The 141230-nt window shown below is 39.5% G+C and overlaps 13 protein-coding genes and 1 pseudogene across 18 annotated transcripts in view; 7 read left to right on the plus strand and 7 right to left on the minus strand.

Annotated features, from left to right (window-relative positions):
• Window positions 1–499: 499 nt before the first annotated feature.
• On the plus strand, window positions 500–6146 carry LOC307035988 (solute carrier family 22 member 7-like). 2 transcript variants are annotated; one of them, XM_079675900.1, is made up of 10 exons: window positions 500–987; window positions 1071–1174; window positions 1835–1989; window positions 2143–2311; window positions 2572–2695; window positions 2789–2898; window positions 3952–4166; window positions 4606–4714; window positions 4838–5044; window positions 5126–6146. In XM_079675900.1, exons 1-10 carry the CDS (start codon window positions 613–615, stop codon window positions 5166–5168), a joined length of 1611 nt encoding a protein of 536 aa, XP_079532026.1. In that variant the 5' UTR covers window positions 500–612; the 3' UTR covers window positions 5169–6146. The 2 variants fall into 2 exon arrangements, with proteins under 2 accessions (XP_079532026.1, XP_079532027.1); XM_079675901.1 differs by having other exon boundaries at window positions 5129–6146.
• Window positions 6147–7689: 1543 nt separating this feature from the next.
• LOC307035996 (solute carrier family 22 member 7-like) lies at window positions 7690–13200 on the plus strand (annotated as a pseudogene). The gene is made up of 7 exons (XR_013810525.1): window positions 7690–7797; window positions 8448–8877; window positions 8976–9079; window positions 10974–11188; window positions 11452–11560; window positions 12726–12932; window positions 13017–13200. The product of XR_013810525.1 is annotated as a solute carrier family 22 member 7-like (transcript).
• A 124-nt stretch (window positions 13201–13324) lies between these two features.
• Window positions 13325–17361, plus strand: LOC307035985 (solute carrier family 22 member 7-like). The gene is made up of 9 exons (XM_079675894.1): window positions 13325–13886; window positions 14020–14123; window positions 14227–14381; window positions 14490–14658; window positions 14997–15120; window positions 15251–15360; window positions 15521–15735; window positions 16403–16511; window positions 16677–17361. Exons 1-9 carry the CDS (start codon window positions 13506–13508, stop codon window positions 16921–16923), a joined length of 1614 nt encoding a protein of 537 aa, XP_079532020.1. The 5' UTR covers window positions 13325–13505; the 3' UTR covers window positions 16924–17361.
• Window positions 17362–17493: 132 nt separating this feature from the next.
• On the minus strand, window positions 17494–27079 carry LOC307035979 (ATP-dependent RNA helicase DHX15). The gene is made up of 14 exons (XM_079675886.1): window positions 26907–27079; window positions 25473–25809; window positions 25097–25290; window positions 24833–24992; window positions 24142–24360; window positions 23871–24038; window positions 23320–23406; window positions 21626–21775; window positions 21360–21468; window positions 21066–21257; window positions 19973–20095; window positions 18408–18598; window positions 18084–18253; window positions 17494–17972 (listed from the first exon to the last, which is right to left on the minus strand). Exons 1-14 carry the CDS (start codon window positions 26969–26971, stop codon window positions 17855–17857), a joined length of 2283 nt encoding a protein of 760 aa, XP_079532012.1. The 5' UTR covers window positions 26972–27079; the 3' UTR covers window positions 17494–17854.
• A 2388-nt stretch (window positions 27080–29467) lies between these two features.
• On the plus strand, window positions 29468–31609 carry LOC307030192 (extracellular superoxide dismutase [Cu-Zn]-like). Its single transcript, XM_079666473.1, has 2 exons — window positions 29468–29762; window positions 30239–31609. The coding sequence occupies exons 1-2, from the start codon at window positions 29749–29751 to the stop codon at window positions 30870–30872; spliced, it is 648 nt and encodes a 215-aa protein (XP_079522599.1). The 5' UTR covers window positions 29468–29748; the 3' UTR covers window positions 30873–31609.
• Window positions 31610–31734: 125 nt separating this feature from the next.
• LOC307030178 (coiled-coil domain-containing protein 149-like) lies at window positions 31735–38749 on the minus strand. 2 transcript variants are annotated; one of them, XM_079666456.1, is made up of 13 exons: window positions 38526–38749; window positions 36266–36427; window positions 36079–36117; window positions 35807–35914; window positions 35475–35591; window positions 34911–35083; window positions 34640–34712; window positions 34362–34446; window positions 34066–34213; window positions 33883–33959; window positions 33722–33757; window positions 33103–33168; window positions 31735–33007 (listed from the first exon to the last, which is right to left on the minus strand). In XM_079666456.1, the coding sequence occupies exons 1-13, from the start codon at window positions 38574–38576 to the stop codon at window positions 32481–32483; spliced, it is 1662 nt and encodes a 553-aa protein (XP_079522582.1). In that variant the 5' UTR covers window positions 38577–38749; the 3' UTR covers window positions 31735–32480. The 2 variants fall into 2 exon arrangements, with proteins under 2 accessions (XP_079522582.1, XP_079522583.1); XM_079666457.1 differs by lacking the exon at window positions 33722–33757.
• A 308-nt stretch (window positions 38750–39057) lies between these two features.
• On the minus strand, window positions 39058–45727 carry LOC307042819 (leucine-rich repeat LGI family member 2-like). Its single transcript, XM_079686967.1, has 8 exons — window positions 45322–45727; window positions 45091–45162; window positions 44621–44692; window positions 44314–44385; window positions 44113–44184; window positions 43273–43442; window positions 42402–42566; window positions 39058–41858 (listed from the first exon to the last, which is right to left on the minus strand). Exons 1-8 carry the CDS (start codon window positions 45495–45497, stop codon window positions 41023–41025), a joined length of 1635 nt encoding a protein of 544 aa, XP_079543093.1. The 5' UTR covers window positions 45498–45727; the 3' UTR covers window positions 39058–41022.
• A 6884-nt stretch (window positions 45728–52611) lies between these two features.
• On the plus strand, window positions 52612–63988 carry LOC307044468 (uncharacterized protein C4orf54 homolog). The gene is made up of 2 exons (XM_079689736.1): window positions 52612–56849; window positions 59988–63988. Exon 1 carries the CDS (start codon window positions 52663–52665, stop codon window positions 56827–56829), a length of 4167 nt encoding a protein of 1388 aa, XP_079545862.1. The 5' UTR covers window positions 52612–52662; the 3' UTR covers window positions 56830–56849; window positions 59988–63988.
• Window positions 63989–66903: 2915 nt separating this feature from the next.
• On the minus strand, window positions 66904–88860 carry mttp (microsomal triglyceride transfer protein). Its single transcript, XM_079647178.1, has 18 exons — window positions 88317–88860; window positions 86832–87019; window positions 78460–78603; window positions 76526–76633; window positions 76317–76433; window positions 74495–74634; window positions 74262–74412; window positions 73629–73786; window positions 73356–73524; window positions 72418–72525; window positions 72110–72322; window positions 71789–72000; window positions 71553–71650; window positions 71194–71315; window positions 70742–70969; window positions 69674–69798; window positions 67939–68109; window positions 66904–67841 (listed from the first exon to the last, which is right to left on the minus strand). The coding sequence occupies exons 1-18, from the start codon at window positions 88375–88377 to the stop codon at window positions 67694–67696; spliced, it is 2661 nt and encodes an 886-aa protein (XP_079503304.1). The 5' UTR covers window positions 88378–88860; the 3' UTR covers window positions 66904–67693.
• A 3820-nt stretch (window positions 88861–92680) lies between these two features.
• On the minus strand, window positions 92681–102850 carry LOC307023135 (tetraspanin-5). Its single transcript, XM_079656187.1, has 10 exons — window positions 102389–102850; window positions 100223–100273; window positions 98419–98565; window positions 98143–98313; window positions 97902–98027; window positions 96696–96743; window positions 95924–96040; window positions 95774–95835; window positions 94633–94686; window positions 92681–94529 (listed from the first exon to the last, which is right to left on the minus strand). Exons 1-9 carry the CDS (start codon window positions 102470–102472, stop codon window positions 94674–94676), a joined length of 819 nt encoding a protein of 272 aa, XP_079512313.1. The 5' UTR covers window positions 102473–102850; the 3' UTR covers window positions 92681–94529; window positions 94633–94673.
• A 1354-nt stretch (window positions 102851–104204) lies between these two features.
• On the minus strand, window positions 104205–115998 carry acer2 (alkaline ceramidase 2). Its single transcript, XM_079653708.1, has 6 exons — window positions 115605–115998; window positions 115081–115195; window positions 111569–111710; window positions 110926–111063; window positions 107078–107215; window positions 104205–106549 (listed from the first exon to the last, which is right to left on the minus strand). Exons 1-6 carry the CDS (start codon window positions 115716–115718, stop codon window positions 106363–106365), a joined length of 834 nt encoding a protein of 277 aa, XP_079509834.1. The 5' UTR covers window positions 115719–115998; the 3' UTR covers window positions 104205–106362.
• Window positions 115999–117505: 1507 nt separating this feature from the next.
• Window positions 117506–122055, plus strand: rps6 (ribosomal protein S6). The gene is made up of 6 exons (XM_079641005.1): window positions 117506–117643; window positions 118282–118413; window positions 119212–119422; window positions 119955–120101; window positions 121546–121703; window positions 121922–122055. The coding sequence occupies exons 1-6, from the start codon at window positions 117638–117640 to the stop codon at window positions 122015–122017; spliced, it is 750 nt and encodes a 249-aa protein (XP_079497131.1). The 5' UTR covers window positions 117506–117637; the 3' UTR covers window positions 122018–122055.
• Window positions 122056–122318: 263 nt separating this feature from the next.
• Window positions 122319–125375, minus strand: LOC307013591 (uncharacterized protein). Of its 2 annotated transcripts, none has more exons than XM_079641014.1 (5): window positions 125235–125375; window positions 124504–124586; window positions 124155–124389; window positions 123602–123711; window positions 122319–122938 (listed from the first exon to the last, which is right to left on the minus strand). In XM_079641014.1, the coding sequence occupies exons 3-5, from the start codon at window positions 124372–124374 to the stop codon at window positions 122771–122773; spliced, it is 498 nt and encodes a 165-aa protein (XP_079497140.1). In that variant the 5' UTR covers window positions 124375–124389; window positions 124504–124586; window positions 125235–125375; the 3' UTR covers window positions 122319–122770. The 2 variants fall into 2 exon arrangements, with proteins under 2 accessions (XP_079497140.1, XP_079497141.1); XM_079641015.1 differs by having other exon boundaries at window positions 122803–122938; window positions 123613–123711.
• Window positions 125376–127590: 2215 nt separating this feature from the next.
• Window positions 127591–141230, plus strand: part of LOC307013524 (nucleosome-remodeling factor subunit BPTF-like) — a 50149-nt gene continuing 36509 nt past the window's right edge. For both annotated transcript variants that reach the window (XM_079640923.1, XM_079640924.1), the window contains exons 1-5: window positions 127591–128171; window positions 130016–130838; window positions 135263–135314; window positions 136219–136387; window positions 140813–141049. In XM_079640923.1, the coding sequence (XP_079497049.1) occupies window positions 127598–128171; window positions 130016–130838; window positions 135263–135314; window positions 136219–136387; window positions 140813–141049 (1855 nt within the window). In that variant the 5' untranslated portion in view covers window positions 127591–127597. The remainder of the gene's footprint in view (window positions 128172–130015; window positions 130839–135262; window positions 135315–136218; window positions 136388–140812; window positions 141050–141230) is intronic.

The raw sequence follows: 141230 nt of genomic DNA on the forward strand, positions 1-141230 counted from the left end.
TACTTACTTACTTACTAAATGAAACATTGTGCCAAAAACACAACATAGTGAAGTCCAGAATGCCTAAATCAAAGCCTCAAACCAGTTGGGTACAAACAATAGTTTTTTTTCTTGTGAATGTTTCTACTTCTCTGGTCTCTCTTGGAAAAACATCCTTATTATCTTAATGAGTCTGCCTGATTAAAGGGAACAATAAATCAACGTTGTTCGATGGAGTTACCTCTGAAAACATGGTGCTGGACCAGCTTTAATGGGCCATGTTCCCAATTCTGTTATAAGATTATTTGATATTTATTTATGCTGGTGGCGATGTTTTGGTATAGTTTTTCATCGCCCACATGCGGTCTTTACCCTGATTGCTCCGGATTAGCACCAGACTGAATAGGCAGGAAGGAGATTCCAACTTATTTGCACTCACTTGACAACACGCATGTACTTTCGAAATATTGCAGATGATTAATTTGCAAAAATATGTTACTTGTCAGACAAACTTTCACTGAGCTGACCATTAACTAAAAGCATACAGTGTTCAAAAGGCTTGTGCCTCAATTCCAAACATATTATTCTCTGAGCTTCTTTCCAAATTGAAGTGTGGTAGCGTTTATTCTCAAGATGAAGTTTGAGAATGTTCTGGCAGAGGTGGACGGCTTTGGGAGATTCCAACTAATGATAATCCTCATGACTGTAATACCTCGTATGACTTTGCCTTTTCACTTTTTGCTGAATAATTTTGTCGCAATTATTCCCTCTCACCACTGTGACATCAGCTCTCTGGATGATGGAGGATATTTTGGGAATTTATCCCAGGAAGAGAGGCTTATTGTTGGTATTCCAGTCCAGGGGGATGGGACTCCAAACTCCTGTCAGATGTTTTCAGAGCCTCAGTATCATCTGCTGCTGAACTCCTCCAGCATGACTGAACTACCAACAGTGCCATGCCAGAATGGATGGGTATACGATACTTTCAGGTCTTCTCTGGCCACTGAGGTGAATCGTTTTTTCTGTTTTAAATTAATATAAATAATTGATATACACTTTGATATTCACTTTGTTGTCTGTTTCCCTCGTAGTGGGATCTGGTTTGTGATAAAAGAAAAATGAACAGAGCCACAGCCACTATCTTCTTCTTGGGGGTCATGTTTGGAGCAGCAGTGTTTGGCTATATTAGTGACAGGTGGTTATGGCTTTATAACTCTCAATTCAGAAACAATATCTGTTGTTAAATTACAATCCTTGATTAGAGAAAATGTGTAAATTGATGATTAAAGGGGCCCTATTATGCTGATTTCTAGGTTCATATTTGCATTTGTGCCTCAATTGTGACTTGTTTACATGCTTTAATGTTCAAAAAGGTCTTTAATTTTCTCATACTGCCTGTGTTGCAGCACCTCTTTTCACCCTCTGTCTGAAACCAGAGCCCAGTCTGCTCTGATTGGTTAGCTGCCCGGCTCTGTTGTGAATGGTCAACCTCTTAGAGATGTCCCGCCCAATGTCTGTACAATAACTGTATGTAGTCAAGAGGTGTGTCCAAAAGTTGAGGTATCAATTATGCATAAGAACCAAGAAAAGAAGCTTAACTTATACTTACTCCGAAAGTCCAAGGTTAATACTCAATAGTGGCTAATTAAACGTTCATATACAGAGGTTTAATGACATGCCATTCAACTCCTGACCTAATCTAAACCTTAACGCCAACCATAATATTAACCCTCACCCACACATTACCAGAGATGAGGAAGAAGGAATGTTTGTCTGTTGTTAGGTCTTTGTGTAAACAAATATTTGTGTGTTTTAGCAATTCTACAGATTTATTCATAATCTTTTTGTACCACAGGTTTGGCAGGAAAAACTCTCTTCTGGTGTCCTATGTGACAACGAGTCTCTTTGGATTTACAAGCGCTCTCTCATATAATTTCACCATGTTTGCTGTCATGAGGTTCCTGACAGGATTTGGAATTGCCGGAATAAGTATAACCAGCATCGTCCTTTGTGAGTTTAATCTCATAGTATCTGTGAAATAAAATGTCTGAATTGTACATTTCAGAAAACAAAAATAAAAATAAGAATAAATGTATCTTGATTTAATGTTATTGTGTCTAGATGTATTTGATTGATTTGATGTATTATCATCGCTTTTGATAGGTATTGAATGGGTGGACATCACACATCGAACTAAAGTTGGCGTCTTAATGAGTCTGGACTGGAGCATTTTTACGGCTCTGCTTCCTGTTGTGGCCTATTTTGTGAATGACTGGAGGGTCCTCACTGCCACAGCAACCTCCCCGCTGATTCTGGCAATGATTTCTTGGTGGTAAGGATAACACAATAATTTCACCATCAGCGAAAAGAAGCACGTTTATTGCCTTTTAATGTCTCCAAGACAAAGCTGCTCTAATACCAGGAAGTTAGGTCAGAACCATATACAAATGTTAAGATCATTTTCAGCATTTTCAGCATCTGAATACCAGCATGGCTGCTATGTTTTGATGAGAGAGGCATGTTACTCATACGCAGTTTGTCTGAAAATTATTTTTAAAATCAGTGATTTTTTGAATTAACATTTTAATGCAGGTGGCTCCCTGAGTCTGCCAGATGGCTGATAAGTAATGGAAAGGTAAAAGCTGCTCATTTTTACTTGAGAAAGTGTGCAAAAGTGAACGGCAGAAAGCAGTTCATGGCTGACTTAAAGCCTGAGGTACAAGATTTGACATGATCTGATCACTTCTAATCAGAAATATATTCACTCTACAACTACAATGCTGACCAAAATGTAATTTTTTCTCTGCAGAGTCTGTCGAATGTAATACTTGTGGAAAATGAAAACAGAAAATATTCCTATTTGGACCTTGTGAGGACCCCCAGAATGAGGAGACTGGCTATACTCACTGCCATTGTCTGGTACATAAATGTCTTTGGTTTTGCCTTTAAAGGTGCAGTGTGTAAGATATTGCCCATGAATTACATTTTAAAAAAAAATATGAAAAAGAATATGAAGCATTTACAGAGTCCCTGTTATGTCAAAGACACCCATGTATTGTGTTGCAGGGATATATGAAATGACCTTGCTAACTAGCCCTGGAAGTGATATTGACTGTAAAGCCAGCGAGACAAAACATTCAAAGATTGCAGTTGATACAAAACATTTCCAGGCTTCCTTAGAGAAGTGTCCACATCAAACTGATGCTTTGCTGCCGGTTTCCTGTTAGTTTTATAGTTGATTTAAAGATTTTACAGCTTGTTTATGAGGCCTTCAATGGTCTGGTTCCTGCCTACATCACTGACCTGCAAACTCCCTAATAGCTTTATTTCTGGCAAGGCACTACTACTCGTTTTGCAAATTCTCGACTTGCGATATCATTTTTCTGTCTGGGCCTCTCAATTTCTGCAGCCTCTTTGGTGTACTTGTTTTGTACACGTTTTAGCTTCATTATTGCAGTACAGACTGCTATAACACTTAAGGGGTTTAAAAAACATTCAGCTCCCCAAACAATCTATGAACAGTCCATTATTAGAGAGGCACAAATAAAAGTGTCTGATCCAGACCAGATTCTCCACACAGTTTCAGCAATTAGCTTCTAGTGGAAGATGCAGGTTTCCATTTAGCTGCAACACCTATCTGAAGTGTAATGTGGATTTAAATGTTGGCCTTGAGGGTTGTGCAATAAGTCACCTTTGTCAGTAGGTGTATGTGTATACTGTATGTGTATGGGCAAACTGTGTATGTATGGAAGCATCTGATGGTTTTTTTGTGCAGTTTAGGATTTTTATCTTTTGTGGAACTGCACAACGGAGACCTTAACAAATGTCCCTACTGAGACAATAAAGAATATCTAATCGTATGACTTGTAGTGCCAGTGGTTATGTAAAACAAAGCACTATTTAAATATATTTTTTCTATGGCAAATGTGTAACTCAAATTGTATTTTGATATAATTTGCTCTCTGTTGACAGGTTTGGAGTGGCCAGCACGTATTACGGAATCATTTTCAATGTCTCTGGATTTGGTTTGAACATCTATATCACACAGTTGATCTACGGCTTGATTGAACTTCCAGCCAAAGCATTAATCTATTTTGCTATGAACAAAGTAGGCCGAAGGTCGAGTCAGGGTGGAGCGCTTGTTCTGACTGGACTGTGTATATTTTGCAACATGTTTGTCCCTCAAGGTAAATGATCAACAGTGTGACTACCATAGCTACTTCAACAATAATAGACAACAACAAAGCTACACTTTAAAGATCCTATATAGTAAAAAGAGAGATTAAAAATTATTTGTAATTACTTGAAGCAGATCTAAGGCCTATATAAATGCTCTGAAAGTATTGAAATTCTCAATCAACGGATATATTCTCACATACCCATAATCAGAAACTGTGCCTTTAAATGAGCTGCAGGACTTCTGTTATTTCATAATGTGATAGATATAGAGATAGAAATACAAATATATCAGAGCAGACTGATTACCTATCTAATATAGTTTTATATATAGTTTCTGATAAGCTGATAGTAAAAATGGCCACTATGGTTCACATTTAGTCAAATACTACACATTAAATACAATAACAGGTGGGGTCAAAATGTTCTATGACTATTTTATTTTTTCAGATATGGGGCTCTTTCGGACAGCTGTGGGAGCTTTGGGCAAGATGTTTGCAGAGGCATCTTTCACATGTATATATCTGTACACAACAGAGCTTTACCCCACAGTAATGAGGTGAATAAACTATCTTATATAGAGCTTATACTATGCACATTTACAACAGCATCTAAACTCAAAAGTCAAACAACTAGAAGTAACAGACATCTGGATACTGAACCTGTATTTTTGCTTATACAGACAAAATGGATTGGGGTACAGCTCCTTCATGGGCCGTATAGGCGTGTCTATTTCTCCCCTCATCATCCTCCTTGAAGAAGTGTGGAGCCATTTACCGAGTACCATATTCTCTCTGGTGGCGTTCACTGCAGGGCTGACATGTTATCTTCTTCCTGAGACACAAAACATCCGTTTACCAGAGACCATTGAAGAGGTGGAACACCCAAGGTAATGGCCCTTCATTTGGATTTAATCTAAACATTTAAACAAAAGTTTTATTTCAACCCAAACATGTATTTTGTGTTTCAGAAGAAGATCAATCTCCGCATCTGATGAAAAATCACAACCCTGAACAAGTGCAAACAAAGGCCAATTATTAGAGTTGCCGGGCATATAAGTGTTGGTAGTATGTTTTTGATTCATAAAAGAATAAACAAGCAAGTGTTTTTTTTAAATAATCGCAACCTATATATCTTTCTTAAAAATAATATTTTAATAAATGTGCTGTGTTTAAGAGTCCCACACAGGATAATATAAATTGAACAAGCCAGATTCTCAGAGGCAGGACATGTTTGTCTGCAGGTGCAATAGTCAGACAGTCTGTGAGAATGGATATGAAGGGTTAGAGTTTTCAACTACCAGGTGGTCTCCATTGTTCCCAAAAATTCATCCACCTTTCCAAAATAGCATTCACTGTTTTATATGATATGCACAATTCATACATTTTTTGCTAAACGCTATATTCGTTTTTTCGTACCTGAAAAACGAAAAAGTGTGATGGAAACTTCCAGATTAATGGAGACGAAACTTTGAGAGACACAGGGAGAGCTGGAGCTTTGATGGCAAACACTGAAGGTTTATTATGAAGTTAACGTCCAGAGAACTGACAAGATATGTGCTGCAGCCACGAGGTGACACAGCAGTAGCCAAACCAATTCTGAAGATCTCCACGTCAGACTCATGTATTTAGCTGGTTCTGAGAGAATAATTAACTTTGTGCATAACAAGATAAAACAGGCAAAGCACTATAACACCTCTGCCAGCTGACGCCAACAGGCAGGAATAAGGAGACAACACACTGAGAGCACAGAACCTAAAGTTGCAGGCCTGTGCAGTGAGGGCAGTACAAACTGATAAACAGGGTCAAAGGTGTGGGCCTAGGAAAATATTTCCCCAACAATAAGTAGTGTATGTATCATTACTAAACAAACATTTCATTGATAAAGAATTTGATTATGTTGTATTTTTGTGAAAAATATTAAGGTCACTTTATTATTTTTGATAGTCCTTTGTGTAATCACTCTAGTCTATATCATCAAATGAAGGTATAAAACACCAAATAGGTATATTTTTTAAGAACAAATATGAAATTCCAGAATGAATGTGTTTACTGTTCATTTTGGAAGAGTTGTGTCATTTTTGTATTGATTATATGTTTTGCAATTAAAATGTGTTCTTCAAAGAGACTGGAACTCTTGTGTCATGCTAAATAGCATATATATATATATATATATAATCCACAAACAGTAACCCATTAGTACTATTAACTTTATTCATTACATTTCACACAGCTCACAATTGTTTCCATCATAAATGTGTTTATTTTCTAATCTTGCTTTACCGTGATTTGTAACAAACATTCACACCCTGTGAGAAAGCCACCACATGACACCTCAAATCCCCCTCCCCCTCCCAACATACACACATGTACTATGCACACTTTGCCGAGAACTAGTTTTGTTGGCTTGCTTGTTCTATTTGTTTGGCACTTTATGACAACAAGCTGTTTAATTCAGATAAAGAAAGGGAAAAGAAAAAAAAAAGGAGGAAAGACAATTGGCCTATAGCTGCCTAGGGTCAACAACGCATCAGTGGCGGTTCTAGACCAATTTGACTGGGGGGGCCAGGCTGGGGCCAGTTATTTTCTGAGGGGGGCACAATAAATGCAGGACGAAAAAGACAAAAACAGTATGAAATAATTGCGCATACACCTAAGAAAACAATGCAATACAGTTATTGGTATTTGTTTCATTACACATTATTATATACTTACCTTTGTGTGCTGTTTGGGTCTGTGGGACCCATTTTCAGTGTTTACTCAAATAAAATGTATGCAATTTAATTATTTGAACCTGCATTATTTGGGGGTGGACCTCACCTTCTCTAGGGGGGTCCGGGGGCATGCAGCCCTGGGAAGATTTTTTTTTAAATGTTGAAGTTAAATGCATCAATCTGGTGCACTTTGAGCACAAAATGAATTTATGGATACAGCTCTCAACACTCAGATGAAAGAGAGCTGTATACTTTTCAATAATCCAAACATCTTTAAAATATGATCACAACCAATAACAAATCATTTAAACTAGTTTATTCTTATCTTATGTTACCTATAGTTAGTATTCTTTCTTTTTATGCATATTTTACTAATCACTCCCTTTTCAAACTTTTACTGTTTACTGTCCTATAGTACACATTGGAATGACTTCTTGATTTTTTACAACACATTAAATAGATAAAGGTGTGCTCTCTCTAGCTCTCTCTCTCTCTCTAGCTCTCTCTCTGTCTCGCTCGCTCACAGAGGCTGTGTGCTCCTCTGTGGCGATGACGGCTTGCGTTAAAAAAAATATATATATTTGTACTGTAAAGTGGGGGCTATTGAGGGCTTGCGAGATACCGGTAGCTCGTAATCGACGTCTTTGAGACCCCTGCTCTAATGGTCCGACTAGAATGACAAATATCGTTACTTCTGCCTATTCCGTCAGCCAAGAAATCGCTTAATTATAAACTTTTTTTTTTTTTTCTTTTTTAGGGGGACCACAGGGGGTTCCAAAGTCAGTGTTAGGGGGGCACTGGCCCCCCCTGCCCCCCCTAGAACCGCCCCTGCAACGCATTATCCCTGTCCTATGCTGCAATCTCTCAATTTGACTGAGCTGACTTCCTGCTTGACATGTGGACTTTGCACAAGTGTGGTAAAAAGAGAGGTAACAGACACATTATAACAGATTAAAACCTTTGTAACTTGGGAAAATGTCAATAAGGGACCTGGGAGTGATTAGTTGTGTTCCTTGAGGACATTTCTTACAACTGCTAACCTGTACAGTTTAGCAAAATGCAATTATTTAATTGTTAGCTAAACTGGCTAGTCATGCTAACGTGATTGCTAATGCTAAAGCTAATGCTAGCACTGTAGTTACATACTGTAGCAAAACAAAAGTAGCAACAACTGTTGGCAGACTAGGGGGAATTAAAAATAGAATTGTGTGTTGTTTGGATGCATGTAAGAGCTGTGTGCAACCTACTTATAACAAGCAAGAATAGGGTAACCTTGTAAATCGTCTAGTTACAGTATTTGACGAACTTCATTACTTTCTGTGATTCACAATGTCTCCCTTTAGACTGCCTCCCAGGCTCTTACTCAATATTACCAAAGAAAGGTGCAGATTTACTTCTAAAAAGCTGACTTTGGCACATGGACCTAATGCACTTTGGTCGTTACCAAATGATTAATTAATCTAACTGACTATGCATTGTGTTTGCAACAGATTCTCGTTGCTCTCCATTATGCAAAATAACAGAGACTCACTTCCACACTTACATGTTTTATGCTTTTTGTTCTACCTTTCTCCCTTAGGAAAATATATCCAACCATCATTTTTTCTTAGGTGCATTATCTTGAAGATGAAGTTTGAGAATGTGCTGGCAGAGGTGGACGGCTTTGGGAAATTTCAGCTAATGACAATCTTCTTGATGGTAATACCTCGTGTGACTTTGCCTTTTCACTTTCTGATGAATCATTTCATTGCAGTTATTCCCTCTCACCACTGCAACATCAGCTCTCTGGATGACGGAGCAGTTTTTAAGAAAATGTATCCCAGGAAGAGAGGCTTGTTGTTGGTATTCCAGTCCAGGAGGATGGGACTCTAAACTCCTGTCAGATGTTTGCAGAGCCTCAGTATCATCTGCTGCTGAACTCCTCCAGCATGACTGAACTACCAACAGTGCCGTGCCAGAATGGATGGGTGTACGATAACAACATCTTCAAGTCTACTCTGGCCACAGAGGTGAATTTTTATTATATTTACAATAGTCAAAGTAATCTAATTCCCAGATTAGCCACTTTAGAGTTCACTTTGTTGTCTCCTGTCTGTTTCCCTCACAGTGGGATCTGGTTTGTGATAAAAGAAGAATGAACAGAGCCACAGCCTCTATCTTCTACTTGGGAGTCACGTTTGGAGCAGCTGCATTTGGATATCTTAGTGACAGGTGACTTTAACTCTTAAATAAATCAAACTAAAATGTATTGGTTTTTTACAGGGTTTTGATTTAAAATTGTAGGTCAGTTTTTCAACAGTAGAATAATTACAGTTTCGGCTTGCAGACACTGCCATTCTGTGGTTTATTATCATCATCCCGATTACACTAACACAAACATTGATATATTATAAAACAAGTAAGGAAATCTGTGACTTTTTCTTGGTCAGATAGTTAAACTTCAGATAGAAGTGAAGTTAATAATTGACTACTGGAGGATGAAAGCTTGCTTTTTTCCAATAGTGTCACTGTTAACATGAGATGCTTCAAAACCAAAGGTACGGAAGATTTTTGTTTTCCTAACAAACCAGGGTGTTAATCTATAATACATCTGTCTCACAGGTTTGGCAGGAAAAGAACGCTTCTGATCTCCTGCATGTTAACCACCGTCTTTGGATTTGCAAGTGCTTTTTCATACAATTTCGCCTTGTTTGCTGTCATGAGGTTTCTCACTGGATTTGGAATTTCTGGAGTCAATATAATCGCCATTGTCCTTTGAAAGTTTTTTAACTTATATTTGTTTGTCTATTCAAATGAATGAATTTATATATAAAGCTTATGGTAATTCGTAACAGTCAGACAGACATTTAGCACAAAATCGAACATCGCACAACATTAACAACATTATCAAACATTGTTCATTCAGCTGTATTTACTTTTAAACTGTGATGAATAAGCCAACATAGATACATTTACATCATTTGTTGTTAAAAGGCAGGTCTGAATGTCAATCCCAACATTAAAGTTAAAATCAATCATAAAAGAATAAGAACTGAGTAAAGTGTAAACAAACATACTTCACATCATCCTACATGATAATATTCTCTTAGATTTGATTTGATTGGTCATTTTCTATCACAGGTATTGAATGGGTGGACATCAAGCATCGAACTGGAGTTGGCATTTTAATGAGCCTGGACTGGAGTATTTGTACGGCTCTGCTTCCTGTTGTGGCCTATTTTGTGAATGACTGGAGGGTCCTCACTGCCACAGCAACCTCCCCGCTAATTCTAGCAATGATCACATGGTGGTAAGGATAAAGTACCACATGGAACAACCAACTCCCTGTCAAAATGAACGTTCATATATTTTATCTTGTGTCTTTAATTGAATCATATTTTTCCACAGGTGGGTCCCTGAGTCTGCCAGATGGCTGATAAGTAATAGAAAGCTGAAAAGTGCTCATTTTGACCTGAACAAATGTGCAAAAATCAACAGCAGAGAGTAGTTCATGGCTGACCTGAAGCCTGGGGTATATCATAGATATGGTTTACTTTTTTCAGCCATTGGTATTCTATGTAGCTGACAAATGGTTTCTTTTCACACTTCAGTTTCTGTCCGAGACTACTGTATTAAATAAAGAAACCAGAAAATATTCGTATTTGGACCTCATAAAGACGCCCCAAATGAGGAGACTGACTCTTCTTACTGGCATCTTGTGTGTTATATTTGTTTTATAGCTTTAAACATTGGAGGCATTTAGCTATCATACTGTATATGGCTGTGCTATCAACATAATAAACTGAGTTGTAGGAAATAACTAGCTCAGCACATTGTTCATTTATGGCTTGTTTGCAAAACTCGTCCTGTGTTTTATTGCTAGGGAGATTTGACTGATAAGAATTATCAGAACGCACAAGTACTTTTGCTATGGATACCTGCATATACCTTGTACACTGATAGTGTGGATAAATTGACTAAGTTTATCTTTATGTGTCTTGTTGTACTATTGTAGAAGACACCTGCTTAAAAACAGCAATTATGGTTTTCTATATGACAGCCATTGTGTCATAGTTTTGTTGTACATTGTTTACATTGAATTCATTTTGTCTTTTTTTCCACATAGGTTTGGCGTGTCTTGTACATATTATGGAATCAGCTTAAATGTTGCTGGGTTTGGTGTGAATATTTTTGTCACACAGTTCATCTACGGCGTGATTGAAATTCCAGCAAAAATCTTCATCTGTTTCACGTTAATTAAAATAGGCCGAAGGATGAATCAGGCTGGCACACTTGTCCTGACTGGATTGTGTATATTCTGCAACATTTTTATTCCTCAAGGTAAATTATCAATTCATTTTTGTATTCTTTTGAAAGATTACGGTTCTCTAGCTACTGCTATAGCAGCTTACCGACAACAACACAAATCAGAATGACTGCCAGAAATTAGTCATTTCTAGTTAGTATTTTTTGTAACATTCAGTAATTAAACTGTTCAAATATGACTGTAAAAAAAGCCTTATTCCAATATAACAATTATTGTAAAACATAATGAATTGTACCATGCTTTATACAAGCTAGGGTTATCATTTTATTTTTTTCAGAAATGACTGTCTTTCGGACAACTGTGGGAACTTTGGGAAAGATGTTTGCAGAGGGAGCTTTCACAATGGTGTTTCTGTACACATCAGAGCTTTACCCTACAGTAATAAGGTCAGTGAAATATGTCATGCAAATATTTTCTGTTGATCATGCAAGATATGGTAGCAACAGACTAACATCAAAGCCAATATGTCCTTCTCCACAGCCAAATCCTAAAGTTTCTTCTTGGGGTTTGTAAGGTGCCTGCTGGGTTATGAAAACCCTCACGCATGGCCCAAATCTGTTGCACTGACCTGCCCAAAATACCTCCACAGAGAGGTCTTCATGATGTTGGGGAACTATTTTTCCAGGCCCATAACTTTGGCCCAGTTTATCAGTTTGTACTGCCCTCACTGAGCACAGGCCTGCAACCTTGGGTGCTTTGCTCTGGGTTATGCACAATGTTAATTATTCTCTCCAAAGCAGCTAAATACATGGGTCTGGGGTAGAGATCTTCAGAATTGGATTGGCAACAGCTGGGTCACCTCGTGGCTGCAGGACATGTCTTGTCAGTTCTCCGGCCGTTAACTTAATAATAAACCATCAGTGTTTGCCATCAAAGTTCCAGCTCTCCACAGGTCTCTGAGTTTGGTCCACTTTGCTCCAGAAGTTTCCATCACACATGAGGCATTCTCTTCAAGACAGAGCTCCTCATCCTTTCTAAGGGAACATCCAGTCACCTTTTTAGGGGAACATATTTCAAATACTTTCATCCGAGATCTGATTATTCTTGTCACTACCAAGAGTCCCGATTATGGATGACTCTTAAAACTAAAATGGACTGGTACATCGAGAGCTTCACCCTGAATCACCCAAACTACCAATTGATCAACCACTCCATCTTTCTCTTGTGATCGACGTCCCAGTATACTTGGAACTTTCTCATTTGGGACTTTGACTAGCTCCCAACTGAAAACAATCCATCTTGTGTTGTACAACGCAACCAATATCCATCACACTAGAAGATGAAGTCTAAAGAAGGTAGCAGAACTACATGATCGGAAAAAATAGATGACCGTACTGGACATCATTCTGCCTGTGAAGATTTAAATATGTAGGGGATCATGCTCAACTTTGCCAAAGGTTTGCGTTCACTTAAATGCACTTTACCAAACCACCAAGTACTAACAATTAAGTTCCCCTCCCTGGACTGACTTCAAAAGTGTCCCCCCAGTCTCCCTAATCTGAGGAAGTTACACAAATAAGCCAATAACTTTTGTTTTGTTTTGTTACATAGGCAAAGCGGATTGGGTTACAGCTCCTTCATGGCCCTCACAGGTGTGTCTGTGTCCCCTCTGATCATGGTTCTTGAAGAACTGTGGCTCCCTCTACCGGGTATTGTCTTCTCCTTGGTGGCCTTTGCTGCAGGGCTGTCAGCTTGTTTACTTTCAGAGACACACAATAGCCGTTTACCAGAAACCATTGAAGCTGTGGAACAGACAAGGTACAGTCTTTTGTAATAGAATTTTGAGTTTTTAACTGCCATAACATGAATGTATGAAAATTATATATTTTTTTTATTCCACAGGGCGGTCAGTCCGGACATCTGAAGAGACTTCTTCTGTTAATTCATTTTTTATTAGATATTGGAAGATTATCGATTTTAAATAAAGAAACTGTAACATGTTTTATGTTACTTATGTAAGTATGTCTTACATAAGACAAATTCTGTATGCATTTTTAAAACATGCTATTAAAAAAACTACACCTGATTCTTATCTGCTTTTGTGTTGTAATGCATCAAATAAATGTTACTGTACTTCTTAGAGATTTTTATAAATTGATGACTCATGCTTTAATTATTAACACATACATTCTTTGTTTTGCACTTGAAAAAAGTTATTTAGTGGTTAAGTGAGGTCAAATATTTACAATTTTCAACTGAAATCCAGCAATCCCTGGGTTAGAGAAAGCCAAAGGTAGTCTTGTCTTAGTCTTTTTCAGTCTGAAGCCATGAGCGTATGAGGATTAGTTTTCTCTTTGTTTTAAAGCATTTTGCACACAGGTAGAGGCCACAATGAAGTTCGAGAACATTCTGGCTGACATTGATGGATTTGGAAGATTTCAGATAATGATAATTGTGATCAGCTTCATCGGCCGTTTCACATTGCCCTGCCACTTCATGCTTAACAACTTTGTAGCGGCTGTTCCCTCTCACCACTGTGACATCAGCTCTCTAGATGACGGAGGATTTTTTAGTAGTTTATCTCAGGAAGAGAGGCTTATTGTAAGTATTCCAGTCCAGGAGGATGGGACTCCTGCATCTTGTCAGATGTTTGCAGAGCCGCAGTATCATCTGCTGCTGAACTCCTCCAACATAATTGAAGTACCAACAGTGCCGTGTCAGAATGGATGGGTGTACGATAACACCACCTTCAAGTCAACTTTGACCTCTCAGGTGACCTTCATTTCTTGTTAGTTATAGAAGATCAAACTAAATCTGATGTATTTTTTAACACCATGAACCTTTTGAGAAGCACAAGTCCTCCAACACCAGAATGAACTGGTTTCTTTCTATATTTGTATTCCAGTGGGACCTGGTTTGTGATAAAAGAGGGAAGAACAAAGCAACTGCTACAATCTTTTTTGTTGGAGTGATGTTTGGAGCTGTGACCTTTGGAAGTCTGAGTGACAGGTATCCAGCTAGGCTGCTTAGTATTCAGCTTTAAACTAATTACCAGGTGTTAAAACAAAATTCTTCTTCAATTAAATATTGGAGACTTTTTGCCTTTCCGTAGGTTTGGCCGAAGGATCATGCTGTTGGTGTCCTATGTGTCTGGAATGCTCTTTGCTATTGCAAGTGCTTTTTCTACATCCTACTTGATGTTTGCAGTGCTGAGGTTCTTCACTGGGTTTTGCATCACCGGCATCGTCATTGTCTCAGCAGTCCTGAGTAATAACATGTTTTCACTTCTGTTGTTACATTCTTTCTCATGTTGAGCTCACCTCAGAAGTTTAGGCCACCAAATGCAGAAGTAAAAACCTGATTTCATGTTTGCAGGTGTGGAGTGGGTGGATATCAAGCACAGGAAACTGGTTGGGGTGATAGATAGCTTATCCTGGACATTTGGGAACACAGTATTTGCAGCTATTGCTTACTTTGTGAATGATTGGCGGTGGCTAATTCTGAGTGTAACCTCACCTCTAATCTTGGCCATCATCACCTGGAGGTAAGACTCAGAAACTCAGCTTTTGTTTAATATAAAGTCCCGACAGAAAGCCTGGGAGGTGAAGTGTTTGGGTTGCTTAACATTTGCATTGTTTAAAGATAAACATTGGGGGTTGAAAAAGTGAAGTCAAATTTAATTGGATATTTCGTTTTTTGTGTCTTTTGCGTCTCTTTTATCGGTACACGGTACATTTGTGCTGTGCCTGTACCCAACTGGGGCTAGATAAGATACTTGATTAGATACATTTCTTTCATCATCTTAGTTTTTGTATGTAAACATGCAATACAATTCATTGCCATGTAAAACAAAAGGATTAATATAAATCATCTTTGTCTTAGGTGGATGCCAGAGTCTGCAAGGTGGCTCATTGCCAACGGAAAGCTGAAGGAAGCTCAGATGTATTTGAAAAAATGTGCCAAGATGAACCGAACAGAGGATTCAATTCAGACACTGAACACAGAGGTTATGATATTCCATGTGATGGTTAAATTAAGAAAAATAACAAGATCTTAGATTGCAGTCTTGGCCCTGTCATTTTTCAATGTCATTTTTGACTTTGCAGAGGTAATAATGCTGCTTTGCATTCTTTCAGACACTAGCAACCATTGTTGTGACTGAGAAAAGAGATCGGACCTATTCCTACCTCGATCTGATACGAACACCAAACATAAGGAAACTGGCTCTACGTACTGGTGTAGTTTGGTCTGTATTCCCAATGCCATTGTGCTCAACGATCTTAGTTCTTAAAATACATTATGTCTTTGTGTCAGAAAAGTCAGTTATACCTTATGAAAAACACAAGGTAAATAATTATACACAAAGTATCAATTTGATTGAATGAGTCTCACTTTTCTTTCCTTAGGTTTTGCGTGGCAACTGCATTTTATGGTATCAGCTTCAACCTCACAGGCTTCGGGCTCAACATCTACCTCACTCAGTTTGCCTATTCTAGCATTGAGCTCCCAGCCAAAGTTGCTATTTACTACTTACTGGATAAGATCGGCAGGCGACGCACTGAAGTGGGAGCTCTGCTGATGACTGCTGCCTGTCTTGGAATTAACATTGTAATACCTAAAGGTACGGCATTCATTGAAGACTACTGACCTGCATACATCTAAGGCAGGGGTGTCCAAACTTTTTTCACAGAGGGCCACATACAGAAAAAATATATGAAGGGCTGGGCCACTCACTAGAGGTTTATTGCCTCATAAGTTCAGTTATAAGTTAGCAAAATCAATCAAATGTAGGTAAATGATGCTTGTGAGTGTTGGCAGCTCATCCCTTAAAACAGAAACCTCAGATTGATTATAATAAGCAGAAATAGGAAGGGTGTATTTAAAGCTTGTTATGGGCTTTTTTCTTATCAACTAAGATATGTTACAACATGTTTCCAACTTTAATTAACTTATTAACACATGAATACTGTGTAATATATTTTTACATTTATATTTAAGAAGTACAAAATAAGACAAGTTTCATTTGTGGGCCATATTTCATTATACTTTTTTAATTTGCTGAGGGCCGATTCAAAATGGTCCGCGGGCCGCATTTGGCCTCCGGGCCGTAGTTTGGACACCCCTGATCTAAGGTTTCGGTTATTCTGCCTTTTCAACATGTTGTCGTATATATAAGAGATTAAACTCATTCCTACATCATTATTCCTGAATATGTAAAGGACGTTTTTTGAATTACCAACAGCTACAACAATAAAAAGCCATCCGGGCTGTTGATGTTCTGCTTTCAGATATGTCTGTTGTCAGGACAGTGGTGTCGGTCCTGGGAAAAGGGTTTTCTGCTGCATCCTTTGGAACGATTGTGCTCTACAGTTCTGAGCTTTATCCCACTGTAATAAGGTAAATATGGCTTTTGTTTTCTGATCAGTCCTTCCACATTTTTGATTTGTAACATACAGTACATACAGTTATATCAACACGTGAACATTGAATAAATCAACTTTTTCTGCCTTAATTAAATCAGCATTTAGGGCCCTAACGTTGGTCTCCTATCTGTTTTTTCAGGCAGAACGGTATGGGTTACAACTCCTTCATGGCTCGGCTGGGTGTAGCTGTGTCACCTTTGATTCTCTTACTGGATGAGGTGTGGAAGGAGCTGCCTCAGGTCGTCCTTTTCTCTGTGGCAGTACTTGGGGGGATAGTGGCAAGAGCGCTGCCCGAGACACGAAACCGGTGCCTGCCAGAGACGATCGAGGACATTGAAAGCAGTGGTATTGAAAAGTCACTGGAGAAAAGCGTAGAAATAAAGTGATATATATTAGTATAATTATCTTCAGATACATTTTGGTTGGTTGTGAGTAAACTTGGGGAGGTCTGAGGAAAACCGTCTGGAGATTAAGCTCTGTGTTAGGAGCAACACTAAAATAAGGTCTATTGACAGTTGATAATAAAATAATTAAGTCAATATAATATCTTGTTGTAGATCCTTAAATCCCAAAGTTTTTAATCACAGGGTCCTTTTGGGGCCCCAGACCTCAGGATGGGTATCAATGTTAAAAGGTGATTTAAATATTTGATTTATTTACAGTTGTGATTAAAAATGTAGCCATAATGAATTCCTGAACACTGTATATCATAAGTTCCATGTAAGGTAATGCACAAAACAATAGTTGAACTTTAATAAAGTAACCACTGAAAAAACAGTATTAATCATACTGAAATAAATGAAATGTGTTGGTTTATCTTAGAAAGCCTAAACTCCTGTTTATATATTTATATTCAAGCAAATGATGAGTTGACCTACTTAATCAGTATCTTATCACAAGAAGATAGGAACCACACTACTTTTGCAAGGCTTTACTAATGAATATGTACGCAGAGATTAAGTCAAAGCTTCTTTATTAAAGAAACAAAGCAAGCACAATTGTTTTTATGACTCGGCAATCCTCTTAAGGAAAGTCAACCACATCTAAATGACATGTTTCTGATATTCCTTTTGAAAATCTTAATAGCCAGGTCTAATATTTTCTGCTGATATTTCATCTGAAATTACACTTAGTTACAGAATTAACATTGATGGGGAAAAAAACCAAAACCAACATCGATGGAAAAAACAAACAAAAAACAAAATAAAACAAAATATAAAAATCAAAATGCCAAATGTCAACATTAAGATACAATGATACAAGAAAATCTAAAACTAAAGGATGCAGTTGTTTTCCAGGACACTTATTGGCTGTCGCTCAGTACTGGGAATACTCCTTGCTATCTAGTTTGGCAATGATTCGCTCCAGCTGTCTTTTAGCTTCACATTGGGGGAAGTTACCCATTTCATAGTACTGAGGGGCAATCTTCACCAACCTGTAACAGAAGAAAAGAAGGACATCTGTCAGGAGATCATGTGCGAACCATATTCTATTAAAAAAATGTGTCTTTATGAATATGTATTACTAGAAAAATGAATGCACATACCACTCTGGTTTGATGTCTGAGCAAGTGCGAATGTAGTTTTTGGTGGTCAGGACAAATTCATTATAGAGCACCCACTCGGGCTTGTGGTCCAGGACTGTGGAGGGATGGAGTTGGACCACTTGGTTGTCTTTGACAGTGAGGTAATGACCTGTGCGCTCCAAATGAGCCACCTGGTGGATACAAAAAACAGATTCAATCAAATGTATAGAAGAATTCCACAAACATCTATGGTACACTCTTCAGTTATATCCTGTAACACATTGTGAAATATGTCATTTGATCAGCATCCTATCACAGAGCTACTTAAACCTGATTGGTGTTCACCTGCATGAAGAAGCCGGTGCAGAGCGCCCTGCGGATGTTGGTGTAATAATCTCTGCTGGTGAACTCTGTGCTCCGGCGCGGCAGGTTGAAGCGGTCCATGATCCTGGACAGCTGCTGGCGCACGTTGTCAGCTGACATCAGTGAGCGGTAGTTGACAAAGTTATCATAGCACCACTGGTTGGCCTCGTGGTCTGAAAAAAAAAAGAATGACAAGTATTCAGACATTTGATTAAGTAATCATAATATATATAACCATATTTATATTTTTATTATTAGCAATTAATTAAATTGTTGTGTGTAATGTAAAAGGAGTCGCTTAAAATGACATATGCCACTGAGAACTATCATCCACATTTACAGTCAATGGTGCAAGATACACAACATAATAAAACTTCTCATCAACAGTTCTTTCAGTGTAGAGCAGGGGTGTCAAACTCAATTTAATCGCGGGCCACATCAGCATTATGGCTGCACTCAAAGGGCCGGTTGTAACTTATATATAAATATATATATAATAATGTATTATATTCAGTGTTTCCCCTACCATTGTCTTGGAGGGGCGCTGCGCCCCGCCAACGGAGCCCCGCCAACGGAGCCCCGCGCCCCCCCCTGAAATTCAAGGTGTTTAAAAAAAACACCTTGAAAAATAATAATAATAAAAAAGAAGAATTATGTATGTATGTATATATATATATATATATATATATATATATATATATATATATATATATACACACACATACACCAAATTGCAACTATCTATATCTACTGTCACCTTTCATATTAAAAAAAAAAAAGAGTCAAATTCTGAGAAAAGGGCACATTCTAAGAAAAAAGGCATATTTAGAAGCAAAAAAGCCAAATTCTGAGGAAAGAAAAGTCTAATTTGAGATGCATTGTGGGACATGTGGGACATTGTGCCCATGTTTATGGGCAACGTGCTTCTGTAAATCATCATGTAACCGTATAATAAACATATATTCTTTGCAAGCTCTTGTGGGGCCACAGAAAAACCAAGTCACGGGCCGGATTTGGCCCAGAGGCCTTGAGTTTGACACCCCTGGTGTAGAGGGTCTTCCAAACCTGCAACCTGCCCAGCAATAAAAAGTGGACAAAGTAAGAGACAAGATGTAATGAAAAGTGGAGCATCTATGAATTCAGGAAACATTTAACTCGTGACTTAGCTGGACCAAATTAAAGTGTTACAGTAGTGCAACATGACAGAAAGACACATTTGGCAGAACTCTCCAAAGTTAACAGCTTATCTTTACTTCGAGTGGGTGTTTAACTTTTCACTGAATGCTGCTTTTGCAACGTTTGGTTTTGTGACATCACCACGGGCTACTGGTACCTAAACCAGTTTGATGTTGACATTTAAAGCCTCAACAGTATATAGGAGAATGAATGGAGACATCTCAAGATAGCTTTCAAGATCAACTTCTCAAATAAAACGTTTTTGCATATTCATAGAGCCAATGTCATCATTTTTGACAAGGTAAGTTCTTTCAGACACAAATCCTCATTTCAATCTGAAAATACACATCTCAGAAGGGAGTGACGCTCACTTTGTTTGAAGGCGTGGTAAACGTTGAGCAGCGTCAAGTGATCTCCGTCGATGTGAGCAAACCTCATCTTGGACTCGTCTGCCGCCTTCTTAGCCTCCGTGGGCCGGACAAAACACTGTGGGACTAAACAAGGTTGGTATAGGCCCCAACAAAGCCGCCCATAGGGATGAGTCAAATATTCACAGAAACATGGAGCAAAGCCTATGATGCTAGGGCACTCGACACTGCGTTGGGACAGGGCAGGACCACAAGCTCTATCAAAGGGGGCTGCAGTCTTTTCTCATGGTCATTCCAACTGTAAGGGCTATTAGCTCGTAGAGAGGGGATCATTTAACCACATCTGTAAAACAAGAGTTTTCACACAACTACAAAGTGTTAGGTACACCAGCAATGCTTTTACTTTTCACGATTCAGAAATGTTACTTTTTCGATTCTAGACATAATGCTAGGTCTTTAAGAGAGCACATAATAAAAATACTTCCAGGCTAAATTATATCTATATATAACGACAGAAATGACAATTCACAATGCATTACTTCAATGAAAAAAAACTCTGATAAATGCGATTCATATGAATAAAATATGATGTGGTGCCTGCCCTATCCACCTCTTAGTGCTGAAACTATTAGAAGTCAACAAAGTTTTGGAGTTAACCTGTAGCGACTTCACTTTGTGAAATCAAATGCCTGCTGCATGGTTATGAAAGAAAATGGTATTGTTGCAGATAATATTATTAATAATTATTAGATAAAATAATGATTATTTGAAATACAATATATTATTATACAGTATTTCCTTATCACTAATTAAAATATTTGTGTAAACTTTGTTCTAGGCCTTTTTCTTGCCGTTTCTTACATATGGATACAACCATCTGTATGTGTCACATTAAAAAGTGACGACTGAAGTGCTTCAGCTACCTCATCAAGATTGACATGGGTATTACAAATGTTTTTAAACTGCCTTGATTCACATTCTTGATTAGAGGCAGGACACTTTTCCCCAAAACTACCCACGAGTAGTACTACGTTTAACTGCAAGAGACTCGGCCTACAGAAGGCAAGGAAGACTTCAGCCCAGACCTGGGCATTACCTGACAGCATGGCAGTAATGGAAAGGATCTCGTTAGAGCAGTTAAACTCGCAGCTGGCAATGACCATCTTAGCCAGCTGGGGGTCCAAAGGGAACTCGGCCATCATGGAGCCCAGCTCCGTCAGGTCGCCGTCATCATTGAGAGCTGCCAGGTAATTCAGCAGCTCGAGGGCCCTCATCAGCGTCTCTGGAGCTGCAGGAAGGGAAGAGGCCGGCCGAAAGCTCAGAGAGTGATGCCAAAGTAGAGATTCAATAAATGTTTGAATCATTATATCTGAAATGCGGACCAACTCACCTGGGGGGTCCATGAAGTCAAAGTGCACAAGGTCATCGATTCCCAGCTTTTTCAGCTGCAGCACAACAGATCCCAAGTTGGATCGAAGAATCTCAGGGTATGTGTTATCCTGGAGTGGGGGTGTGAACGTTTTAATAAACAAAATATAATCTTCAATATGTTAACAATGTATATTCATTCTAAGAACAGGCTTAACTAACTCATGTTTTGTTTTTATAGACTTCTAAATCTCAAGTGAATAAACAGGTGAAACGGTTGTGACTTGCCTGCATCTCAGTTTTGTAGGCCTTCTCTGTGTAGAGGCGGAAACATTTCCCTGGACGGGTTCTGCCGGCTCGACCCGCCCTCTGCTGGGCCGAAGCTTTACTGATGGCCGTGACAAGCAAAGACTCTACTCTGATACGGGGATTGTAAACCTGGAAACACAGTTGAAAGCATGTTTAAAGAAAACAGATGACTCGAGACATCGATGTGGTACTATGTTAAAAACTAGGGGTGCACCGAATGGGAAATTCTTGGCCGAAACCGATACCGAAAATAGGAAACAGTTGGCCGAAAACCGAATGCCGAAAGGCCGAAGATGATTAATAGAAATATATATATATATATATATATATATATATATATATATATATATATATATGTATACATTTTTTACCAATGTTGTTCAGCTACCTGATTATGGAAAAAGACATGATTATGGCAAAACTTAACTTAAATAATAATCACTATTATAAAACATTTATTCAGCACTTTTGAATGCATACAGTACATTAATTCCAAGTCAAGTGCATTTTATTTTCTCTATAGGATAACTACAACAAAGTGCATTCAGAACAAAGCCAAGGTGCTTTAAAACTGCATAAACATCTAGGCCAGTAGGCCTACAACAAAATAGTGTAAATAAAGACTGTAACAGCCAGGCCTTCAACAACAACAAATGCACCTATAAGTGCATGCATACAAATGTGCAAACTGGATAAATCCACATGAACGTAACTATTTACAAATGAAATTAAAATTGAATTTCAAGAATCTGTAAATAAGGCTGTCTGTCCTCATAAGCAAAGTAGTAAACATTGTATAAAGATACATAAAGTGAAAACTGGATACAAAATCCACAATCAATTACAAATTAAATTACAATTTCAAGAATCTGCAAATAAGGTGGTCTGTCCTAATGAGCAATGTAAACAACATTGTATCATTTAGATACCAAAAGTACAATATATTGAACACTGTGCTGCTGTCATTTCCCCCTAATGATAACCTGAGATGGTGAATTATAACTCACAATGAAAATTGTTCAGGAAAGTGGGTATAGAGCAGACATGTAGAACTAGATAAGCTTATGATAAGCCAGCCTTGTCTACTTATTAAGGAAAAGTGGGAGGTTCTTTTTAATGAACAGTAGCTTCTCTGCTTTATCAGCCATAAGTCTGTTCCTCTTCTCATCAAGCACATGAGAGGCAGCGCTGAACAGTCTCTCGCTGTCAGTGCTTGTGATTTGATCTTACTCTGCATATTTGTCCGGGTGTTTTGATTTCAAGTGGTGGAGTAATCCCGAAGTGGTGAAAGTCTTTGCAGTTACACCCCCTCGAGAAATGTCAGCTGAACACGTTTTACAAATCGCAATCCGCGCCTCTTTCTCTGATATTTTTAAATATGTCCAAGCGCCAGACATGTTGGCTGTGAGCCAGCCGCGAGCATGGTCGCGCGCCGTGTTTGTCGCCGCGTTTTGATTACGCCATCACAACAACACATTAGCTTACCAACGTAACCCTGTTCCCTGACATTCGGTGATATTTTTTCGGTGCTAGAACCCTTTCGGCCGAAAGCCGAAAGGGCCTTTTTAACCATTTTCGGCCGATAATTTTCGGCGGCCGAATATTCGGTGCATCCCTATTAAAAACAGTATCATGCAATATAAAGCCAGTGAGTTGAAATAACCTTTGCCTACCTTTTGCTTTGCAAATCCAGGATCAATGACAAACACCACACCGTCTATTGTCAGAGAGGTCTCAGCAATGTTTGTAGAAACCACAACCTGAAGATGAAATTAAAAAGGGAGCGTCAGATATCTATTATCAAAATATGACCTAATAGGGAATATGACAAAGTAAATGCAAATAGCACATCATTTAAAGCCAGCCAAGGAGAGACATCGTTTTAACTGGTGTGATACTCCTTATGTATGCTAGCTCCTCTTAAAGTGCTCTGTTTGCTGCCGTCCGGCAGGCGGTACCGCAGCATCAGGACAAAAACCACCACCCGGAGACAGTTTCATCCATATGACTATTTAACACCAGAGCTTTTACTATTTTTATTTTTGTGTTGTTTTTTAAATAAATGTTTTTATGTCTTGTAAATTGCACTGTCGAGGAACCTGCGATCTAAGCTTTTCATACATTACACATTCACACCGTAGTTGTGTATATGTTATGACAATAAACCATTGAATCTTGAATCTTAAAAGAGACAAATTTAACATATATATTAGTTCAAATGTACCTTTCTTCCTATTGCACCATTGGGCTTTCTTAGAGGAGCCGCCTCAAAGATCCGTTGCTGCTGCTGCGGTGGTAATGTGGAATACAGTGGAATGATTTTGATGTCTCCAACTTCAGGTCCAAGGTCATCTACCTCACGCTTGATCCGTTTGCACGCCTCATCGATTTCCTGAAAGAAAATGTTAATTGAACTTTGTGACTTGAGGAAACGGAACAATGCAACTATGATGCCAATTTAACTGTAACAGTAAAACTAGTGCCACATGTCTTACCTCTTGACCAGTGAGAAAGAGCAGGGCGTCTCCCTCTTCTTCCTCACACATATGAATCTGGATGACAGTGCGGATCGCTGCCTCGAGGTAGTCTCGCTCTGGTTCTGGAGTGTAGAAAATCTCTACAGGATGTGTACGCCCGGGAATAGTGAGGAGAGGACAGTTGTCGAAATACACCTGAAACTTCCCGGCATCAAGCGTGGCACTCATGACGATCACCTGAGTTTGAGGACAAGAGTTTGTTTTATTTTTTTAGACTACATTCTGTTTATCTAAGCACCAATATGATGCAGCACGTAAGTTTTGAGTGATAAAAGATGTTGCTCAGAAAAAGTACTACCACATTCCCCTTCATTTGTGGAAAGTGTTACTAAATAATCTGTGTACAGTCCAAATGTAAATGTGATTAGAATCAAAAAGGGACCAGCTAATTCCTCAGACCATTCTGTTAATCATGTTTTTTCTTTTGATATTTTTATTTTATTATATAAGAAGTTAGCTGCTCGTAAGGAGGAAAGGGAGTGTTCCAGCAGTGATGTGAATCTTTATGAAGAACGGATGAATGGACCCAGTTAAGTATTTTCCCATAGTATTTTATTTTGTTAGCCTGCCCATTAACTAAAGTGCCTGGTAAAGAAAAACTTAATGGACATAATGGATTGTCGTCATTAAAAAATGAAATAATAAGTACCTTCAGATCTCCTCGTTGACGCACCACCTCCTTGAGTACTCCCATCAGGATATCTGTGGCCAGGGTTCGCTCGTGGGCCTCGTCCAGAATGATCACACCGTAACGCTCCAGCAGCGGGTCATTCATGGCCTCTCGCAGTAACATACCATCTGTCATGTACCTAAAGAAATAACAAACATGCTTGTTAGATTGAGACGGCTGGAACTCAAACACTTTGTGCCTATAAAAATAAGCTATTGGGCATTACACGCTCTATTCGCTTACTTGAGAATAGTCTTAGCAGAGCTGCAGTCCTCAAATCGAATAGAGTAGCCGACTTCCTGTCCAAGCATGATGTCCATTTCATCTGCCACTCTTTGAGCCACACTCATAGCTGCCACTCTCCTGGGCTGAGTACAGGCTACAGCCCTCTTAGGTCCAGGCTGGCCCTTCACCATGTCCACACACCACTGTGGGATCTGGAGATTGAAGTAAAAGTTACAATTAATTGAGATACAAATAATTTAGAGGGGAATTCACTTTTATGCAGCAAAGTGCCATCATACTGGATTTGCTGGTACTTACAAAAGCTTTCAACAAGGATTGCAAAGCTTGTAATGTCTGACATTTAGAAGTCTGGCCAGTATATTGAATGTCTGACCTGTGTTGTCTTTCCAGAGCCAGTTTCTCCAACAAGGACAAAGCTCTGATGACGTGTGATGATATCGCTGAAGTTTTCTTTGTACTCCCACACTGGAAGTTGTAACCGCTTCTTTAGGATCTCGTAGAACCGTGGAGTGTGCGGCAGGTTGGTGAATGGGTTGATCTGCTGTTGCATAGCCATCTGCTTGATGGGTGCCAAGCAGGGCATGGGCACTGTGATGTTAGACGGGCCAGTAGAAGGCTTTGAGTCTCTGTCCCGGTCTCTATCCCGGTCCCTATCTCGGTCCCTGTCCCTGGAGCGGTCCTCACGGTCTCTGTCACGATCCCTGTCTCTCCTGTAAACATCAGAGCAGGGCATCATACATATTTCCAATGTAAATTATATCATTGTAAAGCTACTTTGTCACCGTCTGCCTATTCTGATGTTAAAATTGCAAAGGTTTAAGTATTTGTTTATACCTGTTAACATCATGTGGGTTGAGTAATAGAGCATTTCTTACTAGCGTTGGTTGTATAATGGTTTAAATACTATTTTGTTTTTATCTAGCCAACTCTCTTTCAAAGGTGAAATAGACACACATGCAACTCAACTGCATCAATTAACAATAAAGACTCTTCATACCTGGATGTGTATTTTAGTAATTGTTATTGCTATTTATTTTTGTTATCTTTCATATTTTATGCATACCTGCCAAATTATGTTTGCTCTCTTTGGCTCTTCACTTTAGCTGATGCAAACCTAATTACGCCTCTGTGGGCGGGCTATTCTGATTCTAAGCTTGTCACTACAAAATGCATAAACACCACAACAGAATTAACCCCTCTCTATCATAGTTCAGACCATGGTTCAGACTAACATTAAAACTGAACATTTCAATCTTCATATTGGTGTAAAGTGACCTAACAAAACAAATGAGTGAGGTCTTAATAAAGTGGTTGTTTCTTGTTGTGGTAACAAAGTTTCGGATAGCAGAGCAATAATGCTTGCGTACACTAAGGTTTGCTGGGAGCTCTTTACGTGATGATTCATAGTAACAAGTTACAATTCCTCAAACACAGGCATGTGTAGCTGAAAGCCACCTGACGTTAGATCTGATTGAGACAGCGTTGGCTGTCGTTGTTAGAACGTTATCCAAATACACACGTGCCTGTATGGTGAACGGTTGTTAGCTTTAGCCGTCCTCCGCAGCTAACACTGACATGACGTTATAGCAAAAACACAATATATGTTTAACTCTATATAAGGAGGACATTCGGGTAAGGGTAGGCAGGGACTAAAACCAAAGCTATACAATGGTTAGGTTATGGTTGTATTGTCCCGGTTTTGATTACCCATCCATGGTGGCTATTAGCCAAATGATCTAGCTTCAGCTAACAGTTATCTTGTAGCTAACCGCTTAAAGCGATATGTTTCCTCTGGAGCTTCACTCACCCTTCAGACCTCTTCTTGGTGGAAGAGTAGTCATCCCCCAAATCAAGGCGATGTCTTTTTGACATATTTAGGTAGTTATGTAGTTTATATTTGATCAATTATCGCGGATACAATTCCACCGGGCAATATGGAGCTAACTCCAGATTCTTGTGATTATTATTTCTTTTTTTCACTTTTTTTTTTTTGCAGTGGCTGTACATATTTGACTACTGCCGCCTGCTGGTCTGGAGTATACAGTGACCTTAGCAATTTTCGTCAAATTGTTTGTGATCATAGGTGTGATTTGCTTCTGAACAACTTTTTGAAATAGCCAATCTTGTCCCCAACACTTTTTAAAAGTGTAAATTATAAATGTGCTGAAAAATTGCGTGCACAAAGAAATGTAACAAACAAGAACACTGGTTTATTGTCAAGGTGTGCAATTTGGACATGTTAATACACTTTTTATAGAATATTAAGCCCAATTTCCCAAATTGTTATTTTGTCTCAGGAGGCTTTACAGTTATACAGAACATGAAAACGCCAGAAATTCCCGGTGCTGTATGTTTTTAAAATATGTATTGAAGAGAGAGTCCCTGTGTTTCTCCTTAAGCTTCCAAATAAAAGTGGAACTGGTCAGAGGAAGTGAAATAAAATATGATAGCATCTCAAAGATATTGTTAAAGACACGTGCGCTTGTTGAAACTTTCAGAGCTATTGAAAGTACATATTATAAATGTTGTCTTATCCACAGAATACAAGGCTATACCAAGCAAAACAACATTGTGTGAAACACCCACAGATACAGAAATGGATGAATACATACATTTAAGTGAAAATAAATGAAGAAATACATTAAAGATATATAATAATGTGTGTTCTGTTTTATTCCCAACTTTAATTTTTGTATTTATATATTCATTTATTTCCATTTTTTTTCTTGCGTTTATTTATTCCTGTATTTATTTATTTGTGCTAACTTTTTTAGCACAACACTTTTTTCTTTAGTATTCTAAAATGTTTTAATTTAAATGTGTTTTGTGTGGCACATATTTTTGGATTGGTGATATGGCCTGAATGTATATATATATTAATAGAAGATCATTTCAATTGCTTCCACTTCCATGTGATGTGATCCATTGTTTTATAAGAATATCTGGATTTAGAACAATAGCAGAATGTCCATCGAATATCCAACCTCAAACTAACTTCACTGCGAAGCACTCACTGTAATGCATTTCAATCAGGAGAGACTTCATTTTGTTTAAAGAACATTTATTGACACGTCATGTGATAAATGCTAAGTCTTTGCGATTAGACCCCGATCCTGAAATCGTATAAAAAGGGAAATGTAGCCGTGAGCATACTGTATAGGGAACCCCCCGGGGTCTATACAGTGGTGATGCCGCTGAAGATCTGGATTTGATGAGGAGATGGAATGAAGAGGAGGTGTGATGAGCACAGTAATTGGCTGCTGGAGAATTAGGTGAAATGTAATAGGTTAAAGAGACTTCTATGGGATTAGTTTTGTATCATAAAGATAAAGCAACACTTTCTCAGAATAAAGCAAAACTATGAGTTTAAAAGAAAAAAAACTAAGTCAAGCAAAATAAAATACATTTCAAAAATAAAACTATAAGTTGCAAACAAATCATTTGTGTAATCATGTAAACTATAAGTATTTTTTCTTTGTTTTAACATAGTTTTTTGTTTGCAGTTCTTGTTTCTTCTTTCTCAATGATCAGACTTTTGCTCTCGCTGCAGCTTTCTCGTTTGCGCTTCCTCGTTTTTTGTTGGAGATTTTGACACAAACATCCCAGGTGGGCGGGACTTTCAGGGGTGTGTCCCCATTGGCTACTCAGTTTTTGAGTGACAGCCCAATACACCACAGATCATACAGTGCAACTCATGCAGCAAACTCCGGAGGCCACTCGGCCACATTAGTGTCGGTGTCTCCTGGGGAGTTTCATGAACATATCGGACTTCTCTTATGGATTGCTGTGCATTATACTTGTGATGTGTAGTTCATACTTTGATCAATACTTACATATATTTTCACTTGTAGTATTATAATAATTGAAATGCTGGTTCTTCTGCGGGTGTTCTATCCACGCTCAGGCAGCCACCAGCTGCCTGCACTGTACAATCGCTGGAGGACTGGACTGTCACTCAAAAACTGAGTAGCCAATGGTGATGCACCCCTGAAAGTCCCGCCCATATGGGAGGTTTGTGTCAGAATCTCAAACAAAAAATGAGTGAGCGCAAAAGAGAAAGCTGCAGCGAGAGCAAAAGTCTGATCATTGAGAAAGAAGAAACAAGAACTGCAAACAAAAACCTATGTTAAAACAAAGAAAAAATACTTATAGTTTACATGATTACACAAATGATTTGTTTGCAACTTATAGTTTTATTTTTGAAATTTATTTTATTTTGCTTGACTCAGTTTTTTTCTTCTTTTGAACTCATAGTTTTGCTTTATTCTGAGAAAGTGTTGCTTTATCTTTATGATACAAAACTAATCCCATAGATGCCCGTGATGAGCTGATTATATGCAGCTGCTGCGTGAGTAGCCTATATAGACCCAGTCTTCCTGAAAGAACTTGCGCTGAACTTCATATCCACTATAAATACGAAGGACGAATTTTTGTTCGAAGAAGGCAAGTTAGATTCAGCAGCACGTTTGGAAGAAGTTGCATTATGTCTGACTCGTGAAAAGACTGGTGCTCCACCCTCAGCAAACAGTAAACAACGCCTACTAGACAGCTTATACAAGATTTTTTTCTGAAATCGACAGGCTTCAACAGGGTACATTAGTAAAGACCTTTCAACAAGTTGTCATTTTTGATGGGATTTGTTGCTTAACATGCGTCTACACGGGTAAGTCGATTTTAGGCTGCCTGAAGTCTGCGTTTTGCTCTTAATTAACTCCATCTGCAGAGTAAAATATTGCGACATTGTATTTATTTATCGTGTAGCCTACGCTTCATTTAGCTTATTTTTCAGATTCTATATCCTAAAGATATGACGATAATGTGACTTTTACTGAAACCAACCTATATTATATTGTTATTATATTGTATTAAAAGTAGCTCAAACATTTCTGCAATATTAAAATCCTTCTGACATGTTGATGAATAACCCCATAATGTGAGTTTTTTTACCTTGTTTTTTTCCCGAACGGCTTTGAATAATGCATTTTACTTTTACCAGGAACAGAGTAGGCCTAGTATACAAATGCTATACTTTAACTTAAATTAAGGAATCTAAATACAGCAATCAATGTTTATTGTCATGCAACACATGATGAGTTTATCCATTTGAGGCACTCTCCTAACGATTTTAACATTTTTCAGGTCAATGAATATACTAGGAGCAGCAGTGTTGGTTCTGCTGGCCGGCTGTCAGCAATGTGTCTCCACTGACACTCCACCAGAGGTCTGGCAGAACAATATTACTCTATACGCAGCCTGCAAAATGAGACCCAGCACCTCACTCCCTGAAGGCCTGCCAAAAGTGTACGGTCAGGTGCTGTTTAAGGAGGAATATTCTGAGGGGAAACTCAAGGTGCTCCTTCAGTTCAGTGGCTTCCCCAAAGAGAGCGCTCCAGTGCCCAGAGCGGTGCACATCCATCAGTTTGGAGACCTGAGCCAGGGGTGTGACTCCACTGGAGGCCACTACAACCCACACAGCGTAGATCACCCAGACCACCCTGGGGACTTCGGTAACTTTGTGGCTCAGAAAGGAAAAATCAATACGATGATAGAGTCTGAGGCCACGCTGTTCACAGGGCTGTCTGTGATTGGAAGAGCCGTGGTGATCCATGAGAGGGAGGACGACTTGGGGAATGGGGGAGACGCTGGGAGCCTGCTGAATGGAAACGCAGGCCGGAGGCTTGGCTGCTGCATCATTGGGATTTGTCCCCCCAGCCTCTGGAATATGAAGTATGAGGTGTATAACAAACGTAAGCTTGTGGATGCTGGCATGTAGGGCAATTAAAGAGATTTGTCCTTGATTAAATCATTGATTGGATCCATTGTATCCCGTGTGTGGCTTATCAAAAATGGTGGGAAAGTGTCTTGAGAATTAAACTGCTCCAAAAATAAAATAAATGCTTCCTGCCTTTAATCCTTTTCCTTAAACACCATCGGTTTATGACCAAAGTATCGACACTACCCGAGCTAAGAAGGTTAACATGGCATTCATTTGCATGTGAATGTCATTTCAAATATATTATCACGCTTACAAAAACCTCCATTACATCCGTGCAGTGCAGGTTTCTATATGATATACTTAAAACATGTTTTTATTCAGTTAAATCATTTATTTTGCAGAAATAAATCCATGTTGTGCACATTCAACACATACACATATGGTTTTGTGGTATTTCTTTCTGATGAGTTAATACTTTTTGCTACAAAACATGACCAAAACGTCAGTGCTGGTAATGTTGTGGGTTCTTTGTGTAACAGACTAGTTAGTTCACTAAATGTTATCTTAACTACATTTATGTTCAAAGTCAACAGTCCTTAGTAGTGTCATGCAGCATGTTATACAGCTGTGATACATTTGTTTTTGTGATTACAAAAAAATAACTTTTGTGAAAGTGTTTAGCAAAAAAGCAAAACATCCCACATTTGATCATTTAGGATAATAATAAATGAAGTGTTTTGGAAATGTTTGCATTGTTTTTAAAGAAAATAAATAAAGTTGCTGCTTAAGCTAAACATCTGGCTGATTTATTTGTTGTAGAGATCTTTAACATAGTTTCCTAAATGTGGAGGCAGAAGCATGGACGGAGGTAGAAAGATAAAGGAGAAATCCTAAGCAACAACACCTCTTTAAGTTCATGTCAAATTAAATTACACATGTCCCTTTATTTTTTCATTAGTTCTATAGAAAACCTAAATCAGTGTCTTATTCCAGAGTCAACATTAGACATGTTATTAAAATGACATTCTCCTTCAATGTTGGGTTCATATTCAGTCTTAAGTAAATCTCAAAGACTGACATTTTGTGTCAATGCAGAGAAATCTAAATCACCCCACCTGGTCAAACTTTATGAAACACAAATTCGACAGCCCTTTTTTGCTACCTTTTAAATGAACTTGAATCATAGTTCCTCCCGCTCTGATACAAACGCATTATAAAGCTTCAAACTTTCTGGCTAAGGTTTGGGTTTCCTGTTTTAGGAAGGAAGCTAATCTCTGCCAAAATGAGCTCCAAAAAAGTTTTGGAGGCTGTTATAGCAGCGTATTGTTCAACAATCACATGTGGGTGTTACACTAAGGTTTCAACATTCTTTGGACCATTTATACATAAGACTCAAAACAGAACAAATTAAAGCATAAATAACATTGTTGGTTACTGACAGCGGACATATAGATATTTGTTTTGTTTCTCAGGAGGCATTCCCGTTCCTCTAACAGGGATATATTCATTTTTCTACTGTCAGTCAATCGTAACAACTCAGGTGTGTTTCATTATTCATAACAATGAATCAAGTAGCATTAATAATGTTCAAATGTATCAATTATCCTCATGTTTCTGAGGATTTCTCCTGATGCTCTGCACCACGAGAGCGGCTCGTGGAACACTTCACATTTCCTGACTTACACAAACATCTGTCTCCCCTGTAAGCTCTGTCTCCTGGTTTGACTGGACGTCCTCCTGCTCTTCTTCAGCAGGTGACATTGTGCTATTGATGTTTTCCTGTATCAAAATACACTCTGTTTCAACATTTTCAGTGCATTCCTCTGACTCTTCCTCACTTTCTCCTGTGGGGTCAGAGTTCTCTAAAGTTTGCTGTATGTGGCAGAGGTCTGACGGATGTTGTGTTGGAGAGGAAACACTCACACACTCCACTTCTCTTGACTGCTGAATGGTTAAATCCGTTGTGATCTGTGATTGGCCGATGTCAGGACACTCCTCACTGTCTGGTGTTTGTGTCTGAGGGCTGGCTGGCTCTTCCTCGGCAGGTTGGCACGTTTCCTCGCTGGACGCCGATGGTGTCTCCACGAGAGGCTCCTCTCCATTACCTGACACAGCAGGGGGTTCAGTCTCTTGGATGGAGATTTCTGTGGAGCTCTGCTGATCCACGGCTATTTCTTCTGACACTTCATCACCTATATGAATAGAAGATTTAAGAAATGTAATATCCGCTACACAGAACCATAGATGGCGTACACTGAGAGAAGTTTAGGGCACATTTATCCCTCACCTTCCTTTCCAGGAGACTCTGTTGGCTCTGCCTGCTGAGTGTTCAGGAAGATGGTTTCTTTTCCTCCTATTATGACAAAATATAATTCAAAGTAAGCCTTAATAAAAGCATGAGACATCCAGAAAGCTGTATGCAGTGGTGGAAAATGACTAAGTCCATTTACTTTACTTATGTCCAATTTTTAATTATTTGTACTACATGAACAATTCTACTCCACTAGTCAACAAATGTACTTAGATTTATGTAATAAGTTAAGTTACTGCTAATAATGCAATATATTAAAAACACCATATAATGTATCGAATTGAATAACAATTACTTGGTGATATTTATAAGCTATTCAGCAGTATTATATATAATGCATCAACAATTATTTTGGTACTTTAAGTATATTTTGATGCTAATACTTTTGAATTCAGAATTGCTACTTGCAATAAACAATTGTTCTACATGTTCATTTGCTATTTCTATTAAAACATTGAGTAAGAGTTCCAAAAATGCTTGTCACTGTTGTATTGAATAGAAAAGAGTACATTTAATTTGGGAAAGTATGAGAAGTTATTGAAGAACATGAAGTTTGCATGTTAAAAAGTATTAAGAGAAAGTGAGAGAAACGTACTTCCATAAATCCCCAGAGACACATTATAAGTCAGGCCTTCAGGAATCAAGAAGCAAAGGACAGAAGGAAGGATAAGGCATGTCAATTATTGTAAAAAGCAAGTAGAATACACATTTCAATGAAGCACATTAGTTCCAGTATATTAAGATAATGGTGGTCACCTGGCAGGCTCCATAATCCAGACATTTCTAATGATTTTAGTTTCTTCTCCAGCTCTGCTACTCGGTTTCCCAGAATCCTAACAACAAAAAGGAACAAAAACAAAGATATTTTCATGTTTTCTTCCGGCCTTATTGATAGAGATTACTGTGTATGTAGAGGGTGTTAGGTACGAGATTGAGTACTTGTTGATTTGGCGTTGGTGCTGAATCACCATGTTCTTCTCGTGGATGGTTTCCAGCAGAGCTGTGGCGAGGGACTTGAGGTCTGAGATGGACTGAGGAGTCACCGGCAAACTGCAGCCGTTTTCTTCAGACAGTAATAATTCCTTCACTGCACACACATCATTATTCTCAGTTAAACTACAGTCACCACGTAAGGCTTTCTACAAATTAAGGGTTTCTAAAACCGCATTTTCCTTCAAAGCTTGTGTAAATGTCTACATGTGCATTTCGTTTTAAAAATATCTGATCCTTCTGACCTTGTTTAGCAGAGAGCACCCCAGTCAGCGCACTACTGTTAGGTTTCCCACAGATTTTAGAGGTTTTCCTGCAGTCCAGCGCACTCTGAAATCAGAGAAAATGATTAGGCATGAGAGGTTTGTGATCTGAGGGAAAGGTAGTTTGAAAAAAAAAAAAGAAATTCACATTTAACATTTGCAAAAAGTGAAATGGTTTCATTTAATTAATAAGTAGTTAAAAATACTGTAAGAGTAAGATATTTAACAAATAAGAAAATCAGAATAAAATATGTAGCTACCTTGTACTTCACCAGGTTGGATTTGAGCAAGTGGATTTCTTCTTGAAGTTGACAGAAACGCTCATGCAAATACCTGGGATATAATTATAGTAATAATTATAATATTAGAAGCCAATCAATAAATGTACATTCACATTTTATCATCATCTTTTTGAATTTACCAGCTGATTAAACATAAATATATAATCCAAAGTTATAGATTGACCCTTAAACTGTGAAATAACTGTTGCAGACACACAAACAGTGACATTTTTATTTTAAAGAAACAAACCTGTTCTCCATGCAGAGTGCATCGACGTCTAAAATGCGTATCTCATCGTTGCCCAGGATGTGGTTGATCTCCGCATTGAGCCGATGAGCCTTCTGCTGAAACACGTCCCGCTCCGCTCGAACGTCCTGAAGCTCGTCTGTGAGCGACTTCACGCTGTGCTCCAGGACCTCGTTCTACAGACACACAGAACATACCAATACATTTGTGATACACATTGTAAGTTCACCTCTCTAAGAAAGCCTCCTATAGTTGGATAGTGTTAATAAGAAAAACTAACTATGTCAGGTTGGACTACATTTAAATCTAATAACAAAGTTGTTGACATTAGGAGGTCTTTTTGCTTTGAATAAGTTTGACCAGGTCATAAATACAACATCTCTTTGCACTTACATACTGTTACAAAACTAATGTTCATATTTTAAATGCAGGATTTTAAGAACACTTTTACAAGTACTACTTCTGTTAAATATCATGATGCGTTCACCAAAAAGCCATTAACTGAAAGTCACCTTCATAATCTAAATTATTGCATTAAACCAAATGAACAGGAAGCAGCCTTCTCACCTGCTCTCCGGCTCTTTCTAACTGTCGGACCAGATCCTCTCGCTCATGAGCAGGAAAGTGTCGAGTGCCGACCTCCTCGTCTCCAAGCCTCTGTTTCGTGATGGTCATTCGTAAAAGCTGTTGGGAGAGAGATACAAAGTTTTGTATTTTGCACAGTTTTCCAGTTTTCTGCTTTATTTAATCTGATAAACCTCTTTTTCTGCATGAACTTTTATGCCGACTCAAATCAGATACATTCTTAACTATAAATGTTGGTAATATATGCGAGACCGAAAAAGAGAACTATTCATATTTAATGTGTTGCAATGTCCAGTATGTTGAACAGTGTTTACCTTGTTGTCACCTTGAGCTTCCACCAGGCGTTGTTTGAGCTCCTTCACCTCCTCAGAAAGTTCACTGCTCTTTTCTCTGGAGTCCCTCAGTAGCTGGGCTAAATTCACCTGAAGAGGACATGAAGATACGATCACTACCACTACACAGACTTATAATTGGTCTGTTACATTAATATATCCACAATAAACAATTGTGATGTAAGCTGTACGGAACAATAATTTTATGTTTATAGCCATTTCAGCCATTTGGAGTATATGTCAAAATCACTTACTTGATTCCTTTTCTCAGGAGGCAGAGTGGGATCTCCATCCTGTTAGTAATAAAAACAAGGGAATGGTCATTAAATGCAAATTGTAGAACATTTGTTTTGGACAAATATATTTTCTGTTCTGCCATTTATTCTGCCTAATTTTTTTACGATGATGATGTATTGTTACGCCTTTACAATTGTTGCTTACAATGAGCTCTCTGTACTTCTTCTTGAGTCCTTGGTGTCTCTCCCGCAGCTGGTTGGCCATCAGCTGGTACTGATCCCTCTCCTGCTGGCAGGTGTCCAGCTCCTTCGACAGAATCAGGAGGGCTTCCTTCTTACTCTCCAACTTCCGCTTACAAACGAGGAACTGCGTGTAAGAAAAAAATGTTTTAAGAGAAAGTTAAATAAATGTGTTACATGCATACTGAATCATACTGGCTAGGTAGGCAGTGTCATCTTTCAAAAGCCAGCAACGTAATATTATTGCTTATAAGAAAAGAAAATGAAGCAGTGCAGCCAAGATATTGCATATTAAAATAACCACATGAGAACTTCTGATGTTGATTTCTGTCATGACATCTGTTTAGGTTAGAAATTCCCCTTTTTAGGGCTGTAAATTATGATTATTTTCATTATTGATACATCTGCTGTTATGTTTTTGGTTAATAGAGTCAATATCACGATAAAGTAACTTTGGTGTCCCCATCAGAATCACTCAGTCATCATGAAAATGTAGCAGAATAATGAAACTCTGAGGTCTTATTATAAAAGGCCAAACATATACACACATATCAGAACAATGATAAGTCTCTTGAAATGTGTTTCCTTCATTTTATACCTTATTTTTTCATTGCATGTACGTGATTTTGGCATGTCCCACACATTGCTCTGCTAACTACAGTGTGTGTAATACATGATAAATGATACTACATTTTTTAAATAATTATATGGTTTTATTGTCCACAACGAATTATTTGATAAAAACGAGTCATTTTGATCATGTATATTCTATTTTCATAATAATATTGAACATTTTTCATGTGTCCCTGACATTTGCTGTCCACCCTGTCATTAAGGGGTAACTGCCTCATAAAAAACATCTGATGTATTCAGTGACATTACTACCACCATTTTGTCTTTCCTCAATGGAGGCTGAGACATTGGCTAGTTGCAGAGTAAGTATTTTAAATCATATTATGTGTGTGGTTGGATGTTGTCAATCTTAAAATGTCCACTCTGTCATAGTGAAAAGTCAATTAATATAAAAACCTTTCAGAAATTCGAAATATATTTGTGAAACACAGTCACCTTGGTAACTGAATCATGTTGCTAACTGAAGGTCCACCATGTGCTCATTAAATGCTCATATGAGCCAAAAATGTCCACCCTGTCATTGTCCACCCTGTCAGCAAGCCTTCCATGACAGGGTGGACATGGTACAAATAGTTTGCCATAATTTCAATGTTATCCAAATACTTTTTTCTTTAACTGAAATATATTGTTGAGAAAGGGACTTAATAGCTTTCTGAAAATATACATTTTATAATCACTATTACAATGTATTTACTCTACTTTGAATTTGTCCATGTCAGGGTGGATAAATGTTTGCTGTTTACATGTACATTGTCTGCCTGCAGTTCATTTATAAAAAATGTGGGAGCTTGACCAACATCCATTTCTAACAGCATAACACATTATTACAATTAATATGAAGTTCAATGGAAATCTCAGCTTTCTTTTGGAAATGGGGAAGTCTCAAATGCACCTTATGGTGATATTGACTCAAATTAAAAAGAAAATACAGAAAAATGCCCAACAAAATTTCCCGAAACCCAGAGATTTTGTATTTCCAATCATATAAAAGGAGCAGGAACAGATCTTTTTATTTTTGCTCAATAAATGATCCATCAATTATCAGGCCTGTTTTCTATACATGTTTTGTCAATTAACTAATGGATGTATTAGACCTGCACTTGCTAAAGTGTTGAAACATTCTGCTATATAAATATGGCTTATAATTTGTAATGTTGTTAGTCATACCAGACAGTAAGATTTGCTTCTACAATTTACTGGATCTGACTATAAGACATGTACATAAGGGGGATCATAAACTCACCACGAGCTGTCATCTAAATGTATTGATTGTGACAGATTAGCCGTAGTGAAAAGTAAATACACCTGCAGGCTGTAGTTACATGCCATCATCTCTGTATGGCATCAGGATCTGCATGTATAAAAGGAAAACACAGATCTACTTCCTTGCACAGGCAGAGATGTAATCCTCTTTACTCCGTTAATCTAAACGACATCTTCACCTGGCTGTGGATACAAACAGGAGGCGAAACACCGCATGCAAAGAATGTGAAACGACACAAATGAAGCCCTAATGAAATAGTTTGCGGCACGAACACTGGTGGAGGTTACGAGTGTATCTGTCACGGTCCTCTCTGCGGATTTCTCCTCACCTCGTTCACCAGACCCTGCCAGTCGCTCTCGCTCCTCCTGCTCGGATCCATCTCTCTCCGCACTGCAGGGAAAAAATATATAGTAATGACGCAAGGTGAGTTTCAAAACAGCATCACTGGGTTGTGATCGGATTTAAAGACGCATCAAAATCGTGGATTAACTGATCGAGGAACAGGAGCTGTATCACTTCCGGACGTCACTGACGTGAGAGATGCGTCACGACGCATTTGGAAACCCTCGTAAAAATAGGAACTAACCGTTAATAGTGGACAAGTAGCTTTGTATTGAGACCTTTATATACAGTCTATGATGGAGACCTACATTGGTAAAAAACGATTTAGCTTTAAATACATGAAAGAGGCCAACATGAGATTAGTATTCCTATGATAAATAATTATAAAAATATATATGATTTGAGCTGCTTATAAGCTTATACAATATAATGTCAAAAATATCTTTATTTATCCACTGACTTAAATCAAATATGCATCTTAATGAAAATGTTCATGTCCTTATAGATACAAATTGAAGTATAGGTAACTGTATTTTTATTTTGTGCAAATCAATGAAAAAAAAATCGATATTGGATAAAGAAAAGTAAACATGGAGTTTCCTGGCAGCAGAACGATAAAGTCTGGAGAGCAGGGATCTGACAAGATTTTTTATCTCAAGAGGCTTTTAAAAGCTGCATCAATCACATCAAAGCCTCATGACTGAAAGACAATAACACTATATGATGATGATGATGATGATGATGATGATGATGATGATGATGATGATGATGATGATGAAGATGGTGATGATGATGATGATGATGATGATGATGATGATGATGATGATGATGATGATGATGATGATGATGATGATGATGATGATGATGCTTGCTTTGTCTTCCTGTTCTTTTCAATAACCATATGATTGTGTTGTTTGTCCTCTGCTGCAGTTAAAAGGAAATGCTGTCTCAGATGCCAGATGCCCTATCAATTTCAAACGTGCTAGCTGAGGCGCTTTGTCTCTGCTTTATGGACACAATGCACAGTCTGTGCATCTGCAAGAACGGAGGACAGAGTGCAATACAGATGAGTACAATACATGTAGTTAAAGGCTCTTTAATGCGTTTACACAAACACATTCTTACAAGACTGAAGGCTGTCAGTGAAGCGTTATAGCTCTATAGAGTCAAAAATAAATATATACTCAGGAATATTACAGAAACATAGAAAGGCAATTTTTTTTTTAAAGAAATCTGAAATGCTAACAAAATATTGCTTATGCTAGATATTGGAAGCATTTTGATTTAAGATGATGTGACCAGGGCCTAATTTGAACATCATGCCATTGTAATGTCAAATATTTATATTCGAAACCAAACTGACTGTAATTAAATCTGTACAATAAATGAAAAATATCAAAGGATCATGAAATACAAAGCAAACATGTGTGTCTTAAGACCATGTAAATGTCATTTCAAGTCACATAGCAGCACACAATTAACCTCAAGATTGTTATTTAGAGCAACAGTCAGTATTTCACATTTTGCATAGTAATAAGAGAAAATTACATTTATTTCTGACACCAATCAGGCACTCTGTTAATAATGTAGCTTGTTATGATTGCAGTGCAGTTAGGCGTTAGTCTTATAATATAAAGCTAATACATTCAGCTGCGTTATTGGGTATAATGTCACCAAGAAAACCTCTGTTTCATGCACATTTTAATCATGACAGTAAGTAGTTGTTCATTTTGTCCAGTTATCACTTCAGATACACAGTTCTGTGCATTTTAGTGTTACATTTGACTTTTTGCTTGCAGTGGTTGGGCCTGGTGTCTGAAACAATCACTGCTTTCCAACCTTATTTTAGCTTCCCAACACAACCATATATTCATGTGTACAACCATGTGGTACACCATGCATACCTTCTCAAAGTGTGTGACATCATCCCTATTTTCAAACCATTATCACATCTTGACCCTCTCTATGACAGAAGACTTTTCAAATGTGACCTTACGTAAGAGCTATTAACAGCTTTTCCAGCATACCAACACCTTGAAAGGTGCAGCGCCATAGGCAAAATAGTTACTATTTCTGGCTTCTCACTTTAAATAAGCACCAACCTAACAGGTGCAACATTAGATAATCATATATAATGCAATTTCTATGCATTTTTTATATCCCTAAAGTTGTCCTACTACCTGTATGGGGTGGCCAAACTAAAGCTATGCCCATAATAGACACCTTTTAACATAATATGTAGTTTGCCACAACAATATCTTCATGCTGGTTTCATTTCAAAAGTTGAAAGGCCATCTTTAATGCCCTTAGTTAATGTTTACTGAGGACCTAACGTACCTCCAGAATTGCTAGAAAGTCATATAAGTTACAGGAACCTGGCAAAGATGTTATAATGTTACATAATATACAACATTTGAGACTGCTTTTTAGTATTTATGGAACAATTATTCCGATAAAGTGATTAGTCATTATCTTTGCAAGGTTTATAAGCTTAAGTCTACCATTACATTCTCAAAAACCATAGATTTGCCCTTGAGGCTGGAGGAGAAGATGAAATGCCTCCGCTCGGTGGTTAGTACTATAAATGAGCGGGGCGACTGCACATAAATGTCCTTGAACTTGTGGAAGGTTTTGGTGTCTGCATCCCAGAGGTAGATTTGTGTGAAAGAGTAATCGCTGCCCAGAGCAAGGTAATGCTTGTCAGAGATTATGAAAGGCTGGAGGATCATCGCTCCTCGAGAAGGAAGAGCCTGCACATCAGTGAACTGCTTGTTGGTCCACTTCAGGACTTTTGAGTCACCGATGTAGCAAGTCATGGCCAGATACAAGTCCTTGTCTATCCGGAAGGCTTTGACTGCCACCACGTCGTCAACATTTGTGATTTCCCCGTGAAATATGAACTTCAGGGTGCTCTTGTTCCAAAGGTAGATGACAGGTGGCTGAGAGCGGCTGGTTAGGATGAGGTAGGACTTCCCGTCCCATTCGACAAACTCAGCATCTGTATCACGAAACCACTCGTGGAGAAACTGGTAGGAGAAGAAACCCGTTTCATTGCGGTCTGGTTGGTCGGTCCACTTGTACAGAGTAGACATTCCTGCCTTGGAGCTGTCCACGATCACAAAGTACCAGTCTCCGTCCATTTGGAAGACCTCAATATCGTTTGGCTTGGAGATGTTAAAGACCTCAATGGTTTGAAACTTTGTGAACTTGTTTTGACGATCGTCAAACTTGTAAATATGGGAGCCGCCAAAGAGCTGGGTAACAATTACTAAGACATGGTTGTCGATCAGGACAGACTTGCATCCAACAACAGACTTTCCTGTGAGGATGAAAAAGATGTGCGTTATTAAAACACAGACAATTACATCAAAGTTGATCATCTATCTACCCTTAATCAACAATTTCATTATAAAGCTGTTCTCTTCAATTATTTAATTTTTGATATTGTCAAATTAGCTGTGCATTATCTGTGGCTCTAGGTCCAGAGCCCACTGGTTCTTAAAAAAATAACATAACAAACAAAAATAACAAACATTTTAACAAACATTTCTCAAACAGGATTGCATTTTGAAATGGTTGGGAAATGTTTGTAGCTGTGCATCGACACATATTTGGTGATCTGGACAGTATTTACAGCACCAGGACACTGTTTGTGGGATTAATAAAAAATAAACGATAGTTCATTGAAATAAAGTAACCTGTCAGATGGGGTCAAATGTGTTTTAGCTGCATTACTTGTTTCTAGGACCAATTCTTTGTTGGTTTTGGCCTTTTCATGAGATTTTCCGACTGTAAGAAAATCCATGAATATCACTGGACTCATCCTTTAAAAAATAAAGACTTTTGGTGAATGTTATCAAACCTGTTATATTGTCAAATTTCCTGAAATTCATTTCCACGTGATCCCACTCCATGACCACACAGCTGTTGGAGATGGGGGCAGCCATCGCCACGTAGATGTCTTCTTTATAGGAGAAGATGTCCGCTGACATGGACTGAATGGGAATATACTGATGACGCACAAAGTCTGTGAGATGCAGAGAAAAAATAAATCTACTAGTCTGCTCAAAGAAAAATATACACATATACACTTATAGTATGTTAAATTACATAATGCTCCGTCAACATGTAACAAAAAAGTTTTCATGTCAAATTAATGAAATGTAATTTATTCCAATACATAAAGGTCTATACTTACTTAAAATATTTAACAAACACCTACAAACATTACATCCCCACCAGCTGCAGTTGTTCTAAAGACGATTATATGATTATATGGTAAACAATATACGTCAGCATTTTACAGTAGTTAGTTACCATGCTGACCATAGCATTTAGCTCAAAGCACTGGTGTTCCTAAGTGCATTCTGACAGAGCTGCTGTTGTAAGTGTGTGTGTGTGTGTGTGTGTGTGTGTGTGTGTGTGTGTGTGTGTGTGTGTGTGTGTGTGTGTGTGTGTGTGTGTGTGTGTGTGTGTGTGTGTGTGTGTGTGTGTGTGTGTGTGTGTGTGTGTGTGTGTGTGTGTGTGTGTGTGTGTGTGTGTGTGTGTGTGTGTGATGTGTCTGTTTGAAGGCACATATAAACAGGAATTACATCTGCTTGTTTGTTTTTGAGTGCATGCTAGTCTCCTGTTTTTATTTAACAGTTTTAATGATTTTATTTACCTTTTTTTTAACATTGTATCTTTAGCTGTCCCTATTCATTATTCGTTTGATGGCGTTTGTGTAATTTTACCTGTGGAGATACACTCGCCCGGTTGGATAGGAAGGTCATTGAGCCGCTTGCCCTTCATGTCACTGGGGCCGGCACAGAAGACATCTGACACTGTGGCGTTGGTGTTTTTCAGCCACATCATCAGCCACTTGTTCTCACAAATACACTGGAAAGAGTTTCCTCGCAGATCCCTGTTGTATGACATGATGAAATCAGCTTGGACACACTTAATATATTTTAAAATTCATAAGAAGAAGTATTCAGGCGCCACAAAGGCGTGAGAAAGTAAAGTCCTTAAAGATGTTTCTGCATGTGATGAAACTTAGTAATATTCAAACCCACTTTTTGGTGCTCAACATGATAATGCATTGCTGCATGCTTCTGGACATAAACCTTGCACCTTTTAAATGAATTTTCAAGAACAAGCATATACTGTACAGCAGTTGGTCAGGATTGATGATGAAGTGTTTTGGAATGTATACCCATTGACCTTACCTTGATTATTTAAGCCACATATTATGTTTCAAATAGGTTTTACATTTCACTGTAGAACGATTTATTAAAATGAATTGAAAAAGGTAACAAAATAGCTAGAAAGAAAATCTTAAAAATATAATGCAGTATAAAGGAAACAAACAAAGAAACTCGATAATGCTATCCATATCATCATTCTTGTGGGGTTTAATGATGCCAAGCACAAACTCTGCCTGAGTCAGCCTCACTTAGCAACGCAGTCAAAACACACACACACACACACACACACACACACACACACACACACACACACACACACACACACACACACACACACACACACACACACACACACACACACTGCTGACACCACAACTGCTTACTCACAGTTCCAGCAATGAATCCAAGTCAAAAAACAGATCCCTTGGCAGAAACCTCATCTTGTTATTGGCAAGCGATCTAAACCAGAATCACAAGGAGACCAGAAAAATGAACAAATATGTAATGTATTCAGTCTTTCTCTGTCAAAGTAAGGGGATGGTGCTGCAGATTATGCATGCGTGGTACAGAAAATGACTGCAGACTTACAGATGAGTCAAATCTCGCAGACCACGAAAGGCATATTTGGTGATGGTTTCAATCGTGTTCCCTTCAATAAATCTGTTCAGTGAGTCAAACAATGTGGTTTCACTTGAAGTTAATAAATGTCATATTCAATCATTTCAGATAATGATAGACATGTCAGAATATTATGGATGTTATAACGTTTTGGAGAATAAGATAGTATACTGTATAGTTAAATTAACTTATATGCAAGGCAAAACATATCTGAAAAACAAATAACATGATGTAAGTTAACATGATGCATTAAGTAAGCATTAGATTCGATACTCACAAGTATTCCAGATGTGGTAGGCCAGAGAAAGCATCATCTTTTATTGTTGTCAAAGAATTTGCATTTAAAAGTCTGCAAAGGAAAAACACTCAAACAATTGAGTAAGCCAATCAATAACACTCCCAAAACTTCTGCTTGGTTTTCAAATAACCATGACACACAAAAAGATCAAACAAGTTAGCACTACTATCAAATCAAATCAAGTTTTATTTATATAGCACATTTATAAACGATTTTTGGTCGAGCCAAAGTGCTGTACATATAATAAAAATAGCCTGCAGTAGAGACGCTTTACAGCTAATACAATAGCACAGATTGTTCAGAATATCAGTATGAGAAAAAACGACACCCTCTATCCTTAGACTATAATCTATTTGTGTCTGTGTGTTGCACTGTCTCTAAAATATACCCCTGATATAGCCATTAATTATCAAGTAGCCTAATCAATAACGTGACAACATTACACTTACAGCAGCTGAAGAGATGGCATTAGAGAAAACATTCCCTCTGTGATTTCAGAAATGGATCCATTAACCAGGCTCCTGTTGGGAGTAAACAAACACAAATCAAAGTCTGTACCAGACACACCGAGAGCCAACTCTGCAGGGGAGCACCGCGTGGCAAGTTAATTGTCTCCTTGAACGCAACATTGGCTGTTTTATGCTTAACAAAATAAATCATCCACAAACACTGATACTCACAGGGAGTTGATCTCACTCGGTATGGTCCGTGGGATCTGTAAAGTCCCGACGCAGATGATGGTCTCCTTGGTGCAGGTGCATCCTGAAGGACATTTGAAAATCCGTTTGGATTCAACTGCTGCATAAATGCACAGGAGCGAGAAACAGACCCGTAGCCACTGCTGAGACGATGTCATGTTGCCTCTTGAGCATTAGTAATATAAAATAAGGCCGTGATCGGTGCTAGCTGCAGCTTTTACCCGCCTGGTCAACAACCAAATGCAGCAGTGGTGGAAACCCTGACACAGGCTGACACAGAGCGTCCCGGAAGGATACCTCACTCCCGGACAGAGGGGGGGGGACAGAAACGATGAGTCGTCAGTAATCACTGTGGTAATGTGGTAATGTGTTGAGACACGCAATAATGTGTTCAGTGGAAAATCAATGACTTAACGTCCAAAAACATATTTAGAAAAGTTATATTCAAGGTGGTATATCAATACTAAATCATAACAATGCTTTAAACTTTGCATACTATTCTGCACAGTTTCTATCATATTCTGTGTTTATTATATTCTATTTGATTTTATTTACTTGTACTATTTTATCTGTTTTATTGTGTTGCACTTTTAGAGGAGCTTGTGACCTAGGATTTTTATTGTCATAACTACACTGTGCAAACATAACAATAAAAGCCTTGCAACTTGAAACCTTGAAAATGTGGACATTTCAGCAACATGGACAGCATTAACACATTGATACATTTACATACAGACTTTACCACGTAGTTATACCAGATGACTTCATCAGTACAGAAAGCCCCATAAAGAGGAAATGCAAGTAATGCAGCCTGCAGGCCACCAGTTATATGAAACATGACCTCACAAAACATGTGCCCAAAACTTCCTCCTTGTCAATTGTTCTCCTCAAAGCTTCAGTTATACGTGTCCAGCTCAGTGTAATTATTAGGATATACAGTATATTTAACTCATGTCTGGTGCAGTGCTTTTACATGATTATACCACTAGAGGGTGGCTATTGATAACTAAAGGGGGGACAAACTCCAAGTCTGACCAAGTTTACAGATTTGGTCACTCAAAGAAAAAGTAAGCTGCTATATTTATCTATTCATATGATTTAATATGATGCAATTATTTTGATAAGGTTTAGTTTTCTAGAAGAAAATCATCCATGGAGCATTTATTGATAGCTCCTCCATTATTGTGTCCTCAAATAAATATTTTTCAAATCCTACAAACTATAAAATATGGGATTTGTGAGTTAAATATTTAGTAATACTTTCTGCAGGAGTCTTTGTTGCTGTCTTGGTCTTACCTTCTACACATGTACATTGATGAACAAAAACACACAAGAACGCAACTTTTTCTTGGGGTTCTTATTTTACTCCACTTTCCCTTTTCAGGTTTTTTTTTTTTTGTTATTTACAAATTGTAAACAATAAAAAAAGGGTTTATATTGAATGGTTTAAAACAAACTACAAGATCACAATAGGACACACTTAATTTCACACTATTCATTGGATTTGCAATCCACAATCATGACCCTAAAGCTTTAAAATAAATGTGATTAAGTTTGCTTTAACAGCCTGATAGCAGCATTTTTCATAGAAAGAGGTTTTCTTCAAACAATAGGGTTGTTAGATGTCGCAGAAGGCCCTAACAAGGTGCTGACCTTTGCTGGAGGACCAATAGTTTATGAGCATGAGTGAAACCAAATACCCATTGCCAGAAGGGGGCAACCGTACGTGTCTGCCATTGCTGGCATAATTCATGACGGCTTTGCATAGCATTGCTGTTTTTAGGCTAGAGTATCTCTGAAACACTCAAGACACGTGCACGCTGAAACCAGAGGACGCCACGGCAAACAGCTCTTCGCTGTTTCTTTCTAGACAATCATCACCATATTGTGACATTTTACTCATGTTTTGGACGTCTGTACAAGTAAATAAACTTTAAACAAGTCTCCTTGTGATCAAATATCTTCACCAACAATTCATTTAGTAGGAAAGACTGTGATTTCTGTTGCATCTTTTTGTTGTAGATGAAGTTATAAAAGCAACTAAAATGACAATGAAGAGTATAAAATGTATGAGCATACCAAACTGTATTTGAAACATAACATACATAAAGAAGTAAATATATGAAAAGCACACATAAAAATGACAACTCTGATACAGTAGGTTCCACAAAAATAAATGATATGATTTTAGGGTGTGTGTATTCTGCTACCTAATAATAAATAAAATTGTCCCATTACCATTCAGTTTGTTAGTACAACACCAATACTCAGTCTCAACGGAAGTGGTACATTCATAGTAACTTAGTGGTATGAATGCAATGTAGTATTGTTATATTTCCTCTGTATATTTCGAAATACTGTACTTTCAGCTGCAGCACAGATCAAAAGGTGTACGATTATTTTACTTTAGTGACATCCGATGGTAGATTCAAGGCCTTACTTGTGGTGTTAACGGAGTCTGTTCAGTAATATAAACGTTTATGATGCATCGATTACAATTCTTTCTAACAAGTCTGCCATTTTAATTTGATTGGGACTTTATTTATTAACAATAATAACTTAAAAACCCTCTTCAAAGGGTGGCTTGTCGTCTGAGTTATCTGAGCTTTACACATTTAATTGGTGGTGCCTTGAGGCAATTGTAGATCAGACATGATATTGCTGTCTATAACAAATATATACATTACCTTACATTAAACAATTTGGCAAGTTTCCCTTTATCATTCTTTATGATATGATTTGATAAGAATGGGTTGCTTCTTTGAAATTCTAATATGTAAACATTATCAAACTAACTGAATCCTTCAACAGAGGGTCAGTGAAGGAGACCTAAATATTCACACTGATCATTTATCCTCCTTAACGGGAATGTCATTATCAGAGGTTTAGGGTGACCCCTCTAATCCCTAACATCCAGTAAACTAGCTCACTTATGACACTTTCAAATCCAAAGAGGACCTTTTAACCCTTTGAACCATGGGACCCCTGAGAGGAGGGGAAACCTAGAGAGGTCTGGTATTGCCTCACAGCAGGTGTTCAGGCACTGCAACGTCTCCAGTTCCCTCAGGAGTCAGGAGTCGTTTCAGAAAGTCACCGGCGCTGCTAGGTGGCACGACCTGACGGGAAACACAAACATTTCAAGCTGAAATTAGGGATATGTTCAACATGCCTGTGTTCGCAATATTATATAAATCCAGAGCAATCCATCATCTTTTTAACTTTAGTTCTCTCATCATTGTATTAAAGTTTTTTGTATTATTATTATTATAAACCCCTAGACATACAGGTCTACCTTCATTTGTGAGAAATTACAATAATCCACGGATATACATTATTTTTAGCTTGTTTCAACTCCTCATATAGTGAATGTCTATGTGCAATTTTTGAATTTAAAATAAAGTGTTGTGGGTTTGAACAGTATTTGGCTGCACAGCATGAGTTTGTAATGACTGCTGATATATTGTAACTAATTAACTGAAGCACACTATTTACAATATTCTTCCAGTTAAAAGGTACTTGTACTTTCCTACAAGTACATCCATTTCCTGGCACACATCAACCAAAACCAATACATAATAAAACAAAAGACATCTGTAAAGTCAGTATAATCGTGCTTACAATGCGTAATAATAACAATATAAATGATGATGTAATAACATCTCAGTTGCAGCAAATAAAATTGAATAATATACAATATTCGTTATATATTGAATAACAATTTTAATTTAATTACTGGTAAAAGAACATTGTTTGTTTTACTGAAGCAAAAGTTATTAGAATACTGTTTCCACCCCAAAAGAAAAAAAAAGACTCAAGTGCAATTGGGAATTTGGCTTAATAAATTGGAATCATTTAAAGAACTATGAGTTTAAGACCATTACATTTGTCAAACATTTCTTTCCACTTATTATTGTCAATACAACATTGAGATGGAATTGCAAAAATATTTCTATATTTCTTTCCCCCTATTATTGTATTTTATTCCTTTTGCTTAAACATGTAGTTTTCATATCGTGATCATTTTTTATTTTAAAGATGTCTGCCATCTGGTCAGCTCTTACTGAGTTGAGAGTCTGGAAAAACATTTTTAATTTAAAAACTGCAAAAATCTACAACATTTCCAGTGTTAAACTCCAGGCTCCTGAAGTGGAACCTATCAGAGTTTTTTGAATGCTTTCGAGCCGCCATGTAGACGAACGTCTGCTCTGCGACTGCATAACTGTCTGACCAACGCTTGTCAACCCTGAAAATCTGTCACTATAAAATCAACACTTGTTAACGCTGGAAGATTTGCTGTGTTACTGTTAAACTTATCCTTGTATATTTTTAGAGCAGGTACATAATTGTGTATGATGTATCAACCTCTGATGCGTTTGAGGGAGGGAGCGAGGGTTGAAAAGGTCTTCACACTGACTCTTCTTGTCATTGATTAATGGTGCTCATGATTTAACACCTGCTGTTTTAATGTAGCCACTGTAAGAAACTGATCTCAACGTGAGGGCTGTCCCTTTTTAAATAGCTGCCTAAATGTATCAGCTTTGTGGAGGTCAGTTTAAACTGGGTGTATGTTCATGTTTTGACACAGAAAGGAGATAATACAATCTTAAAAGGCTCTCACTTCAAGGAAATACATGCACTGATTTTCCACATTAGATTTATTCTGAAATAATGTCCACCATAATATAAACGAGGTGGTTATAAAATAATAAATGTTGATTGAAATCATGTTTTATTTTCATTTGTATCATCGCTATAAAAAGTTGAACGTTCGACTGAGAAAAGTAAATGAAAACCGAGTAAAACATGTATTAATAGGCCAGCACTGGTATGTCATTTAAAAGCGATTATGGGTATATATTTCTTTAATGTGAAACCTTAGCTTGAGCTAAAGTCATGACCTTTAGTAGTAATGCTGTTTATCTTTGCAATGCAGCAGAGGCACTCATACAGAGTTATCCAATCCTCAGTAATGTATTTTAGAAAGATGTATTGTTATATTTGTTGAAATACTCGCAGCCTGACATCAATCATTGAATCAAATGTTTCCTATACCCAACCTTTAAATATATTACACTTCAGTCAAGTAAAACTCAGGTAAAAGTCCTGGATTCATCTCATACTTTAGTAAATGATGATCATCAGCTAAATAGGCCTCTTAAAGTATCAAAATAAAATACGGTGTTCTACAGAAAAACACGATATCTTATACAGTACATCATTATATTGCTATAATGATGCGTTGATATACAAAGTAGCTTTTTATTGTTGTAGCTGCAGCTAGTTTTAAATACTTCATAAACTGTTAAGTATTTTAATTCAGTAGTTTCCAAAGCTAAGGACCGGCTTGAAAGGGTTGCAAGATAAATGTGAGAGGTCAATTGGATGATTAGAAGGGAGAAAAACTTTAAATTGTATAATTCTTCTTGGACTTTTCTGAACATTTTTCTAACAAGACACTGCCTGTTTGTAAGGGGACACAAGCCAAAAAGGTTAGAAATTAAAAATGTAATTTATGAAGGGACTACAGCCTTCAAATTAATCAAAAACAAAAAGTATAAAGTAGCTTAAAATGGCAACACATAAAGCACTAGTACCTCAAAATCGTACGTAAAGTTATAGTACAGTACCCTAGTAAATGTATTCGGTTTGTTTTGACCACTGCACAAAACATCTGATTGCTTCTAAGAGGCTAACACAAAGGGTAAAAGTGGGATTTGAGGGTGACAAAGGCTTTATACTGGTGGCCTCTGTCCTTGATAGTGCTGTCAGTGTGCCCTCCACACGCAGCAACTGTTAGCCCAACCCCTCCCCGCTGCATACCACCAATCTGGGGCCCCGTCCAGAAACAACACTTGTGTCTCCAACACTTAGACAGTGCTTTAATAACTGGATCATTACTGTGCGTGAGAGCATTAATCAGTATTGTCCCTGTTGCAAACTAAATTATTATCAAACACCCATCTATTTACTGTTGGCAAGGGAGACCAAGTGTCCCAATGGTGGTAGCAGGAACAAATCCTCAACAGATTAGACACAAAATCTACAGATGACTGCATGAACTTGTAGTAAATTCTTTGAGCTGACTGGCTGGTGGGGAATATTTTTCTCAATCAAGGAAAGGCAGCTGTGAGAGGGCAGAGCACTATGACATTCTCACATCTACAAACATTATGAGTGCCAACATTAAGAAGCTTAGTACATTGACCAATCTGTGCACACACACAGTCCTTGATATACAGTAACAATTTGACCTGTATGCAGGGGCGCTAAGTGTGTGTGTGTGTGTGTGTGTGTGTGTGTGTGTGTGTGTGTGTGTGTGTGTGTGTGTGTGTGTGTGTGTGTGGGGGGGGGGGGGGGGGGGCAATGGCCTGTACCCCCACTCCCCAATACCCTATTTCTGGTTCCGTCACTTGGACCACAACCATTTTCAAACCCAGCCTTCAGTTTGGGCTCAACTAAACACCTTGTGACTGCATATACCGCAGTTAGGTATATTTACCATTTGATGTTGCATTCAAGATGACTTCATGTGGTATAATAGTTTATAGAAGATATTGTTAAAGCGTCATAATCCACACCATGAAGTGCCTGTGCCCATTTAACTGACTGTATTATTAGTAGATTCAGTCATGTTAAGCTTATTTTATTATGTATTATGAAACACACAAATACCCTTTGCAATACTAAATAGTAGACTAACTCAATTGAAAAACTAAACTAATACCTTCATCAGTAAGTGCATTAATGCAACTAAAACAGATATACATGAATTATTGCTAATTGTTAAATGTTAAAATGACAACAGTGTGTCAAACTCACCAATACGAGTTTAAACTGTTTATATGGTTATAAACCAGATTTAATTTCTTATAAATGTTAAATAAAGTGTTGTGTTACAAAGAATTAACTCATTTGGGGATTTTCATTTCCTATTATTATTAAGAAATGCAACAATGTCTCTCAAATGTGTTTAAGCCGTTTTGAGGAATTGATATGGGGAACTGTTCTTCTAGTAATGGTGCTGAATTTTAGCACTTTTTGGAGGATAGTTGCATAAGACCTCGCTTTTCATGTACAATAGATATTTATAAAAAATATTGATTATAAACTTTTGAAAACGGTTTACAGCTTCACAACTGAGATAAATCATCGTTGGATTTTCATCGGGACTCTCTCTCTCTCTCTCTCGCTCTCTCTCCCCCTCTCTCCCCCACTCACCCTCCTCGCTCTCCGTCCCCCTCGCCCCTGCAGCCTACAGAGTTTTCCGTCCTGTGTCGCGGTAACATCGTAAACGAGGACCACCTGACGGTAAGACCGGACTAAATGGAAGCAGCGGAGGAAACTCTCACTTACCGAGATGACACCTTACTTCACAGGAAGCTGCTCCCAGAGGACAAGCATAAGGACACCACGGAGCAAATCAGCGAGGTGTCTAACTATGTGGACCTGGACATGAAACCGGACGGGGCGAAAACAGTGAAAGTGACTTTCACTGGCGAGGGAAACCAGCTGTCAGTTATCAAATGTGAGCATTCAAAGCAAGGGGAGCACGACGATGAGGGTGAAATCATTTCAGATGACTTAGTTGGAGAGAAGTTAGAGGACCCCCCCGTCCCCGAGCCTGTTTTTGGTGTGCCGCCTATGGAAATCAAACTTCCCACCACCGATCAGGAGAGTGAGGATCAGCGCCAGGCCGACCCCAGTGAGTGCAGTGAACCTGTGCGCAGTGAGAGCGATGAGCTCCAGTACACCGACATGTATCTGAACAGCAAGACGGAGTCTGATGATGGCACGAGCGCGGGTCTCTCCGACCAGTGCGGCTCCGACGCAGTGGAGGACGAGTCCCACTATATCACGACGCACGAAATCCAGCTCACCGAGCTCGACCACGATGTAGATTACGACCTGGGGCGAGGGACCTGTTGGGATTTTGAAGACGACAACCTTGTCTATTCTTTTGTGGATTACGCGTCTTTTGAAAGCGATGATTCACAGGAGGGGATTTTGATTCTGGGGGGCAGGAACCAACCGAAAGTGCAGTCAGGAGCAGTTGTCAGCAGCGAGCAGGATGATAGTGATCTTTGTGACTCGGACAAATGTGCCAGCTCAGATGAAAGCGTGTTCAAAAACCACAGTGGAGACGCTAATATGGGGAAAATTCATTTATCAATTAAAACTTCCTCCAGGGCTGTGAACGAACCTGTCTTTGACAACACGAAACACTTCAGAGACGGGAGCCACCTCTCGTTGGTGAGTTCTGGCGGCAGAGTGGGGCCCTTCATCCCCGCTCCGGGCCGTCAGCACCTTGCTTCCAAACTGGGACGGAAAGATATTAATGAGTACTCCAGCGGAGCGTCCAGTTCCATCAGCGAGCTGGACGACGCTGATAAAGAGGTGCGTAATTTAACCGCCAAGTCTTTCCGGAGCTTGGCATGTCCGTACTTTGACGCCATTAATCTTAGCACCTCGAGTGAGTCTTCTATGTCGGAATATGGGCTAAATAAGTGGTCAGCTTATGTGGACTGGAATTATGGAAATGTTTCACGGGGACGAGGGCGAAGCGTAATTTCGCACAAGACTTCCAGCTCAACTTTGGAAATGAATAAGACTTCGGACAGTAAGAGGCATTGTAAGTCTTTTACCGGCATGAAAGCTCAACAAACCAATGTGTACGCGCCGAACAAGAGAACGGCTTCGGAGCAATCATCCTCTTCTAGTAAAAATATCCAGCTAAACGATCCTGTTCAACGAAAGCAGCGTGGAGTCATGCTGAATTTCCGCTGCAATGTGAACGCACCCGAAAACAACAGACGGCCAAAATGTTCAAAAAAAGCACGATCCAATGAGGTTACTGGTACTGTCCTGGCCAGGTCAGGGTGTGAGATACAATATCATCAGACAGAGAGCACGAATGATACACACAAAAGAGCAGTTTTTGCATCAAGTCTATTGACCAATGTGCTTTCTAAAAAGATGCAGTCTGAGCAGGAGTGCAAAATGGAGAGGGGTGAACTTCGTGATAAACACCCAGCCCTCTCCCCAAGTTTTCAAATCAAAGACCAGGACAGGATGAAAGACAGAAGTCATGGGAGATGCTTTCAAAGACAGGCATCTGACTCAGGCTCAGACTGCACTGTTACTTCTGCTGATGATCAGAGCCTGGATGGCAGCAGACCTTGTTCCTGTGAGCCTTTAGAGAAATGCAACAAACCCCCAGATGATTCAGAAAAGAAACATCAGGGGCCTGTAAACGCATTGCTCGGCCACAGTGAGAGTAGTGCATTTAATCTACTAAGAGATGAGACAGAACCTGTGAATGAGGCTGAACCCACACCTACTACAGACACACAAAAAGGACAAGACAACAGCAGCATGCTCACAAAACTCCTTTTTGTTCCAAACTGCCAGCTCCTTTCAAAAGAGAATGATTGTACAGAGGATTCATCAAGCCGTCCACCTGTCATAGACCCATTGGCTGGCCAACTTAAATGTGAGAAAGAGTTTATCACAGGCAATAGTGGATACGGCAAAGAAGACAATATAAAGGGAGGAAAAACCCCTGAGATAAAAATATGCCTGAGGAGTGTGAAAGAAAATAAAGGCTGTACACTGAACATTGCCAACATGTTAACCCCAAAAATAAGTTTCAACACCATGAACACATTTAGGGCAGCAGATGAGGCCAAATGTCACGTTGTGTCTGCTACAGACAAAATCCCCAACTTTACCGTTAGAGACATAAGAGATAACAAATGTAAGTTTCAGACCCCCATATATCAGGTCAGAGATGTCCGTAAATTGGTAAAAAGTTCCTATCGCTTTGTTTCATTAGATCATATTGAGAGTAAATGTTCAACAGCAGCAGCTGATAGACTTGAGGCCACAAAGGAGCCGGTTAAGCATGTATTACCAGCTCCTATTGTGATTAAATGTCAATCAGTAAAAACAAATGTCAAACAACCAGCAGCTGAGGTGTCACAGACACAAGCAGAGGAGAATACACCATCACATTGCACCGCCAGTAGGGCGCCACTTGTTGTATCAAAGCACCCTGACCAGATAGACAATCAGCAAAAAATTGAAACCAAACTGACAAAACTGAGGCAGGAGAAGTTAGCATGTGAGACGGCTGAAAGGAGAAATGAGCCTAAAATACCAAAGCAGGCCGCACTAGAGAAGCTTAAAGCTGCAGTCAAAACAATGGAGCAGCTTTATGTTTTTGACAGAAATGAGTGGAAGCGTAAAACTCAAGCTCCACAAACAATCAGAGACAGCCATGTGATGTCACTTATTGCCAGGGAGGAGCATGGAGCCGAGGAGCTGGAGACAATCACTGACAGGACTCCTCAGTCTCAGGAAGATAAAGGAGCTCTGAACATCATACATGTTCCATATGACGATGAAACGTTTAAAACACAACCACAGCTAAATAAAACATTTAGCAACAAACGTGTCCTTCATTTGGGCAATAAGGCACAGGTCAGCATAAGTTCAGTCAGAAAACCTATTCCTCAGAGCTCTGCGCTGCAAACATCCTCAACAATGAAAAGCCCGAAGACACCAGTGGCTCCATTCTCTGTGAAAATAGAGCCTCCCAAACGCGGCCAGGTGGAGCAGGGAAAGGTCAAAATCATTCCCACTAATCCCACTGTCGTACCGGCCTGCTCCGACTCTGAGAACTATTTAACCATCCCGGGGCTGGGGTATATGAATCAAATCAAATTGCTGAATCAAGAGCATGTTTCAAGCCAAATCAAAACAGAGGACAGGAAGACAGCCGAGCAGAAAAGATCTCCGTTAATTATGGAGTACCCGACTTCAAGCATCTACCACCACGCAGCCACAACAGGGCCTCAAGCACAGCAGCAGGTGTTGTGTTTTTCTCCATCTGTCCCGACTGTGTCCCCTACAGGAGAGGCGTTCCCCCAAACCCAGCGCAAGATGCTTTTGGATCCCACAACTGGACATTATTACCTGGTGGATACTCCTATACAGGCCACCACAAAGAGACTATTCGACCCTGAGACAGGCCAATATGTGGATGTACCCATGTCCCATTCCCCTGTGGCACCTGTCAGCCCGGTGCCTCTCTCGCTGTCCCCCCTGGCCCTGAACCCAGGAGCATTCGCCCCCACCTACATGGTCTACCCAGGCTTCATCCCCTCGCCCACTCTGACAGCCCAGGCCGTGTTGCCACAGTCGCCATGTCACCCTGAGTATGCAGGTGCAGAAAAGGTCATATTTGCAAAAAGCCTTATGCCAGAAATGAATCCATCAGGCGCAGAGAGTGCGTATTACAGCGCAACAGGGGGAGCATCACAGGTGCCACTGCAGCTTCCTGTGAGTTTGGGATATGTGACCACCAGAGGAAGCGCAGCTAGCTCCGACAGGAAGCCAGTTATCAGCATCACTTCGCAACAAGGTCCAAGAATCATCGCACCACCCTCCTTTGATGGAACAACAATGAGCTTTGTAGTGGAGCATCGGTGACCAAACATCGCATCATACATGTAAGCAAGTGAGCACACACTCACATTTCCCTTTATATTTCTTCTCATATTTTCTGTAGTGATGCACACTACCTTACTATCAACTGAATCCATTAAACCCTAAAGATTAAATTGACTGCACTAATCACTGCTGTGTGATAAAGAAAGGTAGTCCCATTTAAAAATGTCTCTGATTGAAAAATTATCACAATAACAAAGATCAAATAAGGTTCTGCTTTTAATTCATCCAAAATTGGCATTTTTTGCAGAACTTTGCTTATGAGCTTGAACAAGGAGCTAGAAATAAGCATACATTTGTATTTGGTCCAGTTTCTACACCTGTTGATAAATAATCCATGCCCTTAATTGGCAGTGAAATTGATAGACATTGATATTTTGATGCCACCATTTGCTCTCATTTTGCACCAATCCCACAGGTCTCACACAGTTGCGTGGACCTGCGTAAAGATCCCGATGTATAACATGAGTTTTTATAGTTTTATATGTTGTAAATGATGCTTGATCGGCCGTACAGCTCGACTGCTTCAGCAGTGGCATGTCAGTGTTAATAGACATGCAGTAGCTTCATGACAGGTAACCTGACTCCACTGAGCATGCTGGGATTTTCAGCCTTGGCCCGGCGCGAGTCGGTTGAGTTCCTTTTTCTCTGCATTACACATCGTCGGGCTATTTTGATAGTGTGAGACGAGTTTGTTTACATGCTTTATTCTAAGTGTCACAAGAAATTATTACCGTCAGTGACACCTTAGTTATTCTTAATCAGCGTTAGGAATCAGTTAATTACTTGGATAGCATTGCAGCTCAATAACGTGTTTGTTCCGTGTTTGTGACATCTCATGAAAACTTTCCCCTGGCTTAATGAGTTGGAACATCCTTGCTTTTCTATGGATGACTCATTAACGGTCCACAGTTGTAAAGTATGTAGCTTAAAAAGTCAGTTTTATTCAAGTTATTGAACAAACTTAGCTGATGATACATTTCTTTGAGAATTGTTCTGATTCAGGGATTTAATTTAAATCATTGCTTAGTATGTTGATTATCTTGAATAACTATGAAATTGCTCTTGAAAGCAATGTTTCATTTCAGTTTCAAACTTGTGTCTACTCCAAATCAGGAAAATGTTTGCACTTAATTAGAAGCACTATGTGTTAGAAATCTAAAAACCGCAGTAACTGTGGTCACTTTGTTACTTGAGTCAGGCGTGCCATGCTCAGCGGTACTTTTTCAGTGTCAACATCCATCAGCTCCAGCTTGACATTTAGCTGCACTTTGTCAGCCTCTGCTGTGACTTGGGCTCAATGCTAGTTGGCTAACGTGCAATGCTTACCGACTGCAAGCTAACACATTTGCCTATTTACCAAACTTTTTTCAGTCTAATGGGGTTTTATCACTTGTTTTAAATATCTACTGCTCTTATACCATATAATGCACATTTTAATATATAGTTCACAAGAGAAGTTAAGTGACATTTGGAAAGAACAATTGTGCTTTTCAATGTCTTTAACTGTCACAAGCAGAGCTAAGATACATGCTAAAATCATATTTTGAATATATTTACCCACAATTTAACCACCGCAATTAGTACTCCCCCAATGTGTTTTGTCTATTAGTTCCAGATCCTGGTAGAACTCAAAAGGCAGCAGAAAAAGCAAAGTTTTACCTAATCATATTCTTTAAAGTTTCCCAGTACGGTTCAAGGTTCAAGGTTCAAGGTTCAAGGTTCAAGGTTCAAACTAGTGACTGCATGCATAGTGCTAGTAATCAAAACAACAATATGAAAAACTGTATTAGTTAATAATAAGGAAATATTTACAGCTGTAGTTTTATCACCATTAATGAATACAATATGTTCAATACTGTTGTGTGATTGATTCTGGCTATAAGTCTACAGACTGTGTTAGTAAACAGCTTTATTTGTATTTACTTGCACTATATCTGTTTTATTTGTTCTATGTCCTATATATATGTTGTACTGTTGGAGGAGCCTTTTTCATATCTACACTGTAGCTAATGTGCAAATGGCAATAAAGCCTTGAACTTAATTTAATTATGAATTATTTAAACAAGGGACATATCAAGTTTAATAATAGAGAATAATGTTCCATATTCTCCCTGCTGGTAATTTGTAATTATCTAGTAGACATGTGGGATCCATCTATCTGAACTCGAAGGCATTAGTGTTTTTTTTTCTAAATGGACAAACAGGCAGGCCAAAAATACAGAAAGAAAGAAATGCAGACATGTGGGAAGAAATACAAAAAGACAGACAGTAGTATTTCTCTCTCTCGTATTCTTCAAACAAAAACAAGTTATAAGTCATATACATACTCATATATCCTCACATTTACAATTAGTCACAGTCCATTCTCAGCTAACGTGTCAGCGCAATAATACAACTGCCTGAGCATGAGAGATACATGTCAGCTGGGTGCGTGGCAGGCAGGGGCTTAGTGTGGGGTTCAGTAGTGGTGTGAAACCAGGGTGTGTGAGTGTGTGTGTGTGTGTGTGTGTGTGTGTGTGTGTGTGTGTGTGTGTGTGTGTGTGTGTGTGTGTGTGTGTGTGTGTGTGTGTGTGTGTGTGTGTGTGTGTGTTTGTGTGTGTGCGCGCACGCCGATGGGTGCGTGCGTGCATGCTTGTGTAAATGGTGGGGATGGTGGGGGCGTTTACGTCGGTGGGACGCAGGGGCATGGCTGGGATAGTGATGCAGGAGGAAAAGGTCAGGCAATGTAAAGTATGTGTTGTGCTGATGCAGGGAGAGGACAGCTGCTCGGAGAGATCAGATGCTGCTGCAGCTCCAGCTTGGAAGAGAGTCTGCGGGGCTGAGATGGGGTCAACTTTTTATAGCCGCCTCCCCCTCTGCTTTTTCCTAAAGGGGGAGAAGGAGGTGGAGAGCACTTCTGACCTCCAGCACTCCTACGTAAACAAATCGAGTAGCGTACCCCCAGCATTGAATCGGCTGAATCTGGTCACCTGGTTCAGAACCAGGAAGTACAGTCGGAAAATGTACAATTGCTTAGAAGGACTTTTATCATTAACTGGACCAAAACTAACTCATGTTTCCTCCTCTGTAAATCCACCTTTTAATTGCATTCTTCTGACTTTAACACCCTTTTATGTCTTCTTTTATGTCACTTCTAGACATCTACACCGAAGGATCTGCCTTCATTCATCGTGAGGGCAGTTTTCACCCCAGCCACCTGCGATCTACTCCCCAGGACAACTTTCAGCCACAAACATTTCTGTCCCCTCTATGTTGTGTTGTTTATCATTGAAGCAGACATTTCTGGAAACTGTATGCATCGCAGCACTTTTTAGGGGTAAATGCAATACGCCATGTACTCTTGGCTGATGCTCTGCCATGTTGCTATATGTATCTGCTTTGTAATACTTTCCATTCAGCTGCTGTCTAGAACTTTTGAAATGCTGTTTGGGCCCTGCAACATGTCTATTCAAAAGGAAACAAGGCAGGCCTCTTCTAAAGATCTGTTTTATTTTCGGCCAAGCCACTATTTTGTTATTATGAATTTAATTTTACCATGTCTTTAAAGCGAGACTATGTAACTTTTTAAAGGCGGAACATATCCTTCACTTAAATATGAAAAGTTGGAATCATGAGAAATAAATACAATGTTACTGAACGCACTATAGTCAGGATAGGCTCATACCATCTCTATTGGCCATGTTAGCTAATAACTTGAGCTGTGTTACATATCATAATAGGATGTCACAGATAAAACTTTCTTTGTTTTACCAAAAAAAGCAAGCCTCTTTGCCCATTTGGTTACTCCAACACAATGAATAACTTGATTACAAAAAGCCATTATTAAGGGGGTATCGTTACAACTCGTACTTCCCAGAGATTTGTTCTGCATCCCAGGAAAAGCTTCGTACATTGAGTTAACATGGACCATGTTGAAAACCTCCTTTGCAAAAGTGACTGCACAGGTTTTGGGCTTGTATGGCCAAAGGCTCCCTGAATAGTGAAGGCAGGTTTCAGGGGGCTCAAAAGACTGGGGCTTCTGTGAGCTTCGTTGTGGGAGGATTCTGAGTTGGCCGCGGAGAACAATTTTATATTATCCTCATAGAGGTTCTGCCAAACTGTCAGATATCTCTGGAGGGCGAAGCAGGGTTTAGGCCAGGCTGTTTTCAGCGATGGATTACAACTGCTAACCAGGGCTAACAATATTGTTGGACCGTTGAAGTACCACTTTTCAGAACTCCTGAGCCTAACCGAAAGATCATCCATTGAAGAGGCAGAGTTATAAGTAACGGGGAAAGACTTTGATAACGAAGGTCACTGGTCACATGGCGTTGGCATTTATTCATTGACAGGAATTCTAGACACGGTCAAGATGTGGCCTCAGGATTGGATCTCTGCTTTTTGTTGATGTGGTGGTTCTGCCGGCTTTATCAGAACATGTTTCCAATGGGGGTCGGCCTCCGTCAGGGCTGCGTTTGCCATCTATCCCGTTTGTGATACTCATGGTTCTGATGCCATCTTAAGTTTGCAACATTCAGCTCTCATTGGAATAGTTAGCAGTCGAGTACGAAGCCTCTGGGAGGAGGATTAGCACCTCTTAATCCGAGGCAATGAATCTCAGCAGGAAACAGATAGACTGTTTACTCTGACTTGAAGTCCTTATAAGTCTTTACTCCTCTCTTCGTTTCTAATCTTATGGTCATTAAGGGTGTGTCAATACCAAAAGAACAATATAGAGTATTCAAGCGGCCGAAATGGGTTTTCTTTGGAGGATGGCAAAAAAACAGATAATCAGTAGAAAATGGTTGGTTAGATTGATGAATGGTTGGATGTCTGTAAAACAATCAACAGAAGACATATTTAATCAATGTGCCATGTTCCTGTCATTGCTTCTTGTGGCCACAGTGGCTGCTACTTATCAAAAGTTACATAGTCTTGCTTTAATTTGATAATTTGATATTTACTTACGTAGATACAACCTATAATATTGAAGACCATTTTCTAAGGAAAGGGACCATTGGTTTGCAGTGAATTTTAAATGCAGATTAAGAAGTAATTATCACCAAAAGTTCAGTCAAAATAATATATTTAAATGATGCCCATCTTAAATGGTAAAACATATCTGACATACTGTAGCTATGTATAATATCCTACTCTCCAACACTAATTTTCCACATTCACTTGAACATTTCCATGTTTTTTTATAAAGTTTGTGGCTGCTGTTCTACTTGAAGTATGTGAAACCTCTGTGTCACAACTCACGAAATACTGCTTATACTTGCACAACTTATATGCTGTATGAAGAAGTGATTGTTGATATTTTAAATAATATGTTGGAGATTTTTTTTATAAAAACACATTAAGTGTGTTGCTCGAATATAGCTGAGCTGAGACTGTAACAGTTTACTTAGGACAGTACTTCCTTAGTAGCGTTGGGTCTAAAGCCAGCTGAAACATATAGGGGATAACTTCCTCTATTGGTGTTGGTTCATTTTACACTTTTCTGTGTAACGAGACGGGAGTTTGTGCGTGTGCATCTGAATGTGTCCGTGTTCATGGCTGTAAGTTATGTATGGCATTTCAGTATTCTGTGAGCGTACAACAAGGAGTCATGTTACTTCACTGTAGACGGCAGCGTACAGACTGTGCATGTGTTGGGTGTGTCTTTACACTTTAAACACAGCAATGTCCGTTTCTCGGTTTTAACACCCTTGACCTCTAGTTGAAATGTGTATTTTCATTTAAATGACATATCAACTGATGACAAACATACTCATGCTTTCTTTAAAGTGATTCTGGGGTTATTTTTGTTTCCTTTTGAATAAGCAGTAGGACATTCTGCTAGACCCAGTTATACCAGCATCCCTTGTAGATTGGTAATTTTTTTAGCATGTTTCGAATCTAAACACACATTAAAGGTATTTGGAGCTGCTGGTCAGTCTATGTACCTTAATTCTGTAAAATACATGTTTTTAATGCATCTGTGACAACAGACTTTATATAAATTGCCCTATGAGTGGATTTTATTATATAAATTCATGCAGTGATTTGAAAGATGTGTTGACTGTGCAGTAGATTGGACATGGTTTGCTTTTTAGAGCAAGTTGATGTCAAAACATATAAAGCATTTTGAGGTGAAATGTAACTTAAAATGTACATTTAAATCATAAAACATTTTCTTCTTAATGAAAGTATATTTGATTATACCTTTAAATGAATGTGCGCCTGAGGCAGTTGAGAGCAGTGCAGATAAAACAGTTGTTTAATTTGATATTATGAATCTGTTTTGCAGAATTTTCTTTAAGAAAAGTCCAACCAGAAATGTTGCCAAGTTTCCAAGCAAAAGAAAAAAGTGGAATTATGAAGAAATCTAAATTGAGAGATATGATACAGTATACTACCTCCTTTAAATGTATGTGTTTGATGAGCAAGCTGTCCAAATGTGGAAGATAAAACACATTTTCTCTTATTTCAGGTGATTTATTGAAAGCACATATCCTTTTTAAACCCTGTGAAGACTATCATAAAAACAATTATTATAATTTGTAAGTTACAGTAAGCCAGTTAATCATATGTTGTCATGAACATAAAATCCACATGTATTCTATTAGTTCCTTTTAAGACCTTTGTCTGTGAATAATAATGTACTTAATGCACTTGGATTCTCACTCTTTGGTCATCAACATTGACAGCCATGAATGGCTGTAAACTCTGGTGATAGCACGAGTACTATATGGAATTGTTAATTGTAAAAATAAACATTGTTGCACTGTAACATAGATAATATAATTTGTTTAAAATCATTCTTCCAGTTGTCCCTTAAAAGAAAAACCTTCTGACGTTGCAGTTACATATTATGAACCGAGTGTATCGAGGCTTGATTTTGTAAAAAGAAAGAGCGTTAACGGAAGGTGAGATGGTCTGAGATAAGTGTATTTATGAATGTTCAAAGAAAAAGGGCGTGTATTTCAATGAGATGCCTGATGTCAACTGTGACTGCCCCAGAAAAGACAGAGGTCAGGATGACAGCGGAGAAATGCCTTGAAAGGAGAAGAGAGTGCTGCGCTTGCACTTATAAGCTGGAAAGTAATGAATATGATGAATGAGTGTAATGTAGACTGACAAGCCTTCATATGTTTGCAATAAATTCTAAATCGAGCCACTGAACATGTTTATGTCCTTGAATTTGAATCACTTAAAGGTCTATTTATGTTTGAAAAATGTTGCTGATGTCTGAATCTACTGAGACCAATAAAAAAGACCCACACAAATACTTTGTTAGTGAAATTAAAACAGAATGAAATTTCAAATCACAATTCTTCTTTGTGTTACAGCAGGGAATAGTCAGCATAGGGACACAAATAAATATAATGTACTGTCTAATCAAGCAATCGTGTTAAGTGTTTAGTTCTAACGAATAGATTAAGTATACATTTTTCAAAAACGTTATTAATGCCTCAAAAATCTGTTAAAGCCACCATTAGGATAGCCTTTGGAATGCCAGGTTGTACAAAATAACTTGGACCGGTCAAACAGCCTACTTTACAAACTAAGGAGTTTTTATTTATGACAATCATCATACATTAATTGAATAAATACTATATACTTTGACTGTGTGATAGATTGTTTGCAAACATAAGTACACATTAGATTCTGGGATATTCTGTAATGACCATATTTACATTTTATTTTCCTTTATCTCCCTGACCTGATTGTTGTGGCTCCCTGCAGTTTCATACTTTGCTGATAAAGTTTCACCACTAAAAACACAAAAACGACAAGGGTCAAAAGGGGAATCAAAGAGCTCCTAGCAAAGAGAAAAACACTTTTGGCATTGACCAGCGTGGGAGGTTAGCTTTCTGGTGACACTGAAACATCACCCGGCCCGAGGCTTAAGTTTAACCTGACAGCTTGCTGCTGTGTTTACTCGGTTGCCATGGATGCAGCGAGACTGGCAGACACTGGTTTGCCCCCAGCTGCTCTCGGTGGTTCCTAAAGAATCTACATTGAGGCCCAGTTGTTGTATTTGGATGCCAGGAGGGGCTCTGATGTCACAACTTTGACACAAGAAAAGTTAAGATTGATTGCCTCACCTTGATCCAAAAGTGTGTGTTACATTTAATGTACTTAGTTACATTCTGTCTCTTTGGACACAAATGTCAACACAAAGGAGGGCTATTAGTTTACTTAAGAGAGTACTGCTGACACAAATGCATGCTACTGTGTTAAACCTTAAAAAAAAACATAAAACTCCTGTAATTTATAGAGTTTCAAATGTTGCAATGACCAGATTGCCAGATGCCACCAGAAGGCGAGAACTTCTACACTGGGATTATGTTTCCTGCTATGATATTTTCTCTTTGAGGCTGCAGGCTACTTAGGCACAGCAGTCCTTTTAGTTCAACGTCAGCTAACTCAATTACAGTCCTAGCATGCTGCTGTTTCGCAGCTATCATTTTTTATACATTATTTTAGCGTCTCATAGGAAAAATTGGAGATTAGCTCAAAGTTTGTGAAACTGCTCTGAAGCCTCTAACTTTAAAAGTGCTTGAAAGCCCATCATTCACTATCTGGCAGGTAGGCTACTCTGTTATGATTTACTCTGAGCTGCCTAAAGGACCAGTGCATGTAGGATAGTCGAGCCTGATCAATGCAATGGAGAGAGAAATAGTTATTACAAAGAAATACTAATTTATTAAGCAAAACATAATCATATCATCACACAAGCTGCGTGTACTTCAGCAGAATATTGAAACAACGGCCTGGGGTTCAAAAAGCATGAATGACAGGCACTTCAACCACACAAAACATCACCATGTTTATGAACACCTCACAAGGCCATGGACAAGGCGCCCACAGCTAAGTAACAATGAACAATGGACAATGAACATCGATCCTTGCATTTTGGAACGCAACACAAACAGGCAATTTTGTTCAAACCGGCACAGCGGCTAATTTAAAATATATTACAATTAATTTGGGCATAAGGTTTTAGGCAGAATGAATAAAGTCGGCACAGCGGCCTACATTGAAAAAAACTTTGGCCTACACTTGTTGATCCTGTCATCCAGTTATACATTGTATAATTGCTGATATTAAAAGGCCTCTCAAAAAATCCACGATTTTCTTACATTTCATATAGTTCGCGAGAGGGGAGATATGATGGTCAATTTAACTGTCATTTGACATTACTCTAATTGGATTAATATTGCTGGGCCCTCAGTGCATTTAGAGCTGGACCACCAATCACCTCCTATCTTCCCAGTAGCAGAGATGGCCAAATTGGGCTTCTTTCATTTAACCCTTCACATTCCAACAGAAACTGAATAGGCCGGTTGGAAGGGTTTATTTATTCAGTTCTATTTTTTCTTAATTCAAATAAATCAAGTAATTAAGGTATAACTAATGACAAATATTTAAAAAAAATGTTTAAACCTCTGATGGTTCCCCACTGCCTGAAGGCCGCTGAAGTGGTACCGACAAGGTTGTAAAGGGAAATGACATTATAATAGGCCTTTGGGTAGCTCATTTGTTTTCACTTAATGTTGAGATCCTCTGTTGTAGTGTTTAGCTTTTTTACATGTTGCTTATACCTAAATAAATGCTTGTTTATTAAAATGTCCACAAACTAATTAGCCCACAGTGAATCAAGGGCAGGATAGGATAGTATCCCAGAATAGGAGAACCCGCCAGTCTCTGGGGCTCTGGGGTAAATATTTTTGAATTATCCATGTGAAGTTGCTATGAGCACCGTAAACTGATGAGTCCTCTTTATATGGGGGATCAACATGGTTCAATACTAAAGCAGCAGAGACCGACTTGATAGTGTCTTTCAAACTGAGTTGATCTCATTTTGTAACAGACTTAATGGTGGCTGTATTTCTCAGCCTGTATATGACTATATCAATAACAAATACACCGACTATGACATGTAAAATTGATTGAATGCCACTTTAAAGGCAAAATGAATTTTTTCAAGCACTTCATGTTTCCCCAGGGCCCCAGAGTGTTAATCCCATTGTTCACACATGTTCTTGTTGCATCTAAATACACAAATCAAGTCAAAAGGCAAAGTGTTTCCACTGCACGTTTATTGTCAGCCAATGATAAATCTAACAAACTGATCCCTAAATATGAAAATACAAGTTTAGAGCAGCTCAAAAGTCTTCAAAACGACCCAGATGTTTTCAGATACACAGAGCAATTACAGCCACGTAAAAAAAAGATATTCAAGTGTTGATGGATTATCTTTTAGAGATTTGATTTTCACCTCAAATCTTGCAAGTACAAAGTAAAAACGATGCACACAAATGGTCTCTGTAGGTGCAATTTAAAATCACTAACCTTATTATACAAATGTAATTAATTGATATTAATCTGCTTAATAAGTTATTTCAAGTGTGTGGACAGTGATACAGTGATAAAACAATACGTTTCTCCTCCTCGGTAAACACTTTTTTAATTAAAAAACAAAGGAATGTTGACAGAAAGGAGCGTTTCTATGCATAGGGGAGAGTTAATCCACTGTGTCCAGTGTGATATTTACATGTACATCTTTACTGTAACTATGTTGGGGTTATGACAGGGTTACTTTTTCATGTTGTGCATTACCCATCAAATAAAACATACATCCTATTTAGGAAAAAAGACAATGCAAGAATTCCTGTTTTTTAAACAAAACTTAAAATTTAAATGACTTAAATATTCACAGGAATGTAAACTTTGCATGTGTTGTTAAAAAAAACATTCACCACTTTTTTCTCTTGCGTACTTTCACTGCATGAGGCTGAGGTGTGATAGCTGTCCCTGTATACGAAAAAAACACTCGTTGAGGGACACTGTTGGATTGTTCATGGTATGTCTTTTACCAGCTGGAGTCAAAAACCTTCTTGCACATATTTGAGTTTTCCTGGTGAAGAGGGAATTCAGAGCCCGGTACGAGTTGCTTCTTCCTCTTATGTGATACAACGCTCTTCCCTGATGAGATGCTTTCATACTTGCTGAGGGATTCACTGAAAGCAAAACAATAAGAACAGATGATTAGGTTTTTGTAAAAGATGATTTAACATTAAAACCGCAGAGCAATTGAAATATTTATGTGTACAATACCTGAAGGGGAAGGTGGTTTTGTCCATCTGCATGCACACCAGGAAGGGATATTCTGAAAACTGGACTGTGGTGATAAAGTCTAGCGATGCCTCTGTTTCGTAGCTGACCTCAACACCCACTCTCATGAAGTCCATGTCCACTGTAACGTTGCCAGTGACCACTAATGCTCCCCTGAAACCATAAAGAGTAAACAAAGTGAAAATGTGTCCAAAATACTTATATTCTTCAGCCTTGTCCCAACGACTGTGGCGCTTTGTCATTGTACTGTATGTGAACATGTATTTGTTTCACACAGTATGTATCAGAGGCTTAAAAGCACAATAAAGTTCAGATACTAACAACAACAGTTGAACAACTTCCCCTTTGTTTAAAATCGCAGTGTGTGCCAGCCAGTTGAACGTCAAACCTCTATAGCCTTGCCCGTGAAGACATGCCTTGGCAAAGATGCCAGTATGGTTTGTTCTGCTGCTAAAGATAGCCTGACAGTCTATTATCAGAGTGGAAGAGGTACAACTATGCTGATCCATTCACCTGCCTCTGCCATTCCCCTACGCACACACGGGTCAAAACGTTCTGGGGTTCAAATCAAAGATATGACCCTTTACTATTGTTAAAAAGCAGGAAAATAAATCAGAGAACTGAAATATAAAAGCTTATTTTTCTTCCTTAAACCATATTTTTGGGAAAAACCAAAAGTTGCTTGAATTTCACAGGGTTGTGGTTTTTTTGCACCCTCAAAGAGATTCCAATTAAATGTGCCTTGTTTTCAATCTCTGTAAACAATTCCTCATAGAAACGTACATATAATCCCTATCACCAAAGGAAACTTAATTATAAAAAGGCATAAAAGCCGGATGTCAATTATTTGAATGGGGTGCCGGTACTAAACCCAAGTGTCAGTATGGAGTTTTATCTCATATTTTACTTTGCACTATTAGGTAAAATAAGCATTTTCAGTTTATCAATACAATCTTAAAATGCATTAAATATCAGATAAGATCGGATCTAATTAACAAAACAAACACTAACAAAACACAGTACGTAGTTCGGTTTTCAATACAGATTTTGCACCAAATGTATTTATTACTTCAAAAATACTGAGGTGCATATGCACAGGAAAATCGTAACCGTATTTGATTGTCAAAAATCAGTGGCATTGCTCTCTATACCATATTTCATCACCAGATGCCGTGAGCTAAACGACACCCGCATGATGATGTCCATTTTCAGCTGCTACCGTTGTGCGATGACTGTAATGTTTAAAATAGAGAACCAGACAGAACTGACGACATATCCACATAAACCTGGAAATGAGACAGACATGACCACAATACTGGAGCATGTCCAACATGGAACAAATGCATCGGGTGACGCTTATAGACCATCATAAGTTCACTTGAATCCAACATCAACAGAAATCTATTTGCAGTCTGTGACATTGCTCGACCTCTAAAAACGACTCTCCTTTCAGTCACAAAGGTTGTTTTCTAAGAATTTTCTGTCAATCAGTCTGTCCTTTGCCCAGTGTATTACGTCATAATGAACATACAGTAAAACAAACGTACTCAGTGAGGTAATTTATCATTAAAAGGCTGTACGTGAGGTTATGACCTATACACACAGTACACAGCATTATGTAAAGCTATGCTGATGCCCCAACTTGCCTACGGGACAAAAACTCCACCAACTGCAACTACTAGAATATCATTGAATTGGCTCGGTGTGTGGACTGTACCTGTTGTTGACGCTGGTCTTGGACTCCCTGTACCACAGGCTGACCTCCATGCCTCCAGAGATGTCAATGGCTAACCCTCCTTGGAACTCGGCACTCGCCTTCAGACCGGACTGCAGCTGGATCACCTGCAGAGACAAATCAGAATCAAAATTAGAATTCTGTATTGAAAGGGGACATTTTTTGTTGTTACAGCAAAGTATAGATAGATGAAGAAAATATAATTTACAGAAAGATGAACGGGAAGCAAAACAAAAACAGAAGAATTGGTTATATCGGACGATAATTAAGATACCTTTTTATCATAGATGATGATGTTTGAAGACTGTAAAAGCACTTTAAAAATAGCCTCAGCATAAGGCAAAAATAAATGCAACATCCCTTTTATCACCTGTAAGCATTTAAGCCCTGTTCAAAGTCACAGTACTACGCTCGACAAGTGAAGGTATTGACTTGAGTCATTCACTATCTGCACTTGTGTAGACATACTGAATGTATCTGACGAAGTAAACATGACCCACAACCGACAAAAACGGTTGTGGGTCAATGCCTTCCAAAACAACCTATAAAAACTGTCTTGCTACTTAAAAAGTATAGTTAGTAACTTTTTATCATGTGTGCTGAAACTCTATATCCTGGCAGTAGACATAGTGCTCCCAATGTTAGATTCCAGCACGCCTGAATGAAGACAACCAATGTCAGCCACGAGGACACTTACACAGTGTCAATCACTGCTGTCCCACCTGCCAGAGCAAACTCTCTTGTTTTACAGATTTTAGATTGCAGACGAACGTAAACTGAAGTCTATTCCAGGTGTTTGAACATATCACCAATTCTGTCGTTTTTGTCAAGATGACCAAACTGAACTCAAACCAGCCAGCTGACACTGTTTTGAAGTAAAATAAAGCTTTCTTGGACTATTCTCTTTACCTGGCATCAAATACCAGTTGTTAAGTTCTGTTTTCTTTGATAACCTCACACTGAATGTAAACTTGAAACACTAAAATGACTTCTATATTTAGGTGTAGTGTAAATGGATCATTGATGAAGGACACAGTTAAAGCAGTTTACCTCAGAATGATCAGTCAGCAGGATGAGACCCTTCACTACATTCATGGGATCACCACTCATGGAGAACATTTTGGACATGAGGTCACTGTAACCCTTGAAGAAGGTGACGGGTCGCAGTTGGACATCGAAGAGCAAAGCTGACATCCCAGCAAACGACTCCAGATCTTCCTCTCCCTCATCGGCTGTGGCACCAATCATTGACTCCAGACCCTGGGCCTCAATTGCCACCTAGAAGACACAGAACATGTCCACATTAGTTTAAAATAGAAATGTGGTAATGTTGTGGCTATTCAAGATGCTTTTCTGAACACATTAAAAGCATGTCAAAACAGCATAAAAACTATTAATTGGAAAGATCTAAACTCCTGCAAACGTTCCTGCAACAGTCCTGCTAAGCTTTTCTTGTATACATGAGTGTAAAGAATGTTTGTTTCATTATGTGGTTTCCTTACCTGTAGTCCATGGAGAAGAGCTCCATTACTAGCACCATAAATATTCATGTTGCTTCTCCTCAGGATCCCAGAGCCTGAATACAGGATGTCCAAACTGTACGTGGAGGTCACATCAGCAGATTCTGTACGGAGAGAATTTTAAAGTGCTCAGTCAATTTATCTTAGTACTAAAAAGCAAATAATAAGACTCAAACTTTTTAATGGAGCGAAATAGAGCTTGAATGTGCTTAACCAACACCTTAAAATGATATGTTGATTGACTCGTGCAATTTGGTATCCACTGTTCATAATTTCATCTCACATTAGATCTTTTAAGAATATATTGAGTAATGTTTTTAGTCTTAGGGTTGATTACTTACTTGCCATGAATCCTGAATATGCAGACGATGACCCAACCTTTGCAAACCGGTCGTAGTTATGAGAAATTGTATCCTTCATAGCAAGTCGTACTACATCGCTGAAAAGTGAAAAATGAGATATGTTATACAACAAATGACTTTAATTTGTATTCGTAAAGCTTAACTATGTTCTGTAACATTCCTATGTTCAACCAACATTTCTTTTTTGGTGGTCCATTGGATTTCCTATAACACACCTGGCTGGCAGCTGGAAGTGAAGGATGTCCTGAATCTTGGACAGCATGTACTTGTTCATTTCATGAGGAAGGTTTCCGATGGACAGAAGCAGATTTTTGACTTCCATGTAGGAGGGGTTGCTACTCAGGATGACGTCAGCAGCGGCGGCTCTTACATTTTTCTCATAGACGCGACGATTCTGGTGGTAAACCCTATTCACTGTGTGCTTCACCTACACATGAGATAAATGTGTCCTTTCAGTTTCTGTGACACGCTAATCAGCTCAACATAACAGTAACACTCATCAGTTCAAATGGAGTGTAATGTGCACTGTTGCTCACCTCATTAGTCATGAGAGTGAAGTCGTATCTCTGCAGGGCGGTGAGAGCGATGGTGCAGTAAGCGCCCACCTCTGATTCGGCATATTTGCTGAAGATGGGAATGGCCTCGGGAAGTAAAGAGTTCTTCAGAGCAAGAAGATACATCTGGACCTCGGACTCTACCTTTGTGCTGTCGGGCCCGTTTAAAATCAGCTTCTTCACCTCCACCACTGCCTGAAGGGTGAAAGCACAGCAAGGGATCTTTAGTCAGCTCTAGTATTTCTAAAATCTACATTAACTTTTTTCATTAACTATATAAGTAAGCTCACCGGTAAGTTGCAGCCTCCTTTCTGACACAGTTTATGGACCAGGGCTCCCATAATGATCACAGTGGACTCTTTGATGTCTGGGCTGCCGATCTTTCCCTTTGAAATGTCCTGAAAAGAAAACAGTTTGCATTATAATTAAATGCAAACTTCCAATTAGCATATCATTTAATTTAAATATGAATGGTTTTGAAGACTCGTTAGGATAAAACAAATTAACTTTACACATTTATTATATTATATTTTGAGGACAGAACGCAATGGAGTGCCACAGTGACGTGTCCTAAAACCCGGAAGTAAGTCAGCACTTTACCACTTCTGGTTCCTTCGACAAAAACCAATGCAATTTCTCCATAGGATTTTGGAAAATAGCTTGAAATAAGGTCTGTGGTTGACACAAATTGAAGAGACGGATCACATTTTGTTCAGCCAGATAATATCCACATGTATACCCTACTTTTATAATTTTCTAATCATAAATCTATCGATTAGATTTATGATTCGAAAATGATAAAAGTATGGAGAAATTGCATTGGTCTTTGTCAAAGGAACCGGAAGGAGTTTACTTCCGGGTTTTAGGACGCGTCACTGTGGCACTCTATATATTATTTACAAGCAATTTTTATGAGGGGACAATTTTAAATGATGTGTTGTTTTCAATTAGGAAACACAGGTGAAATAGCACAAAAGTTAGTGGAAAACACTATTCAAATCCAACGTGTGGTACATTTTCGCTTTCTTTAACCACTGGAGTGCCACTTACTTCTTGAATTAATTTGGGGAAACAAATATTTTATTTCCTTTTTTTAATCAGAGCATCAAATGTAGTGCAAATGAAGCCCACATTTTTTCCTCTTCGCTGATAAATACTAATGACAGCATATCTTCCAAGTTTCTTCTCCAAGCATGTTAAGGTGCCGATTCTGTTTTAAACAACTCACCAGCAGAACCTGGAGCATTCTCTCGTTGGGATGAGAAGCGAAGCCGCATGCATAGAGAAACCTCTCCTGCAGGACCAGACCTTTGGCATCGGTGAAGTTAAGGAATTGAATCATGGCATCCAGAGACGCAGTAGTCTGAGCCGAGGTCACAGTGTCCACCACCTGAGGTCTGAACAGGAAGAAGGGAAACAAAATGATGGTGAGTTACTAAAGTTAGACCAGGTAACAGAAACAGCAGAGTGATTGAGTAGGGGAGAAGGAGTAGCCACTTACAGAGATGTCTTGCTGGCACTCTGCAGCACTTTGAGGATCTCGTCCTTGGACGCCTTCCTAATGCTCTGGAGGAGAGCCAGGAAGCTGCGTGGAGCCGAGGCTTTGGACAGGCTCGCCGGCTCCAGCTGCTTCTGTTCACTCTGCCAATGCTCAAAAAGCTAAAAAGGGAAAAGACAGGGCAGAGGGGATTAAAGAGAGATCATCTTCAGTCAAATTAAGGATCTGTTTACTATTAGGTGTAACTTAGAAGTATGTGTGCAATGATTACTTTTCCAACCCTGACCTTGTCTGTTAGCACTGACGTGGTAGTTACAATGATTAAATACATGTATTTTGATGCATAAACAGTATAACCATTATGAGAAATACTGAATGTGATTTGCAAAACATTCCTCATCGAAGAAATTACGTGTTAAAGTTCATTTAAACAAGTAAGTGAAGAAAGTAAAATGCACCTAAATGCTACAAAATGATTAGATAAACTTGAAATTAGAATTTCTGCAGCCTGGTGGCAAATCCAATAATCCAATAATCCATATATTCTATTTTAATTAAACTGGTAGATTGACATAGCCCTCTTTAGAAAATGGCTAAAATAAGGGAAAATATGTGAAAAAGTGAACTGGTACTCACTGTTGGACAGCCCTTGCATTTGGATTTGACTTTATCCGCAGTAATACCAACAGCTGCCAGCTTGGCATCGATTGACTTGACGACCTCGGCCACATCTGTCCCAGCAGCCTCCAGGGGTCCAGCCTCCGTCCCCACAAGAGTGAGGGTTTGCCTGTGAAGCAAGAAATGTAAAACTTAAAAAGTGCCCGAATTACAAATGCACACACATGGTTATTATTGATAAAGGCATGTACCTGGAAACGACTTTAGCTGCAGCAGATCTGCGGGAGTTAACAGCCAGTGAGTGTGTTTCTTCAGCCACGGCAGAGTGGATGAAACCATCTTCAAGAGTGAACGTTGTAACAGAACTGGACTTCCTGCCCACACCCAACACCTGGAGGGGGAAATATTAAAGGTCACCTATTATGCAAAATCTACTTTTTCATGTCTCATCTACATAAATATGTGTCGCCTCTGCGTTAAGAGATTCTGAAAGTTTCAGGAAAAAAGATTGTCAGTCTTTTTGTCCTGATCCATTTATATAAAAAATGACTTGATCAGATTTTGACCACTTTATGATGTCATAACGTTTTTTTGGCTTGTGTAACCATTAGCCAAGGTAACCCCCGTCCACCTTATCACCTGAATCTCCTCCTAGAGCACCATTTTGGGTTTTTTAACCAAATATCTCTTTGAGGGGCATGGGGAGTGGCTCCTTATTTTCATCTAGAGCAGGGGTGGGGAACCTCCGGCCCCCGGGCCGTATACGGCCCGCGAGACCATTTGCTACGGCCCTCGAGGTAATTTATAAACACACGCAAAAAAGAAAAAAATTAAAGAAATCTAGACCGCAAATTAAACAGGCGAGTGCCTGTTTTTCCTGGCCAAGGTCAGGGTCCTTGAACACAACACAAGCCTAACGTGTCATCACGTGGTATATGTCTCGTCTGACAAGGGAGCATGGCAGGGGAGCAACAGAACGTCGCTTCGGCACTTCCAAAAATTGCAGTACCCATAAGGAGCCACATGCCGCAGTTTCTGCGTGGCTGTGTCTTTAGTTGTAAGCCCAGTGGCGATCTGTTCATCTGTCATACTGATCATACAGTCAATAACTTTGTTGTTATTAGCATCTGGTTAGCTAGCTATGCTAACGAATATAAGAAGCTTTTTCTCCAACCAGTGAGGTAAAGGCACATCTTTATATGATCATTATAGCTCTAAAAAACAAGAGAATAAAGTAAACAGGTATAAAATACTATATGACAGTAAATAAAAGTTGTTATTAATAAACAAGAATACAGTTTGAAAGGGGAGTGATTTGTAAAATATCCATAAAGAAAAATACATCTGCTTCCAGTTCTGTTTCATACTGTATGGATGTTGAGAGATGTATCCATAGATCTCCTAATGTTGCTCTCAAAGTGCACCAGATTGATGCTTTTAACTTCAACATTTAAAAAAAAATCTTCCCGGGGAGGGGGGGGGTGAGGACCCCCCTAGAGGAGGTTAGGTCCCCCCCCCCCCCCACACTTAAATCACGTCAACATGGATAGGAAACGAAATACATTTGCACATATCTTGTGTCCAATATACTTTCTGTTTTGGTGGTCATGCCACAACCGTGCACGTGAATGCATGCACGAGTCGTGGTAAAATATCTGGATTAAGAGTTTGCTTTTTCTTTGCACGGCATGAAAGAAAGACGAAATGAATGGGCTGTGATTTTAGTATTTTTAAGCAGCGGTCAATAATTTGTACGGCCCTCGGAGGATGTTTAAAAAATTGAAATGGCCCTTGAGAGGAAAAAGGTTCCCCACCCCTGATCTAGAGTAACAGACAGAGAATCAGAACTTTTGGAACAGGGCTGAAACAGAGGCGATTATGGGATTCTACAATGCTCGATCTGTTTGGTATTTCGAGCCAAACACTTCAGAGACATGTTTTGTATATAACTGAGACCTATAATATATTGATGAAAAACAGTATAATAGGGGACCTTTAAAGAGTTATGTATTAGTAATTCAGTAACCTTCATATTCTATCTAGCACAATGAGCTGTTCTGGATGCTGACATACCTGACTGTGAGTGGTGAATCCCGTCTCCGCGGTCTTACACGTGTCCAGGACCTTGGTTCTCGTCACTTGACCTTTAACTCCCTTGTACTCCACCGTGCACCTTCCAGACACGTCATTCTGTTCCCACACATTAAGATTGCAATTAGCTACATGTAATGAAATATAAAAGACGTGAATAAATGTGATGGGAGCATTATAACGCCAATTACCTCTATAACCTTCCCAGTGGTGCGCTGCATTTGCAGTAGGCTGGCCAGTCCTCTTTTTAGGTTCTTGATGGTTGCAGGTTCGGCCCAGAAGGAATAAAAGGCCTTTGCCTACAAAGAAAGCAACATGTTATACGAAATGTTATGCTTCTGAACAATGGATACTGAGGCATGTCTTTCAGCAGATAAAGGGGCAATGACCCTGTGTGCTGCTGTACGTGCTGCAGCTCACAAAGGCCTTCAGGGTGTCAGTTTTCCATTGCACATGTGTGTACATAAATGCATGGTCATGACATCAGAGCCTATTTAAATTACACGCAGAAATAAGATATTCTTTGAAGTGTAGATCAAAAACAAAAGTACTTTGGTATTAGCACTCTAAATGTTTAAAAAGAGTCTACCTCAACTTCTAATTATGTTCTCAACACACACTACTGACCAGCATGAAAGATGAGTCAGTCTTATCTTTACTCGTGTCGCTGATATGATCTTGAAATAATGGAACAAGCTCAGTCAAATGTGCTAAGTTAATCTTGGGAAATATCAAATTACACCACACAGTTCAGTTGAGCATTGAGGCTTCAGTTCAGCTCAATAATGCTCTCAGTGTCCTGCTTATGAGTGGAGAGGCAGCCGATTACATCATCCTGCAGTGTCTCCTATACAGTATGTCATTTATTTGCGGCCCTCGACCACGATATCAGCGAGGACTACCATAAATAGATTGACGACGGCTACTCAGTCTTACTCTGTGTATCCTTGCTGTGGCAGCCTGCAATCAGTATAAACAACATAAAAGGTTGTAGAAAATACTTTTGTCTGAATTTTACATTTACTATTTGATAATAATGGAATTATTATTGTTTACATCCATTAATATGCTAAAAAGCCTTCGTTTTTGAGGGCTTAAGATCCTCTGCGGCTCTTTCTAGGATGTTAACTGGTTATACATTCAAATTAGTAAAAGGGATCTTATCCTCTAAATAAGCATGTTATCCAAAAAGATATTGAACATTGTGTTAAGGGGTCTTCACGCTTTCTATCGGTTTGAATTGACATTTTTAGTATTATTTCATGATAAACGTATGCCATAGAATTCTTCCCTTTAGCCATACAATTAAATATCTAGCTGTAATCTTTCTGCAGCAATTACGCCTTATTAGATACAGTTACTTGATAACAGTGAATGAGTTTGGCTTGAACTCCAACATCTCACAGCCAATAAGAAGACAGCATGAAGCGTATCCACCAACCCAGAGCCGCTCTTGAAGCCGGGCTTGTTCATTCATTCATTCATTCATTCATTGACCCTCTGAACCTGCTGACCTTTGTACACACACCTGCACGGTTTTTCCCCTGCCAGCATCATCACTCCAGCTAAATGAAAGCATGCTCAATTATTCTCTGAAGACAACAACAGTGAAGTGCTAAAAGTACCCAAATGACCTTCTAACATTACTTATGTAAGCATTTCTCCCTCTTAAAAGATCATAAATCTGCTCAAAACCTTCATTTATATCATTTTCAGGAATTGCTGCTGATGTTATTCACATGTGAGTGATTAGAAACTATCTTAATGTTGCCAAATATATTCACTCTTTATACTTAAATGTGTTTTATTTTAGTATTAGGTGAGGCCATGCCCTATCTGGCAATGCTTGGCAAATTATCCCCATGATTAGTATCTGGTAAAAAGTGTAATGTGTTTTTCCTCGACCCATGCTACACCCTTCAACCTAGTTTCATGTAAATCAGGCCTGTAGTGTTTCTGTAACAGATAAACCACCCACAACAAAAACACAACCTTCTGTTACCTTAGGGAGGTAATGACGAGTACAAATATATTAAAATACTATATGGTTGTACAGATAACACCAGCAGTAAGTAGTGTAGCAACTGATATGGAGTATTTTATGTGTGCACACAAATGCTCTTACCTTTCCATTTTTCAGATGCAAAAAGAAAGGTTTCGTCAGAGCTGCCAGTTTGGTCTTCCCCAAAAGGCTTTCTGCAGTGGATCCATGGAGGACGTTCTTCTTCTTTGATCGTTGGGACGCAGGTTCAATTCTCACATTTGAGATCTATGAGTGAGAGATTAATTTATGTGAGAAAAATTTGCTACTGTCAAAAAGAAGTGTAACAGGGACAGTTATGTCTCATTTGTATATAATATATTATGTAAATATGTCTATATAATTACACAAAATCTGTGTTTATTCTTGTTTCATCTTGTGTTAATACCTGACGCAGTAGGACTCACATCAGTATGTGGAACTATAATTTTAGCGTGTACCCCTACGTTCCTTATGTATGTGACACTGTTCCCCTTTTTTTCGCGGGGTTCATGCATCTTTCTCCCCTTTTGATACTGATCTCTGTGGGAGAGGTAGGCGGCTCTTCAGCCAGAAGCAATTTCCGTGTTTTAGTGTCGACTTTATGCACTTTAAGTTACTTTTTATTACTTATTTTTGTTGTAGTGTCTCACGGGTGTTCACAATGTATTTCTGTGTTGTTTAATTTGTATAGGGGCACGTTAAAGAGAGTACTGACTGGAGAAATGTTTTCTTTCTGTCGCTGTTTCGTCAGGTATGTTGTGTTACTTTTTACGTTATGCCTTTTTGATACTGATCTCTGTGGGAGAGGGGCACGTTAAAGAGAGTACTGACTGGAGAAATGTTTTCTTTCTGTCGCTGTTTCGTCAGGAGTGAAAATAAATGTACATCCTGAATGAAGCTACACGTCTGGGTCGTCGTCTTTCTACACAACACAACGCAGAGTCAGACACAGCCGGTTACACTTGGTGCCGTGACGACCCGTTGTATCCGCGACCAGCGCCGTCTGGTCCCCGGGGTAAAGCTGCTGCCCACCGGCGGGAAGAAGGAAAGACTGGAGTGTGTGTTTTTTTTTCCTCTTTTTTTTTTTTCCCCCTCTCTTGCTGCGACGGCAGGTGCGTTAAAGGGACAGTGTACATATTCAAATTGAGAGATGCACTGAGTCTGAGAGGACACTTATCACTGAGTATATCTGTTTATCTGTGTTTTATCATTTTATTTTATTTTAGTGTTTTATCTCTTGTGGGTGGCTTTAAACTGTGTTTTGATTGCTTTGTGGGATTTTTTTGTTGTTGTCATTAACAATATGGATGTTAGTGGGCATGATGTCACATTTGGGTTGGGGAGGGGCCAGCGACTTAAAGGTAGTGAAAGATTTGGGTTCGCTAGTGATTTCAACCCGACATTAACACCTGCTGCAAGCTCCACACCTATTATGCAGCCAGACCGTAAACTTACACAAGTAGTATCTGTTGAAGCTTTTGGGGAAATGATAACAAGTTTGGCTAAACAGATAGGTGAGAACATATCAAGCACCATGCACCAGCCCAGTGCTGCCCAGCCTCAGTCTCCCACCAATCCACACCCGTCCCACCAGGCTGATTTGTCTCAATTGAAGGTTGTGGTGCAGTCAGACACCAAGGCTCCGCCTTACTTCAGGGGTGATCGTGCTGATGTATTTTCTATTCATGAATGGGAGGACATGATGAGATGTTACCTGAATAGAGTGAAATGTGACACTCACGTAGAAAGGTTTGATCTGATTATGTCAAGACTAACAGGTAAAGCCAGGGATGTGGTGAAAGTGTCAATCCGCAGCCGACCTGACTTGAGTGCGACCGACCTGCCCACAGCTGTGTTTGACATATTAAAGGGTAACTTTAGTGAGCTGTCATACTCTAACTTGCCCATGAAAGATTTTTACGGCACTGTTCCACGTGCTGGTGAAAGTGCTATGGACTATTGGATACGCCTTAACAAGTCAATAGATGCTGCGGACGAGTGCCTCCGGAGGCGAGGTAAATGTGTAGATGACCCCAGTGCAGAAGTGGTCTTGATGTTCATTAATCACTGTCCTGACCCCAGTCTCGCCATATCATTCCAACTGAAGGCACCTGAGCGGTGGACCACGGCTGAGGTTCAGGAGCGTCTGGACGCCCATATGAGAAATGTGAGAAAAACAGCAGCGCAGTCTCATAATGTGGTGGGTCTGTCAGTTTATAGTCAGAGCCCTGTGACTGATTCTTTTCGCCCTGTCAATCTGGGGATGTCTCAGGCCTCATTAGCGCACCAACCAGACCCCCCTCCCAACTCTCTACCGGCCACTGCCCTTGCTTACAGTCAGCCTCAGCCAGACCATGCTAGGGTGAGTCCCCAAGTGTCCCCCTTATCCCTGCCTCTCTCTGCTGTCTCTGACCCAGCCCCTACCACCGTCAACCCACCTACTACCGACGCTGGTGTTCAACAGGTAGTTGCAATGTTTGACAGGGTTCTGGCTATGTGCAACGCTTCCCTTACAACCAGTCAAAGGCCAGACTACCATCAGCCAGGTAACCACCAACAAGCCCACCGTCAGAATGGTCAGCCAGGCAACCACCAACAAGTCCACCGTCAGAATGGTCGACCCCGTTACCAGCAGGCATCTGAGTCCTTTCCATGCAAGGTTTGTGGCTCCAGGGACCATTCAACCCATGCACACTGCAGGCTTTACAGATTATGCCTTAACTGCTTCAGTCCTGGTCACATAAGAAATCAGTGCCCACAGGCCTCTCCTTCCTCAGCCATGCCACCTTCTCCCTCCAATGCTGGTTTAAACTAGCCCGCCCGTGCAGTGAGAGGGATAGCATGGGCGGCACTAGTGACACCCTCAGTGAGGAAAATGACTTAAGATCAACATATGTGAACTGCTGTAGTAATCTTCCTGATGACAAAACTGTGATTGCTGTGGGTTCACATAGAGTTGAAGGAGCCAATGACTTGTTTTATACCCCAGTGTTAGTAGGGGGTCAGTCAACTTTAAGGGGGATGCTTGATTCAGGGAGCATGTCATGCACACTCAGCGAAGAGGCAGAGTCCAATCTTAGAGCTGCTGGTGTCCTCCCTTGTCCTCAGCCTGTGCCAGAGAAGGTGGTCCTAGTTGGCTGTGGTGGCCTTATGACACAACCCAGATGTATCTATGACCTGGAGATTGAGGTTTACGGTTCTAAATTCATTGTGCCAACTTTCCTTGTCCCAGGGCAGAGAGACGAACTCATTATTGGTAGCAACGTCATCAGGCCCATATTACAGAGGATGAAGTCTGATGAGAAGTACTGGGAGCTCATCCAGTCCAACACCTCAGACCCCGACTGTGAGCAGTTTCTTCAGTTGCTCAGCTGCATCACTCGTTGGTCTGGTCCTGAACTGCCTGACAAGGTTGGCACGGTCAAGCTACGGCAAGCTATCACTCTAGCACCACAGAAGGAGTATCTGGTGTGGGGAAAGCTACCTGGCAGTGTTCCTGTGTCCCCTGGGAGCACTGTCATTGTGGAGCCCACCTCCTCCCGTTCAGCCCCCAAAGACATTATTGTGGGACGGGTTGTGGCACCCATGTGGGGAGATCGTTGGGTCCCTATGAAGGTCCTTAACCCAACCAAGAGTCCCGTGACACTACGCCGCAATGCTAAAGTGGCCGATGTGTTTACTTGTGTCGCGATGGAAGACCTTCCCCTCTCTCAGGGTGTGAATAGGCCACAGACCAGTCAGGCAGCTGACCCTCCTCCCAACTCAGATGCCAGCTCTACCCACACTCAGCAGCTTAAAGACTGTGGATTGGCAGACATCGACCTCGAAGGCTGTGCGGTGTCAGATGAATGGAAAAAGAGACTCTCTGAACTGTTGCTCACTTACCAGGATGTCTTCTCCAAAGACAAGCTGGACTGTGGGGAAGCGAAAGAGTTCGTCCACCGGATTCATCTCACTGATGATCACCCCTTCAGGCTACCCTATCGCCGTGTCCCTCCAGCACACTATCACAAACTGAGAGAGGTGCTGTCTGAGATGGAGTTGAAAGGCATCATCAGTAAATCAGTCAGTGAGTATGCATCGCCGCTGGTCCTTGTCTGGAAGAAGTCAGGAGAGTTAAGGATCTGCACTGACTTTCGCTGGCTTAATGCCAAGACCGTCAAGGACGCCCACCCGCTGCCTCACCAGGCCGACTGTCTTGCTGCCCTTGGTGGAAACGCCTTTTTCAGCACCATGGATCTCACATCGGGGTTCTACAACATCCCCCTCCATGAGTCTGACAGGAAGTACTCGGCATTCACAACACCCTTAGGCCTGTATGAGTACAACAGACTTCCCCAAGGTCTTTGCAACAGTCCCGCGTCCTTTATGCGGATGATGATGAGTGTGTTTGGTGATTTGAACTTCTCCAGCCTCCTCTGTTATTTGGACGACCTGCTTGTCTTTGCTCCATCCGAGGAGGAAGCCCTGAAACGGCTGGAGACTGTCTTCTCGCGGCTCAGAGCCAACAACCTGAAGCTGTCTCAGAAGAAGTGCTACTTCCTTCGCAGGACTGTGGGGTTTCTGGGTCACGTGATAGACAGCAGTGGCGTCTCAGTCGACCAAGAGAAGGTGAGGGTCATCTCAGCTTTCGGGAAGGAGGATCTCATGAACGACGACGGTTGCACCCCATCTCAGCGGAAGGTCAGGTCTTTCCTCGGGATGGTGCTGTATTATCAACACTTCATTCCTGGCTGTTCTTCCATCGCAAAGCCACTCTACGCCTTAACTGCAGGGCAGAAGAGGAAAGCCAAGGGCTCTTTCGGTCGGAGAAGAGCTGGCACCTTTCGAGAACTGACTCCTCAGGATTGGACCCCTGCCTGTGAGAAGGCATTTGATGATCTGAGACGCGCACTCCTCAACAGCGTGGTGCTGGCACACCCAGACTTTGATAGGCCTTTCATCCTCTCCACCGATGCTTCCCTTGATGGTCTGGGTGCTGTACTGTCCCAAATTTCTGCTGGTGAGGAGAAGGCAAGACCCATCGCCTTTGCAAGCAAAACTCTCAGTCGCAGCCAGCTCAATTATCCTGCACACAGACTGGAGTTCTTGGCTCTAAAGTGGGCGGTTTGTGAGAAGTTTAGCCACTGGCTCAAGGGTCACAGATTCACCGTCTGGTCAGATAACAATCCTCTCACATATATCATGACCAAGCCGAAACTTGACGCCTGTGAGCAGCGGTGGGTTGCTAAGTTGGCTCCGTATTCCTTCGAAATCAAACATATTCCCGGCAGGTTGAACGTGGTGGCGGATGCCCTCAGCAGAGACCCTTTCGTGAAACCTTTGAGGGAACGGTTGCTGCGTGAACCCTACTTGGAGCTACTGGACCAGGTCTGTGACGTCAGTGATGGGTCTGTGCAAGATGCCTTCCGCCTCACCTGCCAACCACAGTCACTGGAGGGTCCATCTCACTCTGACGCCATTGAAGGTTCAATGTCTGAGGATGAGGTCTCTTCTCTTCTTTCCTCCTTGGACGAGTGGGACTCTGCTCCTAGGGAGCGTGCAGCCTCCCTGGTTGATCACCTCACCACCTTTGAACCACCTGGCCAGGACACGTTGCATTCCCTATCTCTTTCTGAGCTGCAGTCACACCAGCAACAGGACCCAGTAATTTCCAGGGTCGCTCTCTATGTCGACAGGAAGCGCAGGCCTTCCAGACGGGAACGCTACAATGAGAGTCAGCCGACTCTGAGAGTCTTGAAGCAGTGGGATAAACTGACTCTTCTGAATGGCGTCCTCTACAGGGTCACGAAAGATCCCTTGACTAGACAGAAGAGGTCCCAGTTCGTGGTGCCGGAGTCGCTAAAGGCAGATGCATTATCTGGTGTTCACGACCATGCTGGCCATCAAGGTCAGCCCCGCACACTGTCTCTGGCCCGCCAGCGTTTCTTCTGGTACGACATGGAGAAGGATGTCCGCAATCATGTGAAGCACTGCCACAGATGTGTTCTCAGCAAGACTCCTGAACCTTCCGCAAGAGCCCCACTGGAGAGCATTAAGACCTCTGCCCCTCTGGAGCTTGTGTGCATCGACTTCTGGTCAGCTGAAGACCGTCACAACAAGTCTGTGGATGTTCTTGTGATCACCGATCACTATACAAAGTTGGCACATGCTTTCCCCTGCCAGGATCAGACAGCTAAGAGAGTAGCCAAGAAGCTGTGGGACAACTTTTTCTGTGTTTATGGCTTCCCTCAGCGCCTTCATTCTGACCAGGGAGCAAACTTTGAAAGTGAGCTGATTGCTGAGCTCTTGCAGTTGTCAGGGGTTGACAAGTCCCACACCACACCTTACCACCCTATGGGGAACGGCGGCACAGAGAGGTTCAACCGCACCCTGGGCAACATGTTGAGGTCTCTACCACTTCGCTCCAAACAGAAGTGGCCGCAGATAATACAGACAATGACTTTCGTGTACAATTGCACTGTCCATGAGACCACTGGGTTCGCGCCCTTCTATTTGATGTTCGGGAGAATCCCAAGGCTGCCAGTGGACCTTCTGTTCAGGAATGTACTTCATGATGTGACTGTGTGTGACTACAATGCCTACGTGAAATCCCTCTTGGAAGACCTGCACTGTGCCATGGCACTGGCCCAGAAAAACTGCACAGCGGAGCAGAGACATCAGAGTGACCAGTATAACAAACGGGTCAGGGGCCAACCTCTGTCTGTCGGTGACCAGGTGCTGCTGGCGAACAAAGGCGCCAAGGGAAAATGCAAGCTTTCTGACAAGTGGATGCCTGTTGTGCACACTGTGGTGGCCTCAAAACCAGCCCTCCATATCTACCGGATCAGGGATCCAGAGGGACATGAGCGTGTTGTTCACCGAAACCTGCTGCTGCAAGTCAACTTCCTTCCGCTGGAGGAGGCCTCGGATGGTGAAGATGATGCTCCTGTGCCCGCACCTACCCCTAGCATGACCGATACCGCTCCGGCATCTGATTGGCATGGGACAGAGGTGTCCGAGTTAGACACAGCAGCTGCAACAGCTGGGCCATCCCTAGCTGGTTCCCTCTCGGATGTTGACGGGGAGGATGGCCGCACCGCCTCATGGGTCCTTGAGCAGTCCCCTTTTGATGACTCTGTTCATCCAGACCACCCACCACCTCCTTCTGTGTTGGTCACCCCCGTTTCTAGTGACCCTGCAACTGCTGTAGAGACCCCAATGGCTTTCCCAGCTCCTCTGCCACAACGGCCCCCTGCCAATAAGCGTCAAGCATCACATGTAGATGGCCAGGTTACCTCACGATTCGGCAGAGTCATTAGACCTGTGCGCCGCTTCATTGAGTCCATGGCACAACTTGAGTCCCTTCTTGAGGGTTGAGATAAGGCCGCGTGCTGTTATTAATGTGTGAAATGTGGCGTGTTAGCCATTATTTGTGCTCTGGTGATATACTGCTGTATTGAGCCTTTTTTTTATTTTATTTTTCGCTCATCCACATCGTTTGGCCAGGGTGTGGGGTGTAAACTGCACCTCACCTTGTCTGTAGAGTACTGTGGGTTCTTGCTGGGCCCAAGCGAGTCCCTCATTCTCTTATCCTTTAGGTAGGAAGCTCTTATTGCTGTTTCATATGGTTTTGTTGCTTGTTGTAATGGCCAGTGTGTTTATATGTGGATTGTTTTGCGACCCAGAATTTTGCATAATTCTAGCGGGGTGAGTGTAACAGGGACAGTTATGTCTCATTTGTATATAATATATTATGTAAATATGTCTATATAATTACACAAAATCTGTGTTTATTCTTGTTTCATCTTGTGTTAATACCTGACGCAGTAGGACTCACATCAGTATGTGGAACTATAATTTTAGCGTGTACCCCTACGTTCCTTATGTATGTGACACTGTTCCCCTTTTTTTCGCGGGGTTCATGCATCTTTCTCCCCTTTTGATACTGATCTCTGTGGGAGAGGTAGGCGGCTCTTCAGCCAGAAGCAATTTCCGTGTTTTAGTGTCGACTTTATGCACTTTAAGTTACTTTTTATTACTTATTTTTGTTGTAGTGTCTCACGGGTGTTCACAATGTATTTCTGTGTTGTTTAATTTGTATAGGGGCACGTTAAAGAGAGTACTGACTGGAGAAATGTTTTCTTTCTGTCGCTGTTTCGTCAGGTATGTTGTGTTACTTTTTACGTTATGCCTTTTTGATACTGATCTCTGTGGGAGAGGGGCACGTTAAAGAGAGTACTGACTGGAGAAATGTTTTCTTTCTGTCGCTGTTTCGTCAGGAGTGAAAATAAATGTACATCCTGAATGAAGCTACACGTCTGGGTCGTCGTCTTTCTACACAACACAACGCAGAGTCAGACACAGCCGGTTACAGAAGGACCTTACTATTAATTGTATCAAGAGCATTTGTGTAGTCAGAAATATTATGTGGATTGTTTTAACTCTCAAAATGAGATCCTGCGCTGTCGTATCATGTGATTGGACCAACATACCGCCAGTTGAATCAGTTGGTCGTCTTTGTTGCTGGGATCTCTCCACACGAGGTTTACGTCCACATCGCTTGAGATCCTGTAGCCAGCACTGCCCTCTTTTGACCCCCTCACCCTGTCCACCAGCACCTCAGTGCTGTAGCTGAATTTGTACAGCTGGTCGTTGTTCAGCCGGGGTCCAGCAGCACCACCTGAAAAAACACAGGAAACACGGCTGGTAAGAAAACAGTGTAGACAGTGAGAGTGATCTGCAATAAGAATATTGTCATGTTGTCGAGATACTGAAGACTTAAAAGAACAAGCCACTGGTGCATGAAAGCTTTTAAAACATTTTTCATACCTAACCACACATGTCCGTACCTTATGAATATGAGAATGCTCAGTCATCTATATCTGTGTGTCACTGTATCCTCATGTAATAACTTATAACAATTGTTTTGATGGATCATTAAAATCTTAGATTTGATTGTGAACAATGGCTTTGTTTCATAATAATAAACCATGGAAGAAAATAATCAACAACCTGGACATCATGGAAAGGATTAATTGAGTTTTGTAGGTTTTATGCTGTTCTGAAGCAACATTTCAAATCTCAGATGACATTTCTTATCATATCAGCAAAAAAGTGCACTTAATGGGCTATCCACACTTTTAACTACCTTGCCATTACTTTTAATGTATTTTTTACATTAGTGTTCACTTTGTGTGTTCAGTTAACACTAGGTATATTTTGCTGTTGGTCATACAACCTATTAAGTTCTCTGTTTTAAGCTTAAATACAGCTTGTGTCGACCTAAAAGGAAACTAACTTAATTTTTAGTTTTACATAAATACTATCTGTTGATAGGGTTGAGGTGAGGCCATTTAGCAAGGTGTGTTCAACGTGGCAGAAGAACAAAATCCCTCCTGTGATCTATTAATGACGAGCTGAGCGTTAGATATGACATTAGGCCACGAGGAAGGACAGACTGACGTGTCAGTACATGATTTCATCACCAGTTGCTGAGGAACATGTAGCTGAATTTCAACAAATATAAAACCTAGCTCTATTTCAAAACAGCTTACTGAGGTGTTTAGGGAACATCAGAAGCAAAACACTCACATAAATAATCTGTATTTTTTTCGTAATGTTCTGTTTTTAAATCTTTCACCTCATATCAATCAGTGATGTAACAAAGCAGCACAATGGAAAGCTTCAACATTTACAATGAATAGACTGATTCTTTGAGTCTATGTAAGATTACCCAGGGCAATTTCATTCATTTGAGGATAGTAAGTCTCTGTGGCACAATAAACTGAAGCCTGACTCTTCGGATCATCTATAAGCCTCAAGGGAGCAACAAATACATCCTGTTGACACATTTCTATCAGTTTCTTCTCGTCCCACATAAATATGGTGAACTTATTTATTAAATAATATTCCATTTGACACAAACATCACCCTACAACAAACTTTCTCCACTCACAGAAAACCACACATCAACTCACCTTTGGCTGAAGCTGTGACAGAGGAGGCTGCACAAAGCAAAAACACAACTAGAGTTAACATTGTGTGTCCTTCTCTCTGTAACCAGAAGAAGCAAAACCCGAGATTCAGCGGCTGAAGTGGAAGAAAAAGGCCAAAACGGAAAGGCAATGCAGGTCCGAGCTTCTCCTATTATGTTTTATCAGAGGGGAGGGCAGACTCCAAACTCCACGCTAAGTACTAAGTACGAGATAACCAGCAAATCATTAACCTGGAAGCACAGATTTGACAGGAACTTCTGCCATTGATAGATCCATCCAGGAGTTCCCTTTAAATACAGCGGGACAGCCTCTGCGTCTGCGCGTCACATAGCATGTGATCGATTAATCAATACGGATGGGATTATCCGATTTATTCTGTTGATCAAGGGACGAATGACAATCGCAGTCTGGATGTTAAATGTCATTGAGGCTTCATGCACTGACTAGTTTCTTGGTTGCATATTTGATGTAAACATAGCGTAAACATATCTAAATTAGCCAAAAATACCATTTATATTTACCAAGAGGTTGCAGAGAGACGTCCTCATGTTACACCTTTCACCTCATTTCTCAAACAGTCGGTACTCTGTCGGTGTTGTTTCTTGGTTTGCAGGAAATGGGCAGTCCGTCAGTGAATTCAGCCCTCTGGCTCAAATAACAGCATATCAGTGGACCCAAACGTTTGAGAATGTGTGCATGAGGTCATACTGTGTGAAATGCTAAATATGGGATAATTTTCGACTAGAGAAATCAGTTTAAATCAGTGAAACGTTTTGAGTAAAATAAGGATATTTGGCTTCTAATGTTAGAAATTATGTTCAAAAAAATATTCATAGAGATAGATATTTTAGGATTAAACATTTTGAAGGACACAAATATGTAAAATATTTCCTAAAGTGCTCTGTCTTTTTTCATTTAACACAATATGCAAATGAACCCCAGTTAGGTAGGTAGTCCTTGTATGTTTAACATGTTGGCAGGATCAGTATTAATGACATAATTCATCACTTTGATCAGCTGCAATACTACTTCACACTTATTGTCATGTTTTTATTTAGATTAAATTAAACCCCACTAGGCTATACTGTGGAATTTGACATAAGCCAACCCACCTTCCCTTAAGGTTGAACTATCTGTCCATTCAAACTTTAATAAATATCATAAACATCAAACAAATACATACAAAAACAGGTAGCAACAACACAAAACATGGCATACTCTTTATAAAGTGAGAAAAAGCCTTTCCGTACTGACACTAATATTTAGTAATCGCAATCGAAACCTGAAATCAGATTTACCTTTTTTGTGTGTCTTTGGGGTCTCAACAACTCTCAATATGTATACATATATTAAACAGTGAGGGAGGAACATTATTTTATCACAACTATTTGATAGTTACTAAATGTAATGATGTGTCAAAGGAATGCAAACTTAGTTCTACTGAAGACGTTATATAATTTCTTGCATTAATGAATCTTCCTTCTAAAGTAATGGTAAATAGTATACTTCATATACTATGTTGCTTAATGTGTTTATCATAGCTTCTGTATGTGACATGTACCGTAGCTCTCAGCTAACTTTAGTGGAGTAAGAAGTGCAATAATTGATTAGAAATATAGAAATACAAAGTTATCGAGTACTTGAGTAAAGCTTGTAAATGTTTCACCATCACTGAACTCTTTAAAGAAACAGATTGAATCAACACTGACTACAGTGAGTTTGACTAAGCAGCCAGTGGGTGTCAGTGTTTGTCTCCTGATGTTGATGGTTACTGTGTAGAAGCTGAATCTGAATCCAGAGCACTACTAAAACATCATTAAAATGTCCTAACATGTTCGTGTCTTCATGTTGATATGATGTAATCCCCCCTGCTGCACTAGACATCATCTAAACTCTCCTTGATGATGCCTTCACTGTTCCTAAGCTAAATGTCTGGAACAATTAGGAGGCTGCTCTGCCAGTAGATAATAATTATGGATACCTTACCAATACCATCATGATGTATACCTTCACATACTCCCACGGCTGGATGGTTACTGAAGATACAGGAAGTACATGCACGCCTCCAGAACCCTGAGGCGGGCAGGGGAGATAGTGGCCGACCCCTCCCACCCTGGACACAAACTGTTCACCCCCCTCCCCTCTGGCAGGAGGCTGCGCTCCATCAGGACCAAAACCTCTCGCCACCTGAACAGTTTCTTCCCCTCCACTACCGGCCTCTTAAACAAGACCCGGCCCCCCAACTGACACTTACCTCAGCCCCAACGTAGTCCCTATATGCATTACATTAATGCACACAATGTTCATACTGCTTACTGCACATATTTCTTGTTTCATATTTCATATTTTGTATCCTATAATTCATTCATAGCATTCTATTTCCATGTAAATGACTGCTTTATTTTATTGCTATTTAACTATATTTTATTACAGTGTCCTTAAAGATTTTTAGTTTTGTGTTAGATTTCTTGTTTTATATTTTATGTCTGCACCATGACATTAAGTCAAATTCCTCGTATGTGTGAACCTACCTGGCAATAAACCTGTTTCTGATTCTGATTCAAAGCATATTTACAAAATCATACCAAGTATGTGAAAGGGAAATATTCATGTTTCCTCAGCGACTGTGCCAAAGTGCAAACAGATAAGCATCAGACACAAAGTAAAATGAAAGGAGAAAATAGGGGGACAAGCTTGATTATGCATAAAACTAAGTAAAAGATTAAACTAGGGTACATATAGTAACTGTCTAGTATAAAACCTTTTTTTTAGTTGATCTGTAAATGTGTTTTAGGGGAAGGTTGATTTAATCAGAAAGCAAGAGTCTGCTGTTTTTCTCTGGTGAGTCTACAAAAGGGCCGGAAGTAACCTCTGGCCTCTGGTCAAAGGTCACATATAGGTTTGCAATCAATCTCTGATAACACAGCAAACACATCTGCTTATCAAAGCTGACTCTCTAAATTGCAAATGATCAGGGTTGTGTTGTAAGATAAGTGTGTGTGTGTAACTTAGTATCATTTGTTGTTTTTCTGTAAATTAGCTTTATTTAAAAGGAAAACAGTAATGTGGATCAACGACTCCACCTCAGTCTAATCAACAAATGACAATTAGGAAACTAAAAACAGTCTGAGTAAACATACAAATCTGACAAAAAAAAAAGCCACTGCCTTTCAAACCTCTTACATGAATGTACCATGTTTGCCTTTTCAATATTTGTCTTTAAAGTGATTGAGTTTTAAACCAACATTTCTGCTGTGATTTCAAAATGACAGTCTTCTTGAATGGATGTCTCGTTTAACACTTGAATATCTCGCTGATTGAGTTTGAGCATCTCCTTTGCTAAATAATGGAATACAATTATATATTTTGTGATAGTATTCTAAAGCTGGTCTCCAAGTGAGAATTTGATACTACAACCTCATATGGTTTTGACCTTTGTCCTTCCACTGGTTAATGAAGTGCTGTTCCTTTGATCAGTTTTTCTACCCGAGATACGCTTCTTAAAGATATAACAATAGAATGCAGGAGAGGATTAATTAACGTAACACAAGTCATCCTTTCCACCTCGTCCTCACATGCCCTGTTGATCCTTCTGGTTTCTGTGCCTGTCAAACTGGTTGAAAGATGAACAGGCCTTTTGGCGTGTCACAGTAAGAAAAGCACAGATGTAAGTATTACTGGTGGCTGAACTCCATTTAGCGGCTCCAGTTTCAGAGTCATGATGTGATGCAAGCAGGCTCACTGTCACTCTGATTTACTGGGACACAACAGATCCATTGTTATTGCTATTAGCAACAACTGTGCTCCTTCTGAATCGCAAATTACAAGCTTAAATCTCCTATTTGGAAAAAAGTATACAGTGGTGGTGTCATTTCGTATCGACCGGTCATGCTTATTTTAAACACTTATTGAGTTCAGAATAAAATGTATGTTTCTTTTGTCATGTCAGCATCCATCTCTTTAAGTTGGGTCGTTTCTTCTTAAAGCAATTTGATTGTTTATCAAGTGAAACACACACCAGGCCGTTACCGAATAATTATTTCAAATAATTAACCACTAATTACAGAAACCTTAAAAAAAATCAAACTATTTTGTTTCCAGTCTAATGGTGCAATTAATTATTGTTTTGCTTTGACTTGAAGTAGCCTAACCAGGCTGGTGATATTCATCTCAAACAAAAGATAGAAAGTGGTATTGAGTTTATTTGTTTAGATGTTTTCCAATAACTGACATATGTACTTGTGAATAAGGTATACATGTGTGTCACTTGCTCTGAGATTAAGCTGAATTTATTATTTTAGTATACCTACTTTGGCCAACTTTATCTAAACACAGCAGACAAACAGTTTGCAAAGACCCACCATTTATTCAGATATATATTTACAACTTGTCACGATCCATTTATTTACAAGAATCAGGAGTACATGTAAAACAAAATGTATAATCAGGAGTATGTAGAAATCACAAATATGGCACTGAGTGGTAAGAAAAGTGTGATCAGTCAACAACAATCATATGAAGCTTTTAGTGGAAAAGGGGATATTTGACTCCAGCTGTATTACATTTATAAGATATCAGAATGCAGAAATGCATTTTTTGAAATATATTTTTGGTAAGGATGTTCAGTTCATCAAAGCTGCAGGAGATCTGACTGCAAAGTAAACGCTGAGTAACATACTGCAGGTTCCGCCTTTACATAAAATGGCTGCTTTGACTTTCTTGCTATGCAGTTCTATTAACATGTTTACACAAAATGATATGCCTCCATATTGTTAAGAAAGAGAAACATACAAGTTATATTTCAGTCCAAAGTGTGCATTTAAAATAATGCTGGTGAAGCAGCATGTGTGCTGCTCTGCTTTCAAGTAATGTACAGTATGTATAGAGGCTATAAATCATTTCTACGTTCAGTTGAGTCCCACCAAGCAGTTCCAGCATGCCATTAAAGATGAGCATTGGAAAAAGCTTGTATCCTAATTTTCCAGTGAAAACTTACAGATCAAAACATTTAACACAACAAAAGAGGGTATCTCATCAAATAGGCAGATTCCTTAAAGGAAATACATCGGCAACAACTTACAAAAAAAAAAGAGGGAATGGCTGAATGGACACTGACATTAAGGTAATGTGCAAGGAATGACATCACACTCAGAATGTGCTGAAAAACTTTTCCTGTCAAACTGCTTTTGGAACAAATATCCAACATTATGGAGCACCATGAAGTAACAGATGTAGTTTGCACGTTTTTAAGGAAAAGTGCCCCCTCCAGTGGCTACTGCTTGACTAACAGTCCATCATGACAGAAGTCTCTCTTGAAGATTAAAATATGAAGATTAAAGTGCTTAAGGCTGAGTTTTGATTTGGATGTCACATCTTCTGCTTTCTGTCAGTATGTATTATTACTTTTCTATCTCAATGACAAAACTCTTAACAACTGCAACTTTGCAAAGCATACAATACCATTCATATCTCTTTGTGATACCACAAGCTACTGAACTACCTCAGCCCCAACAATACTCTGCTTACAAACTGTATGTATCTGTAGAATATGAGCATAATGTCACAGATAGAAATTAATTCAAAGTTAATTATCTATCTCTTTAAGTATATTTCAATAAACATTCAACAAAGTGCTAACCGGCCGAGTCACTTCAAACTACTTACTATTTTACAATTATTTTTTTTTAAATACCTAACATTAATGTAATACATGTAGAAGAGCCATTGTCCTAACGGTAGACAATAGGCATGCAGTGCATTTCCAGAATCACTTTTATCTTTGTACACAACTTTTACATGCAGTGTTAACACTGCTGCTGTGAGACATATAAAACCAAGGCCTTTTTCTGAGGGAAGCACCACCTCTGGTAACACATCAAAGCTGTTTGTCCTGTGTACAAGTAATGACCCTCCTCATTTTCAGAAAAATAAAATAATCTGAAGTGGGACTTTTCCTTTGAGCCACTTCACCACCAAAGCTGCTTATAATTGTGTAAAGCCTTTGCATTGCATTTGTTTAATCTTAACTGTATGAAAGCTACAATACATTTTAGAAGTTGTGCTTCATTCAAAAATGGGGCCACAAATAACTCTAAAAATAACTCTACATTTACTATTTACATGTGAACAGGACTCTTTGTTTGGGACACAGCTGATTAATGTATTTCCCTTCGGTGCTGGCGTCCAAACAGAGTCCTGTAGAAGAAAAAAACACATGGAAAAAATCAATTAAATCCATCAATACAAATATAAATATGTATATGCCGCAACATTAATGGTGAAAGGTAATTGTGCTTACCTGGCACATCCTTCTTGCCCTTTGGAGTTTCTGTGGAGATCTTAGGTAAACAAACTGCACAAAACAAGAGGAAGATGTATGAACCGATGCATTAAATGAATACATTATGCATATATTACGTAACAAGACATGCACACGTCTCAGTGAGGACGTGCAAAGGGAGGGAACAGCACCTGGCACAAGCTGCCTACATGCATGGAGTCTAATGAAGGCCACAAGAAACACATCCATCCCACTATTATTTCTTTATTAATACTACAAGTGTTTCTGGTAATTAACCCTTAAGGCTGTAGTTGGGCACAGTGACTTTGGTAATGTAATACTATGTTCACCATCTTAGTCTAGCATGTTAGCTAACATCTGCTAATAAGCAGAGTACAGTTGAAGATGGTGGGAATGTCATTAGTTGGAAGGATTGTACTCAAAAGCACAAATGCCAACCTCATGGTGGCGCTATTGGAAACTTCAGAGGCTCACCAAAGTTAGATGAAGGCCTTAGGAGCCATGAAAGCCAATTGTGCTAATCCAACCAACAGATGTTAGGGTATTTTACAGGACAAATGATCATTTGACTTGATGATGCTAGAGGAAGGGTTAATCAAAGTAATTAAATGCACACTAAGGATAATATGAATGTTGATACTAAAAGACTATACAATATTTAAAGTTGTGGAGATATGACACGGAGGTGATCTCTGTACCCATAGATCTCGGCCTCCGTTACGGGTTGTATAGCTTCATTGTTGTTGATTGCGTTCACCTGGTGCCCGTGTGTTGTCTCCTCCCCCCCCCACCTGTGTCTTATTGGCCTGATTAGTGTGTGTGTATTTAGGCTCTGTTTTCCCTGTCAGTGGACTGGTAGTGTGTGGGAGATCCTTGTGGCTGGTGACTGTGTTCACATGAGACGATTGAGGCTGTGTCATGTACCACAAGGAGTAATAAATGCCCACACCGGGTTGTATTTGGACGTTCTGCCTCTGCCTCCTTGCTTGGTCGGGCCGCTCAACGGTCAGTCTCACAGGAGATATGTCATGTCTTGTACATTTATGCAGCTAAACATTTGTATTTATTCATTTCATATCAATATCAATAACTCCTGAGAGTGATGTTGTGCCTAAATGAACAAAATGTTGCCACCTACCAACTTTCTCTCACAGCTTCAATGTCGCTTACGAGATTCTGTGCTAAACAGATGCCAAAAATCTGAAACAAAGATCAACAGTTTTCATTAGGTTAGTTAAAAGTCGACAGCGATGAGATATTAAACTAAACCGTTTGTATTGTTCCTCACCTGTAGTAATGCAATTCCAATGAAGATGCCTGCCACCACTGTCAGGTTCTCTTGAAGCCACTTTTCAAACTGAGGAACGCATCCTTTTATATAGATGAAGGTCCGCTGCTCAGAGTCCTGACAAAACATAAAAACATGTGTTACAGCCTGACAATCACCAGCATAATGGTAGTTTCTACTTTGTTTATTCTTTTCAAAGTCCTAATACCTAATACTACTGGCGGCGATGAGGTGGGGATTTACTTAGCTGTGTAGCACTTGACAGCATAGTTATGTTTAATGGTAGCACATGATTCTCCTTTTCATCTTGTGGTCTCCTTCACAATAAAATCCCTCTGCACTAATGTTTCCTGGTTGTTAACACACTTTGCTCACAGTTGTTCTACTCTGACTGTTGTAAAACACTACTCTACTCTGGCTTCTACTCAAATGTATAACCAAAAAAACAAACACAGGCTTTTCCCTATGTTATGCCTCTATGGAGAAAGAACATGGCTAATGATGGGGGAGGGGGGTCAAATCCCAGTGCATTGCTGCATCATGAGTAATACCATACGGCCCAAAGTGCTGATGGGGAGCCAGCTGCTGCGTTTTGAAGACTGTGGAGTAGTGAAACATACTGAAAGAGGAACATTGTGCCGAGGGTGGAGTACCTGATGACCTCATGCAGCCAAATAGAGGCTGAAAAAGCCAGAGAAATGTCTACTCTTCTTACTTTTGGGCGAGGCTCTCAATCTCTGTTATAAAGGAACGTTTCTGTTAAGCCACTCACCGGTTTGGCTCGTATGTCGTAGCCACACTGAGTGTTGATTACATCCTCCTGTGAAGAGAAGACAGTTGATGCTTGTACTTTTTTCGAAAGGTGAAGTCAAAAAACTTAAAATGTAACGTGATGTTAAAACAGTAATGCTGCTTCTTTTCATTTAGAAATGTTTCACTTCCGAGGCTATGTGGAATACACCTGTGAAAACCTGCAAAGTCTTAAACGAGAGACTCAAAACTTGGATAAGAGTCAGATTTAGGTCACAAAATTGGGACTTTAGACTTCAGTGCTGTGATTCATGGTTGACCTGGTAAAATCCTGAAACATTTAAACAGAGAGCGACAGGCCAGCCTTGAATTGTCACGCAGAATGAATATTTAATTATTAAGCATATGCATGGAAGACATTACTTACACAACAGTGAAAGGAACATTTGGTGTTATGTTTATCTTTCCATTAGTCATCAAATCCCACGGAAAGCACAAAAAAAGCCTGATTAGCCAAAGCCTGATTTAGTATGTACTTCTCTGTGCCAGAAAGCTTAACTTTCTCTTAATCCTAATGCGCTGTGTGCCCTAAAGATACAAGACTTGGTCTTTAAATGCTGTATCATTTTCAAGGTCAGTAATCGGGGCCTTGTAGTCTTGTTAGAAAGACTTAAAAACATCTCTGATTGAACTTTAAAGTCCTATTCATGCTAATCTTTGTGTTGCTCTCAAAGAGGATGACCTTTATGGGACAGCGTGTGCTTTGGTCAGCATTTAAAAAAGAATCTTGTGCAACTTTCATTACTGTGAAGTACGCCTGTTCTGATAAAGCATGGACACTGTTGCAGTTCAAGCATTTTTCTGCCAAAAAAAAGTCTTGGTCAACGCAACTCCTCCTAGACGCTTTTCAACTTTGCTGTGCTGGCAGAGTCTGAGAGGAGTCAACCCTGAGGCCTCGACGTCCTGTTGGCCGGCAGCCATGACAGTTGACAGCGCCAGCCTGCCTTCTGGAGGGCGCAGATAACAAGGCTATGAGCTACAGGGAGGATCCTCAAAATTGTCCCTCTATCTAACGATTCAACATGTTAAAAAAGTGACTTACTCAATTTGTACTCCACACAAAAACACCAAATTACACCCATAGGCATGTTGTGTAATGCAGTAAATGGGGATAATTTGGCTGTGGATGAGAAAGACTGAAGTGTAGTGAGTTTTTGTGGCGACATACCGCAGGATCTTTGGTGCAGCAGGAAAAGGGCACTCCACATTTCTCACGACTCGGGTTTGTATCAGTGCAGTTAAAGTAGATGTTCAAATTCCAGTCGTCAGCTCCAAAAGCTCCACAACACTCCCACTACAAGGTTAAACAAGCAAAAAGAAACACACATGAATTCCAACAGTGTCCCACAGAAATGTTAAAAACAACACTGGAGTGAAATCAGAACTGAAGATAAAGAAACATTGCTCACGTATTCCTGGGTGAAGTCTATCAAGTTCTGCAGATCAATGTCGTCTCTGTAAGCCCGAATGTTGTTGTTAATGAAAAAGTTGAGCTGGTCCTTGATCCAATCCTTGAAGACAAAGGCCAGGATTCCTGCAGTCAGCTCCAGGAAGAAGATGATGCCCAGGAACACAGAGAACTGAAAGATATTTAGCAATATTATTATTATTATTATTATTATTATTAGATTCAGAGTGGAAAAAAAACGGTATTTCTTCACCACGTGTTTGATAAGGAAACGTACAAATTTAAGCAAGAAAGAGTTTTCTCGCAGTGCTCCGATGCAACCAGCGAATCCGAGGACGAACATCACACCACCCACCACCAAGAAGAGCCAGACGGGGTCAAAGCCCCCCAGGTCTGTGATGGAGGAGATGTTGGAGAGAACACCCTGGAAAAACAAAGTGAAGGCTTAGAGTCATAACAAGAGAAATCATCTAAAATCTGATTGGAGACCACTATCTCGATGAGCTTGGCATAAACACCCTCCCAAAGTCAGAACTTCAACAGTTTGATGACATATCTTTTGCAATCTAGACCAAGCAGCTGGCTATCTTAGCTTAGCATAAAGACTAAACTCAGGTTGTTGATTTTACACCAACGTTTTGTCTGCATGGTACGGCCAAGCTCTATTTAATTAGAATCTCTCTTTTTCGGTTTTAAGTTGGTCGAACTTTTGGATCAACCATATTTGTTTTGACTGTGGTGGATAATTGACAGTGCAGTGGTTCCTCTGATACGTTGCAGATGTAAAGCATTTAGCGAGTGTTGCGTATGATGTTATGGCAGAGGGGATTAGTCATTTGTGTACTACAGATCAAACAAATAGGATACCACATGTTCATTGGTGAGCTTTAATGATGTTGTTAGGTGGAGTTTATTCTTAGCGGCTGCTGTTTCCAGCTATATATTTATCATACAGATATGAGACGCCCCAATCTTATTTTTTGCAAGAATATTTCCCTATTTCCCAAAATGTTCCCACTTAAACTGTTACTCGATGTATTGTTATTGCTTATTTTGTCTTCAGTTAGTTTTGTAACTTGGCTAGTGAGCCCTTTTTATTTTTGGATTAATTAGGCTATATCATCTCATTTTGGCAAAGCAGTTTCCTCTATCTTTTTTTTCTCCCGGTTATTTAATATTTTGTTAATTTTTCTTCATTTTACCCTTGACTATTACCTAACAATCATTGTTGATTGAATCTTTTTGAGGTTTCTGACTGTTGGTCAGACAAAACAAGACATCTGAAGACAATCACCCTTTGCTTATAGGATGTGTAATAGAACTAACTTACTTAAATAATATCATTGTTTTATGTTTATTTATATTTACTATATTTAAGAAGGTGTGTTGCAATGTTGTTAGTTACACTTTATGTGCACCAACAGTATGACCTTCAACTCAGGTGAACTGAGAAAAATCCTGATATGGCCTCCCCACCTCCCTAACTTCCAGAATGATCCTTTCATTATCACCAAGCGTCACCCCTCCCTTTCTCCTCTCTCGGTGTTAAATATGCAACCTAAACTCTATCCTTCGTCTTTCACTCTGCAGACTGTATACTCTCTGTATGACTGACCGAACTTTCTTACAAGAAATAAAATACGACAAAGACAGCTGAATGGTTTGATTCTCTGTCCACATTTGATAAATACATTTCCACCATAGATGTTATTTTGGTTCATTGTTGACCAAATAGTTAATGATATAATCTTTAAAGGTTGTCAGTGAAATTCCTTACGAATAAATCTCACTGGACTCTTTTCACTTTTTCCATCTCTCAGCTGAGAAACACAATGAATGAATCTGTAAAATGCATCAGATCTGTTCTTCTTTCCATTGTACAGAGGGGCGTCCCACCGGAAATCATGACATTCCTTTCAGATTCAGGAAAGCCACTGCTATTATATCGTTCAGCCAGACGGGTGAAAGCACAGGAGATGAATGTAAATGATCTGCTTAGTGCGTGTATCCATAAGTGAAAGGATTTACACAATGAATGAATTAAATGTATTGTTTCACTGGGAGATAAGCCGTTAAATCACCTTTTCGTTCCATGCCCACAGCCCGATGCCGAGGAATGCCAATCCAAGGAACTAACAGACGGAGAAAGAAGAGAGAGACAACGGAGCAAATTATTTTGCGCTGACTGTAACATGTAGTCATCACACAAGCACAGAAGGGAAACCACAGAGAGAGTTTCCTGGCAGTGATCCAATAACTTAATATTTCTTTTGACAGTCTGCAGGAGACTCCCACATTAGAAAGCTTCTTCCAGCAGCTTGAACGCATTACGACTGTACAAGTTTCCACCCTGAATTTAAGACTCCAAAACCACATTCCAGGAGTTACAAAGTCAGGAATCAAGGTCAACATTACAATTAATTTAAATGTATAACATTCGATAAAAACTATAGTTGATCTATTAAAAAACATAATTTATTAGTAATTTAAGTAATCTAATAATGGGGATTTGTTTTACATTTTAATATTTGTTCCAAATACTGGTCAGCAGATGACAGCAGCTTGTGATGGGCATTTGTCATTTTTCTTTACAATGTATACACTGAATGGTTGGTCAATTAATTAAAAAAAAAACTGGAGATTGAGACCAAATCGAATAAATAGGAAAAGCCTCTGATGTTTTCCTGGGTAAATTGTTACATTTATTTGTGTAACGTATTTGATGGCTTTGGTTGATCCGAAAGTGTAGGATTGAAGAGACCAAAATATCTATATAAAAGATTCACGATTAGGTTTACACTACAGTAAGTGTTTTTGTGTAGGATTGTAAGACTGGCGTATATCAACAGAAGGTGAGTGTTATTTCGTATAAAAATGCCAATTTCTAATAAGATTAATAAGAATTCAGACAAATAAACTAGCCCCATTTAGCAAGACTACACTCCAGAAAGAAATGCTGTGAATTTAACTCTACATTTTGCTATTGTTTAATCCATTGCAGAGGAAGGATGAACAGATGCGTCTGACACTTCCTCTGATGATATATTTATGTTGAAGGGAGCAGAGGGGTCACTGCTTGCACACTGAGACCCTCCGTGGGGCCGACAGGTGGACTTCCTCTGAAGGGCCACACACATGTTGGCTCCACTTACGTCACTTCAAAAAGGGACAGATGATATGAGGATATATTTTGAGACATGTGAGTATGTGCAACTCTTTCTTTGAATTTTCCTGGACATACGTAAGAGTCAGTTGACATTTTTCCAGTATTGTAAATCAATGAGCCTGACTGCTGTTTAGCAACATTGGATTTTATTTTAATCACATCCAGGTATTTAATCCATTAACAAATATATTTCTAAATGTTCTTGAGAATAGACACTGATTTCAAATGTACAGATTGAATTAATCAATCAACAGAAAATTAGGCAACAATTGATAAAACATGTAAAGTAGTGCTTGGTTCAGCTTCTCAAATGTAAGGATTTTATCCTTAGCATTGTGTAACATCATTGTAATTTGAACATCTTTATGTTATTCACTGTTGGTAAGTCAAAAACAAGGAATTGGAAAATGTCCCTTTGGACTGCTTTCTGATGTGTAGACACAACAGATAATCAAGAAGAAAACTACCACTGAAACTCATGTCGGATAAAGCACCATTTATATTAGTGTCTATTAATGCATAGCATCACTAAGCCATCTGCTATTCCTAATAACTCCTTTAGAAGACATGTTTTAACCTGCTTTTACACAGTTAAACCGTATCAGACCTCCAACCAGGTTCTGTATTCAATTGGTAACTGGAGGCCTTAAGTGGGATGTCCAGAAGTCACAATGGGGTTACTTGTGGGATTCAAAACCCTGAAGGTGTCTGTTTCTCCTGTGATTTCCCTCAGTACATGGTGATGATCAGAAAGGGATTTGCTCCGACCAAACATGACTGACACCACATTAAAAAGCGCTCAGATGTAAACAAGTGATCACTCGAGCTCCCTCACACTGATGCTGTCTATACAACAACAAAAGCTGAAGGGTGACAGTGCAAGCAAGTGCACAGGAGCTGTGCGCCCATAATGCAGGGGATGAAATCATCCCCATCATAAAAAATGGAAAGAAAGAAAACCGCTCTCGCTGAATTAGAAACAAGGTTGCTGTTGACGGAGAACAAAAGCATGTCATGTCAGTGAGTATTAAACTGAGGATATCAGGCCTAATGTCCTGAACACAGCAAACAAGGGACTTACCCAGAATATGATGTTGAATCCGAAGATAAAATACTTAATGCAGCAGCTCACTTCATGAGCCTTGAAATGCTTTCCTGACATCATTTTGGATGTGTTTTTGTTATCTTAAACGCCGCCCGCAGTGAAAAGGGAATTACATATATGGTCCTCTTATGTTTGACAGCCTGGCTGTGGAAACACCTTTTGGTTTTAAGGCTCGACAAACGCGCCGTCAATTGTTTTTGCGTCTAATAATAAACATCCTACTGTATCTCCGCGGACAAAAGGCGCAGGAGAAGCCGCAGAGCTGCGTTGAATCTGCCGGTGGGATATCAGTAGAGATATCCGGTTATTTCCGATATGGATCTCCAAAGGTATAACGGTGAAATAAAGCCCCTGATATCCACCAGATTAAAACCGACGGTCTTCTATTTGACCCATAATCTAGACATGGCTGTTTTTTGGTTGATTTGTGCGGGAACCAATGAGAGTCTTCAGTGATCACAGGAGGCGGGACTTCCTCCTGTGCGTCACTGCCTTCGTATGACCATGTAATATAGTCACCATTATATTATAAAACACTTTAAAGTATTATTTATTCATTGCCAAAGAAATCATTTGACATTTGATAAAAAATGCGAGAATATAGCATTAAACTTTTATACCCTTTTTGTGTAAATATACAAATAACTGTTGTATAATACTTAAAAACTAACACACTTTATAATAGGTGATTGCATTTTATTCAAGCAGTTTTTGTTCAATATGACCTTTATTTTAAATGTTTCACAATATAATTTTCCAGATTGTATGTCTTCATGCCACTGTTATTTACACATTCTTTGACTGTCAATCAGGAAGTAAGGGAACAGAGGGAATTTTTTAAGATATTGGTTTATTTCACAATTAATGTTTGTTTTTTCTCTGTGTAATAAATCAAGTAATTTCAATATGGTATTTTTTATATCAAACACTTTAGATCGTCACGTAAATCAGCATGACTGCACAACTTCTGCAATTTCTTTTTAAAAACTATGCTTCACCATGATATAAACCCCAATAGAATTAAAGCAGAAGGGAATGTATTAGATTTACACATCTGCAAATATCTAGTTCAGATCAGGCTTTGTTAAAAGCTTGCACTATATGTTCCTTCCTAATCTCAGTACAACCTGCCCGATGACCTGAGGATTTTTAAATCTGTGTTCATGTCTACAAAAATTGGTAAAATCTCAGGTTTAAAATGACTTACAATGTATGGGTTTGTGAATATCTTTTTTCTTTATATATTTTGTTCTTGTATTTTATTTACCGTATTATTTTGTTCCTATATGTATTTTACTGGGAAGCACATTGAGTTTATTGGGACTTCAGTGTACTGCACAGTTATATAATTGTTTGTGTGTGTGTATAACAAGAAGTATGTTAAAGAGACTTTTATATGTTACTGAAAAGGGTTTCATTTGTAAACTGTACGCACATAAATCTGTACATTTGTATAAAAAAAAAATTGTTGAAAGACACAAGAACAGTAATGACTCGGTTTATGAATTAAATCACTTCAAGGATTGATTTATGTCATTTTCACATCCTAAAAACTGAAAGCAGATGAAGGTTATCTGTGCTGAAACAGCTGAGAAAAACAACATAAAGTAGGCGTGGAAAAACGTTGCCCCCTGGTGGGTTGTCTGAGTCCTTTTGATTCTCCATGCAAAGATACCTCAGTTTACATGACAGAAAGAAGCAATAAATAATTAATGATGAAGAATATTTTTAAATGCAAGCATTATTCCAACCTGATATTGTATGTGGTTTGTGAAATAAACACCAGCAATCATTTTAAGTATTGGCTTGTTTTATTGCATAAAATAAGACAAAAGTACTAATGTTCTCCTAATCTATAACATATTTGTTTACAAAACAGGATAAATTATGAAAATAAATATTTCTGTGCAGTTTGTCTATATTGTCAATGCAGGCGGAGAAAGAAATGAGATTTCTATACAAATGTAAGTCAATAAAAAAGACTTAACTCATTGTTTTGAGACCATTACCATACCTCATGCCAAGACAAATATCACGATGCAGAGGGCAGCGTTTGCCACCCTGTCCTGTTCACACAAACTTTAGCAGAGTGATTCATACAAATGATCCAACATCGTAGATAAGAGGTATGATATCATTTGCAGCATAATAAAAGCATTCTGGTGCACAATATATTTGCTCACATTGTTAATACTGTCCCAAAAGTTTCCACTAAAGATAAAATAATAATTAAAAAAACATGTTGGCAATACAAAGGTAATATAGTAATCATGCACTATCAAAAAACCATTCACCCTTCAAATTTGGCTGCACTTTACATAGAAAAATATACATTGTCTTAACAAAATACTTCAGAATCTCACAAAAATACTAGCTTTTTCCTTTAATCATGAACATTCACTCGTTATTTTAGCAATTTGAGTTCCCAGAAGCCTCTGCAGGAGGGCAAGACTAACATAATATGAGTGAAGACAGCCTGAGGCAGTTTTCAAGAACATTTAAAACAATGGTTTGTGGTGAAAAAGCTTTGGTGATCCCTGACAATTAGGGTTTGTGTTTAGCTTTGCAACACCCATCATACTTCCCTTTTATATTCTACTTACATATGTTCTAACTGTTTCTGTCAACTGACACAAATAGGTTCTTAGGTCAGCAGTATTAAAACCCAATACATCCCACAACTTATATTTAATATGACACTGTTTTCCCCCATTTTTCCCTTAACACTGTCAGATACATCTCACAAGGACACCGTGTACCTCCTTTTGCTTTTGTAATCCATTATCCTGTCTGATTAAGGCTTTTTGCAAAGTTTTTAAAAGTTGAAATAATATTTAGCACAAAGTCTAAAATACTGAGCCTGGAAAAAATAACCTTGAAGAGTTGAGGTGCCTGTTTGAAAAACAAAATCTGCATTGAAAACATCAGCATTAGAATCACTACATTAGCAAAGTTACAACATTGTAAGTGTGCAATTAGCCATTGGCTTTGAGAACCATTCTTGATTTTGTGCAAAATATGTAAATATTTCCTCGAATAGTCAAACCTAATTCAATTCGATTTCACATTCGCATTTTGTTTTTTAACTTTGGGATTTGGCAAATAGCAAAGGGTACCTTTTCATTCAGTTATGTTTGAATTATGTTTTTTCATAGGAAAAAATCTGCATACTACATTGTTAATGAACATAATATATACAGGAGTATATTAAACACAAATATCATATACACAATGGCATGCTGGAAGTAAAATAAAGCACACCAAATACATAAAGAAGTCTATGTGACAAAATGCTGGTCCACAAAGAGGGCAGGTAGGACAGCCATTACATGTTAAACACATGAGGCCTTGTGTTAAATACTTAAAACACTTCTTATGAACCAGCTTGTTGATTAATTGAGCATAGTTAGATTGGCAAAGCAGTACAATATGAAGTATTAATGGATTATGCATTAATCACAGCTAATGAATCCAGTTCTGTATTGTTTCTAAATATGCTTTCATAATGGCCAGACTGCACCTATGAGATGCAATACTTGTGTTTATAAAGGCAATACAACGCTTTATAATGAGGTTTTCTTAGTTACTAGAAAATGTACAAAATCTTCCTATAAAAGAAGATTGAAATGCATAATACCAATACTTACATGATCACATATGTAAAGCCTGAGAATATGTTTGGAACACTTTAAATCTTTCTTGGCTTTGTTACCGTGTTAAAAAAAATCACCCTTTGATCGTCAAGTTAGTTACTAATGTGTAACAGCTTTTGTTCTTTGACAGAGTTGCATAAACACTGCTGTGTAATGAAATCAGACAGGGACGGAAAAATAGAGAATTCCTCGCAGTCGGACCTAATGTGCATCACCCACATGACCCGCTGCCATGATCGATGCTTCCTGGTGAGAGGTGTTGAAGCACGGCCAACATAGCAGCAACATCGGGTCACTTTAAGTCACCTTGATTGCAGACTTCTTATGGACACAGAGAAAGTAAATGTAGGGCACGCCGATGAAAGCCCATTTCTCATTTGGCCAGAACATGATGACGGGTCCTCGCTCTGGGGCCTCAGTCGCAACGTCAAAGTAGGCGAAGCAAACGCACCCCAAGTAGGACGCCAGGCAGATCAGGATGTGCCTGTAAGAGCAATGAGTCTGAATAAATAAACTGGCTAAAAAAAAAGCTCTGTAAATATATCCAGGTGTTTGTCTGTAATTTGGTCTTTAAAAACTAATTATTTTACAACAAAATGGACCCAGTCAATCAACTTTTTCTGATATTTTGCTGAAATAAGATTTCTCATTCCATTTTTCTTGTTTCTAGGACAGTAATCTTCCTTCTTTCGTGTTTCAAAACCCACATATTCATTTTTAGAAGACTCTTGAATCCAGTTGATTTCTATAGGAAATATTTACAGTTATTTTTCAACTTCTTGTATGTACACACTATGGTATATAGTAAACAATGTTTCGTTTTTTACCTATCTCTGTTCAGCTTTGTAGTTCTGTATGTCTATATCTATCATTATGTAAATTGTTTAGTGTGTAAGTTAACTGAAACCCACAGGAACTGGGCTATTTATTTTTATGCAAAAACATAAATTGTCCATAACTTATAACCTTAACAACAGAAAACTACACTGACTAGTGTTGTTGTTGAGCTTACCAAGCACAGTGTAGGTAGGGAAAGTTGACAGATGACCACATCTCACAGAAGATCCTGTCACTGATCCAGCAGAGCAGAGCCAGCGCCCACCAGATCCCTGAGACCAGACCCAGCTTGAACACCCGGGGGTTCTCACACCTGCAGAGACACAACAGAGCACTGAGAAACATGTTCAACTGTGAAAGCAAACACAAATATACACAAACACAACATTCTTTTACTGGCTGTGTCGTCCACCCTGACTGGAGTGTTTCATATTCACCACTGAGATGTCCTCCATACCAAGATGTCAGGACGTTTACTTTTAGATAAGGGGATTATTTTCTCTTTCTTTCTGGAAGGCGACAGAACTGTGATCCAAGTACAAAGTACTCTGGCCTCTGCACAACTATCTATTTGGACTGTCCAATGACCTACAGAGACATGTGCTAATCCAGACTGCTGCTGATAAAAACTATTCTTAGTCATGTCCTCTTTAGACACATCAGTTTCAACCCTGAGACAGACACTAAGACAGACACAGAGACAAGTCAGACTCCATAGACTGTGTTGTTTATGTTGCAGCTGTTAGTCACTGTGACCCAGTTTGTCACCTTACCTTAATATGTGTACCGGATGAAGAAGTAGAATGAAAAAAGTCTTACATTTGAGTCATTGTTGTTCTGATAAGAAAGGAATGTTGAAAGCACAACAACGGACTTGTCTAAAGTGAAGTAGCAGCCATTATGTCTCTGAGACAACGGAGAGAGAATTGAAGACCATGCTTTCATCCTTAAACTACCTAATGTAACTTTTCAAGAGTATTAATAAGCCACCAGTTTCTAAGCATGTATTTCTGGTCACATGAGGAAAGAATCTCACACCCACTATCCTTGAGTTCATGTTTACACTGATTAATGAGGGAAATGTATCTCGCTAGGCACTTTTATTTGTATGTTACATACTGCACAGTCAGGGTTGGTCATTCTCTGTCAGTTCATCATTATAAAATTACCCAAAATGTTGTCAACTGAGTGATTATTATTATTATTATTATTATTATTGAAGAAAATATAAAATGCAGTGCAACATAAATACAAGTAGAAAACACTAACAAGGTCAGTTAAGTGTCTCAGTAAACATGAAATATATATTTTCTTTGTAACCAACATGAACCACCATGAGCTGCTGGTCCTTACAGACGCTGAAGCAGAAAACCCTCAGAGTATAATTTATACACAGTCTCTCTTTATGTGAAGTAAGTCAACTAATTAACCAACCAGGAAAAACCATGTTACATAATTGAACCAGAGAAGGAGCAGAAGAAAATGGTGTCACAGCTGCTCAACAGCAAGAGGAAGGACCAAAATAGATGGCCGATGATACGACTTCCCACAGGGGAAAAGGCTATTAAAGTCAATATTGTATTATTCTGTGAAGTGTTTTGATCGATGATGTTCAAGTGGGAAGAAAATTCTGACTTTTAATCAGGAAAGGTACTAAGCCAGCTATAGGCTCAGGAACTGCCTCTACATGCCAGAAGTATGACTACCTAAAAGTAGGGAAACACTCCTTCCTGCTGACAAACATACACTGAAAACCTTCACTGCACAGCTGGATATCAGCTCAAACAGAAGCATCAAGATAAAAACATGAGTTGAAAAAAAAGGGCTTCTCCTTAGAGGCACATGAGCCTCGGTGAGTGTGTAGAGAGTTTGAGTGTTGGAAGCAGAGATAAGTGAAGGAAAGGCCAGCCTGTCTATCTGGGGTGGAGCACTGCTGAGAGCCTCCTCTCCCCCGAGGGAAAAGAAAGGAAGAGGCTCCATCGGATCAGCAAAACAAAGCCTGATGTTTATCAAGGACGCTGGAGGTCTTAAATTATATAAAGGCTTAGTTTGCATGTTATATGGCTCTATTGACAGGACAGATTAAATAAACCACTTTATTCTGAGTTAAACTTGTAAGTTAGCATGCCACATTGTTAGTTATATGCGATGTTACATAAAAAATGGTCTAGCTGAACTGGGAAGGCAGTCTGTAAACTATGCTCACAAGAGTTTGTTTTAATTATTTTGTCTTTGTTTATCAAATGAAGAGGAGAGAGGGCTAGACAGAGAGAGCAGTGACATGCAACAAAGACCCACAACCGGAATTGAATCAGGGACAATGCAATTACAGTTAATGTTACTGGCTGCTCAACCCCACTATTATAACCTTCAAAATAAATCAAACCTTTCCTTTACAACAATGTTGTCACAGAAAGGAAACGATGGCCACAACTACAATAATAAGTCTGAGATCAATCTATTCTTTTAAAACCAGTCCAGTATCAATAGAAGATACAGTATTTATATTCTCTGATATGTATGTAGTATATAGGAATGTTTTATACTGGCTATTTACTTTGTGGCTATTTTTAACTAGTGTAAAAAGCCATGCAAGACAGCAGCGTTACATAACGGGCTTAAGCCAAGGACAGATAGAGTCCTTGACTTAAGCCCCATTACATGAACTCATGAAAATAAATAACTGTTATAGTACAGTCTGTGCATGTATCCATAATTGATTTTGCAATGTAAAAATAAATTGCACACATGCAAAAATGTATTTCTCTGACATGTTCACTTATGTTTGTTTCATATCTTGTCCTTTATGATTCACCTTGCCTGGTATTATTGCTTTAACACTAATGTATATTTGTGTTGGAGGTCCTATACACCGGACATATTGTTCATGTCCAACTGGAAGTGACTGGAATAGGGGTCAACAGCCGCATTGTACAAAAGCAAACAACAACAAAATATTCTGAGGCCAAAAGTCCATTAGCTGGGGCCACAGGAATTCTCTCCCAATTACTTTAGCGGAACAAAAACAAGCAGCATCGACAGATGAATGGCGGTGGCAGGAATTTCAGGAATTCCTAACAGGTTGAACAATGGATGACTTAAAGTTACAAGATTGACGGTGGTGAGTAAAGGATGTGGGAAACGGAAACAACAGAGAAGCTCGACATGGCTGTGACGGAGGAAAGCTACACACACACACAAACACACAGGGGCGTGAGTGGGTGTTGTGTGTTTTCAGGAACATTCTTTCACATTATAATGACCTATAATTAGCTTGGACCAGACAACATGTCATCAAAAGCACAAAGTACAAATGGACAAAGGTGAAATGTTAAAGTGCTGTAGACTGCAGAAAGGACATCTTGTTGTCACTGATACCATCATGTCAACGTATCTACTTAATATAACAGCAGTTGATTTGACTGACTAATCAACTTTGAGCCACTGACATGGACATTGAGAAATACTGCCGTAACTCTTAACCTAGTTACAGCCCAAATGTAGATTCATGCATCACAGAATTAAAACAGGTTGAAGTCTTACCTAGAATCTATACTAAGAAATATTAAAAACGTACTAACAGCCAGGAATAACCGCTGCTTAGCCCACATCAGCCTGCTTTTTGGATAGTGGTGAAACCCACTCGCATGAAGTAAACTGTGCTGCTTACACATGCAGACACGACAACCCAACAACGCACAATCCTGATCCAGCACTGTTCTAAGAATCACACAAAAGGAATGAAAGTTGGGTATGCTAGTAATACGATCACACTTTTAGTCAGTCGATACATTTAAATGATAAAATGGACCTGGATTTTTTCTCTGCTTCGTAAATGCGAGCGTAAGAAGAGTAAGAAATAGAAACTTCTCAGTCGGAGAAACTCTTCTTTTGAAACAGCCCCGACATCCTTTTCCCATTTATACTCTACATTAAAATTGGAGCTACGTTGGTCCCTGATCAAGGCTGCACATTCACCTGCCCAAACTCAACTTTGCATTCAAATAAATAACGTTAACTAACCTTTTTAGCTCAGTAATAAGCAGCACAGTGCAGGGGATGCCCAGAGTCATTAGAGACAATGAGTTGACGACAGGTTTAACAAAGGCCAGCCCAGTGGTGATCCCCGACAAGATGACGATGACCACTTTGAACCTCGACCTAAATGGAAAAGCAAAACAAGTTAGAAAAAAAACAATTGCAACAAAGACAAACACTATGTACAGCATTGTGAAACTCAGAAAGAATGTCTGGAAGCTTTTTCCAGAAATGACTATCCAGACAATAAACAAGATGCACTCAGCTACACGGGGGGCTTTATTAAGTGACAGCCTGAAGGGAAAGAGCAGCCATGATGGGTCTGTGACAATGGAAAGAGAAGTAAAAGACATGTGATGCAGTTTCTACTGGAGTCAGCTATCTGGGACAGGCCTATAATTAAACAGGGAGTCAAAGCACATTATGTGACAAAATACAGAAGGGGCCAAAAGACAGCTCCACTAAACATGCATTTCTACATGAAATATAAGAGAAGAAGTGACGTTTCCCTTGTTGTGAAACACAAAAGTGGAAACAGCATTGCTTCCTAAAACGTGTATGTAGCAAAACCACTACTGTATCAGACATGTCTGACTGTGTGTGTGCAAAAGTACAGAAGTCTACATACCGATCCCTCCTGAACATCTTGGGTAGGTATCTTTTGGGGAACCACATGGCGATGGCACACATCAGCACCCATAAGATGGCCAACTCGTCCAGCATCTGGCCGAGGAAGCTGAGTGTGGCATGGAAATATGTTGAGCCAATACCTGAAAGAAAGAGACACAAACACACCAGTTATTTGTCAGAAAATACAGATGTCGTCTCAATTTGGTAAGTGTGATAGGAAGCTGGAATAATAGGTGTGTGTTTCTTTAAAGAACTATTGATTTGATCAGTGTTTTCTGTCCATTTGATTAAAAGGAAAGTCCTATAGATATATCAGTTCACACTAAGCAGTTTGTTAGCTACTTTTAAATTGTTCCATTTTACTGCTGACATATTCCCATTTTCATATATCAAATGAGAAAAGTGATGTTAAACTAATGTGAAGTTTTACCTCTAAATAGGATAACTTCAAACAGATTATATTAAAAAAATAAACATTATAGTGACATTAAACGTTTTAAGCACAAAGGTGACATGTAGATTACAAACAGACGAACAATAAATTGATATCAGACTTTCTATAAATAACAAGTGGTGATATTATTAACATTATATAAATATGAATGCATTGTATATAATAATAATAATAATAATAATAATAATAATAATGCTACCTTTCCAAAACGTATTTCACTTTGTTGTTATTGTTGGTTTCGTCTCTTTTTTGGCAATTAAAGCAAGAATGGAAAAAAACATAAATGATTTTAGAGGCTCTGGATTATTGACACACTATTATTACAATCATGATATTTCATTTTTTTAAATATCAGTAATTGTCAGCTTTATCACAGCACCTCTGCTTGGAAACCGGTGTTAATGTACGGGGGGGTTTTGAGAGTCTGTGGAGGGTCAGCCCGAGCCCCTCTGTTATCGCGGCCCTGCAGACCTTCCGTTATCACAATAATCTGTGATCAAAACAGGAGATTCCTACAGTTTAACTAAATTCTTATCCAAAGATAATTCTGAGTCAGACGTTGCTGATCACAACAACCTGCCAGTGTATCTGTAAAAACAAAATAAACGTAAACAGAGATCGCCTGAATGTTCTCAATTAAATGTTATTATCGGATTACTTGATCGACAGACAAATGGATTGGTGATTGTTACAAAACTGATATGGCACGGTTTAAGTATTTTTCTTTCCAAACATTTCAAACATTAATTGGTTAAACCTTTTGGAATGTAAATATTTGCTTTAGCTCTCAGTCTTCTAGGATTACTAGATAATGTGTAGGATGGGAAAAAACATTCCAAGACATCCTATTTGACTGGATTAGGAAAACTGTTCATTACCGTCGGACATGTTTCTGATTATACAATGTGATAGAGGATTATTTGACTAGTCTCCTCCTTCTTATAATGTTCAACTTCTGTCCTTGCCTTAGTTTTTCTGTCTGTACAGACCGCAGTCATTTGGCTTCAGCGCCTTATTGTATAAAGATTAGCTGGCTGCTGTCTTCTCAGCTCTCTTAATCCGCTGTGAGATGACCTCCTTCTCAATATGCATAAAGCAAGGTGCTCTCCTTTAGGTAATGAAAGGACTAAAGATGCCATGTTTCAGAGAGTAAATCTTATCTGACCGAGGCCCTCTGGAGCCTTGTTCTTTGCATTAAATGTAACTTGTTTTTCTTTCTGATTTCTTTCTGTCTGATTACCTAGCTGGTTCGTGTCACTATTGTGTCTGAGAAAATGTCTTCCCAAAAATCTTCAGTGTCTGACATCAATTCAAAGCTCTCCAATGTCCTCTTTGTGTTTCCAGTTCTTTGGTCCAAGAATTTCATCACAAAATGTATTCAGATAAATAATCAGCAGATAAATGTAATAGTAATATAAACCAATGCTGTTTATGATGAGGTAGCAGGGAATTCAGTCGTCATAAATGTTCCAAACTCAGCTGAAGCCAAAACTAAAAGTAAAGCAGCCGACTGTTGTCTTCACACTTGAACCTAAAGGGTTGTTTTTCTGCTCGAGTCAAAGGTCGTCCGAACTCGGACACGGTGGTGAAGAGATTAACCAATGAAACCCGCCTGACAGCTGAGAAAGTTTTAAAAGCTTCCAGATTCCTAACAATGGATGCAGTCAGAGCTATAAGGCCACATATATGAGCATTTGTGTGTTGGAACAACTGAATAGTGAAAAAGCAGGCTGCTCTTATTATAAAATATATATATTAAAGCTGTGCAGTCCAGAGAGAAGCAAATGACCAGTAGTTTAAGTTCAGTTATGGAAAACCCATCAGCTATCACCCAGTAAGGCGCCCTCTCAGGAACATGGGGGGGGGGGGGTCTGTTAGGCTATCTTTGCTGACAGTGCAAGAAGGGTGTTTTTCTAACAGCTAAAGAAACAAAACACTGTAATCTTTCCAGGACTGCACTGGTATTTACACACAGTGGCCCCATTTAAAACCGATTTAATGTGTCAAATCGAATGAAATCTAGCGCAAAAGCCTTATTCATCCTACCCATGAATAAGGCCAGTCATGATTAAGTGTTTTTCTAACGTAGTAAATTGATTCAGGACAGCCTAAAGCCTTAACTGAGGACAGTGAAGGAGGACATAGCTGAGGAAACCTACTGTGACCAAACAGTGTTCCTGTTGTTCTTTGAGAGTGAGGGCCCCTATACATAGAACTCATACATCGTACTTTTTATATGTACTCCAATGTTTGTCATTTGAGAGGGCTACAGTTAAAGTTATATTTCATTATAGACTCATCTGCACATCCTTTTCTCAGTTTTATATTGTCAGAGAATACTTAAAATGTTATTTTACAACATTCTGAGCCCGGTCTTTAAATAGCTTTGTTTTGTGTAACTAAAAATCCCAAACTCCAACATATGTAGTTTATTAACCTGCTTATAAGTATTCAGGTTATATTCAATATTGGTTTATCTCCTGATGTATCTTTTTTATTAATAATTTGGTCTAAAATCTAAAACATTAATTGTGTAAATGCTGGTCACGATCTAATCCAAAATAACATATTAAAATGTATTGTTTTGTCCACAATATTCTGTAGTATAATAAAAGACTGTCAAACTAATGTTCCCATTTGAGAAGCTGGAACCAGTGGCTCTTTGCTTTATAAAAAAAATAAAAAGGGTCACGGTTTTTTTTTCCAAGTGATTTTTTAAATGTTGATATCAAACAGCTAAAAGTGGCAACAGCAGTGTGTTGTCTTTTATAAGATTATTAAAGACCACACTATCATTATATAAGAATAATTAAGCCGTAGTTGCATCAGAAATAAAGCATGCGTGCAGCGTGCTTTTTGTTACATTAAAATAAATGGCATGAAACACTACACTGACCATTAACAAAATGTAAATATTAGTATTAGTTATATGATTTGTCAGCTGAAGGAAGTTGCAGTGAAATTAAGAAGATGGAGGTCTCCCATAAAGCTGAACAGAAATGGTTATAAGGTCATCTCACAGAGTCATCATACAGTGTGGCAGCCAGACAACTTACCAACCACAACTAGTAGAATCCATATGAGGTAAATCCCACTGTTGAAATGTGTTGCATACTGGCGGAACAAGCACATTAATATGGGCGGCAAAACAAAAAACAAAATGTTGCTGATCTGAAATGATAAACAAAAAGGAAAAAGCTATGAGCAAAACATTATAGTTGAACTGATCGTGAGGCTCAATGACAACATGCTGGTCAGAAGTTGATCAGCATGGGCGTCGCTGGCCTTTAACCAACTTGACAGCCGGTGGAATTAAAAAAAACATTTTTAACCAGATGCTGTTTACAATAAACATCATGATGCTGAAGCTGAAAAGCAGTCCAAAGAAGTCCAATCTGTTGAATGTCAAAACAGCTAGCTATAGCTAAACTGAGAATAATAATACAAGCTATAAGTAGGCAGTGCAATACAAAGAAAAAAAAGCCAGAAAAGCTGCGGTCTAGTTAGCTTTGACTGTACAAAGAACTGTATTATGCAAACAAAAAGAAAGCAAACATCGTTAGGTAACGCTCAAACCGACCGTGTTGTAAAACTCAGCGATGCTGGGGTAAATTAGGTAATTGCCTTCACACCAGTCCACGTCCGAGCTGCCAGCCTGCAACTGGTCCCAGAAAATCAGATTAACATTACTCATGTCTGGACTAGTTCTGTCCGATGGACGGTGCAGGAAACTCTCCCCCGTCAGAGATCACGAAAACACACTAAAGCTGACTATCTCTCGGATCGCTGCTCATACGCTAGATTTGAACGTTTTGAGAGCTGACATTACGACGTGATAAACAACATAAATTGAGCTGCATTTTAAAGCCTCTGTCCTTTCACAAAGCTCCTGCTTGTCGTGACGCTCGGCGCTGTGTACACTGACAGCTGCTCTGTAGCCAAAGTGTGGTTAAGCGCTGCGAGAGGAGTCACTGCTGCGCGCTTCCGGCTTCGGTTAAACGTGATCACAGCAGCGGCCTTCTTCATTGGGGTTATTAGCGGATTGCAAACTAACTTTTAAGGTGCATAACGCCACCTACTGTACAGAGAGTGTTGTCTCATGGCATTATATTATCTCAATACTCATTCTAAACAAAGATAAACAAATATATTTATATATTTATATATTTGTCTACACAAATGTGGATAGAGAATCAAACCATTCAGCTGTCTTTGTCGTATTTTATTTATTGCAAGAACGTTCAGTCAGTCATACAGAGAGCATACAGTCTGCAGAGGGAAAGACGAAGGATAGAGTTTAGGTTGCATATTTAACACCGAGAGAGGAGAAAGGGAGGGGTGAAGCTTGGTGATAATGAAATGAGCATTCTGGAAGTTAGGGAGGTAGGGAGGCCATATCAGGATGTCCTCAGTTCACCTGAGTTGAAGGTCATACGGTCAACAAATCTTCTTAATAAGGATTTTTCCCAAGCTTAGCAAAGAAGTGAAAGTAGTAAATATAGATAAACATTAGCAAATAAGAATCACACAATGATATTATTGAAGTAAGTAAGTGAGTATAATATTTTTCTATTACAGCCTGTTTCCTAATCATGCTTGTATCAGGTATATATAATCTATCAACTGTTAAACCCATGTTTGCTGGATTGGTGTTGTTTCTCTATATATCTATGTATTCAACTGTGCCTTGTTAGCAGTGGTATAATATAACAAGATACATGTATAGTAAAAGTAGCATTTTACAATGTAAAATACTCTGTTCGAATTTCCTGCACCTCCTGTCTTCATTATTTTTATTTTAATCAGAATCGGTTTTATTACCAAGTATAGGTTTAAGTATCAGGAATTAAAATATGATTAAACCATCACTATTATAGTAGTGATACTGAATATATTATTATTATTATTATAATGCATCATAGATATGGTGCATTCATATTGAAAATGTACCTATAGCATTAATTACCTTTATTATTTATTACATGGTTGTTTAGGTCATATAGACATAATAAAAACAGCACATTTTTATGACTAAAATTGACATTACATTTCAACAAATATATTGGTTGGACTCCCTTCAAATAATAAGTTCAGGGAAAGCTCAAAAGCAGGTGAGTAGTATAAGTAGTTCACCTTTACAGAAAGAGCATTGTTATACATTTGCATTTTAAGAAATAATTTAATGACAAGGCATGCATAACAAATAAACACCAAGATACATAGAGTAACTACATAATAATCCACAAATCAGGAAAGGGAAGAAAGATAAAGACAAAAAAAATCAACGAAATTGTGTAAAGTTACACTTAATGGATCATTAATACTCATACTTACATTAATTATCACATCTTACCATCTGGTCATTATAAATGTTTTGTGTTGTATAACTTAACCATTACTACAGAAAGAGCTTTTAACATCAATTCAATTTCTTCTTATTTTTTCGTAAAAGCGTCAAACATATTGTAGCCTACTATTTGTCTTCAGCTGTAGCCTGTTTCGAAAATTACATCGAATTAGTTATCGCGAGAACTTAACAGGGCTATGTGAGACCACGGAGTGAAGTTCCGGTCTCTTTTCCGTGGCGGACCAACGAAGGGCCGGTTTAGCAAGATGAAGGTACAATGTTTCCCTTATTTTAAATCTACGTGGAGACGCTGTTTTGTTGAAATAGTTATATGTGGTTGTTGCCATGCTAATATACTTTAAATCGGACGTCTTTAATGTAGAAGTGTCGGCTCTGGCACTAAGGATGAGTTTTGATTGTGATTGTGTCAGTGCGGACGATTCTGTAAGCAAGTAAGCTGTAGAAACATGGCGGCACACTAAGCGAAATGTGCACTGACTTCAAGTCCCAGTTTAGAGAAATACCGAGCTTGCAATATTTGGCTGCTTACGTTATGCGAGCTTGCTGTGTATTCCGCTTGGTTCGTTCATAACCTTAGCTGTTCAACTGGGTGTTTTAATACATAAATTGCCCAGAGGGCTAACGTTAGCTAGCCGACAGAGAAGCTAGTAGGCCTCTACTTCTCCCTTAGCTCTTAGCTTCTATTAACGCAGATGCTCTAAAAATAAACGGATTATTTTTGTTTGAAAGTGGATTTAAAACCTTAGCCAGGTCTCCTATAGTTATTCCTGTCTTTTTTTAACATCCCTAGCGCAGCTAACGTGGCACCTCCTACCTGTTTGAGGACGTATCTGTCACTACCCATGTGGAGCCACTTGTACTAACTTCAACATTTCAACTGTTTTTCCAGCTGAACATCTCGTTCCCCGCTACTGGCTGCCAGAAGCTCATCGAAGTTGATGATGAGCGCAAGCTGAGGACTTTCTATGAGAAGCGTATGGCCACTGAGGTGCCTGCTGACCCCCTGGGAGATGAGTGGAAGGTAAAGTCATGTTTGACCTCTTTGTATTCATGTTTGTCAGCACGCCATGTTGCAGAGTTTATACAAGTCATTGTTCATGTTAAAGCACACTAGTAAACCATTTCTGACTTGCCTATAGTCATTAAAGGGGGACATGTGTTGCTAGAGTAACTGTGAAGCTGCTTTACCAGATGCAACCAGGTCCTGGATCAGTGGATGGTTGAACTGCATTGCTCTCTCAATTTGTCTTGTGTAGTACACTTGTAACTAACCTTATCACCATGTCGGATAGAAAAAGCATTATTCTCAACTTCTTTGCATTCCCAAGGAAACATTCCCACTCTTTAACGAAGATTTATTGTATGGGGGAAAACAATCTATTTTTGTTTGACAAGTTTTATAACGGTCACAATCCTGAAGGATAATAGACTACAGTTATCCATACACTAGGTGCTGGGATTGTTATTGGGAGGGTTCATTATCTTTTGCAAGGTAACTTGGACATGTAAAAAGGAGGCTTTTCTAATCAAGCCACCAAGCCTAAACTTAATAGACAAGCTGTTCTCCCATCTAAGCCACTGACTTTTTTCAAAAATTACTTATTTTGAAAAGTTGATTGTTAAAAGACCATTTACATAACTACTTAATGAAAGTAAAGAAACTTGGCAGATAATTATTTTAAACAATCAAATTATATTGAGTTCACTGTTACTGATATTATGTTCTGTAAACAATTTGTACTCTTTTAAGACATTGGGATCAGGTACCTTAAATGGAAAAAATTTAGAGGCCTAACCACTGTTTCCTGTACCTCAACAGGGGTATGTGGTGCGCATCAGCGGAGGCAATGACAAGCAGGGCTTCCCCATGAAGCAGGGTGTGCTGACCCACATCCGTGTGCGCCTGCTGCTCAGCAAGGGCCACTCCTGCTACCGTCCCCGCAGGACTGGAGAGCGCAAACGCAAGTCTGTCCGTGGGTGCATCGTTGATGCCAACCTCAGCGTTCTCAACTTGGTCATCGTGAAGAAAGGTAATGTGGAGATGATGGTTTATTGGATTCTGTAACAAACTATTAAAAACTGTTATGTTCATGGCACACTAGTAAACCCTTTCTGACTGACCTATAGTCATTAAGGGGGGACATGTGTTGCTAGAGTAACTGTGAAGCTGCTTTACCAGATGCAACCAGGTCCTGGATCAGTGGATGGTTGAACTGCATTGCTCTCTCACTATGTCTTGTGCACACTAATATCAGAATAACTCCAAAGCTGCTGTGTGTATTTATTTGAAGTTGGGGCAGTCATCTGTTCATGGACAGTTAGCTTGGCGCTGAAAAATATGACTACATTTGAAGTGTTGCTAGTATTTATTTTCATTTTGCTGATTTGGACTGCAGGCAGCTGTCCCACTTCTCGCTGGGGAGCTAAAGAATCTCTAAATTCTAACTAAATTGTATATTGTTTTTTATAACATTTTGTATGTACTTGAAATGTAGGAACTGCAATTTGTAAATCCCTTAGCTTTAAGCCGTTTGACTCATCTCATGGTCTGGTTATTCTCAGGCGAGAAGGACATTCCCGGCCTGACCGACAGCACTGTCCCCCGCCGCCTGGGTCCCAAGAGGGCCAGCAAGATCCGCAAGCTCTTCAACCTGGCCAAGGAGGATGATGTGAGGCAGTATGTTGTGAGGAGACCCCTGACTAAAGAAGGTAATAGTTGAGCTGCTTCTGCCAGTTTTCACACACGCCTACAAGTGTTGACAAAATGAAGGATTTATTTAGATATGGCTTGGACTTCTGTTGATCATGAGGTCTGTGCCACTAACAAGTTATCTCAAGATGAGATACAAATTAAGCTTGTGTATATGTGTGGCTTCATTTGCAATGCATACTATGACAAAAATGAAATCCCTAAAGAAATGGTAAATGCAACTTTCCTTTAGGGGTTCAATTGGTGGTCTTGATTTTTAGGCTGAAAAATGGAACATTTCTAAAGCAGTTTGTTTAAACACAAGGCAGTAGTCTAATTTTAAGATGGTAATGTGACTGTAAAGCTAAAAATGATAAAAGTTTCTCTAAACCTATGGCCATTTTTAACATCATGTGCCGTGTAAGATGCACACCATTATATTTGAGTACTCTGTTTCTTGCAGTCCTGTATTTGGCTTAGGAGCATTAACAGATGTTGTGTTTTTTTACTCACAACTTTAATATTCTATCTGGTCCATCTGGGAAAACTTCGTTTTACAAACCAACCATAAGATGAGCAACTTGTTGATCTTAAGATGTAACACTTTCTTTGTCAGCACGCCATGTTGCAGAGTTTATTTATCAAGTCATTGTTCATGTTAAAGCACACTAGTAAACCATTTCTGACTTACCTATAGTCATTAAAGGGGGACATGTGTTGCTAGAGTAACTGTGAAGCTGCTTTACCAGATGCAACCAGGTCCTGGATCAGTGGATGGTTGAACTGCATTGCTCTCTCAATTTGCCTTGTGTACTCTTGTAACAAAAATGAAATCCTGAATAACCTTATCACCATGTCTGATTGAAAAAGCATTATTCTCAATTTCTGTGCATTCCCAAGGAAACATTCCACTCTTTAACTAAGATTTATTGTATGGGGGGAAAACATCTATTTTTGTTTGATGAGTTTTATAACTGTCAAAATCCTGAAGGATAATAGACTACAGTTATCCATACACTAGGTGCTGGGATTGTTATTGGGAGGGTTCATTATCTTGTGCACGGTCTGCACAATTTTAATATTCTATCTGGTCCGACTGGTGTAACTTCATTTTACAAACCAACCATAAGATGAGCAACTTGTTTATCTTAAGATTCAACACTTTATTGGTTGTTTCGAGATATTAATGTTACCTGAATTGGGAAGTTGCTTAGTTCCAGAGAAAGGTTTTATGGTTTATAAAAGCGTGTCGGTCCCTGGGAAGCTTGATTCAGACTGTTAAGGCGTCTTACCCTAATTTTGGGCTATAGAACAATACAGTTGGTTTTGTAAAGTCTGAATAGGTATCCTTGGCAGTTTGTATTTTTATGTATTAAACCACTTCAGTTGTGGGAATAAAGATGGCCCTTGCACAACCCTCTTTTGACACCTCTTAACATTAACCAAACCCCTTCTCTTTGGTAGGCAAGAAGCCCAGGACTAAGGCTCCCAGGATCCAGAGGCTGGTGACGCCCCGTGTGCTGCAGCACAAGCGCCGCCGCATCTCCCTCAAGAGACAGCGCACCACGAAGAACAAGGAGGAGGCCTCTGAGTACGCCAAGCTGCTGGCCAAGAGGATGAAGGTAAGGGTTTTTACGCTTCTCACTGAATCTGTAGTTTCAGATTAAGTCAAATGTTTTTTGACCACTAAAATGTCTAGCCGTTGCCAGCATTATAGTTGAAGTAAACGGTAAAATCTTTAATGTCGGTTGATCCTGTAGTATGGCTTCAGTGTTACTTTTCTTTAGATATGTTGAAACATTTTATTGAAATTTGTCCACACCTTTTTTCTTTTCTTCAGGAGGCCAAGGAGAAGCGCCAGGAACAGATCGCCAAGAGGCGCCGCCTTTCTTCTCTGAGAGCATCCACATCCAAGTCGGAGTCCAGCCAAAAGTGAAATCACAAACTCAAATAAAGTCATGTTTTGCTGAAAAATGTGCCTTCCTGGTTTTCCTTTCAGTGCCTGATACCATAGAGGGAAATGTGATGGGTGTTTGCCTGGAAATGTAAGACTATAATTGAAATCACTGCACTATGTTGGGTGATTAAACCTGTACATCTATATTTGTTTTGCTCTCAAAAACTTCCTAAAAGCAAAACACTTTTTGCTGAACGGTTCAGTGGATTTATTTGAGTATTTCATTACATTTTGATTAAGCTGAGGCTTTTGAACAAAGTAACTTCTGTCCAATCAACCATGCTGATCCAAACAGGCCTGAGGCTTTAATTCATGAAATGATCTCAGCCAGGTGAAACACTTAAAACAAATGCCAGAAAGTTGTAACTCACCCAGATGTCTCGAGCTATGAAATATGGTTCAGACAAATCCTTCAAGTTTTATTGAAACGTTATGATCAACCAACTGTCTCTGCTGTAAGCTCTGTACTCAGGTTTGACTTGAGAATGTGCCCGCCTGAACAGTTGCCAAAATAGCTGGATTAATATAATGTTCAATTTATTTTAATATTCAGAAAGACAAACGCATAACAGCAGTATAAATCAACGTAGACATCCTTCAGCATTACACCGATTGTTATAGTCATGCGACCTGAGGGACCTCAATCGCCGTGCGGTCTCAACTTGAGGGGAAAGCGGAACTATTCCCATGTGAGTTGAGGTCTCGGTGGCATTGAGAAAACTCCTATCCTGGTCAGACTTGATATTTGGTTGGTGGGCACTTCTGCTTAAGTTGTACATCTGGGATATAACGACGAACACAGACAAAGGCTGACGCTGAGGCAGCGTCCTGATGCTCCACGCAAACGTCAGGCATTTGGTCTGAAGGTCCTGAAACAGCTGAAGACAAATTCTCCGTGACCTGTTGAGAAGATGACAAAGTACCATATATTACAGTTTGTTTTTTTTAAAGCAAAAGTTGGTTCAGAAGGTAAAGCAAAAGTGTGAATGATTGAATTCCTAATGGCTATTAATGTTATGATATTTAAGATAACTTTTATAGATTTTTCAGAACTGCACCAAAAACGCCGACAAACCATGCTGATAGCTCAAGCTGGTGGATACTTAATTATTGTGCTGTGCAAATGATTCATTGTTGGGGGATCTCCCAGTGTGTTCAATAGTAACTGGTGATTTTCTACAATATATTCCTTTTTGTGAGAAGTTGGTTTAAAAAAAAAACAAACTGTGAATTTACTAACATCTATTAGTTAGTTATTAACTAAAGGTCCACCAAGAGTAAGTTCTTTATTTGTTGTTTTTAAAATAAATGTGTTTCATTAAAAAAAAACTCTAAATGTAAGCATCTACTGCAAATATCTCCTTCTTTTTTTTTTTTTGGGAGTCTGGTAGGCAGATTTATTGCATATAATGTGAATTCGTATGCCCACTGTTCATCTGGAACAAGCCTTATATTAAATGGACTGATATTGGAGAGATATTAGATCTCTTATTTAAATCTTGGTAATAAAGTGAATAATCATATTTTCCAACATGTTGAACTATCCCTATAAACTTTACTCACAGGTAGCACACCTGAAAATATTGCATCTTGGCAGAATGACACCAGCCGCAGGGGGAAGCTTCTCCCCAGTATGGCCGCCTCAAAACCCTCCATCCAGTGAGCTTCTTCCTCTGCAAAGTCAGCAAGAACACAAGTTCAACATAAGTTTTGGTCAGGCGGTTTTCAGAATCATGTTTATACATAGGAATTTGTTTTGGTGTATAATTGTGCATACATAAACAAATGCACAAATATTGAAAATAAATGTAAATGTTACAAGTAAGAACATATTAAAGGAATACGACATGTAATGCATTTAAATGTGGAAGAGCAGTTCATTTTTAGAAGTTGTAGGATTGTGCAAAGCTTCACAGTACAGAGTATAAGGAAGGAAACATGTAACAAGATGTGCCTTAGTGTTGAGACTTAGTTAAGAGTCTTAAATCAGTGGGGTCCCGTCCCTCGTTGAGGAGGTCAGTAGCTCACAGCACGTCTTGGTGGCAGGAGGTTTTTGTACTGATGGACGGCAGCGTGCCAGATAAGAGCGTTTCCCATCAGTAACTACATAACGCACCTTTATCTTCATCAGTGGGAGGAAGCACTCGGTCCACCAGAGCCTCGGATATCATCAGAGCGGAGTCCAGTGCCACGCTGATGGCTTTCTTCACAGGGGACTGGTCCGCCTGTCCGTCAGCCTGCTGTGTCCCGCCCCTCAGCCAGGCCACCGTGTGCTCCACACATGTCCATAGTCCCATTAGCTGCACCACATCCAGGGTTTCATGCATCTTGTTCATGGCAGTGGTAACAACCTGAATGAGACAGAAAAAAAAACAAGAGACTGTTGTCTGTAGCTTCTGGTGTCTTTTTTGTATGAGAATTTGTGGTGCTCATTAAGATTTGTAAGAGTATAAGGAAGAGGTAACCTGCTCAGTGGGTGTGTGCAGCACTGGGAAAGCTGTCTCCAGCCAGTCAAGACTTCTACATGCAACATCATTAGCAATGGAAACTGTGGAAATATTCCAGACAATGAAGCTGTTACTGAAAAGTTTCTTTAATAGTCTCCAGGAGATGTTGACCTTATAACTGAAATGTCGGCATTATATTTTTCTTCAAACCTCCACCTTAAAAGATATTATAAAGTAAATATACATTATTTGTTCATTTATAAATATCGGTTCATACGTAAACCTTTTTTAACTGTATGAACTTGCAAGGAGCGGAAATGTTACCTTGTCAGTAATAATAGGCCTGTTGAACTTAAACACCATTTTGTGTTTACTAATGATTTCATTTAGTTAATAAGTTATTTATCAAAGATGATCAAATATTTTCTTTAGCATTCTGTCCTCCTTATTTATTCTGCTAGGGCCCCATATTGTGGAAAAGTGCCCTGTGGTAGAGCCCACATCTACCTTTTATGTATATTAGATGTAAAACAATTATTATAGCCAATCAATAATTTATTCAACAGCCTTTAACTAGAACTAGAACTTGTTTAACGGAAATGATAATAATTGTTACTGCAACTGAAATGGAAGATAACTGTCAGTCTCCTTTCCATTATGACTTACAACCTCATTCAAGGTATATGAGCAATATATATAATAAAGTATAAGTACATAAAGTAGATAGATAGTACGGACGGTATACTCACTCTGAGGCTCCAGTTTAACAATGACAGGTGAAACCACAGCAGTCACACTTCTCTCCAGCTCCACACACACAGACTTCAGGTTGGGGTGCTGCCTTTAGTGAACAAGACTGACAGCTTGATAAAAAATGGGCAGCTTAGCCAACCTGGCAGCTGCACTCAGCACCTTCTGCTAAAAAAGGCAGAAACAAAAAGTCCACATACAGGTCTTGGGGGTTTAATTACAGGAAGGAATGTTATTTTGACAAATGTTGTTATGTGTCATTTGGGTAATTTCTAAACAACAAATCTACCAATCTAAGTTGTGAAAAAAATATCAATCAGTTAAGTTTAGTTAGGGCGAGCTTTTATCGGTCCATTTGAGAACCTGTCATCTAAGGCAATATTCATTACCACATTCAAACAGAAGACATTTTGAAACTAATTTGCTATGAACATCAGAATGATCAACATTATTTATCAGGTTTTGTTGCCATGTGAATAGCATTCAGGTAAGGAAGGTTAATGATTGAACTCATCTAGTGGTTGTTCTTTCGCATGTTTTGTACACTTTAATTAGAGAAAAGACCAATATGTTAGAGTTTGAAACGTAAACATCTTCAAAGACTTGAGAATATATAATATTCACTCTGCAAAGTGCTGATCATGGGTAAAACTGTATCGGGTGGTGGAGCAGTCTGCTCAATTAGCGCTCACCTGAGAGGCGACGATGATGCTATTCGACTGTGTATCGCGATATGTCAACAAAGCTCAATCGATCTACTTCAACAAAGTAGTCTTCGGTGTATTAATTGTATTTAATTATATTGGACGTGTCATCAGTTCAACACTTTTATCAGATCAGATCTTTCCGATATTAGAAAGACTATTATTTTTTTAATAAATTCTAACAACATACATGTGCAATTAGCCCACTGTCTCTTTTATGCCAATCATACAAGATAAAGTAACCGCCTCTTCTTAAGGGCTACATTTACTTATTGATCATAGTAAACAAAGTGTAAACATGTGGTCGTCATTTGAAACTGAGCTGTCAAACAAACCTAATTGGAAATCAATCCACCGCTTTAACCACACAACTGGATTAGCCTACAAAGCATCTCAGTCCTCTAGATCTGACAAAATATGAACTATGCATTAATATAGTTTGCCAGAATCATCCTTATATTGGTTCGTGTAATTATCATGCTAGTAGGCTGCAAGTGTTATGCATTAGGAACTTGGTTCGTGTACAGTTTAAGTCAAATTGTCATCGAAAATAAAGCAGAATGTTCAGTAAACTTGTTGATTTCCTCACGATTTTACATCTCTGCTAACTAAGATATTATGGCGGCAAAAGTTGCATTTTACATGTAGGCTATACATCATGATCATCATCAGTGCGTGTGTTCAACTGGAGCTCAGCATCGTTCCTAGATTACAGTTAAATGAACTGGCTGAACTAAACGAAAGAAGTTATATAACGTGCCATTTTTTGAAAGAAGATATGCACAGCTGTTTCACACTTTTGCATGCATTTTGACATAAAACTATGTGTGCTGTTAACTTTTTAACGACTTGTTTGGGTTCATGTAAACGAGCACAATGTCGGATGCTTATATCTTCTCGCCTTGTTTTGCTGTGACGACGATGGCGAAATGGCGGAAAATTAGAGCTTGTGTTTCACTGTATGCGCTGCACCCACATGTGTCTAAACCACCCACCAGAACCAGTCAACGCTAATTAAGTGCTATTGGCATAAACCCTGTGCATGGATAACTGATTTTATGAACTAGGACGGCATTTGCATCTATTGTAGAATAGTGAGTCACGTGATCTTGCATTCACTCAAGCCTGTTTGTGTGAAGTTACAAGAAAAAACACGGACTTTCCGATTTGTGACAGTTAAGTCGTTAAAACAAATGCGTTTGGAGTTGGACTTTTTTATATATAACCAATGGCATTTGACACAAATATTTAATTTAATATTGGTTGATATGTATGCTTTGTTCTGTATACAACGGTATTTACTCATAATTAGTATTTTTTCGTTTTCAATATTATTTTACTTTGAAGGGCATGGCGCTCAACTTCCGGTACAGCCACTGGTATTCGCGGTTAGCTTCACGCAGCTCTGAGGCTGAGGCCTGCTGTGTTTTCAACGGAGGGAGAGCTGAGTAGAAAAATGGCGTCTGCAGGCGACCCAGAGCGGGACACCGGCCATTCAGTTTGAGCTTTCTGCTCTTAAATTGAGACCGGGGCTTGGTGGAGACTTATCTGGAACCGTCACCAGACCCGTTGGTTTCTTTCTCCCCCGCTTTTCTCCGTTGTGCGTGGCTCACCCGAGCAGCGAGATTGAAGCGGAACAGAACAGATTCTCTCCCACAATGAGGGGGAGAAGAGGAAGGCCGCCCAAACAAGCAGCCGTGATGCGGGAGGGTTCACCCGGGCCAGTCCGCGGCTCTCGGGGCAGCAGGAGTAGAGGGATGCGGGGACGGGGAAGAGGCAGAGGACGCGGCCGGGGACGGGGTGGCATTGCTGGCGTTTGTGTGACTGGCTCTGCGGAGGTAGATACAGACATCTCCGGCCGAGAGAACTTTCATTCGTCCCGGGGCCGCAGGAAAGTTGGAGGCTCCACAGCGGCGGTGTCCGCGGTGTCGCGGGGCAGAGGAGGCAGAAGCAGAGGCAGGGGGTCGAGAGGCGGCCGCGGCAGCAGAGGAGGGGTGAGGCGGCCTCAAACCAAGGTGGTCTACGACGACAACAGCGACGAAGAGGATGATAATATAAGCTACAGGTCAGACGACGATGAACTCCTTAACGACAACCCTTCGTCGGATCTTGAAGAAGAGGAGGCCTTGGGAAACGAGTCTGACTATCTGGAGGAACTACCAGATGAGGATGATGCCAGCTACTGTACGGAGAGTAGTTTTAAGAGCCACAGCACGCTCGGTAGCACCCCAGGTACGTGGGTTTGCAAGTGCACGCACTCTAGCACAGCATATTTGCACAACTTAGAGTGTGCATTTTATTATATTATGTCTCAGTACAGAAAGCAAGCCGCATTGTTCAAAATGGAGCTTGCACTCAGAAACAGGCCTTTGTTTACCGTGTGCTCTGCTTGCCACTGGTTTTCAGATCTGATCCACGCTCCAACCGGCTCTCGTTATTTTGACTTTTTGTAGGATCAGCACATTTTTGTTGTCATTTCATTATGAATAATTTATTCGTGTTTTGTTTTTAACGGGACCTTTTCATGCGCGCTGTATTTTTGGTGTTTCAGAGCACATTGGGAACGTCATTTTATTTTAGACTTTATTTTATCTTCCCATCATGTCATTAATTTAACATTTGTACCTGTGTTGGCACAGTACAATAAATACAGTTTCTACTATTTAGACTTGATCAACACACGTGTATTTTTTAACATAGTTAACTATTGGCCTCGGATTGACAGTTCATAGCTGTCTTTTTTCTTTAGACTGTTTATTACTAAATGATAGTGGTTTTATAAATGAAGGTATTTTATTTATGCATTATCATTAAACAATTGTACCTTTTTTATAATTCTATTTTAGATCACGTTGTTTTTGCATAATGCTGCTTAATGGCTTTTTCAGGGCTTTGTTTTGAAGAGAGGCGCCTTTTTTTCACTTGTTGCAAACACCAACATTATTAGTGGTCTACCGTTACCATGGCAACCGCTTCGTTTATCAGGTGAGCAAATTAGAGCTACCATGGTCCCAATTATGGACAATACTGCTAATAAAGTGGTGTATGCAAAAATCATTTGACATCAAGTGTATTATGTAAACTTTGTAAAGCATTGCTTTCAAAGCTCTGTGCAATCACATGGAAATCATTTTACATATGATTAGTAGAAATATTAAAGGGTCATGCAGACATGGGACTTTCGAATATTTCAATATCTATTCTACAGTAAAGCTCACAATTTTGCCATCTCTGTAGCATCAGATTTTGCCATTTCTTTCTTTTTCTTTAAATGTTTTTTGGAAGTAGATTGACTGTAGATTCCATCTCTTGATTTGTCAACCTTTAACACTTCACTACACTCTGTACAGGCTTAGATGCCATTTAAGTAGTTCAAGGATTAATCACATGCCTCTCAACTTCCACTGGCCATTCAAACTGCTTTTTTTTAAAGACGTTAACATGGCAACATCTAGCATTGTGCAGCCGAGTGTGAGGGGTCTTTCGTAAACCCAATGGTCTTTAGGTAATTTGGTGCATCTACTGCAATGCACAGGCAGACACTCATTTCTATGCTATTATGCAAACCTGCACACATACCACTCTTGCACAAGATCCATGTGTTTGATGCTGTATAATGAACCAGCAAACTTGAACCCCAGTATACCCACTCAAATACAAATGTAAACTCACTTCTTATTAGTGTTTTCAGAATAGTGTAACGTACACTGACACCAGAGGGAAGGATCAGGTATGATACATCAGCTGCCCCATTGGCACCATTACACGGTAGCAAAAAGAAGAAGAAGGTGCTTGTCTACCTTTTTGTAATTTGACTTTTCTGTATCACGCTTTAAAAAAAACATCCTGGAGCTTTTGATTGGTATCCTCCCGTACGAGTGTAAAATCAGTCCGAGAGTGCATTATAACAGGGCATCATGGATGCTAATAAGTTCAAGCGTTAAGTTGAATTGGCCTATCGTTAACAGACTTACCCTGTTTAATTATTTTGTGTTGATGCAAACCAACACAGCTCTTCATTTTATTTCTGCCATTATTCTTCTCACCCATAACTCTCTTCCTTTCACTTCTTGCAGGCCGGAGAAGGAGTCGGGCATTGCAACCGCAGTCTCCCATCTTTGAGGCAAAGGACATTCCTCCCCTGGACCTTCCTAAGTCCTCTGAGGACCTCCAGGTTCCTACCTCACAGCTCCTCAATGTGTCCGCTGTCTACGAAGTCCTCCGCAACTTTGGCTCTGTGCTGCGCCTCTCCCCTTTCCGCTTTGAGGATTTCTGTGCAGCGGTGGCCAGCCAGGAGCAGTGCACACTGCTGGCAGAGATGCACATCTCCCTGCTCAAAGCTATTCTCAGAGAGGAGGATACTTCCAACACCACTTTTGGTCCCACCGACGTAAAGGACTCTGTCAACTCCACTCTGTATTTTGTGGATGGTATGACCTGGCCGGAGGTGGTGCGGGCGTACTGTGAGAGCGACCCGGAGTACCGGCACATTCTGCCTCTCCAGGAGACTGAGGATTACCCGTATGAACCGTTAGAGAGCAAAATCAAAGTCCTGCAGTTTTTGGTGGACCAGTTTTTGGCGACCAACATTGCCCGAGAGGAGCTAATGTCAGAAGGTGTGGTTGCCTACGACGACCACTGCAGAGTATGCCACCGCCTTGGTGACCTGCTGTGCTGTGAGACATGTTCAGCTGTTTACCATCTGGAGTGTGTGAAGCCGCCTTTGCTGGAAGTGCCTGAGGATGAGTGGCAATGTGAGGTGTGTGTGGCACACAAGGTACCCGGTGTGGCGGACTGCATCCCAGAATTGCAGAAGAGCAAACCGTTCATCCGACAACTACCAGTCGGATACGATCGACACAACCGCAAATACTGGTTCCTTAATCGCCGCATTGTTGTGTAAGTCTACCATGCTTTAGTTATTTGCCAAGATATTTACATGGACTTCAAAAGTACATGTGTCAGGGGGAGGGACTTTATCTTGTTACAGTCTTGCATATTTATAAACAACAAAGATATTAGTCATAGTTCCTCAAAAGAAATGCAAACATTACTCTCTTGGAGTGCTTCTTTCCTTTTTTAAGGGTCCCCTCCAGAAATAAAAGCTTATTTGTAGTACACTAAAAACACACAATCAACTTGCACATCTACCCAAAATTCCCATGATTTTATTTTGTCGTCGATTATAAACAGTATTTAACTTCAAGACTAAGCATGCTCTAATCTGCTCAAAAGCAAGGTCTCCAAAGTTATCATATAATTTGGTGTCATAGAAAGTATTTGTAAATGTCACAAACCATCTGCATGTATAATTAGAAACAACACCAGGTAAAGAACAGAGATAAAGTCATTTCTCTTTTGCACAATCTGGGACTGTAATGAACTGCAGCAGCTGTCAATGCAGCTGATGTAGCACAGTATTTGTGCGTCAGTTTACTTTGTCGAAGACCCTTATCTAAAGATTGTTAATATAGAAGACCCATGCTTTACTGTGCATGTGTTCAACAATTATTTGATCCCCCTCTGTTCATGAGAGAATGTTATCACAGGAGATGACACAAAGATTAGTTCATACACATTATTATTTACACTCAGAAATGTTCATAACTTTAAATGACATTGTCTGCGGTTCAATGGCAGGCTCTGTCCAAGCTGAGCTCAAGCCAGATCAGCTGAGGGGTCATGTGTGACCCACACTGATAAGCAGATGAGAGTATTACTTTAAGCGATGAAAATGATTGTGCGCTCAGGTGCTAGGTTTAAGCATACCACAAGCTTAAGGCCTCATACAGACCCGCATGGAGGCTGTTTCATAAAACAAAAATAACTGTGTGCGTCTATAGGATTTAACATAACCTCACCATCAGCAGTATTGGTCCCATACGTTCGCAAATGATCTTGGCATTGAGCAGTCACAGATGGTCTGTGTGTGCGTGGTCAGCAGCAGCAGCAGCAGGCCCGCTACATAAACCATAAAAGAGCATGGATCACCAGAACAATGTAAGATTTAAAAGGGTAGGTGGCCCCAGCTGTAAGTGTTGCATTTGACACGTTATCCTCTTTCCTACTTAGCTCGCTCTCTAAATTGGCCCCCAGCAGGTGCTGCGTTACTGATCTCCACTTCCCTTCAGAGGCTGGGTGTGTTTGTGCATATAAGTAGTGTGCACAGAGGAATGTTTGTGTGACTGGATGTACGTGCAATGAATGATGTGCAAAGAACTAAGGTGCATGTGTGTGTACATGCCAGTGTGAGAAAAAGTTTTTAGAGAGTACTTGTCCATGGACAAGTGAGTTTGGCAATTTACTTGTCCGAATACATTTTTCACTTGTCCAGAATTACAGAAGACAAAAATTGGGGCCACTGGAATCTTCTTCTTCGCCATCGTATTTTACATTTTCACACATAGGGTTGGGTATCGTTTGGATTCGAACGATTCCGGTTCTGCTTTTCGATTCTGGTTATTTTCGGTTCTTTGAGAGGGTAAAAATAAGTCCCATGATAAAGTGGGAGAAAAATATATTTATGAAAACATTAAGTCAAATCTGTATTCCTATTTTAAAAATCACTTCATACTGTTTAATTTCTTATGGTTATTGAATACAATTATATAAAAATAATCTCTTCATTATTTAGTTAGTTCTAAGTGGTGCAGTTTGAGAATGTACAATTGGCCCAGTCTCCTCTGATGTTACACTGCAACCTGCCTGATACCTGCCTATGTAGAAAAGCGCTAGGCCTTAAATATAATGATAATAGGCTAATAATAATAGCTTATAATAATAAGTAATAATTAATTATTAGGCTACTTATTAGTAGCCTAATAATAAGGCCTAGCGCTTTTCTACAACTCAAAGACGCTTGCACGCTTACACATGTCCTTACGCATGTGTATTACATGCTGCAGCTGCCCAGCTGCTCACTGTTTGTAAAAGTAAATAAATAGTATTTTCATTTCAATAATGTACTTTCTATACCCTGCTTCATAAACAATACTGACATCCCTGTGCTCCTCCGAGTCTGGGGGTCCGGGGATGTGAGGACAGCGCGAGGACACAGGGAGGCTGCTTCACTTCATAAAGGAAATGGCGGTCAATATTAACAACACAGGAGCTAAAACGCTTAATAACCTTCATTACGTATTAGAGAAAGAACATAAGAAAGTTTGAAAAAGATGAGGCTGTTAAACGGGCAGCGGATCCGCTGTGTGTAGAAAGAGAGAGAGACGCTGAGCTGCACCATGCAGCGAACAGCTGATCCGGAGAATAGAGAGAGAGAGAGCTGTGGTCCGCGGGGCTCGGCCTCGCCTCCTGTCCCCACAACTCTTATTAATCCCGGTACCGGACAATTGTTATTTGTTCCTACTCGGAACAGAGTTTTGCTTCCCAACCCTGCCACTGTGCTACACTTCCAGCGCTGCCCCGCCCCGCCCTAACTGTACAGAAAGCGGCGAGATGCATTCCCTTAGGAATCGACAAGCAGAACCGAAACTAACATTTCTAAACAAACAATGGCGGACACTGACAATTTGCGAATGAGTTCTGCCTTCTGTAAACTGAATTTATCAATAAATCAATCAGGGCGAAAAACGTCACTTGTCCGCCGGACAAGTCAATTGAAATATCTACTTGTCCGATATTGTAAATAACACGTCCCGGACGGTGGGACGTGTACTTTTTCGCACACTGCATGCATGCCTCTGGTGAAGTGCTGAATAGACATAACTGTTACACAGCCTCAGGTTCCTCTCAGTTCTTCGACATGGGCCACGCTGAGCAGAAAGCTCTCAAATATTACAATATCACAATCTCTAGCTGCCGCTCTGAAACTCTAAAAATGCCCTCCTCAATGTTACTTATTGTGTGGGGTAGAAGCTCAGTCCAACTGCTGCCGAGTCCCTCTGCACCCTACAGCTTCACATATTTTCATAAACAACTCTGGGAGATAGAGCAGATTTTATAAATACTTAGTGCTTCAATTATTTTGAATAGTATAAAGTAGGGCCATGCCGCAAACTATAAAAGTATTGGAAACACTCAGAATAATTTTCGCTTTTGTAGCTTACTTAGAATATTAAAACGTTGTTTTAAAGTTACTTTTCAAATCAACTCAAACGTTTCCTCATCACTGTGGGGAGCCAACGTTTCTGAGATTTTTCAAACAAACAACCAAATGTGAACTGGCTCTGAGAGGCTGTTCTGGGAAACACTATGTTCGTTTTAAAATATAAATTGTTACCAAGACTTGTGCACATATATTGTATTTACAAATGTTGTACACTTGCAAAATATGAATACCGTACTATATATCTAATATTTGCATCCTTTTGATCATTACGGCCCGTCCACACAGCGGCGTGTGTTGATGCTTGCCGGCGGGCGTGTCTGAAACTCGACCAACAACCAATCACATGAATCTCTCGCCCCTGACACACAAGCAGCGATTTGATTGGCTAGAGCTTGTACTGGCATATGATTAGATTGGCTGACGCTTCTGCCGAGGCGTCAAAAGTTGAACACTGCTCAACTTTTGTAGCGAGCCACGCCAGCAACGCTTCGTGTCGCTTCCCACGATGCAGTTCGGCGAAAAGTGACGTCACCCCTTTCAAAGTGAATGGTGAAGCGTCAACGCACGCCGCTGTGTGGACGGGCCGTTACATAAAATAGGCTTCCTTGTCACTTTACATACTGACAAGTCTGGCAAAGTGAGATGAGGAAGCACAACTGAAGAAATCATAGTCTGATTTCCACACCTTGCATGTTTTGCTCAGCTGTTCGCACCGGCTCATTTTATTTTGGTTATGTAGTTCCTTCTCTATGACATGAAAACGGCTGGATCACCACAGAGGGATCAAAATAGGAATGAACACATGCACTGTGTAAGGTCCACTATGTTATTGATCATTTGTCAAGTAGCAGCAAACACAATGGATGAATCTGACGGACAAAATGATTGTCCATTACCTGGAACGCTTTAAAGAGAAATTGTTGCCATTAAAAATAAACTGTAGCCTCGGATTAATGTATAGCTTAAGCATTTTTTTTTTTCTCAGGGGAAATGCGCATACATTTAAATAAATCTCATTGACTGCAGTCAAGCTGAGTATATGGGGAGAAGCAAATATCACAATATTGTCCAAAACCTTTATATTGGTTATACCTGATTGTAAACGTGTAGTGACAGATTGTAAAGTAGATTACGCTTCTTGTCCCATTTAGCCCACAGTCTGTAAAGCTATTATTCATTTTGGGTGGCATCTACCCCTCACTGCTGTGTCTCCTAATTCCTTTCCCCTCATGTCTCTTGTCTTATGTCCCCCTTCCAGTGAGGAGGATGGCGAGCAGGAGGACAAGTCCACCTGGTACTACAGCACCAAGGTAAATACGACTCATTGTTTCTCTTACTAGGGGTAAGAATGTTACATTTATACATACACAAGTTTTACATTTTTTACATTTTTAACCCCCCCCCTCCTCCCCATTTCCCAACAATCCAGCACAGCGCAGACATGGTTCACAAACATGATGAAACCAAGTCACAATAAAGGAAATTATATATACACATGTACACATACATACATGCACATATACGTTAGGGATGCCAGAAACTGACCATGATCAAAATCAAAAATCGAACAGCCCTGGCGAATAATAATCGATTATTCGACCAAAACTCTTGCACTTGACCTCATTTGCACTTGTCAGTTTGAAGTAGTTCCACGAGGAACTCTTCTTTCGCAGCAAAGGGCTGCGCAGAGTGCACTCTGCGCAGCCTGCGCTGCTGGCTTCCTCCAAGCTTACAGTAAAACAAACTGGTGGTGTGACCAATGGCCATTTACAATTATTAATACTATTATTAGCATTAGTCTATATTTTGGTTGAAACTAAGCCAGAAAAAAAAAAAAAAACATAAATAATAATAAAAAGATATATAACAAAAATCGAATTTTAAAAATAATGTTTGATTATGGAGACTGTAACAAATATTCGCTGGCATCCCTAGTATACATACATACCCAGGAAACAAGAAATGAACTAAATAATACATAAAGTCAACAGCCCCTCCCCATAGAGCTCAGCCATCATTCCTTGGCCTAAAATATTTAGTTTTTAAAGACTCTGTTACTCTTCTTAATTTCTTATGTGTCACAGTACAGATTTTTGATTTTTGATTTAATTATCAATACAAATCTAAAAAGTCCCAGTTTTTGTATGTCTGTTGTAGCTTTGAGACAATTTGCATTGCAGTTACTGAACTCTTCCCTACCCGTGTTCTTCCCAGGTCCAGCTAGCAGAGCTCTTCGAGGGTTTGGATAAAGAGTACTGGGAGGCCGACCTGAACGCAGCGCTCGAGGAGATAAGAGAGGAGGTGCACGCTCACATGGACATCACCGAGGACCTCACCAACAAGGCCCGAGGCAGCAACAAGTGTTTCCTCACTGCTGCTAATGGTAAAGAGTTCCTCATTCTTTCTTGGTTAAAAGAAACAAACAAAACAATTGTCAGTAAAGCTTACGGGCTTTCTGTGCCTTAGTTTGATTATGGTATCAGTGTAAGAAGGATCTCCTTAGGCCCAAAGTATCCTTTTTTCTCCTTCTTCCCAATCCTCTGCCTGTTTCCCCTCTTATACTAATGAATGCCACCCAGTCATAGATGGTTGGGCCATAGGAATCAACCAAGCTATTATGTAACCTTACTCTCGTCCCATTTTGGCCAGTGTCCAGCACTCAAGCTTCCCTTCATCCCTTTTCTGTCTATGAGCACAACATGTTTATAGCATTCAGTCTGTGGTGCAGTAGACCTTCAGAACAATTAAGCGGCAGTGCTGTTGTATGTGGTGTTTACATTACATTGCATTTAGCTGACGCTTTTATCCAAAGCGACTTACAGTAAGTGCATTCGACCAAGAAGATACAAACTTGAAGAAAACAGAATCATATAAGTAGGTCAGGTTTCATAGAGCCAACAGATTTCAAGTGCTACTCAACTGGCTTTAGATAAGCCAGTCCTTTATTAGTATATAAGTGCTTGGTTAGTAATTCAATCGCTTGAAGTGGAGTCGAAAGAGATGAGTTTTCAGTCTGTTCCGGAAGATGTGTAAGCTTTCTGCTGTCCTGATTTCAATGGGGAATTTTTTTTACTTAGGAAGCAACATTTTACCTGGAAATCAACACTTCTGTCAAGCATCTTTTGTGCACAGATAAATAAAAGATTCTCACTTACAGCCAACTTTAACCTTTGCACTCACAGGAAGTAGATTATACAGTCATACAAAGACTGAATGCCACCGATGAATACAGCGTTTGTCAAAAAAGTGCTTGGAAAAACCACTTAATGACTGAGAAGTGCTTCCCCTTATGCTTTAGACCCGCTTTTGTTAGCACATTTGGCTGCTGTTTTGACAACTAATCTATTAGACTGCAATAGAATCCTTAAACATGAAAAATCTGAGTGTGTGTGTGTAATAATAAGGGTTGTAAGCAGATAGTCTTTTAAAATCAGTTTGCCCTGTTTAGGCTCAGTTTCTTGGAGAGATTTAAAGGTCCCATGTCATGCTTTTCCGGTTATTACCCGTCCCCTTGTGTGTTATGAAGGTTTTTATGCATGTAAACGGTCTGCAGAGTCAAAACCCTCAAAGTACACCCTGTAGCGAGTGAAACTCTAACACAGAAAATACCTCCCCCAAAACGCCTCGTTGAAGATACGTCACTGTCCATTGATTCTTCCGGGTAACTCATGATGTCATGCGTTACCCGGAACCAAATGGAGGTCCAAATTGACCAATCCACGGACTTCCTCACACTCAGTGCATGCAGCTCTGCTGATCTCTCCTCCCCGGCTGCAGGCTGATAACAGACAGTTGGGATTCTCTCTGCAGACCCATTCTCACAGTGTTTATCAACCTTTTTCTTACTCAATATCAAGCCACACTTATTGTTTTTACTTCGGCTGTGACTTTGTGTGTGCTCAGGGTGAGTTTGGCTGTGTTTGGCTATCGCTAAACAAGGAAACCACACCTCCACGGAGCTCAGCGCGATTCACAACGTCCCGACCAATCAGAGCACACTGTGCTCACAGGAAGGGTGGGGGCTGGAGCTACTGGAGCCGTTGGATCCAACGAGGATCAACTGGATCCAACGAGCCGTTAAAGGCAGAGAGTGAAATTCAGTGAATACATGTAGTTTACAGAGATGCTGTATGAGAAACCAAAGTGATTTTGGAAAATTGCACAATATAAATCTATTCTAGTAGACCTCAACAATGGAATTATGATCAGTGGAAATGGCCATGACATGGGACCTTTAAGATTTGTAGAGTTATGAGGGATTTGGGCCAACTTGGGCACAAGTGTAGACAAGATATATTCTCTCTATTGTTATTATTCTTCTCCCTGCGACTGTTAATCCTGGTTACGAGATACACCTTTATGTGTTAGCCCTGTCTGTCTTTTGTTTTGTATACCAGCAATGTTGAAACAAAGAAAGAAATATCATAAACAAGCAATTGTTTCCAGTTTTGGCAAAACTGAGGTGAACCTAACAGTGACAGAAAATGATGATACACACACCTAGATGTTTAATAAACTCTGCAGAGTCTAAACTTTAAAGCTGTTGTAACACACACACACACACACACACACACACACACACACACACACACACACACACACACACACACACACACACACACACACACACACACACACACACACACACACACACACACACACACACAGCTTTAGTGATGCATTGCAGATTGGAGTTCATTGACATTTCTTTGTGTTTCCTCTTTGCCTGTGCATTTTAATTTCAAGAGCAGTATTTTTCAATGTTTGTCCTGTGTTTTTTGTGATATTGCACAGTGCAAATGTAGGCTTTATTTTGCTCACCTTAAATGCAATCTTTAATGTTGATGCTACATATGAGTCCGACTGGTTAAGGACTTTGCAGTCTTCCATTTTGTATCATTAACCCAACATGCTTATCCCTCAGTGTGTCCCTATTAATGCTGTTTCAAATATAGCACAGTTTTGCTCAGTTGTAAACACAGTATAATGCAATTGTGTTCTTTCACACTAGAATCTAACTTTATTGTGACGTTTACAGCAGGTCATGAAGTCAACATCTACAAGCATGTATATTTACCAAACATTTGAAATGCAAATCACGTACTATCATTCCTATAAACAGTCTCTTGCTGCTTCTATTTGTGAAGTCTAAACAAGGAGGTCTGTTGGAAGATAAACACAAGTTCAAGCATTGTGTAATGCGGCCCCCAAAAACCTATCCTCTTTGTCTACTAGTTTAAATTCTTCTTTAAACTTCAAATCTTGCACTGAATTTTACTCCGATGCTGTCTCCTTCTTTCCATCCATAACTAGAATCTGCTTCATTTGAGATGTATTTCCTGTTGAAAACAACATCATTCAACATCACTGGCTTTTCTCTCAAGCCTTTTTTATACTGTTTTAAAGTGTGTATTCTGGATTTGGATATGGATGTTTAGACACACTTTTAACCAGTGTGGCTGTTGGATGCGGGGGATCGCCGTCCCCCCACTTATTTGAAGCATGATTTTTTTTTTTTAATAGTCTAATAAATATAAAATCATTGCCAGTGTTATCAGTTGCAAGTGTGTTTTTGTTGTAATAATGACAAAAACATAATACATTTCACAGTAATTATAATAAAAATGTGGTGTGTGTGTGTGTGTGTGTGTGTGTGTGTGTGTGTGTGTGTGTGTGTGTGTGTGTGTGTGTGTGTGTGTGTGTGTGTGTGTGTGTGTGTGTGTGTGTGTGTGTGTGTGTGTGTGTGTGTGTGTGTGTGTGTGTGTGTGTGTGTGTGTGTGTGTGTGTGTGTGTGTGTGTGTGTGTGTGTGTGTGTGTGTGTGTGTGTGTGTGTGTGTGTGTGTGTGTGTGTGTGTGTGTGTGTGTGTGTGTGTGTGTGTGTGTGTGTGTGTGTGTGTGTGTACGGACCAGGTGTCCCGCATTTGAGGGACAGTCGCGCAGTCGCATTTTTTAAATGGCACCATGTAAGTTGCGCTGACAGGCGACAGGTCCACAGTGTACCCCCCCCCCGTTGACAGTTCACGAGCGCGTCCATAGTGTCTCTCCACCCCCGTCAACCTGCCCACTACACCACTGCTTTTAACACTCACAACTTGTGTTCATCATCACTGTAATGATCAAAGACTATGTACAGTTGCAAGAAAAAGTCTGTGAACCCTTTGGAATTACCTGGATTTCTGCATAAGTTGGTCATAAAATGGAGGAAGCCACTGCTGTCCAGAAAAAACATTGCTGCACGTTTGAAGTTTGCAAAAGAGCACCTGGATGTTCCACAACAGAAGAAAATAGGCCTTCTGGAGTGGCCCAGTCAGAGTCCTGACCTCAACCCAATTGAGATGCTGTGGCATGACCTCAAGAGAGCGATTCACACCAGACATCCCAAGAATATTGCTGAACTGAAACAGTTTTGTAAAGAGGAATGGTCCAAAAGTCCTCCTGACCGTTGTGCAGGTCTGATATGCAACTATAGGAAACGTTTGGTTGAGGTTATTGCTGCCAAAGGAGGGTCAACCAGTTATTAAATCCAAGGGTTCACATACTTTTTCCACCCTGCACTGTGAATGTTTACATGGTGTGTTCAATAAAAACATAAAAACATATAATTGTTTGTGTGGTTTTAGCTTAAGCAGACTGTGTTTGTCTGTTGTTGTGACTCAGATGAAGATCAGAACACATTTTATGACCAGTTTAAGCAGAAATCCAGGAAGTTCCAAAGGGTTCACATACTTTTTCTTGCAACTGTATTCTCTCAGCCTTTTGTTTCTTATGTCTTAAAATGTTGTTGACGTGTTGTTCTTCTTTTATCCAGAGGAGATCCTGGAGCGGTTGCGGGCTAAGAGGGAGGAGGAGCTGGAGGAGGTGAAGAGACGAGCTGCAGAGGAGGCCCAGAAAGAGCGGCTGGAGAAGGAGAAGATGGAGGTGGATGTGGAGAATGAAGATGAAGGGGCCAAGTTGAGGGACGAGGGGCAACAAGAGGGCAAGGTCGCAGAGCTGACGGAGGAGGAAACAAAACAAGAGGCCAGGGAAGAGAAAAAGGATGGTGGAGGTATTTATGCTTTTTGAATTCCACAAAACATTCTGAAAAAGGCGTTTGAGAATCGATGATCATTTAAGTGAAAGACTTTTCCTCTGGGTCTCTGAACCGGCACGCTACGCTGTGTTGAGCCTTGGAGAAAAGTACATCTCAACAGTGGTCTAATTACTTATTGATTTAAGAATAACTGCTG

Source organism: Notothenia rossii (assembly GCF_949606895.1).
Source record: "Notothenia rossii genome assembly, chromosome: 1".
In the NCBI taxonomy this organism is placed as follows: Eukaryota; Metazoa; Chordata; class Actinopteri; order Perciformes; family Nototheniidae; genus Notothenia; species Notothenia rossii.

What these genes read in the sequence shown, in the direction of transcription:
- LOC307044468 (XM_079689736.1), top strand. Translation starts at nt 52,663, where the DNA reads ATGGAAGCAGCGGAGGAAACTCTCACTTACCGAGATGACACCTTACTT.
- LOC307013591 (XM_079641014.1), bottom strand. Translation starts at nt 124,374, where the DNA reads ATGAACAAGATGCATGAAACCCTGGATGTGGTGCAGCTAATGGGACTA. An exon ending in TCCCACTGATGAAGATAAAG is followed by an intron (nt 123,712 to 124,154) that starts GTGCGTTATGTA and finishes CTGACTTTGCAG; the next exon opens with AGGAAGAAGCTCACTGGATG. An exon ending in TATTTTCAGGTGTGCTACCT is followed by an intron (nt 122,939 to 123,601) that starts GTGAGTAAAGTT and finishes TCTTCTCAACAG; the next exon opens with GTCACGGAGAATTTGTCTTC.
- LOC307042819 (XM_079686967.1), bottom strand. Translation starts at nt 45,497, where the DNA reads ATGACATCGTCTCAGCAGTGGCTACGGGTCTGTTTCTCGCTCCTGTGC. An exon ending in CCGAGTGAGATCAACTCCCT is followed by an intron (nt 45,163 to 45,321) that starts GTGAGTATCAGT and finishes TACTCCCAACAG; the next exon opens with GAGCCTGGTTAATGGATCCA. An exon ending in CTGCGAGATTTGACTCATCT is followed by an intron (nt 44,185 to 44,313) that starts GTAAGTCTGCAG and finishes ATTCTGGTTTAG; the next exon opens with ATCGCTTGCCAATAACAAGA.
- mttp (XM_079647178.1), bottom strand. Translation starts at nt 88,377, where the DNA reads ATGTTAACTCTAGTTGTGTTTTTGCTTTGTGCAGCCTCCTCTGTCACA. An exon ending in TGCATCTGAAAAATGGAAAG is followed by an intron (nt 76,634 to 78,459) that starts GTAAGAGCATTT and finishes CTTTCTTTGTAG; the next exon opens with GCAAAGGCCTTTTATTCCTT. An exon ending in GAATGCTCCAGGTTCTGCTG is followed by an intron (nt 72,526 to 73,355) that starts GTGAGTTGTTTA and finishes TTTTCTTTTCAG; the next exon opens with GACATTTCAAAGGGAAAGAT.
- LOC307035979 (XM_079675886.1), bottom strand. Translation starts at nt 26,971, where the DNA reads ATGTCAAAAAGACATCGCCTTGATTTGGGGGATGACTACTCTTCCACC. An exon ending in GTCAACGAGGAGATCTGAAG is followed by an intron (nt 24,361 to 24,832) that starts GTACTTATTATT and finishes CCTCAAACTCAG; the next exon opens with GTGATCGTCATGAGTGCCAC. An exon ending in CCTACAAAACTGAGATGCAG is followed by an intron (nt 21,469 to 21,625) that starts GCAAGTCACAAC and finishes CCCCCACTCCAG; the next exon opens with GATAACACATACCCTGAGAT.
- acer2 (XM_079653708.1), bottom strand. Translation starts at nt 115,718, where the DNA reads ATGAGTAATGTTAATCTGATTTTCTGGGACCAGTTGCAGGCTGGCAGC. An exon ending in AAGATGTTCAGGAGGGATCG is followed by an intron (nt 111,064 to 111,568) that starts GTATGTAGACTT and finishes TTTTCCATTTAG; the next exon opens with GTCGAGGTTCAAAGTGGTCA. An exon ending in CTTATTACTGAGCTAAAAAG is followed by an intron (nt 107,216 to 110,925) that starts GTTAGTTAACGT and finishes GTGTCTCTGCAG; the next exon opens with GTGTGAGAACCCCCGGGTGT.
- LOC307035988 (XM_079675900.1), top strand. Translation starts at nt 613, where the DNA reads ATGAAGTTTGAGAATGTTCTGGCAGAGGTGGACGGCTTTGGGAGATTC. An exon ending in TTTGGCTATATTAGTGACAG is followed by an intron (nt 1,175 to 1,834) that starts GTGGTTATGGCT and finishes TTTGTACCACAG; the next exon opens with GTTTGGCAGGAAAAACTCTC. An exon ending in CAACATGTTTGTCCCTCAAG is followed by an intron (nt 4,167 to 4,605) that starts GTAAATGATCAA and finishes TTATTTTTTCAG; the next exon opens with ATATGGGGCTCTTTCGGACA.
- rps6 (XM_079641005.1), top strand. An exon ending in GAGACCCCTGACTAAAGAAG is followed by an intron (nt 120,102 to 121,545) that starts GTAATAGTTGAG and finishes TCTCTTTGGTAG; the next exon opens with GCAAGAAGCCCAGGACTAAG. An exon ending in TGCTGGCCAAGAGGATGAAG is followed by an intron (nt 121,704 to 121,921) that starts GTAAGGGTTTTT and finishes TCTTTTCTTCAG; the next exon opens with GAGGCCAAGGAGAAGCGCCA.
- LOC307030178 (XM_079666456.1), bottom strand. Translation starts at nt 38,576, where the DNA reads ATGGATCCGAGCAGGAGGAGCGAGAGCGACTGGCAGGGTCTGGTGAAC. An exon ending in AAGCTCAAGGTGACAACAAG is followed by an intron (nt 35,592 to 35,806) that starts GTAAACACTGTT and finishes CTCTCCCAACAG; the next exon opens with CTTTTACGAATGACCATCAC. An exon ending in TAGAAAGAGCCGGAGAGCAG is followed by an intron (nt 35,084 to 35,474) that starts GTGAGAAGGCTG and finishes GTGTGTCTGTAG; the next exon opens with AACGAGGTCCTGGAGCACAG.
- LOC307023135 (XM_079656187.1), bottom strand. Translation starts at nt 102,472, where the DNA reads ATGATGTCAGGAAAGCATTTCAAGGCTCATGAAGTGAGCTGCTGCATT. An exon ending in TAGACTTCACCCAGGAATAC is followed by an intron (nt 98,028 to 98,142) that starts GTGAGCAATGTT and finishes TTAACCTTGTAG; the next exon opens with TGGGAGTGTTGTGGAGCTTT. An exon ending in GCTGCACCAAAGATCCTGCG is followed by an intron (nt 96,744 to 97,901) that starts GTATGTCGCCAC and finishes TTCTCTTCACAG; the next exon opens with GAGGATGTAATCAACACTCA.
- LOC307035985 (XM_079675894.1), top strand. Translation starts at nt 13,506, where the DNA reads ATGAAGTTCGAGAACATTCTGGCTGACATTGATGGATTTGGAAGATTT. An exon ending in TTGGCCATCATCACCTGGAG is followed by an intron (nt 14,659 to 14,996) that starts GTAAGACTCAGA and finishes TCTTTGTCTTAG; the next exon opens with GTGGATGCCAGAGTCTGCAA. An exon ending in CTACGTACTGGTGTAGTTTG is followed by an intron (nt 15,361 to 15,520) that starts GTCTGTATTCCC and finishes TTCTTTCCTTAG; the next exon opens with GTTTTGCGTGGCAACTGCAT.